A 121,960-nucleotide genomic window follows, 5' to 3' on the forward strand; every position below is an offset into this window, starting at 1 on the left:
GATATTTTCTATTCCTACCCCTCAACCCTCTGGGCAGACTAAACTTTTGTGTTTTTGAGACAACTTCGGATATGTATGGAATATTAACATGAGTGAAAAGAAGAGCAGTAGGGACAAACAAAATTTGCCGATCTACAAGGGTCGATCCAAGGAGCGTTTTAAGTGCCTCCGGGTATGCGTCGCAGCCAATCACATGACAGGGCCCCAGATTGAATGCTGTCATGTGATTGGCTGTGTCACGTACCAGGGGTACATAAGCCCTCCCTGAATCTCCCCTCCTACATACCTGCATGCAGTGCCCGCAGGTTTGTCCTTGCAGCAAAGGACACAGCTACTGAACTTGTGATGTCCTTCAACTTGGATGCTTTGAGTCTGACCCACTTAGCTAGGTGCCTTTCAAAAAAAAAAAAAGTGATCATGTAGTCCCAATAAACTTTGGGTACCTTTTTTATATATATTTACACGGAGAAACCACCCCCAGGATCAGACTGGCTTTGCCGGACGTACTTGGATCATCTTGGTGACTGGTTGGGCTTAGGGCAAGAGGTGTGGTTAGGTGATCGGGAGTATCCGCCACACAAAACACAGAAAATAGCTAATGCGTGCAGCAATTTTTCTGTGTAAAACACAAAAAGCAATCACTATATGCGTGTAGTGATTTTCTGTGTAAAATCCAAAACAAAGTGTCATCCATGCAGCGATTTAATTTCTGTGTTTCGTGTGGCCCGAGTATTTTGTAAAGCACTCATGCCCGAATTGGATCTGATCAAGATGCAATAACGATCATAATGTTAAACGTTCAAAACCGCAACAACCAAATTCTTGTGATAAATTGAAAATTTTCACCTTTCTAACATTTTTATCAGAAGATATAGGCAAAGATAAATACATTAAAGATCATATATTTATAAAAAAATTTAAAATACATAAAAAGTACGGCTTGTCTCTTTAACCAGTCAATATATTAGTAAATATTGCAATTTCTGTGCACATGATAATATCGCGATATTTTGACAATTTAAAACGGTGACTTTTTTTTTTCTTCTTTGCTATTTCTGCCCAACAGCTAAAAAGGAAGAGAACTTAGGGTAGAGGATTCAAAGTGGTGAAAAAAGATTGTCAAGGCCAGAGACACAGCAGTGGTAGGCTTGAGCCTTTCCCAGGGTCTAACCCTAGCCCCCTCCTCAAACTTTGTTTTTCAGTTTTTCCAAAACCCATGATCCAAAAAAGGGGTTTACTTTTCCACACTACCCATGACAGAGACCTCTAAAAACAGTAGCTGAGCTCCTACTACTACTACTACTACTATGCCCCCACCCCAACCACAATAAATTGACTCACGTTCTACGCCCCCCTTACCGATGTCCCTCAAGTCACCATCAAGGTCAGAAATTAGATCCCACGAGCACCATTATTACCCCCACATTCCTCATATTCTCATTTGCTTGCATGGCTGTTCCACAACTCGTGTGAGCGTTTGTGCACACGTGTGTCCCATCATGTCAATTGCTCACATCCCTTTTGTTAGGGATTAACTTAATTAGCCCTTGCTCCAATCCAAGTAGGGGGTGTCAATGGGTCCAGTTTGGTTCGAACCCAGGTGAAATCAGATCTGACTCCGATTTGTCATGGTTTAATCAGACCCGCTATAAGAGAAACCATACCCACACCCGATAAGAATTACTTGAACCAGAGCCGGGCCATACCCAGTAAAATAATATTTTTTATCATTTTTACATTAAAAATTTGTGAGTCTTAATCGAAAGTAGGGTCGGGCCATGGTCTGGTATAAAATTTCACAAATTAACTATACCCAGATCCATGTATTAATTGGACCTTTCAGTCCGGACCTGGGTTTTAATAGGGTCTTCTTATTTATCATTGGGTATAGGATTTGGTATGGGTCGGGTCTAGGTTTAAGCAGACCCACTATAGGAAAAAACATACTCAGACCCGATAAGAACTATGTGAACGACATCCGGGCCATACCCAATAAAATAATATTTTTTATCATTTTTACATTAAAAATTTATGGGTCTTAATCAAAACTAGGGTCGGGCCGGGGTCTGGTATAAAATTTCACAAACTATACCCAAATCTATGTATTAATTGGACCTTTGGGTATAGACCTGGGTCTTAATCGGGTCTTCTTATTTATCACCGTACTCGGACCCTATAGGATTTGGAACGGGTTTGGTCCGGGTAAACCCGATCCATTGACACCCCTTAGCTCCAAGAGGTTTGGTGCAGTGAAAGGGGCCTTGGCCACTAGACCACCAAGGGTTCCACGTAGCTTGGCTCGCCAGCTATATGAACAGATCAGGAACGAGTTCGCGATGAGCCGAGTCACGAAATGCTCTGTCTGTTTACCAGCCCTAATTAGGGGTGTCAATGGATCAGGTGTGATCCAGTTGGCACATGATTGGTATTAGAGAAAAATGTGCAATTAATTATTTGGGTCATCCAATTAGCATATGGAGCTTGGTATGGCTCATGAAACTTCATACAATAATTGGATCTAACCTCAGCTTCAATTAACATCCATAATTCCTTAAAGTAAAATAAAAAGTTATTTTTTACTGGGTCTGATTGATGTTATCCGTATAGAATCCAGGCATGGATTTGCATATGGTCAGTCTGCATGGTCGGGCCCAGTACTAGCATCAGAGTCGAAACTAGGTTCAGACCTACATGCATGGGTCGGGGGAATGGCTAACCTGTTGAGATTTTTTTTTTTGTTGTTGCTTTTCAGTCACAGATCTTTCTATATTGGGTTGGAATTTCTCGGCGAAGGAAAATCACGTGATTAAAAAATTATGTTCTCAATAAAATAAGTGCCTTTTTACATTTTAAAAATATTTAAGAATATATATATAATTTTAACCTAACAATAGAAACACGCATTTTTTAAAATAAAAAATATTTTGAAGATATCATTTTTTTTGGGATTATATAACAAATATTTTGAAGAAAAAAATATTTAAAAATTCTTGCCAAAAAACATGAGATTTTCAAAAAATACCCATATTTGTAACTATGCATGCATGTTTCAACTAATTTTCAAACAAAACTTTCGAATTTTTAAAGGCTAATTAAGTTTTTTCCAGTGAAGGATGGGGAAGGCACCCTTAGAATCAAAGACTTAGTTGTGCTGGTTAAGCTTGCAGTACTAATGGTTGCTGTCGACATGACAGTGTAAACCCGTGGCACACCCCTTTCTCTTAGGGAGTCGCTAAGCTTCGGCTGAGCAAAGGCTTATCCCTTGTCCTCGTTAATGCAAGCAAACGACATAACATGAACTGTTTTTACATTAGCCATCTCATGTTCGGCTCGGCTAGAAATGAACATGAGCCGAGCCCCGAGCTCATTCCACTGGTAAACAAGCCTAGCCTGGACATGCCTTGTTCTGTTCATTCGGCTCATTTACCAGCCCTACTCCTAATCATAGTGACAAACGTTTCAAAACAGCAAAATCTCTTTTTTCATTTTTCAAAAACTCTCAAGAATTTGAAATTTTTTCATAATCTTGCATTTTTTGGCAAATTCTTGGCAATAAAAAAATAAATTATAAAAAAATAAATTTATTTTTATAAGAAAATATTAATAAAAATTAATTAAAAATAAAAATACACTGTTTTTTGCAATAAATAGCTGTTTAAAACATAAATAACGTGTTTAAATCGGGTATTTATGTTTTTTTCATAAATCTCGTGATATTTTGGAAAATCCTGCAAGAAATTGCTATTTTAAAATCGCGAGATTTTTCATAAATCTCACGATATTTGTCACTATGCCCCTAATCATTCTCCTGCCACAACCATATTATTCTTTCCAACTTGGCAAGTTATTCTTTCCTATCAAGGTCCAATTTTAGGTCAAATCTAGGGTTCTTTAATAAGGCTTATAATGGCCTGCCACATCTTTTCTAATCTTAGATGGCTAAAATTTATTTATTTTTTTTCATTCTTTTTTTCTGTTTTCTTCTTTATGTTGGAGAGTTCAGTGTCGTGAACAATGTTAGAATCCTTACAGAGTTTTGACATACCTCTATGCCTAACTTCATCAGGAAATATTCAGGCATTTTCTTTTTCCCTTGGAAGTTAATATAGTAATAAGTGATAAAAGTGAACTTTCACCAAGTCACCAACTTCGCTTTTACTACTTCCATGCCTCTTTTGTCAATTGCTAGTTACGTCTAACTGACTCTTTATTATGGTAACTATTGCAGTAGTATAGAGAACTTCGAACTTGTGGTGGATTATGGATGGTACTAGTTGCTTTTCACCTACATAAAAGAAAAAGAAAAATTACCATGGTAAAATAGTAACTCACAAGTAAGGGTGTCAACGGGTCGGGTTTGGTTTGGACACGGAACCAGACCTGACCTCAATTTTGGGGTATGGTATCGGGTTGGAACCCAAGTCTAATCAGACTCACCATAAGATAAACCATACCTGGACCCGATAAAAACTACATGAGTTAGACTCGGGCTATATATACCTGATAAAATACTATTTTTTTTGTCATTTTTACATTGAAAATTTGAGGGTCTTAATCAGAACTCGGTTTGGGCCCGGGTCTGATATAAAATTTCACAAACTATATCTGGATTCATGTATTAATCAGACCTTTGGGTTTGGACTTTGTTGTTAATCGGGTCATCTTATTTATCACCATACTCGGACCCTATAGGGTTTGTTATGAGTCGGGTTCGGGTAAACCTGACCTGTTTAACTTATTACCCCTCAGCTCCTCTTCTTCTTCGATCTTGATTTTGAGTGACTTAGCCCTTGCCCTCGTCTTCCTCAAATCCTTCGACTCTCGACGATCGATCCAACATCATCCAACCGCCCAGCTTCTTCTCCGACGCCGGCCAAGCTTCTCCTCCAACACCGACCGCCCACGCTTGCCCTCGTCTTCCCCATATGCATTGTTATGAACTTGAAATTATCGCACCGGTGTTATATATTACCATTAGATAATGTTTAAGAACTTTCCGTTGAGGTTGAGAAAGACTACATCAGACAGTTTGATTTGTCCATATGAAATATATTTTTATTAATAATTGTAGCCATTTTTTATTTTATCTCAAAAAAAAAAAATGGGGGGGGGGGCACTGCCCCCGAACCCCCAACTATCACACCAAATTTTTTTTTTGCTACACTCCTGTTTGCCTCCCCCTCACATGAATCCTAGCTACGCCCCTGGGCAGTAGACGAGGGCGGGGGACAAGGTCTCCACCCCCCGCTCCGTCTCAAAATTCTGCCCTCCATCCTCACACAGGTTTTGATTTTAACTTTCATCCCCGTTTCATGTCGTTCATCTCTGTTTCAAACAGGGCGAGGCCCAATTCTCTCCCGGTCTACTGCCATCCCTAGTTCTGTCATGGCTCAATAGGTTTAGAGTCTAAATTCTTTTTAAGATGGTTTTTTTTTTTTTGTAAATGAGCTAGATCAAGCTCAACGCCTTTAGCTAAGGCTTGCCATCGATTCAAGTTAGGTTTGGCTCGACACAAGAAACAAGCTGAGTATAAATACCCTCTGTTTGGATCATTCAACTCGTTTACCGGCCTCAGATCGGCCTAACCACAGCTTGCTTTTAAAATAAAAGAACAACAAAGTTGCCCACAAAGACCCTACTTCTCTGGTCATGAAGCCAAATTAAAGGGACGTCATAGGTTTGAAACTCATGGGTGCACATCCTTAGCCGCTAGAACGGAACTGGGTGTCTTCCCTGATGGGCACGAAGTTTTTGTTTCATGCCCTTTTTCTATGAAAAAAACTCTCTTTCTTAAGAAATAGGAACCCTTTCCCAAAACCGATAAAACAAACATATTCCTAAGAAATATGTGATAGGACCCACATAATAAATGCAGCAAAACATTTTTCCCATGGGTTCATACTTTATTGGGAATTACTTTCCCTTCAAAGTGGCCTTACCTTTCAATGAAAAGAGGCTTTCCTTGGATGGGAGTGAAGCCCTGAAAGGAGAGACAAAACCCAAGACTAGGGCTGGACACCGGGCTGGGTAGCCTGCGGCCCGGCCTGAATGGTTGGGGCTTAGGCTCAGTTTTTGCAAGAAAGCCTAACCTAAACCGGGCTTAAACCGATCCGACAAAATCACAAGCTGGGTCGGGCCAGCCCACGGGGTAACAGGCTACCTGCTGGTTATATATATCTATATATCTATATTTAAATCAAGTCAAGTATGTGATTAAAAACTTGGATCCCATCTATTACTTTATACTTTTTAAATTTTCACTAAAAACCATATGAATTCAATAAAATGAATGATAAATGTTGTGACGATGACTTGCAACCCAGCCCGACCTGGTCTGAATTAGACCCATGGGCCTAATAGGCAGGCCGTGAGTTTTGTATTAGACCCATGCCCAACCCGAATTGGGCCTAGGCCCCGCTCAGTTGGTCAATGGGATCGGGCTTGACCTGGCCTGTCCCTGTCAATGGCTCGGTCAAGCCCATCCATTAAACGGCCTGAGACCGGCCCAGCCCAGTCCAGCCCTACCCAAGACCAAAAGTGATTTGGCAGATCACTTCATCTGCTCTCGTCTATAATGGGAAAAAGTCGAGCGCCTTCAAGTGATCGTGGAAAAATTGAATTTCCTGAAATGTCCAAACATTATACGAATATCCTTATGATATCAAGGATTAAGATCAGGTGCAATGGCACATTGCAGACTTTGAGTGTGCCGCTGCACCTGACTGCCCTCCATTTATGGGTTACAGCCTCTATGACAAATATCGCGAGAATTATAAAAATCTCGCCAATATATCGCGAGAAATTGCCTGAAAGTGTGGGACCAAAAGACCTGATGGAGGTGCTTAATGCACAAATATTTGTGCAATCATATTGCACCTGATCACTTTGTCAGCCAAGCTATGAGCCAGCTCATGTAGGTAAATGAGCTGATCATGAACATAACAAACTCAGTTTGGCTTGGATTGAATAGGCTCGTGATGATATATTTGTTTTATGGATGTATTAAACATATATTATTTATAATTAATATACTATGAAAAAAATTAAAAATACTTAAAAACAAACTTTTTAGAAAATGAGCCAGCTCATGGTGATCAGCTTGTAAAGTTTGGCTATTAACGAGTTTGGGCTCAGCTCGGCTCCTCTCAGCCAAGCCTTAGTAGGAGTATACCTTAATGAGCCAAGCCCAAACAGCCCAAGCTCGGCCTCCCTTCTGCTCGTTTACCAGTTCTAATTGTAGGGCTGTCAGTGGGTCAGGTTTGTGCTGGATACTGACTCTGACCTAAAGCTGAGTACTCAGGTTTAGGACAAGAAATTTTTTGACCCAAAAATTATTCAGGTCAACAGATAATGCGAGTTGGGTTTGGAACATAATTTTTTCCATAGACCCAATAGATCCAGTATTTTATTAGGATACATGACCCGATCCAGATATATAACCCTATTATTTTAGAGGTATTTTTAGTCAAAATATATGTTCTAAATACCTTTATATTATGCAGGTCAAGTTTGTGATTCATTTTGTTGACCCAACATAATCCATGTCGGGTACCCAAACCCAGTTGATCATTATTTGGGCATGTTTAGGTAAAACCCTGTTCAGAAATAAACCCAACCCGTTGACAGTCCTATATTATTAGGATTTTTTTTTGGCAAAGAAAAAACTAAATATAAATCATAAAGTTATATTTTTCTTAAGAAAAATATCGGCATGTCTAAATTTTAAAATGTATAACAATTATATACAATATAAAAACATTAAAAATATACACATATTTCAAAATTATCAATTTCACATTAAGAAAAACAAGATATTTTTAAAACAGGTGATATTTGGATCATATCATTTTTTAGTTTTTATTTCAAAATAAAGTTGAGAGATTTCTAACAAATAGCCGATATTTGTGACTATTTTTTTCAAAAGTAAAATTGTGGGAAAGGAGGAGAAGGTGGATTGTTCATCCAAGATATTTCTAACAATTTCACTATTTTTTTATTCATCCACCTTGAGCTCTATCCTCTTGTAAGCTATTTTGGAGCTATGAAGACTTTCCAACAAGAAAACAGAGGGCTATAAATGTTTTTTATTTTTTGAAAGGCAAGTTGTGGTTAGGCAGACCACTACCGGATATCTCTCAAGCCCATTGTGGGAGAAGGATTCGAAACTGGGCCTTCAGCTTGAGAAAAAGAAGTCAGGCAAGATGTGTTTTTTTTTTCTTTTTCTTTTATGTGTCAATGGCAGCGTAAAACTTTGAGGCTAGGACCCCTGCCCTTGGGGGTAGGGGTGGCAAAACCTGACACAACCCGCCAACCCGCCTCTTAGGCGGGTTCGGGTTTGGAAAAAATGAACCCGTTTAATAAACCGGTCAACCCGCCTAACCCATTTATTAAACGGGTCGGGTCCGTTTTAGGGGTATGCCAACCCGACCCGCCAACTCGTCTGCCAACCTGACCCGCCAACCTGCCTACCTGCCAACCCGATCCGTCAACCCGCCAACCTGACCCGCGAACCTGAAAACCCGTTTACCCGACCCAACCCATTTATTAAATGGGTTGGCGGGTCGTGTCGGGTTACCCGTTTATTAAACGGGTCGGGTTCGTGTTTGCCACAGCCGACCCGTTTAATAAACGGGTCGGGTTCGGGTTGAGGTATGCTGACACGCCAACCCGACCCGATTGCCACCCCTACTTGGGGGTGGTAGTCTCCAAGTTAAACCATTGATTTTTTTTTTCAAAAAATTTCATTTAGGGGCCAATTTTTACCTATAATTTTAAAATTACCTACACTTTTTAAAATTTCATACATGAGACAAACTTTTCTTGAAAACAGTTAAATAGAGACCTCAAGTCAACATCTTTCATCTTATAAAATGTGAATCCATTTTTGTTTTTTGTATTGTTCTTTGAAAATTAAAAAGTACTTATTCATCATCATTAAAAAAAAAAAAGTAAACATTTGAACACTTAATGATGAAGGTCACTATTATAATTTAACCTGAGTCAAAGGACAATAATAAATGTAAGCTGTTGTTCGACAATTTACAAAAAAAATTGGTCAAACATTTGAAATTTGAAAAACATAAAGCTCATATTTGGAAATAGCAATGAAAGTTTGTCCCTAAATAAAGTTTTCTGTTTTTTTGTCTTTTTGACATGCGTGAACGGGAGGCCCTGTCCCGTGTGTGAAGTAAATCGTGAGTGGAGTCCATGACTAGGGGTGTCAATAGGTTGGGTTTGACTCGGACCCGACCCTTACCAAACCCTATAAGGTTAGTGTTTGGTCATAAAAAAGAGGTTAGATTAGAAACTGGGTCGGACCCAAAGATCTAATTAGTATATGGATCTGGGTATGGTTTGTAAAATTTTACCCCTAACCCAGGTTGCACCCGAGCTCCAATTAAGACCCATGATTCTTCAATATAAGAAAATTTAAAACATTATTATTTATAGAGTATGGACTGAGTCTGGTTCATGTAATCCTTATAGGGTTTGGGTATGGTTTTTCTTGTAGCATACCCGATAGAAACCATATCTGGACCTCGTTACCCACACCTTAAAACAGATCCAGGTTTAGACTTACCTAAGTCCGAACCATATACATTGGACACATTGACACCCCTATCGACAACCACCTTGCCTTACATGTTCCATCCTGCATGCCACACACACACACGCCAGGACGATCGATCCGGTGTCTTCACCTCAATGCCCTCACGCACCCACCGCTGGCCATGGGGGCATAGTGACGAATGTTTTTTTCGGCAAAATCTCGTTTGTCAAAAACTTGCGAGAAATTCAAAAAAAATTCATAATTCTTGCATTTTTTGGGTAAAATCTTGGCAATAAAAAATAAATTAAAAATATAAAAAATACTTTTATAAGAAAATATTAATAAAAAATATTTAAAAATAATAATACATGGTTTTTTCATGGTAAATAGTCATTTAAAACATAAATACCGTGTTTAAATTGCGGTATTTATGTTTTTAACCATAAATCTCAGGATATTTTGAAAATCTCGCGAGAAATTGCCGTTTTTAAACTTTCAGGCAATTTCTTGCTATTCTATCGCGAGATTTTTCATAAATCTCGCGATATTTGTTACAGAGCATGAGGGTGACCCCTACGGTGGTCAAGGGGATTGGATTCAAAGGGCAATAGGCTTGATCTTTTATCAATTTGGTGTTCCGATCACAAATTTTACTGGATCTATAATCTGAATCCGAATCAAATATAACCCGAATGTGCATTTTGCATGTAAAAAACCAGTTTCCAGCATCGTTTTTGCTGGAGTCAATATTACTTTGGGACCTATATTCAATTGTACTTCAATGGACCTTGTTTGGATCTACTGCTTACAGTTCTGGTTGGTTCCAGATCAATTCATGTTTATAACCGTATCCCACCCTTTTGCACCCCTCGTATCTAGGGGTGTCAATGGGTCGGGCTTGGTTCGGACACAAGTGGGACCAAACCCATATGTCATTTGAGATGCTGGTATAGGGTCCGGACCCAGGTCCAATCAAACCCACCATATGGGAAACATACTCGGGTCCTATAAGGACTGCATGAACCAGACCTGGACCATACCTGGTAAAATAATATTTTTATATTTTTTACATTGATTTTTTTTTTTATCTTAGCTGTAATTCAAGTAGGGTGTGTGTGTCTGGCATAAAATTTCACAAACCATACCCAGCTCCATATATTAATTGGACCATTTTATTCTGACCCGGACTTCCTTGTTTATCACCAAACCCTGACCCTATAGGCTATAGTGATGATCTGAACTATGAAGTCTCGCGAGGATCTCAATTTTTTAGAGAGATTAACGATTTTGTTGATCTTGATCGGTCTGTTAGTTAAGATCAATTGTTTTTCTGGAGAGATGCATGATTTTGATTATCTGATCGGTCCCTTAGTTTTTTTTTTATTTACACAGAGAACCCATGATCAGAGTGGCTAGCCACGCTGGCTCTGCCTACGATCACTGTCCTGGCAGAGTAAAACTATGTGGACTTACCCCTTCCCCCCAGGGAGTTGCCATGAGTCCCATGAGATTTGAACTTAGACCGTCTGCCTAGCAGCCTAGGCCACATCTCACTGTGCCAAACCTCTTTAAGGTGATCGGTCCATTAGTTGAAATCAATTATTGAGCTCTTCTGATTTCCTTTTCTATTGTTTCATTTGCAAGACATATTTTTATTTTTATTTTTATTTTCCTCCTTTTTTTTGGCATTGGATGCATTCTGGCCCGCAAGTAGTAGATGATATTGATCTAATTTGAATTTATTGGATGATGTGACTGGATTCTCGGACTATTAATTCTTGTGAGGATCTCAAATTTTTGAAAAGAGGTGCAATTTTCATGATCTTATCCGGAAAGAGCTGTTGTGAGAAGCAAAAACACTAAAAATGATTGTTCATTACCACAAAAAGAACCCTGGGTTCTACCAAATGAATCATAATGACAAGTATCCGAGAGCATTCCGACCAAATATGAAATACTATGAATTAACATAATATGGTCATAGATTTTAGGTTGTAACTTCATCGCGAATGAATTTGTTGATGTTGCACCCATGAAATATAGAACAAGGACAAGGAGAACCAACACAGGGGGCTCCGCTTGTGTGGCAGGAGCAGTTAGTGCATGTCACCTTGTGTTGGGACGTTGCAAGTTCCAATCCCAATGGTATAGTTGTATAACTGGTAGGGGTCTGCCTAACACTAGCTTTTTCGGTCGAAAAAAAGGACAAGGAAAGAAAAGATTGCTTAAAAGGAGAAATCTATTGCATTTCGGCCTTAAGAAAACCATAGCAACTGAGGATAGAAGAGCACCAAAATTGAAACAAGGGCATGGTGTAAACTATGAATAAGGATTACACAACCTACTTTAGAGACACCCGAAGAGGCATTTTCTCAAATAAATGCAGTGTTTTGTATTTTATCACGATTAGAGAATCTTTTTTTATATTTACAAAGAGAAACCGCCCCGAAGATCAAAGACATATATAGCCGCCAAGTTGCAACCTCTGATCACTGTCCTGGCATTGTAAAACTCTATGGGCTTACCCCTTGGCCCCAGGAAGTCGCCATGCTTCGGCTTGTGCAAGAGATGATGCCCATGAGATTTGAACCTAGAATGTCTGCTTAGCTGCCTAGGCCCCATCCCACTGCGCCAAAACCTTTTGGCTCTAATTAGGTAGGATTTTTTTTCCTGTAGAATAACATAACAAACAATGGATCAATCTTTATTTTATGTCAATGTCAAATACTCTGACAAATATTGTGTTAACTGACCATCAAACTGGCGAGCTTTTGAAGAAGACGAGGGTTAGAAACTGACAACTGCCATCTTTTTTTAGTACTTTGCCTACCTAAGGTGACCGAGAGAACATTAATAGGTCTTTTATATCTGATCCGCCACCTCAAATCCTGAAATAGACTACTGTATGCATAACCATTGATCTATCATTTTTTAGGTTTACCTTGATACAGGAGAAAGTGAGTTGAGCAAAGGAGCTTGGCTAGACTTTCCAGTCCTTTTTACTTGCTCTCCTTCATGTTTTGTGTATCCGCTCTGAGCCATGGATCTGATATTTCCTTTTGATTATTCATCTTTCTTTCTTGACCTGACATGCAGGTTGACTCTTATGGCGAATCAGAATGCAAAGTATAGCAGTACTGCTTTCTTTCCTAAAGGATCTTAAGTCATTGATTCTGTTTCTGTCTTCATCGGAGGGCAGAATAAGCACTTTTCCAACATTGATTTTCACAGGAAAGTCTGATAAAAACATCATGTCATACATGAATATCACATTTATATTTAGAGAAAAAACATCTGAATTTTGATTTAACAGGAACAAATACCACAAAGAAGGATGATGCAAATGAAGACCAGAGTGCAATTCCTAAAGGAAACAAAAACCTAGACTACTCAAGAGCTGTTAACTGGTTGGTCTGATATGAAATAACTCGAGTATGATGTACATACTTTGTTATAGTGTAACAAAGTATCACCAATAAGATGAATCCACTGACACCAAGCTCACGACACGAGAGTGCACAAGTAGGCCACTAAGGGCACAAGAACAATAGCCACTAAGGGCACAATAGTACAGTCACAAGAGAGCACACACTGAAAAAATTAATTTTTATTAAGCTCTTGGGGCGGGGGTGGGGGGAACGGGAGCCCCCCCCCCATCTCGCCCCATTTGGACCGGGGATAGAGGACATGAAACGGGGATGGAGGTTAAAATCAAAACTTGCGTGGGGATGGACTTACGCTTTCTCCCACCTCGTTCCTGATCCCCGCTAGTGAAATGCTAAAATACTTTTTAGGAATGACATTAGACCGAGGAAAAATGGAGTCATGTCCCACTTTGGCCCATTTGAATCGGGGATGGAGGATCACTACAAGAAAAATGCATAATGGCGACGGATGCTATCCGTCGCTAATCCGTCGTTGTACATGTTTACGATGAATTTTGCACGGACTAGCGACGGATATCATCCGTCGCATAACCCTAGTCGCTAAATTGCGATGAAATTTATCTGCCGCCAATCCGTCGCTATGTTGCGATGGCTTAGCGATGGATCATGTACGTCGCAAATTCATCACTAAACGATGACTAATTTGGTTAAGCGGCGGAATTTAAGCTGTCATTATTTCTGTCGCTACCATTCATCGACGGATGAATATTCGTCGCTAATGTCCTTCGCGAATTAGCGACGGAGTAGCGATGACTTAAATTTCGCCGCAAATCGACGACTACCTCAAATTGGCGACGGAGCAGCGATGGATATTATCTGTCGCTAATTTTTTATAAAAAATTTAAATTTTTTTTTTAAATATTTTGAAAATCGAGAAAAATTTCTCGTACAATTCATATATCCTACTTATAAAAAAACAGTATAAATAAAAAATACATACAAATTAAACAAAAATGCTAAGTTAAGCAAACTTTAACTACCAAGTACAGTCCTTGCAAAGTTATAATTAGTTACAAGTTTGTCAAACAAATTAAACAAAAAAATCTAATCATCGTCAAGATTTTAGGCATCATTCTCTTCATTTTCCAACTCTGCCCCTTCCTCCATGCCTCCATCAGTTCCTCTACGCTGATCATCTTCATCATCCTACAAAAGAGAACCGAAATGTTAGTATTTATAAATAAAATATAATGAATTAAATTATATGCAATCCGTCTAATCTAATGCAACAAAGTAAATGACTGAATGACAAATAGACTAGTAATAAACTGAAGGACATTAACAAAATTATAAGAAAAAATTTATAGCAACTCAATCATGCATTACTAACGGGTACCTGAGCTCATGTTGAATGCATATGAAGTTCTACTATCCTAAAAAAAGTTGCACAACTCATTACGGATAAGGTTGAGAATGACTTTAATTAAAAAATATTGCATTTTATCCTCAAGACGCTGATAAACACCATCCCAAGACACAACAGGGTCAATAGGACGTTGGGAGTTGATGCTGGCAGGAGAACTCTATGAGCTCGAGCTGCAGGAAGCAACAACTGGTGGGGTGTTCATGTTACTCCCAAACTCGAACACACGACCCTTTTTGGGTTCACCTGTAGCAGTCACCCATACTGCAGGATCAAAAGACGGATGCTAACTGGAGTCATCGCCATATCGTTGTATCATTTATTGCTCGTATGACCCCTACAAAGTAATAATTAGAATATGAATTAATAATTAGAATTACAATATTTATGATAACATAATTCAAAGTAACTTATATATTATAATGTTTTTAATACAATAAATACATATCGTTGTCGCGCTCGCCTTCTCTGATAAAAAATCTCTTGTGCTCTTACGTTTATGTGTTTCAACAAACACATCCTTAGAAGACACAATGCTTCCTTTTTTTTCTTACAATGTGACATGATATAAAAAATTGATTAATAAGTATGCATAAATACTCATAAATTTGATTATATATATATATATATATATATATATATTCTTCTAGTGGCTCCCAAAAGTCCTAAATTCACTTGTGTGTGTGTGTGTGTGTGTATATATATATATATATATATATATATATATATATATATATATATATATATATATATATATATATATATTGATGACTTACCATTTTCTTCTAGTGGCTCCCAAAAGTCCTAAATCCACTTGTGTGTAGATGCGCATCGGGCATCACTGCTCGGTTTTATGCAGCCTTTGCTGAGCGGTTTCGAAAATCATTGCTCGCTCACTTGTCGCACATGCCCTCCCAATAATCTCTCCTGACAGTAGCCGGCCCATGACCCTTCCACTGCAATAGATCATTTATCGCACCAGCTGCTTTTTTTGTTGCAGTCTTCACATTGTGCAGCATGGCAGCAAATCGATTGGCAGCCACCTTTTGCCACACTACCATCGCGTCTTTCTCCTCGTTTGCACTCACGAAGTGATAGGAGGCCTATAAATACTTTCAGAATGTTAGCAAATATTTCAATAAAACACTACTTGTTATGATAAATGATTGCATACCATGAATGAGGAAATTAAGTTGTCCAACACCTCTCTCGGGTACTCTTTCCATTGTGCTACCGGTCCTAGAAGATGATGCGGTAATGACTTCGTAATTCCTCGTATTACTTTTTGTTGTTCAAACCTCGCACTGCACATGAAAAGATACATATTAACAATTGACCATTAATATATATTTTTTATAAGTTAAATATTGAACAAATAACAATGAAATACTTACAGTCGACCATCAATATATACTATTTGAATTACTTGTCGTGGGTCACACGGAGAAGACCTTGCATCCGGCGTATGTGGGTCATGTTTAGGCGAAACAACACCTACAGAATAATGAGTTAGAAATTCATATAATGTAAATTTTAACTAATCAAATATACAATTATTTAAATGATATACCTATCGAAGGAGACCATGAAGAGGCTCAGACTGGCTACCACTGGGTGATCGACGACTGTATCCTCCATGAACCATATTCTAACAAATTAAAATGTACTGGCAATACATTCAAACATTGCATTATATTTCAATATATTCAAATCATTCTAATCATTCAGATCTAATTGAAAAAAACTTCATGCAAGACATTCAAACATTGCAATACATTTCAATATATTCAAATGAATATAATGCATTTCAATACATTCAAATCATTTATATCAAATTGAAAAAAACTTCATGCAAGACGTTCAAACATTGCAACACATTTCAATATATTCAAATCAATACAATACATTTCAATACATTCAAATCATTCTAATCATTCAGATCATTCATATGAAATTGAAAAAAACTTCATGCAAGTCATTCAAACATTGTAACATATTTCAATATATTCAAATGAATACAATACATTTCAATACATTCAAATCATTTTAATCATTTAGATCAAATTGAAAAAACTTTCATGCAAGACATTCAAACATTGCAATACATTTTAATATATTCAAATCATTCTAATCATTTAAATCATTCATATCAAATTAAAAAAAAAAACTTCATGCAAGACATTCAATCATTGCAACACATTTCAATATATTCATAATGAATACAATACATTTCAATACATTCATATCATTCTAATCATTTAGATCAAATTGAAAAAACCTTCATGTAAGACATTCAAACATTGCAATACATTTCAATATATTCAAATCATTATAATCATTCAGATCATTCATATCAAATTGAAAAAAACTTCATGCAAGACATTCAAACATTGCAACACATTTCAATATATTCAAATCATACAATACATTCAAATCATTCTAATCATTTAGATCAAATTGAAAAAATCTTCATGCAAGACATTCAAACATTGTAATACATTTCAATATATTCAAATCATTCAAATCATTCAGATCATTCATATCAAATTGAAAAAAACTTCATGCAAGACATTCAAACATTGCAACACATTTCAATATATTCAAATGAATACAATACATTCTAATCATTCTAATCATTTATATCATTCAGATCAAATTGTATTACAAGTTGTATTTCACTAGCTCGTGAATGACTCATCATCACTTGTTTGACTTTCATAGTCTTCTTCATCCTCCTTCTCCTCTTCGTCATCATCTTTTTCTTCTTCTTCATTTAGCGTTCATCCACTTCGTATATTATTTGGATCACATTCTTCCATGCATGTGCCATCAGTCAATTAAGATATGACATGCATACCATGTGCGGCATTGTGACCATAAGAGAAGTCATACATATCATCTGATTGATAGTATGCATCATCTTCATCAATTTTGTCTTCCTGTAACTGATCATACTCGAGGTATAGTTTAGACTTCGCCTTACAAACTACCCACCATTTATTTATATATGACTTCCTTGTAGTCAGATATGATGTATAGTACACTTGTTGAGCTTGTGAGGCTAATATGAATGGTTCATATGTTCCAAACCTTGACTTACCATTCACCTCTACAATTCATGAAACTTTGTCGACTCTAGTTGTTGTGGGATCAAACCATTGACACTTGAATAAAGTTAACCTGTTATTTGTGCCTAAGTAAGTCAACTCCATTATTTTTTCTATAACACCGTAGTAGTCATGTTCATTTTCATCATATCTGCTACCCTTGACGCACACGCCACTATTCATCGTTGACTTGTTGACATCATAGTCTTTTGTATGGAAACGATAACCATTTACGATATACCCGTTGTAACACTGCACAACTTTAGACTGACCATTCTGTAAATCACATATTCATTGATCTTTAACATCACCATGGTGGACCTACAAGCACAAACAAGGACTACGATCACGACAAGTATCTTATTGTTGTATAAAGGGGAAAATGTATATAATCGTCCTTACCAACTCTTTCAACTATGCCACGAATTTATTTTCATGTTCTTTCTGTACTTCTGCATTAGTGAGTTGTGGAAGTTTTCTTCGCAACTCCAGATCAAATCGTCTACACTTAACATAAACATATTTTATCGAACCATGCACACATGTATAGAACTTAATGTTACGTATTAACTTTACTTACTCAATGTATGGGTCGATTGCTGAGCAATTGAAAAGGATATATATTTATGATGCGTCTTGCTCTCGATCTTCCAAGGGTCTTGACCAGCAACTGCCAAATGCATGTCCAAGTGGTTGAAATATAGACAATTTGTCAGTTTCAGTTAATTGTTCTTTATCATTATTACGAGGTGGGTATGTATAACGTATTGAAATGTGAGGTTCAGAGTACATAGATGAGAAATTTGAAAACTCTTTTAAGGTATACGCCTCACAAATAAAGCCTTCTAGTCTTGCTTTATTTCGAACCTTTTTTTTGACGTCAAACATGCATCTGTCAACAATATATATCTCGGATTACAATAAATTTCTCAATAGTATTGAAAAGAAAATTTTAAATAAACATATACCTTTCAAATGGGTACATCCACTGATATTGCACAGGTCTACCAACCCGAAGTTCATATGGCAAATGTATGACCACATGTTCCATGACATCAAAAAATGTTTGTGGAAATATCTTCTTCAGCTGATAAATAGTAGTTACGACAGATTCCTCTAGATTCTTTACCTCAGATACTACAACTTCAGTTGAGCACAATGTTCTAAAAAATCTACTCAACTCGGACAGTACCCCTCATATAGGTTTGTCTAACATATCATGGAATGCTATGGATATCGACCATTGCATAATGACATGACAATCATGGCTCTTCAACCCATATAATTGTCTCTCATCTATCTTCACAGCCCGAGCAATGTTAGAAACGTAGTCATCTGGAAATCTCAATTGTCTCAACCATTGACATACCAGCTTTACTTGATTTGTACCAAGCGCATACCTTGCCTTTGGTTTTAGTACTTTGCCATTGTACTCTTTGAGTTCCAATTCTGATCTTTTACATATCACTTTTAAATACATATGTGCCTTCAGATTATCCTTCATTTTTCCTTTCACGTTCATTACTGTATTGAATACATTATCGAACACATTTTTATCCACATGCATGACATCTAAATTATGTCATATCAATAAGGTTGGCCAATATGGTATTTCTTAAAATATAGATTTTTTGTCCAATTGTGATCCTTCCCAAATCCAATAAAGGGCATTGCCCTACGAGCATCTGTCAATCCACATGGAAAGTATTGCAATCTTCTTAAAATCCCTATGTCAGACAACCTTATTGGTGGACCTTGCATTTCAGTTGTGCCTGCTCGAAATACATTCTTTTGTCGTCGGAACGGATGATCACTGGGTAGAAATCGACAGTGACAATCAAACCAACACGACTTCCTTCAATGCATCAATCTAAACGATTTTGTATCCTCCATGCAGTACGAACATGCTAACCGCCCATGTGTGCTCCAACCAGATAACATACCATATGTAGGGAAGTCACTAATTGTCCATAGAAGAACAACCTTCATATTAAAGTTTTGTTTTTTGTGGGCATTGTATGTCAGAACACTGTCATCCCACAGTATTTTCAGTTTATCAATCAATGACCTCAAATATACATCAAGATTTTGGCCGGCAGACATCGGACCAGTGATTAATAAAGACAAGAAAAGATTTTGACGCTTCATACACATGCTTGGAGGAAGGTTGTATGGGGTGACAAATATTGGCCAACATGAGTATGGGGTTGATCTACCCCCAAATGGATTAAATTCATCTGTACATAAACCTAACCTAACATTTCTCACTTCCAAAGTGAAGTTTTGATGAGTACGATCAAAGTGCCTCCAAGCTTCTGTATCAACAGGATGTGCGATCTTGTCTTCATCATGTCGAGCTTTATTTGCATGTCATATCATTGTTTAGTTGTCCTCGAAGACATATAAAGACATTACAATCTAAGGGTGAGAGGAAAGTAGCAGAGTGACTTATACGACACTTCTTTTGACCTTGTGCTACAATTTTCCTTTGTCTTTGGCTTGAATCGAAGATGTCCACATGTTGGACATGATCTATTTTTTTCTTGATCTTTAAAACACAACATGCAGTGATTGGGACAAACATCTATTTTTTGATACCCCATACCTAGAGCATTGACCATAACCTTCGCACGGTAGAGATTTTGTGGCAATTTCTCATCTTTAGGCAATATACTCTTCACAATAGAGCACAGATGGTTAAAACATGATTAACTCAAATTAAACTCGCACTTCAAATTCAGTAGTTGAAGAACTGCAGACAGGATAGTGTGACTCTCGCAACCATTCCACAATGGTTCATCAACATCTCTAAGTAAGTCATAGAATGTACTAGCTGCAACGTTTGTTGCTTCTTCCTCTACCCTAGTTGGTGCATTACTATGTCCCAAAGCAGAACCCATTTTTGTTCCTGCGACATCAAATATTAGGTCCACATATGGATTATCGTGCACCATCTCCACCCTTGTGTTATAATTATTCCAAAATTCTTCATCATGAAGCGTCTAATTTGGATAACCACTAACAAAACCCTTCCTGTATAGGTGATGTCTAATGCCATGAGGTTCTACAAATCAATTGTTCTTACACATCGTGCAGGGGCTCTTGATCTGATCGGTAGGATCCACTGTACTGACACTTGTTGTTGCAAATTCAATAAAACTGTCAACACCATCCATATATTCATATGATACCTCATTATCAACTATTCTATGATACATCCATTCACGATTTGCAACCATTTTATCCTAAAATATTATAGATATTTTCATCACTAGTTAAAAGAAAATCTTAATAATGCTATAATGACACAAATATATTCATTTAAACAAAAAAATCATGATACAATTTCACATAGAAGGCATAATCAAATGGAAAATAACTCCATAAAAACATGGATACAGAAACATCAAACATTACAATACATTCAAATCATTCATATCAAAATAATATCAAACATGTACATGCAGCAAACACACTCCAATATCCTGCTAACTACTATCATGCCTAGCATGGAATCCGTACTTCAAAAATAAGAACACTTATATTCTCATACATTAAAGTCATGCTCAGTATAATCTCCAAACTCCATCAAAGCAGTCCTAGATATCCACAACTAAGTGAGTGTGTGAACAAAAAAGTGTTGCATCTAATAAATTAAATAACATGTGATGTGCTTGCATCACTTACTCACCTCGGATATTTACCCGATTTGAATTGCTTTTCACTGAAAATCCTTTAAAAGCACAGTGCTCAAAGCTCCTTATATTTACTGAAAAACAGTAAACCCTACTGAAAATCACACCAGAAACTTAGTTGAATGCTAAAAATTATAGTAGGAAATCAAAACAGATTAAAACAAAATAAAACCAAAAATCAAGGCACCCCTGCCTATCAAAAAATTACAGAGGCACCCCCCTGCCTGTTAGAAAATCACAAAGGCACCCCCATGCCTGTCAAAAATACACAGAAATAGGGGGCTTTGCCCCATGCCTGTCGAAAAACCCGAGCGACAGAGACCGAGGCCCCTACCAGACTGTAGGAGGTAGGGCCTCGCCCTCCCTACCGAAAATCTCGAATGGTAGGGCCGAAGCCCCCACCAAACGGGAAGAGGCAGGGCCTCACCCTGTCTGCTAGAAAGACCCGAGAGGTAGGGGCCTCTGCCTGACTAGAGGAGGCAAAGGCCCCCTCCTGTAGAAAAACAAAGAGGCAAGGGGCAGAGCCCCCCTTGCCTGTAAGAAGCACACAAAGGCAGGGGGTTGCGCCCCTTGCCTGTCGAAAAACCCGAGCGGCAGGCACCGAGGTCTCTGCCAGACGGTAGGAGGCAGGGCCTCGCCCTGCCTACCAGAAAGTCCTAACGGCAGGGCCAAAGCCCCCACAAAACGAGAAGAGGCAGGGCCTCACCCTGCCTGCTGGAAAGATAAGAGCAACAGGGGCCGAGGCCCTTGCCTGATGGGAGGAGGCAAAGGCCCCCGCTTGCCAGATTTCTCAAACGGCAGGGTAGAGGCTCTTGTCAAACTGGAGGAGCGAAGAGGAAGAAGACAGAGAGAGGGGGCGTCTCCACCTGAGGAGTCGTCGGACAGGGGATACCGGTGGCGGTTGGGAAATATAACGGAGAGAGAGAGAGAGAGAGAGGACAGGTGGCCGACCGGGGGCTGACGGGAGGCAGGGCGGGGGGCGATGGGAGGTCGGTCGGGGGGCGATGGGAGGTGGGTCGGGGGGCGACGGGAGGCGGGTCGGGGATGACGGATGCCGAGCTGGGAAAATGCGGCGTAGACAAAACAAAAAAGAGAAAGAAAGGGGAAAAAATAGGGATTTACAAGAAAATTAGCGATGGATTAGCGACAACCAAATTTCGTCGCTACTCTGTCGCTAATGGGCAACGACTTAGCTATGAAATAGTTTTGTCGTTGATCCATCGCTAAGTTGCAATGAATATGGCGACGAAATAAATTTCATCGCTAATTCGTCACTACTTTGTGATGGATTATCGATAGAATACTTTTCGTCGCTAAAATTGCAAATAACTGATATTTTAGCGACGAATACCTTTTTCTCGCTAATCCGTTGGTGTTTTGCAACGGTTTTTTTCTGTCGCAAATGGCCGTCACTAATTAGGGTTTTTCTTGTAGTGGATATGAAACAGGGATGGAGGTCGGGATGAAAGTTAAAATTAAAACCCGTGCAGGGATGGAGGGGTAGAATTTTGAGATGGGGCAGGTGTGGAGAACTTGTGGTCCACTGCCATCCCTAAAAGTAAGCATAATACGAAAGAGGTGATCTTAATGTGGTTTGCAAGATGGTATTTGTACTAGTCGGGTTTATCCAAACCCAACCCTATAGGGTCCGAGTATGGTGCCAAATAAGAAGACCTGATTATGACCCCGGATCTGAACCTGAAGGTCTGATTAATACATGGATCCACATATAGTTTATAAAATTTTATATCAGACCTGGGCCTGACCCAAGTTCCAATTAAGACCCACAATTTTCAATGTAAAAATGATAAAAATATTATTTTACCAGATATGATCCAGGTCTGGTTCATGTAGTTTTTATCGGGTCTGGGTATGGTTTTGCTCGAGTTCAGACCCGATACCATACCCAAAAATCTGGTCCAAGTCTACTTCCACCTGGGTTTGAACCAAACCCGACCCGTTGACACCTCTAATTTGTACCCACTTAAGGTGCAAGAAATGTTGCCAATATGGGAGGCTCCACTTGTCTGGTAGGAGCAGCTAGTGCACATCATCTTGTATTGGGATGTTGCAAGTTCAAATCACGATGATATCATTGTATAACTGGTAGGAGTCTGCCTAACCCCAACTTGCCTATCGAAAAAAAAAATGTTGCCAATATCAGTTTTGAACATGAATTAGATAATTGGCTGATTCACACTTGAAGCTAATCAAGTCAAATTAGTCTATTCTGCCCGATTCAAGGTGAATTGGGATTGAATCATCTAATTCCATATGAATCATTTGATTGGCATCGATACTAACAACATTGGGTGCAAGAAGTGATAAGGTCCGAAAGTTTAATTGTGCAAGTACTTGCATACAATCCCAGGCTCTTAACACTGAGTTTCTCTAACTAAATTAGAATGCAAAATGGATGCAATAAGTGGTGTGAAGCGAAAGCGAGAAGCGCTAAGCAAGATTTATTTTGGAAGTGTGTTAGAAGAAAAAATAATAATACAATTTAATATGAAAAACGTAAAAACAAAGAGACAACGAGTGAGAAACGATAAGAACTGCGAAGCAGGTTATATGTTCCCTCCCGAAACATGCAGATGCATGTTCTCGGATATGAATGAGTGCCACGTATGTAAGCACGTGGGGCTCATTTTTTTGTGTGTGTTTACATCACTTAGCATTGAAGGCCGGTGCGTTTGCAAAGACTTAAGTATCCTTTCTCGCCATTAGCGCCATAAAATGATGTTTTGAGTAAAGGACAAAAATGTCCTTCCGCCAGAGTTTGCAAATACTTAAATACCCTTTCCCGCCATTGGCGCCATAAAATGTTGTTTTGAGTAAAGGACAAAAATGTCCTCCCGCTAAAAAGGGTTAAAATCATCATCGTTTTTGCCCTAAAGAGTAAACTCCTCTGCTTTAACAGGAGCTCCTCGCAATATGTCACCCTAAATATTCGGGATCACCCTTTGATGATGCACCATCTATTGTAACAGGAGCTCCCTTTGACGATGCAGCCTTTGTCGTCGTCTGCTGCTGTCAGAGCACCCTTTACCATCATTTGCTGCCGTCGGAGCACCTTTTGCCATCGTTTGCTATTGTCAGAGCACTCTTTGTCGTCGTCTTCTCCCGTCGGAGCGTAGTCGGAGCACCGTTGCCACCATCGGCTGCATCTACCTTCTAGGCGTTTCTCCTCTACTATCGAATTAGCAAAACTTGCATCCTAGAAGGTGAGTTTTGTATAAGTTTTCGTTATGTAAACAAATCGATTTGTAAATCCGAATGCTAAATCTTACAAGTGATTGTACTATACATGCTAAATAACACTTATTTTTATACTAAAACAAGAGTCATGAAAGGCAACGATATGTACTTATGAAGGCTAAATTTCTACAATGATTTGTAAGTTTGAAATTAACAAAGAGTTATACATTTAATACAGTAGCGATTTGTTTGATGCAACAACGATTTATACGTTTGAAGCAGTAGTGATTTACAATTTATGATTCATGATTTATAAATTTAAAGCAGCAATGATTTATATATTTAATGCAGTAGCGATTTATGATTTACAATGATATGTACTTATGAAGGGTTCGATTTCTGCAATGATTTGTGCGTTTGAAGGAGCGCTTTGTACGTTCGATGCAACAACGATATATATGTTTGAAGTAGTAGTCATATGTATTTATGATTTATGAAGTTACCATGATTTATAATTAAGTTTGCTAAATCGTACTACGATGTTTACTTAGGAAGCCAAAACGTTACAACGATATGTACTTATGAAAGGTGCGATTTGTATAACGATTTATACGTTTGATGCAGTAGCGATGTGTAATTATGAAGTTAACTTGATTTGTACTTAATTTTGCTAAATCATACTACGATGTTTATTTATGAAACCAAATATTATGATGGCTTGTAATGTTGGCGATTGTGTATCAAATGTGATAATTTGTAATAATATATACTTGGGAAAGCGGTTGTAACATACAATGATGTGGTTAAATTTATGTGTTGTGCAAGTTAGCAATGACTACAATTCGTAAGACAAGAAAGCCTTCGCCATTTGAGGGGATGACTCTTGGAGAAATCATCCGTCAATCTGATATATATGAGGGTTATGTAAAAAACATTGAGAATGAAAAAATATGAACAAATTATTGGATATTTATTATGTGGAGCATGATCCATCAGATATTGAAGATGAAAAGCAAACGAAGAAAGATGAAGAAGAAGATGGATGACAAAGAAAAGAAAAAGCAAAGGAAGAATGAGGAGGAGAATGAAAACCACGCGCACTTATGAGGCAAAAAGATTTCTTCCTATCGACCATGCAAAATTAAATCTATATGCACATCATTCTTTATGTTATCTGTCATGATCGTCAGTTGCATCGCACTATACTATGCATCGAGTTGTTATTTACCATGCCAATAAAAGAAATGATTTATCGTATATGTGTGTTGACAATAGTGATTTAATGACATCTACGACACTATGAAGTGATTTCAATTTTAATCGCTAAATGAATAACAATTTGAATACGCACTATCGCCACCGCAATCATGCAACAATGTAAATGCCGCGCACACGTTTCAATATCATAATACAAATGTCATACAAATTGACACTAGCAAACACATTATATGTTATAAATCGATATACATATCGCAGAATATATTACAAATCGATACAGAAATTTAGCATAATAGCTTACAAATCGATATTAACAAACAAAACAATGTCTCAGAAATCGATAGTATGTTACTATAACCGCAATTTGGGTTATACTATTCCAATATTTTATATACAAAGGCAAATCGTTGTTGCTTACATAGACGTCATTACTTAAATCATAAACATCACAACCAGAATCCAGGTCTCACAAGGTATATCAATTTTGGACAACGAGCGGAATGTGAAACGACGTTTCTTTTACAAATGAATGACACATGTTTTTGTAACAAAGGAAAATCGTTGTGGCAATTTATGATTTACACATTTAAAGCAGCAACGATTTATACATTTAATGCAATAGAGATTTATGATTTATAAAGTTACCAAGATTTGTAATCAAGTTTGCTAAATCGTACAACGATGTTTAATGTTGAAGTCCAAACGTTACAACTATATGTACTTATGAAGGGTGCGATTTTTACATTGATTTGTACGTTTGAGGCACCGATTTGTACGTTTAAAGTAGGAACCGTAAAACCCTTATTGCCTAAACCCTAACCCTAACCCTAAAACCTAAACCCTAACCTTAAACCCTTAACCTAAACCCTTAATATCTTACTAAACCATAACCCTAAACCCTTAATATCTTACTATATCCTAACCTTAAACCCTTAATATTTTACTAAATTATAATGTTAAACCACAAACCCTTAATATAACCCTAAACTCTTAATATCTTACTAAACCGTAATGCTAAACCATAAACCCTTAATATATTACTAAACCCTAAACCCTAAACCCTAAACCCTAAACCCTAAACCCTAACCCTGAACCCTTAACCTAAACCCTAAACCCTTAATATCTTACTAAACCATAACCCTAGACCCTAAACCCTTAATATCTTACTAAACCCTAACCCTAGACCCTTAATATCTTACTAAACCGTAATGCTAAACCATAAACCTTTAATATATTACTAAACCCTAAACCCTAACCCTAAAACCTATAAACTAAACCGTATACCTAAACCCTCGATTATGAAGATGATTCAATATATCGATTTATAAGCTATAAATAGGAATTTTCATATTGATTTGTATGATATTTGATCATCGATTTGTGTTATACTATGACAATATTTTTGTAACAAAGGCAAATCTACTAAACATTACAACAATTTTTAAGATACCAATAGAATTTGCCATATCAATTTAAGAAAATGTTTTGATTCTTAATATCAATTTAAGATATTGTTTTCATTCTAAATATCGATTTTTAAGATATCAAAACGAATTTCCAAATAGATTTAAGATATTGTTTTGAATCTTAATATCGGTTTATATGTTGATTCTTGATATCAATTTAAGTTATTGTTTTGATTCTTAATATTGATTTATATGTTATTGTTATGATTCTAAATATTGAGTTATATGCTGATTTTGTATATCGATTTATAAGCCATCAACAGGAATTTTCATATCGATTTGTATGATGTTTGATCATCGAAATGTGTTATACTATGACAATATTTTTGTAACAAAGGCAAATGGACTAAACCGTTGTCACTGAACAAATCATTGTAATGATCGACATTCGTAAATAAAAATCAAACAATCATTTAGCGTTGTGTACAGTGAAAATGCCACTGATTTGCATTTATGAGATGTTCCTATTGCGATTTACACAGTTGAGTTAATAAATGTTTGAAATGGTGAATTATGAAACGTAAAAGCAATCTACTAGTAATGAATCGCTTTGCATAAATTTTGATAAACGACTGAAACGATTTGCACAAATGTGATTTGTACTCATGCACCACAATTTTTATCCAAATGTAGCTGACATAGATGTCATTGTGTAAATTGTTATACCATCGTGATTTACACAATGACGTTTGTCTTTTAGACAATGAGCTTTGTCTAAGTGAATGACATGTACCATCGCGATTTATAAAATGACGTATAAAGGCCACATGCTATCACGATTTGCTTTTACGGGCTATGTCTATTTCAACGATATTTCCTAATATCTTTTACGGGCAATTGGGGTTTAGGTTTTAGGATTTTGGGTTTTACTTCAACGATGTGTATATTTGAAGGTTAGATGAGACAACGATTTGTCTGTGCACTTGTATCGCGATTTGTACTCATGCAAATTGCAATTTTCATCCAGTTATAAATGACATAGATGTCATTGTATAGATCGCGATAGGACAATACATGGTATAACATCTTACAAATCGATACTAGAAAATACCTAATATCTTACACATCGATATACATATCGCATAATATATTAATCATTGATACGGCAATTCAACATAATAGCTTATAAATCGATACTACAAAACACATAATATCTTAAAAATCGATATACATATCACAAAATATATTACAAATCGATACAAAAATTCAGCATAATAGCTTACAAATCGATATTAACAAACAAAACAATATCTCACAAATCGGTAATATGTTACTACAACCGTGATTTGCGATACGTTGCATATACTGAGTGAGTGAAACTCAAATATTGCAACGATATGTACTTATGAAGGGTACAATTTCTACATCGATTTGTACATTTGAAACAACGATTTGTATGTTTAAAGCATTAACGGTTTATACGTAATCCCTAAACTGTAACCAAGATTTGTACCCAATATTTGTACGATATATTACTAAACCTTAAATCGTAAACCCTAATGCCTAAACCCTAAACCCCAAACCCTAAATTCATAGGTGTGAATGATACATTATCGCGACCACCATCTATGCTCGTGCATAAATTGTATATCTTTCTTGGTGCAATGGCGACGCTATCAGCTATTTCAGCAACTGCAGCATGCACTTCTGTTACTTTACGATGTGACCTTAACATAGGAGTCATAAATGAAGGGGCAAATTCATGGTTATGATCATTGATTAAAGTACGAACTACATATTTTTCATTCGAAAGTCTTCTTAACACCATTCTCGTTGGACAACCACATCTTGAATCTGGTTTGCTCCTTGTTGGATTTTCACTTGACTTCTTCCAACCTTTCTTAGAACAAACATATGCCTTTCTCACCATGACACCCTCTGCATTTTTTGCCCAAGAATACCTTTTAACACTGAAGTCAAGTTTTAAGGCATAATTATTGTAAAATTTGCATGCAACTTCCTCATTATTAAACCGCATTCCTTCTACAGGAACAAAGTCAAGTGTAATATCATGTAGACTTGAGGTGCCTGCACATTTGTCAAGTGCACTATCATGATCGTCTACCTCATTATCGAATTGCATTTCGTCTGATGGAATATCATTATCGAATTGCATTTCGTCTGCTGGAATTTTTAAGTCTAGAGTGAATCCAATGCATGCACCCTTCTTATCATGTGCATCAATAGTGCACATATTCACTTCTTCAGATGCGTCAATAGTACGAATGTTCGTTGCTCCATGACTTTCCAGTGATTAAGACACATCATCTTCACTGCAACTAGTTGATATGCTCAACACTATCATGAGCAAAACATCAATTTGTGTTAGCAAGCGCATATGTTTACAGCAATTCAATAAAATATATTACAAATCGATAATAACAATCAAAACAATATCTCACAAATCGACACTAGAAAACAAATAACATCTTACAAATGGATTTACGAAAATTCAACATAATATATTACAAATTGAGATTAACAAACAAAACAATATCTCACAAATTGACACTAGAAAATACATAATATCTTATAGATCGATATACGACAATTCAACATAATATATTACAAATCGATATTAACAAACAAAACAATATGCCACAAATCGACACTAGAAAATATATAACATCTTAGAAATCGATATACAACAATTCAGCATAATATATAAAAAATTGAGATTAACAAACAAAACAGTATCTCTCAAATCGATACTAGAAAACACATAATATCTTACAAATCGATATACGGCAATTCAACATAATAGCTTACAAATCGATATTAACAAACAAAGCAATATCCCATAGATCGACACTAGAAAACACATAACATCTTATAAATCGATATACGGTAATTCAGCATAATATTTACAAATCGATATTAATAAACAAAATAATATCTCACAAATTGACACTGAAAAACACATAACATCTTACAAATCGATATACAGAAATTCAACAAAATATATTACAAATCTAGATTTTCAACCGAATACGGTAATTCAGCATAATATATTACAAATCGATATTATCAAGCAAAACAATATCTCACAAATCGACATTAGAAAACACATAATATATTACAAATCAATGTACGACATTTCAGCATAATATATTACAGATCGATATTAACAAACAAAATAATATTTCAAAAATCGCTATATGTGTTACTACAATCGCGATTTGTGTTACATTGAATATACTGGATGAATGAACGATACTGGATGGGGTAGAGGCCCTTGCTCGCATCTGTAACCAAGCATTCTTGTCAACAGGTTCCAGCGTCTTACAAATGTCTTCAAGTTTCCAATTGTTGAAACAATAAAATCTACCTGTAATAACAAAATAACGCCTTAATGACACTCACGATGACATACGTTCTTCAACGATAGCATGATGATATGAAAATGTACTCACCACGTTTTAATGGCACTTGTTGAAATGTTTGTGTGTCATTGTTTTTTTCCATACTGCCTAATGAAAAAGAAGAAGAAGAGAAGATTGTAAAAAGAGATGGCTGACAAATCCCCCTATGACGCCCACCAATGATTGAATCAGTCGTTCGATTTATAGTTATCTCCATGAGGTAGGAACGAACCCGAGAAAGTTTTCTATCTAACACAAGGCAGGAACAAGAAGGCGGCCATGTGTTGTAACACAAGCTAAAAACAAAGGCGAAATGTGCAAATCTATTTACAGGGAGCGGGAGAACATTTTTGTCCAATGCATATCTATCTTACGAGAAAACATTTCTGTCAAAAGCATATCTACCTTTTTTATGTGTTATTTTATTATAAAGTCATCGTGGACAACATTGACATATGAATTATCATGAGTCCCAAAATATTCCTCCGTACACACCGGAACATGCAAATTTGTGTTCAGGGAAGAACACACAACACCCTCTTTAAGAACTGAGTGAAAATCGTGCTTCTTATAGTAAAGTAAGTACATTTCTCGCGAATGGAAAGTGAGTTGCCTCAACTCACACTTCATTTTCTAAGAAGGCTAACTATGATATGGATCTTTTATGATGCGTTTAATTACTTCGAATTTAAGATTTGAGGTTTTTTAACCAGAGTAGAGATCCGAGGATCTCTAGTCCTACACCACCACCACCACCACACAACAAAACATTGCTTAATCAAAATATTATAAAGGTAAAAATCAAAACCCATCACGAGGATGATCCAGGATAGGGAAAATTTTTGAGACGGGGCAGGGTGGAGTGCTTGTTCCACGCACCCGCCCCAGTCCACTGCCATCCCTAGCGGCTTGGTTTAATGAATACGGGTGGTGCCCACGCTCCCCACATGCAGGGAGGTGGGTCCCACAAGATTCTCGGGAGGAGAGGCGGTAAGGATAACAACGTCAGGCTGCTGACGTGTAAGAAAAGTGGGCCCTGTCACGTCTGACTGGACATCTGGTCAAATCCCCGTCTCACCTCGCAGGATAGGTCTGCTCGAGTTAACGAAAAGTGATGGCGTGTTTGGATTCAGGAAATCCAGTGGATTCGAAATCCTACTCCAGCGAATTCTTGTTTCTGGCTGAAAAATGGCCCAAGTATTTAGTAGAATCGGATTCCAATCCCACCAATGGCCCAAGTATTTAATTAGTAGAATTGGATTCCAATCCCACCAAATTCCCTCAATCCAAACACAGAAGTAGAAATAAAGAGCAGTCTCTTACACCCTTTGCTTTGCTTGACAAACTCAAATGCAATTAATGTTATTTCCCACTTCCCACACTCTAATTTACAATATACAACGGGACCTGCATTTCTATGATCGACCATGATCAACTCCGGGAGCTCCTAGTGTAAGAACGATCCCTTGAAGATCTGTTAGCCGACTCCGCGATGACCTGACCGGTGCAAGTCGACTTAGCTGCCGGGGTTCAGGTGTTCCTTGAGCTCCTGCTGGTCTTGCTGTGAGTGGCACTTGAATCTTCTGGCCCTCTGCAACATTGGTCACTTTCTGTCCGACTAGAATTGGCCTGAATTGTGAATCACGGCCATGAATTGGCAGGTTTACTACCTTGCTTCCATTGTTGTGCTCTCTTGTCTCCATTAGTCTGCCGCCGGAAACCGGTAGTACATAGCTAACCGGCTTTGCACTGGCCTCAACCTGCATTGGTCTTACAAGTGTTGTATTTCCATCGCTCAAGTTCTGGATGGAGACCGCAGCATGGGGGGTGCTTGCTAATGCTGGATGTGCTAAGACCACTGGTGCGGTCATTGGTGTTGCCTCTCTTGCGACGAAGCCGGGACTCTGGCAAATATAGCTGGTGCATGAGATCTTGCCTTGAATATGGCAAAAGATCATTAAATTTTCAAAAGGATGAAGAGCTCCTTATTCTCTGTAATTCGATAAAAAATGGCAGTAATAATATTTAACAGGATCTTACTGGGGTGAATAAGATTCCTCGGAATATCTGCCCATTCACATTTGCAGTCATGAGGTAACCTGAATCAAAAGCTCCATCAACAGTACCCTGAACTTCAGCTCCAATCTGCAATGGTACAATAAAGACATTGTCCATTATGAATCCATACTTTTGTCACTCCTTGGTTTTATGGGGGAAAGTTTTTTGCAAATTGAGAGTAATGTTTGAATTTAATTGTGATCATAACTGCGCTCTAGCGTTCACCATTGCCAGAAAGGCCAGAAGATTGAAAAGATTACACTTGCAACTATGCTAGTTTATAAGCTTTCAGGTGACAGAATGGTGATGGAAAATGAGAGCACTGTTGGTGTTTCTTTCACACACACACACAACCATACAGCATATGATTCACTTGGTCTGCATAAGATGCAAGACGCATTTGGCCTTTTGACAAATTGGAAATGAACATATATAGCTTCCGCCAACCTACCACCAGTAAATAGGTGATTCGGGGTTGTTTTCTCAAATCTGACACTGCAGATGTGTTTCGCATGGTCGATTTGCTAGGAAATGACATTGGATCATGTTTTTCCGATAAAAAAAAGACTTTTTAAGCATTGAATATTTTTTAAAATTGTAGACCGTCAAGTTTTACATCTTATAATAAAAACCCACCTGTGTTTCGGACCAGATATATATATATATATATATATATATATATATATATATATATATATATATATATATAGGGCATGATTTACTTTGTCTGTATAAAATGCATGATGCTTTTGAGCACTCACCAAGTTGGGAATAGCTGTCACTTTAGTTGCTGCCATTTTCTGTGGAAGTACCTGATCTGATAATGTTTGTTGGCCTTCTGGCCTCCCATTTTGTGAAGCATGAAGAAGTTGCTCTGGTTTTGACTGCCTATGGACTGCAGCAGGCATAAAATGACTATTATGAGTGGTTCTGTGCAAGCTGTTTTCTAGCTGCAATTTATGATGTGATAGGTAGTTGGACTGGTTATGACTCTGCTTCCTTTGCTTGAACAGACCAGCTGGTGGTGAATTAATGTCAGGATTAAGAGTGGCCTGTTCCTGATCTGACTGGGAGGGTGATGATTGTTGGGATAGTGAATGAGAATGCTCATCCTGTTCTGCTCCATTCTCTAGAACCCTCAACTGTAATGTCCTCCTCTTTGATTGAGAATTTCCTGTATATAATTTCAATAAAAAGTTCAGAGAAATGTTTTCTCTTAAGATGATAACAGTATCAACTAGCACAAAACCAACCTGAGCTTTGCAATGAAGAGTGCATTGATTCCCCATCAACATCACTTGATCTACCATTCAATTCATTGTTCCATGATTGGTCCCCAAAAACAATAGACTTCTGCATAAGCAATATAAAACAGCAGGACTTTCAATATCTCAAAGGGTGGATGTTTGTCAAGACATGAGTTTCTGAGCATACATGTGAAGATATAGCCTCCTTTTCAGAATTCTCAGCTCCGTGTGTGACACAATTCCTGTGAGATGTTGAAGATTTTTGCTTATCATAACTCCATTTGCCAAAAATCCTACATTCGGATATGTTATCGCGTTCATTAGGATGCTCTGTTCCTAATTGCAGGATGAGTAATTCATCTAAAGGGCGTTCATCCTCTCCACATCTGCAGGTATATAGCGTGTAAGATACTAATTTGAATTAAGAGAAACTAATAGAAAAGTTTAACAGTGATAATGTCAACCAGAATGGATTGCATGCGAAGAAGATGGCTAGAACAAATGGGCTCCATATTGTGCATATTCATTTTATTGGTTGGACCAGAATCCTAAAGTATGGAAAACCAAATTGATAGACCTAGCGTTTAGAAACTTCAAAGCAACCAGACTACCAAAAAGTTCAAAGAATGGTGTTCATGGCCATGTTATATATGCTAGCTGGCTATGAGAAATGGCAGACATGGGCTAACCCTCCATAGATTGCTATATCAGAACGGCCCGCTACAGCACTATGTGAAAATCGTCCTTGAGGTTGCCGACCACATATATCCAGATGGGTCCATGTACTGCTAATCAAGTCAAGAGCCCAAACATCGTTATAATATTGCCGGTCCCCAACTCCACCAATGACATAAACCTGCAAACACAAACACGTTTCAACTTTTCTGTCTACTAGTTCTTTTCTAGGAAATTAGCAAGAGAAATCCACAGTTCAGGAAAAAGAATATGACCTTAGAGTCAACGGTTACAGTTGCATGACCTGCTCTGTTCCCTGGTAAAGATCCTTGGACCATCAACTGCTAACACAATAGAAGGCCATTAGATAAAGGAGCTGATAACTGATCATGTCTTGCGTTCTGAGCAGGCATAGAAAACAGCCAGGGTCATGAAATATTTCCAAAGTTCAGACAAAAAGAGCACTTAACAATTAACTTCTTTGATGGTGTTAATTTGGGTGGAACTTCAACTATGACAAAAGCAATTATATGAAATGAACTCTGGGGTGCTATCCTAAAAACATTACTACCACGAAATTTTGAAATTTGTTAGGATAATAAAAGTTGGTGAGCCTATTAACCTCCATTGGGAACCACACAAGTTAATATATTCCAATTGGGAAATTTTGATTCAGTATTTCTATGCTTAATAAAATTTAGACTGCTTAATTAAAACAGATGAAATTAAATTTAGTTGATGCAATCAACTTATATTGCACCTACTCTCTTCTTCCAACAATTGAATGAGCAGTTTGTATCACTGGTAAGAGATTGTAGTGTATCTTCATGCCAAATGATATTGAAACCAGATATGCCTACAGATGCAAAGATCATAACCAAGAGCCAAAATTTTATATCATGCTTAACCTTTAGATCTTGAGTTAGGATCCCACTCTTTTTTTTACATAAGAGACAGAAAAAATAAAACTGTGAATTTTTCATGAAGCAGAAAGAGTGATCCCCAAAATGTGGAAGAAATAAGCAAAACAAAAGCCCAAGAAGAAAATGATTACCCTCGTCCAAGTTAGCGTGTCCATGTCAAGAACATCAACATCACCAAGATAACGATCACCACAGTCCCCACCATATACAATAAGCTTGTTCTCAACTGCCACAGCAGTGTGGCTATCTCTTGGTGCAGGAATTTCACCATTTACCACAGGGGAAGTCCATTTCATGTTCTTCAAATCAAGAATATGAACATCATTCAAGTAATTTCCTTCCCCTTCTCCACTCCCTCCAAATATCACAAGCTTATCGTCGTCTATTACTGTAGCAGAGTGACTTTCCCGTGGGGATGGTGGTTTTCCTTCAAATTTCGGTTGGCTCCATTCTTTGGTTCTAAGATCTAATATATGAAGATCATTTATTTTCTTTGACCCATTGGTTCCTCCTAGAACCATCATTCTGTGCCCAATAATGACTGCACTGTGACTGTCTCTTTTTCCAGGCTGCTTTCCTACTGTTGCAAGGGTGGTCCAAGCCATGGTTTTCAGATCTAATCCAAGAACATCGCTGAAATGCATCCCGCCGCAGCATCCCTGTTTGAAGAAGATGATATCATGATCAACTCAAATGTAAAATGGCATAACAGCAGTCTTACCTCCTTTCCCTCTCCTACAACTAATGTAATAGTATGCTCATCTCCATCATAAAAAATATAGGTTTCTGGCATTAAGTTATACAATTGAAATTGGGGAAACCTATCAACATAACTGAAGTTAATATGAGCAGTAGAAGTCCATTATCATCAGTTGGAAGAAGCTAGTAAGGGAGATGAAATCATGAAAAAAAACAATTTTTATGTCTGACGGGTAAAAAAACCAAGATAAGTGAAGAAAAAGAAAAGAACAAAGGAGAAGAAAAATTAACAACCGTATCAGACTAGCAGAAAACCAATAAGCTAAACCTGACTCGTAAATTTAGGAAAAAGAAAATATATGCCTTCAAGGAAACACAAAATTATATCAAAAAATACATAAAAATGAACTACAAGAACAAACAGCGTAAATACTAAATAGTCCGTATGGGCCGTATAAAGCAAAATAACTGACAAGATACCTCTATCATAAAAAATATTGAGATTCCAAAAACCCTTGAACCCTGCCACAATTGGAGAAAAAGAAAAAGAAAGAAGACAGATTACTGGGCAAGCACTACCTTTGCTCTAACTAAATCCAGAAAATTCTCCCACTAATATAAATTCATCAACTTTATTTCAAAAATGCAAAATCCTCTATCCAGGGAAAAAGAATCCCAGCTTCAGGTGCTTGTAGCTTGCATACAGCATCAAATAAACAAGGGAAAAAAATATCAGAACACATACCAACATAGATTGAATTAAGTACCTTTCATTTTTTTAAATGCATGACAGGTAATTAAAGCCAACAACTGAATAATAAATCAATAAAACAACTAGAACAGAAATATATGGAACTATTAACTGTTTCACCGAACCTCCCAAGTTCACCAATATGGAAATTCAGAGAGTATTTCTCATGAATTGCTCATGCTTACCCCATACACATACACAACTCCATCAGAATAACAAGCTGAATGACCCCATCTCTCAGATGGATTGAACCCCAGAACCTTTGGATACAACCACATTGCCTTCCTCAACCCCACATTCACATTTGCCATCTCTGCCGTTCTGAAACTTTGAAGTCCAGGAAATATGATGAATATGGACAAAACAAGGAAATATAGGAAAAGGATACCATTCAAAATAAAGCAGCAGTATTCAAGAAGGATACAAAAAGATATGTCAAATGTACAAGACAGACAAGATTGGTGCTTTCATTTTCATTACAAGTGCAGTGTCAACCAAGGCTACTGAGAGCCATCTGGATGTATTTAACTCTAGGTATGGTGGGAAGCATGAGCTCATGAAGTGATGGATTTGATGAAAGGGAGTAGAAAAATAATGTTGGAGGTGTGGTGGATTGTGAAGATGGTGCTTTGGTGGGGGCGCTGATAGGAACTGGGTGATGTAAAATCATGGGAATATGACTGTTAGGGACCAGAGAACATCTTCCCTTTAGTATCTAGGAAAGTGAGCAACTTTTGTTTGGATAATAACAAGTCTTATGTCTCAAACTTTTATTTTACTTTAGTTAATACTAGGAAAAAACATTGTGTTAGCAACTGTGTGGATAATAACAAGTTTTATTTATGCCTCATTTTTTAGTTTAACTTTAATTAATACTGAAAAACATTATGTTATTGTACTCAACAGTACCTTTTTCAGGTAAATTAACAGTCAAAGATCAAAAGAACAGGAAAAAAAGAGAGTGGAATTTTCCCCTGATATCCTCAATTAATATGGAGAATATGTGGAAGTTACATTTCAAAACGACCAGTATTTCATTACCATGAGGTTTGTTGTTACGTGTTGGAAACCTGAGCTGTTAGGTTAAACCCACTCAGCTCACCTTTGAACTTAGTGACCCTGGCCTATGTTAGCTAGAAATCAAACTTAAGAGACGTGCACGCTTAAACTTGATTGAGTCAACCTCAGTTGGGAGAGTTGGGGTCAAATGAGATTGCTGGATGGTTAGTTCACACTATCACAGCCGAGCAGTTCGGTACTACTCATCCCCTATGTCATCCCCCATCTTCATTCTTCCTACCCCTCTTAAATCTTATGTGCAAGTTGCTTTGATCAAATCTGACCCAGGAACAATTTAATAAGAATTGACCCTTGAATCATACTTGTCCAATGAAAAAATATATTTTTTGAAATCGCAAAATTTTGTGTTTTGTTAACCATTGATTTTTGAATTCCCACAAAATCCTGCACAAAGTTGGAATTTGCTAATTTAAATGTTGATCTTCACTAAATGAAGTGATGTAGATCACACTTGTAGAGTGTGATTTGAAAACAACTTGCATGTATGAATCAATGTTGTCAGTATCGGGTATCAGCCCTGAATTCCTTTGGCCATAAATTCAATTGTACCAATACTCAAGTGAATCGTCCTGTATCGGCTCAAAAATAATAAAATAAAATAATATTAAAATTAATAATGTTCAGTATTTTTCATTTATTAAAAAATATTTGATTCAGGGGTGAAGGGTATCGATTTTCTGCTGGTATGATGCTTATCAGCCTATACGCACCAATACTGATATCATAATCTCACTTGAGGGTGGTGTGCAAGGATCCCACTCTTAAATGTCCCAAGTGAGATGCACGGTAGAGATTAAATATAATCAATGGTTGGTATATACAATATAACTCCTCAAGTTAAGGGTTATATATATATATATATATATATATATATATATATATATATATATATATATATATATATATATATATATATATATATATATATATAACTGAATATGTAAACTGGTATGCATCCAAACTGGTATGCATCCATATTTTCATAGTTTTTTTTGTTTTTTTTTAAATTTCACTGTACTTATGTGAACTAGATGCTTGGTTTTATAGAAATTGATTCTAAGATCATCCAATTATGATGTATAAAAATGATCTTTTAAAGCTTGAAAATCAATGGGTTAAAATTTTCATAAATATTTAAGCATACAAAATCATTTTTCTTGATCAAATAGTCGATTTCAAGCAAATGAATTACACTGAATGCATCTGCAAGGTTAGATTTGCAAAAAACCCTCTGAAAATCTTTTTTTATACTAGCTTTCATACTTTGCTGGTTTATATATTTCAGTTTTCATATATATATTAGAATGAAGATTGTGCTTCTCTCTTTTTTTGTTAAGTCACCCTTAGGACCCTCCAAAAAATCATAGTTTTGGATGTTTTATGCTAAATATAAAAAACATATTTTTAATTAACCATCATTGTGCTTGTATGTGTACGTTAAACAGGTAAAAAGACAAATGTTATCATTGTACTGAAATTTGATGATAAAAATATTTACATTTTTACATCAAATCAATTCAAAACAAATCTTCCAACGATAAACGCATCTGGGGAGTACAAATCTAGTATAAAACACCTAAAACTGTCATTTTTAATGCTCTTAATAAGAAAAGGGCAAAAAAGAGAAGGGCATCTTTGTCATTAAAAATTTTTAGAAGTCGAGTTTGGCTGCCCATCCCATTGAATGCAATGCACAACTGTCAATTTATGACATATAACCCAAACATCAACAACAGGGTACAAAAAGGACTTGAAATGCTGGATCTAGGGACACCATCCTTGTCCGATAGAATACCTCCAACAAATCTAAAATTTACTTAGATTTTTAGTGTCAGGTGGGGTTTGGATGCTCTCGTGAAAAGATCACGTGCAATATGATTGCACAAATATTTGTGCATTAAGCACCTGATCACCCTCCATCTTGGTGGACAGTCATGTCAGGTGTGGGGCCCAAGACCTGATGGAGGGCGATCCGGTGCTTAATGCACAATTTTTGTGCAATCATATTGCACCCTATCTGGACACGATGCTCTCCACTTGTTGAAAAAAGCTAAGTCTTTGGTGAGTTTCCTCTCTGTCACGGGGATACTCTACTTAATAGTGGTGTTTGTGTCGTGTCTTTTCCTATTGTATATTATTGATTTATTTCTGATGAAAAAGTTACATTAAGTTAGCCTGTTTTATGTTCATTTTATCATGTCCTCGCCACAGTTTATTTTCTCTTAAATTGGTACTTCACAAGGAATTTATTTGTCATCAAACCCGACCCAATGACACCCTTAATTGTGAGTCACCTCCAAACATTTGAGTCTGGATAAGGTGCAATATGATTGCACAAAATTTGTGCATTAAGCACCCGATCGCCCTTCATCAAGTCTTGGGCCCACACCTGAAAGGCCCTCCCCAGGATGGAAGGTGATCAGGTGCTTAATGCACAAATATTTGTTCAATCATATTGCACCAGATGTTTTCACTACCTAAAAAGGCTATTTTGCAGAACTTCACATGAACACTTGGACTCAACATAAACAAGATTTTGGTTGCCAAGGCCTACCATGTTCTAAGTTAGCTGTGGATGTTAACAGGTCCGGTTTGTATCAGGTACCAACCCCAACCCAAATTCCTGGGAATGTCAACCTGAAAAATACTCAGATCGACCCAAACCCAACCCAAGTAATATGAGGGCCGGTTTGGGTCATGATTCTTTTTAATACCGGACCCGACCTTGCTTTTTTGTCAGGTACCTGACCCAACCTAAGTATTATATATATATAATAAAAAATCTCTGAAATTATGCAGGTCCAAGTTTGGGATTGACCCGAAAAAAATTGAAATCGAACTCGAACTCGAACTCGAACTCAAACATGGTGATTTGTTATTTGAGCGGGTTCAAATATACCATAATGGGTCGAGTACCCCCACCGTTGATAGTACCAAAAGGCATCTCCTACTAACGTGCATAATGATAAAGCACAAGCCAGTGGTCCACCAACTCACATGCATCCATGACATTCATATTATTGGGGAAGATGGAGATGGGTGGCTCAAGGATCAATCATTATGAATTCTTCTAATAATTAATACACAAATACCATCATTAATCCTGATAGTGGGGAGGGTTCTTTTAATTTGCTTCGAGATTGTTCACTTACACTTCCAAGTGTCTTATACATTATTGTCAGTATCGGTATCGGACATGTATCTTTTTGGCGAACGATTCAGGTGAATCAGCCGATACCGATTCTCAAGTGAATCATGATGATTCAACCAAAAAATAATTAAAAAATTACATGTGTTAAAGCCAATAAAATATAAACTTTAAGCTATTTTACATTTATTAAAAAATAATCGATTCAAGTCAGTATCGTATCGATTTTTTGAGGATTAGATGGGCAGATCCGCACCCATAATGACAACACTGATCTTATAGGCTACAAGTCTTGACCAGGTGTATTGGTCACTAATAATATTTCTAACAACATTGGTCATTTCAATGTGCCATATAAAATAGGCAAGGAGTCAATATATATTATATGGTCCTCTAGAAGTTGCAAGTAATTTAACTTGATGCTTAAGGTTAGGAGTGTTAATGGGTTGAACTCGATCCATATCAAACCTTATAGGGTCAGGGTTTGGTGATAAACAAGAATGCCTGATTAGAATCTAGGTCAGACCTTCTAAAGGGTCGATTGATTAATATATGAAGCTGAGTATGATTTGCAAAATTTCATACCAGACCTGGGCTCAACCCGAGTTCTAATTAAGATTCGTAATTCAATGTAAAAATGATAAGAAAAAAATATTATTTTACCGGGTATGGTTCTGGTCTGATTCACATAATCTTTATAGGTTCTGGATATGGTTTCTCTTATGATGAGTTCAATTGAACTCGGGTCCGGATCCAGTACCATCATCTCAAATCAGGTTTAGGTCTAGTTTTTCTTAAATCCAAGTTGACACCCTATACTTAAGCCTAGGGTTTTTGGGGCTTAAAAGGAGTTGGTTTAAAAGTGAAACTTGGAATGGATTGTGGAATCAATTTCCTAGGGGTTGTGTGGCCTGTGATTTTGTCGTGTGTTGTCTGGTAGGGGATTGACAATTGACATTTTTGCCCTTCATTCAGTGACATATGACTCTCATATCTACAGTCGCTTTGAAAATCTTGTAGGAGTCCGGTTTCAAAGAGCAGCTATATTCCTTGCACATAGCATTCGCCACTTGTCCAAACTTTAAGGATGAGAAAATGGGTAGGGATGGCAGTGCACGTGGGCGGGTCTCCACCCTGCCGCGTTTTAAAATTTCACCCTTCATCCTCTGCTCCATCTTCTCATGGATTTTGATTTTAACCACAATCTTTATTTTATGTCATCCATCGCCTGTAGAAACGGTAGTGCTTGCCATCCTCTGCTCCATCTTCTCGTTGCACTCTTTCGTTGGTCCCCAAACATCCACGACTAGAAGGGGGAAATGATGTTACCTTAGCTCGATAGAGTTTCCAGAATTCGTGCAGGCTCAAAATCTGAAGATAGAAGAACCAAATGAATCAAGATTCAAGATGTGGGAAAATGTATGGTGTGAGTGATACATCTCATTGCATATAGGAAAAATGCAAACCCTAGAAACGAAGGAAGAAACAAAAGCAAAGAACAGATGCAGAGTTCTAACTAGAACCAATTCGATGGCCTGAAAAAAAACTTCAGAAGTAGTTTTAAAGAAGAATAATCAATGTTTGATGCATCCATCTATATGCCTAAGACGAAACTGTTAGGTGTAAGAAGGGAGGGGAGAGAGAATTCAAATATGAAACGTGGGTTGTTTTCCTTCCTTTTGGAAAAAGTTGGTTTTGATGACCTGGAATAGTCTAATATTGATGGTGTTTGAGTTTGTTGTGAGATTTATAACCCACATGTAAACTCTTACACTTGTTGCTAAGAACAACGGGTTGGGATGACTATCACACACACGCGCGTGCCCGCCTGCCGTGTTGTGTTGAGCCGGGCCGGTTCGGGTTTGGGTAATTGGCCCTTTAGGGCCATATCCAATCAAGACTAAAATATCTTTTTGCTCAAAGTTTCTGTGGATATTTGGATTCTTTAACGAGTTATGAGAAATGATAACGGGTCACGGCTCCTCGTAGTCCATGCCCGTTATGGCTCTTCGGATTCCGTTAACGGATCTCGACTCTTCAATTTTCGTTAATGGGTCACGTTTCCTCGGATTCTGTAACGGGTTCCTTCCACGCTTTGTAACCGTTCGTGAGTTATAAAAGCATAGTTAGGGCTGGGGTTACTTAGATCCTAGACGCACTGATTTCTGAAAAAGAGCTCTGCGGTTTTCCCTTTCCCTGTTGCTCTCTCTCTTTCCTGAGTTATCCTGAAAGGGGTTTGTCTGCAACATCGGTTCGTAGAGGTTTTTTTTGAAGGATGATCCGTCGGAGTGCACCGTTCTGATCGGCGAGGCTATTGTATCATGGGGGAAGGACGTCGGATCCTGTTTGCACTGTATGTGGGGGCGAATCTTCTCTAAGGGAAGTACTTTCGTACACCTTAGTCTTTTACACAGTATTAACATGCTTTCGTTGTTCTTATTGTGTTCTACGCATCTGGTTGTTCATGCGCTGTTGTCTGAATTTTGGTGTAATGCGAAAACCGACATGCCTGCTCCATGTTTCTGTTTCGATCTTATGTTAATCATGATTTGTATTCTGCTGCATATTATGATTTATATCATGTTTTATATCATGGTGATGATTGTGAAACTGCGTGATCTGAAAGTTGATCCAACAGAAACCGTGTTCGATGAAGAAAGAAACCCAATGTGTAGCGAAGAATGCGTAAATCCGACATGTTTTCCTTCAATAATCCTGATCGACTCTGACAACGACGAGAATACGATGGTGATCGTGATGAAGATTGTGAAGATGGAGAGGAGGATTATTCAATGACACATCTGCAACAATGACGATGAGCACTCACATGTATGATGAAAAAATGATGATGATGCAATGATCATGATGATAGATGGCGATGATGAGGAGGAGAGAGAGAGAGAGAGAGGACCTGTTTGAGTTGCTCGGAGGTAAGGTTGAGGCTGTCGTCGAGCTTGACTTGGAATGAAGCGTACTCCTCCAAGGAGAGTTCTCTCTCTCTCTCTCTCTCTCTCTCTCTCTCTCTCTCTCTCTCTCTCTCTCTCTCTCTCTCTCTCTCTCAGCTTGGGTTTCTCCGGCCTCTCTCCATCTCTAAAAAGTACTATTACTTCTTAGATAAGTTCTGACTCGTATCGGTATAATCGTCTCAGATTGATTCGCTTTTTGGCAAAAGCTTGTTGTAGCGGGCAAGGCCTAATGAGTGTCTACGGGTCGGGTATAGTTCAAACCTAAGTAGAACCAAACCCAAACCCGATTTGAGACGATGGTATCGGGTTCGGACCTGATTCTAATCGAATCCACTATAAAAAATAACCATACCCAGATCTTATCAGGGTTACATGAACCAGACCTGATAAAATGATATTTTTTATTATTTTACAATGAAAATTTGCGGATCTTGATTGGAGTTTATGTTCTGAATGTGATGGAACCTGATCCACCCTCGGGAGAGCTACAGCTCAGATTAAGCAAAAAACCCAGAAAGGCAACCAAGTCATGAGGATCACCCAGATCCTAAAGGATTACATGAACAAGACATGATGAAATAATATTTTCTATCATTTTTACATTGAAAATTTGTGAATCTTAATTAGAGTTTATGTTTGGTATGTGATTGCACCAGATCCACCCTCAGGAGCGATCAAGAAAACAGAAAGGCAACCAAGTCATGAGGAGGCCATGCATCTTGAGCAAGATGCAAACTCAGAAAGAATTTCAGTAATTGATCACGGTGATTTGATTTGGCCAATTCATGAACTACAATGGAGTTTATGTTCGGTAAAAACAGCGCAGCAGGAAAGCATACAAGGGGTGCAGAGAAACCACAATGACTAAAGAGCTCAGAAAAACAAGAAAGTATCTGGTATACTCAAATTAGTTGATCAACTTTCGTCGATCAGTAACCAGTACCTCTGCACAAACATCAATAAACAAAGAAAGAAAAAAATCTGGCAGCATGGTAGAAGCAATCGCCGAAGCCACCACTTTCTTGCCGCACGGTAAATCGCTTCCTGAAAGTTCGGAGGCAATGATTCCGGTTGATCATCTCTACAAAGGGATCAGGTTAAAGGATTTTTCTGGCTACTAGTTCATGTTCACAGCTAGCAAAACGGTTAAAAGGAATGGAGTTTCGAGTTCCTCCCGGTTCTGAAAACTACGACAGGCAAACTTTGTCAAGTAGCTTCTCCATTTCCGGATTCAACTCGACCTTGTCTGCCTCCATTCTTTGGCGCATATTGGGCTCTGTCTTTCCAGCAGCAATGTAAGTACGTATCAGCGACTCGTAGACCCCCGTCTGCAGACTGTCGGTCTTCTTAAATTTCTCATACAACCCCTCGGCTCCATCAACATTGCCATCTTCCTCTAAGTATTTCTGCAGTGGCTGCAACTGCTGTACCCTTATCTTCCAATTGTTACCCATAGATTTTGAAACTGCCTCATCCAAGTACTTCAGCACCAAATCGAACTGTGACTTCTTCATGTGGTAATCCATGAATATCTCCATGGTTTTGACACTTGGTTTGCCTCCTTTCTTTGTTGCTCCCTCAAAAAGGGATTCCGCTTCATCGATCATATCACGGCTTACATAAACAGAGATCAACACATTTGCCAACCTAAAATCATAGTTTAAGCATTTGGATTCCCATTCATCAAAGAATGCCCTGGCACCAGAGATATCACCTAACCTCACCAGGGATTGAAGCATTATTAGATAGCTCAGGTTTGTGGTCTTTGGAAATGCAGATTTTAAAGCATCCCATACTCTATTAACCTCAGATGAGTTACCCGTGCCTGTATACAGGCTCATCAGAAAATGGAAAACCTCCCGATCCTTGTTGTCGCTCATTTTCTCCACCTCTTTAAGGGTGGATTCTGCCTTTTCAAACAAGCCAGCTTTGACATAAATTGCAGCCAAATTGCTGTAAGTGGACCAATCAGCAGAGACCTTGCTCTCTCCTTTCACTTCTTCTATAACCCTCTCGGCTCCTTCAACATTGTTCATGGCTGCATAGCTGTTCATCAAAAGATTATAAGTAACTGTGTCAAGCTTCAGACCCTTTTCTTTCATCTCTTGCGCCAGTGGAGGCACTCGCTGTGGTTGCTCTGTCTTCAAGTACAGGGTCATTAAGTTGTTGTACACTAAGGTGTTAGAAGCAAAATTTTCTTCCTTCATCTTCTCACAGAGGGATTCTGCCTTGTCTACCATTTTCTTGCTGCAGTAACTGTTCAGTAGGGCACCATAGGTAGCCCAATTCCTTTGGAGTTTGGGAAGACTATGAAAGTACTTCTCTGCTGAATCCATCCCTTGAGTCTTTGATAGAAGATCTATACGGACTGCATGGTCCCCACGAGACAAATTCATATCTTTTGTATCCATCCATTCAGACAGCTGCACATGTAAAACAAAAACCAAGAGCCACTGAGAAAAAATGTCTCGGAAAACATCATACAGAAATTATCAGATGATCAACCCATAATTCATGCTAGTGATTTGTCTGACACCATAATGATCAAATTTACAGCAATACCACGCCACTTGAAGTTATTGATGCAGGATTACCTAAAAGGCTAAAACCCAGTAAGCATTATTCTTAACTAGGATTTAGGAAAAAGTAAGAAAGTTATTTGGTATGCCCCTACATATCTTGAAGTTTACGGTTTCTCTTGAAGTATATTAATGGAATTACCAAGACATAATGTTTTGGTAATGTCGGAGAACTTCATTAAAAGAATTGTTAAAATCAGGCCAAAACAAGGTTTTCAAGATAAACAAGATAGGGTAAGATCTAACACAAATGAGCATAATCAGTCTGTAGCATTGCATAAACTTTTTGAACTCTATTCTTACAAAATAACAAAACAAGCATTTCTCCCCCTAAATCCTGTAGCTTCCACGTTCAGCAAGTACCCCAAACTTAAAACTGCTACTCATTTTGCCAAGAACCCACAAGATCCTTACCTCATGCTCCCTCAGGTAAAACCACTTAAATTCCTGCTTCCCACTAGTGCTCTCACTAACAATAACACACTCCTTTCACTATGCGAAGCAGCAATTGCCTCCAAGCTCCTCTAAGCAAAGGAAGGAGGAAATGCTCAGTATATGTGGTCCGGTGATGGAATATCACCCAGGTCCACGACAGATATGTTCACACACTCTTGAATCACCGTGTGTGAGTTTTCACTAAATAAAGGCTTTATATAGAAAGAGGAAAGACTTCCAACTACAAGTTAGGTAGGAAATATGATATGGCTCAACCATTTACAACTGTGATTATTGACATTTGACTCATCTACCTCTTTTGAATATCCAGCCTCTTTAGGTAATTTAGATATGATAAGGCAGCCGTGATTGTTGCTTAGTTGTCAAAGGCGCTAAGTGGAGCCTAGGCGGTGAGCCCCTAAAAAGACTAGGCGGGGCCCTAGGTGGACTAGGCGGTAAACCAAATAAAAAAAATTAAAAAAACATAAAATATGTAAACAAACTGCTAAAATTAATAACAATCATGTATACAACATAAAATCAATCAACAATAAGCAATAGACAAAACATAGCATGTCGTCAAACACTGTAAAGCAATCATATTACATAATCTGCTTAAATTTATAATATATGTTTATGATATGTTAAAATATATAATTATATATATTTACACAGACAACATATGTGTGCAACTGGGCATCAGCATATGTGTGTGAACTCAGCATATGTGTGTGAACTGTGGGTGAATGTGAAGTGTGATTTCTGAAAAAGAACTGTAAAACAGATCATATATGAAGTACACAGTCACAGAAATATAACTCACAAAGACACAAACATAACTCAGAAACATCAACCATAAACAGATTATATTAAATTACAATACATACACATATATTTATATATATATGAGGTATATAATAAATAATAAGCTGAAATACAGTATTAAGAAAAGTGTCTTTCAGCATATAATATTGTATTATATATGCTGAAATACAGTATAATTAACAGGAAGAAAAAGAAAAAAAAATTGTGAACCGAGAAAGAAAGAGAGAGAGAACTAAGAACGAGAGAGAGAGAGAGCAGAGTGAGAATGAGAGTGAGAAACTGAGAGAGAGAGAGAGAGAAAACGAGACAGTGAGAGAGAGAGGAGGCGCACCCGATACGTCTTCTTCCTGTTCTTCTTCTTCTTCGTCTTCTTGCCAAAACGAGAAAGAGGAGTGAAAAAGGAGAAAAGGGGCGAATTAGGGCTCTCTTTTCCCCTTTTATATGGGTATTAAGGTCAATGTAAAAAAAAACAAAAAAAAAAAGACCAACCTAGGCGCTAAAATAGGGCCCCACCGCCCAAACCTAGTCCCCTAGGCGGAACCTTTGACAACTAAGGATTGTTGACTAATATTTTTTGTCGTGATTGTTGACTAACATTCCCCCTCAAACTGGACATAGGGAATTTCCACAGTGCAAGTTTGCATTTCAAGTCTTCAAACTTTAATCTTGGAAGAGCCTTAGTTAGAATGTTTGCAACTTGATGAGCGGAAGTCACATACTTTGTAGTAAGAGATTCACGAGCAACTTTCTCCCGAACGAAGTGATAATCTGTGATAATCTATCTCTACGTGTTTCATGCACAAATAAAAGGCTGGTTTGATGGCAACCTGAAGTGTTGAAACATTATCACAAAGAAGAACAGGTACGTTGGCTAAATACACTCCAATATCACGAAAAATAAATGAAATCCATGTGAATTCAGCAATGGCCAATGCCACCAAGCGATATTCTGCCTCTGAACTTCAGCGGTCCATTGTGGGTTGCTTCTTAGCACTCCAGGAGATACAATTGGCTAAGAGGAAGGTACAAAATCCAAAAGTTGATCTCTTGTCAGTGGGCATGCAGCCCAGTCAACATCAGAGAAAGCATAGAGATCTAGAGTTGTCTTGGACAACAACCGAATTTCATGATCTATAGATATGTGAATGTATCTAAGTATTTGTTTCACTATCCATAAATGAAAAACTGTATAACTCATAAATTGGCAATCATAATTTATACTAAACAATAAATTGGGTCTTGAAATGGTTAAATATTGAAGTCCTCCAACAAGGTTTCTGTATAAGGTGGGATTACGAAATGGTTGCTCTCCTTCTTTTGGCATTTGAAGATTGGACACCATGGGAGTCGACATCGGTTTACAATCTAACAACTAGGCTTTACTTAGGAGATCATAAGCATACAGTCTCTGGTTTAGAAACAACCCCCTAAAGAACTTATGAACTTCAATACCCAATAAATAGTGAAAATATCCAAGGTCTTTCATGGCAAACTCTCACTGACCCTTTCTACAAATTCTGACAAGAATATAGGATTGGTCCTGGAAAAGATGATGTCATCAACATAAATCAATACAATTGTAGTCCCATGATTATTTTCGCAGATAAACAATGAGGGATCTGCCACACTGAAGTAGAATCGCATTAGCTAACAGGAATAAACCGAATTTGTCATAACAGGCTCTAAGGGCTGTTTCAAAACAATACAGGGCCCTTTTAAGCAACAACATGCTTTGGAAAAGCCTTTTCTCAAAATCCCGATGGTTCAATGAAAACAGTTTCTTTTAAATAGCCATGTAAAAAGGTGTTTTGAACGTCCAATTGGCAGGTGTCCCAATTGTGAACAATAGCAACCGTGAGAATGATTCTAATGTAGCAGGTTTGATAACAGGAGAAAACGTTTTCATGAAATCTATCCTTGGAATCTATTCAAAGCCTTTGGCCACTAATCGAGACTTCAGACATTCAATAGTTTCATCACCTTTCAACTTCGTTTTGAAAACCAACTTACTGCCTATGATATTCATGTCTGGAGTTCAAGGTGCCAATTCTCATGTTTTGTTTTGATGTAAGGCTTGCATTTCGTCAACCATGACTGCATACCAGCCGGGATGAATAAGAGCATCTTTAATTGTTTTTGGCTCAAGGGAAATAACAGTTTCCAAGAAATATTTAGGATTTGGTTTCACAATCTCATCCTTCATTGTAGTCACCATTGTAAGATTGTTTTGGGTTTGCTGGATTGGACGAATCTCAATTTCCTCTAAGCCTTCACTTTCTTGTGTGACAACAGGATCATGGGAAGACTCAATTTTTACCTTGAATTTCTTTTTCTTGGATCATTCAAAACAACGTGAGTTGAACAATTGTTGCCTTCTATATTCGACCTATAATGCTGATTTCCATACGTTGACCAACATAGGCCTCGTTGTGGTTGGTATGCTCATTATTCATGTGAAGAGCATGCATGGTTTTGTGGCCTTAATGAAGAGCCACGACTTCATTATACAGGTGGCTTCAAAATAGCAGCTATAAAGGCTTCATAGCCTCCAACCAGGCCATTCAAGAGCCAAAAGGCCACATTATGGTCTTCTATAGGTTTTCTAATGGCTGTGAGTTCATCGCATATCCATTTGAACCCACTAATATATTCGGTAATAGGCATATTTTTCCTCCAATATGATTGCAGTTTTTGAACCAACAGAAAATCCCTCTCTTGGGACTCATGAGCAAAAGAGACAACAAGAGTGTTCCATATTTAGTTGTCAAAAGCTTCGCCTAGGCTAGCTAGGCGTAAGACCACAGCCTAGGCTTATGGGTCTAGATAGTAGGGCCCTGTTTTTTTACCTAGGCTGCCTAGGCAGTGCCTAGGTTGTCCATGCCTAAGTCGCAGGGACATAGTTGTCATGTTTTTTAAAAAAAAAATCTTTGTTCTTTTTTTTCTTTTCTTCTTCCTCTCACCCCAAAATTTGTTTTTTTATTCTCTCATTTTCTTCTATTGTTTTTTTTTACCTTGTTTTTTTTTCCTCCTCCTTTCACCCCTCTGCTTAGTTGTCAAAGGCAGAGCCTTGGCGGCCTAGCCGATGCAGTCTCTCGGTCTGATGCGTAGTTGCACACGCATATATGTTTTCTGTGTAAATGTATATAATTATATATATTAACATATCATAAACATATATTATAAATTTACAATATTCTGTGTTTATATTATATATATACATATAAGTGTACTTAATTCATATATAATCTATAAGTGTATGAGTTGTCTATTTGATTGTTTTTATGCAATATAATTACTTTACAGTGTTCGACAACATATTATTATTTGTCTATTGCTTATTGTTGATTGATTTTATGTTGCATACATGTTTGTTATTAATTTTAGTAGTTTGTTTACATATTTTGCATGTTTTTTTAATTTTTTTATTTTGGGCATCGCCTAGGCCTCGCCTAGTCTTTTTAGGGGCTCGTCGCCTAGGCTCCGCCTAGCACCTTTGACAACTAAGGTTTCATACCTCAGATGTCGTTTGCAAACCAACCACAAGCCCAAGAACTGCTGCTGAAAAAGTTCCCCTGATCCATCCTCAAAGTAGTTGACCTGATCTCCTCCAAGCAACGAAGTCAAGATTGGGAGCAGTTGCTTTAACTCCATTATTGTCCTGTATTTCAATAGTTGATGGCGACATAGGGTATTCCCCATCAATGAACCCAGCCATATCTTGGCTCTCAATGAGGCCAAGGAGTTCAATCTTCCAAAAGAGGAAGTTCGTATGAGAGTTTTATAGTGACAAAGTTTGCCGCATTGAGATTGAATGGATATGGGTGTTTGGAGGAGGTATATGGTTGAGCAGCTATTGCAGCAGGGAAAAAAAGGACAATAAAAAATCAGAGATCTCCCAATGGGAGCCTTGATATCATCTAAACAAAGGAATAAGGAGAAAATGATCAGTATACGTGGTTCGGTGATGAAATATCACCTACGTCCACGGCAAATATGCTCAGACACTCTTGAATCACTATGTTTGAGTTTCCATTAAATATAGGTTTTATATAGAGAGAAGAGAGCCTTCAAAGTTCAAACTACAAGTTAGGGCAATACGATATGGTTCAGTCGTTTACAACCGTGATTATTGACATTTGACTCATCTACTTTTTTTTAATATCTTGTCTATTTAAGTAACTTAAATATGATAAGGCAGTCGTGATTGTTGACCAACATTTTTTGTTGTGATTGTTGACCAAATCCCAACCTCTGATCTATGCAGAAAGGTTTCTTCAACCTCACTTTCCAAGGATAACACGTAATGTCATTTTCATTATTCTTGCTGATCTCCTAAATCATGGTTATCTCCTCATCCTTTTTGCACTCTCTTCCTCTCCTTATTGTGCAGGAAGCCAAACAAGCCCAGTATTGGGCTGCTCAAGTTTGATCCAGTTGAATTGAACTTGTACTCACGATCCTTCCAAAGTCTATGATGTTTGCACTTGGATGGCCTGGTTTTTTTTAATACTTCTAAGATAATATGGCAACATGAAAATGCACCTCAGCATTTGACAGCAAGTGATTATCAAGATTAGCGGCAGACAACAACGCCCATGTTTTCCATTTTGATTACCACAGGCAGCCAAACCTGGAATTGCTTAGATCATAGCTCTGGTTCCAGTTTCATTCCTTAAGCTTCGTCTAGATATTGAACAAACTGAGTGCAAGCTTTTCACAAGCATGAAGCACCCCTATTTGCCTTCCATCCCTGTAAATGATGTGATCCTCTCTTGATGTTTTAACTTCACGTGTGAAAAAATAGTTGTTAATAATATTGATCTGGGAGTTGGAAAATTATTTTCTTCCTCTATTTGCATGGATAAACTATTGATGTTTCTTTCAATCCTCAAAACAAGAAGTGCTTTGGCTGATTCACATTAAGATTAATTATGATCTTTTGCCACAAGTCCTTTCTTAAGGATAGGTTTACCAATGACAGATAAAACAGCATATATCAAATTGCAAGTATAGATCAGTTCCCTATTTTGCATAACTGCTGGGTTATCAAGGTAGATAAAACAGCAACAAGTCGGATTGAATGTTTCGGTTTTAACTTTGCATAGCAACAAGAACTGCTATTACTTGTAAATTTTTCTTCTTCTTTTGGTGGGGAGGGGTGTTGCTTAGCTGTAAGCCTGTAACCCTGATGCATAAAATGCAAACCAACTTTTGGTGATACAAGAAAAATATTGTCGGAAACAACATACTCAAATATGAATACTTGAGCATATCTATTCAATTCTCTGGGGGTGAAAGTGAGCCATATTCGCCAAAATCGAACTTCACAACTAAAGCAATGATGATTCTAACCAGGGCTAATGAAAGCACCATAAGACCCGAGGAAGTGCGCTTCCCCGAAGGGCGTTTCAGAAGAGTAAATGTGGTGCTTCTGAAACGTGTTGGGAAGTGCCAAACTTAATTGGGAAACGTGCTTAACCTCCCATTTAATGGGAAGCTCACTTTTCCTTCTTTTATCTTATTTTTTTCCTTCTTTTTTCATTTTTTTTGCTTCCCCCTCACTTCCACCTTACTTCTTAGGTCGCTTCCGGTTCACTTCTCTTCTCGCTTTCGAGATGATTCCTGATTCGCTTCTAAATCGTCCCGCGTTTTTCGCTTCCTAAAATTTTGGAAGTGCCTCGCTTCCCCGAATAGCTTCCCGCTCCCACTTGTCCAACTAGCAACTCTGGTTCTAAGCATTATATCAAGCTCAACAGCACAATATCAACAGACATCAAGATTTCAATGCAGATGCAACTAAAATAGCTATGTTGAATCAGGGAACTGAACTTAAAAAGGCTTGTCACGAAATACACAACTAAATGGTGATGATTTGGGCGGCTACATCTCAATTAGGAGTGCATAATAACAAATAAAATCATCCTGAATTCAACAAAAAATGAACAAACAAAACTACTGAAGTTCATCAGCTTGTCGATACACGATGCACCCTTGCCACTGTCTCATTGGCAAAAGACTACAAACTTGACTAGCCTCATGAGCAATCTAAGAAAATTGTGTTTGATGGACCACCCGCAATCAAAGATCACCATATGCAACCGACCGACGTCCTTCCATTCTATATAATTTTGTATGCGTCTAAATGAGATTTGAGAGCATTTAAGCAATGCCCAACAAAACGAAACCTAAATTCAACTAAAAACAAACAAAACTACTGAAGTTGATCATCTTATCAATACATGATGCACCGTTATCACAGTCTCGTTAACAAGAAACTGCAAACTTTACTAGCCTCATGAGCAGTCTAACAAAATTTTGAACGACGGACGACCACCCACGATCAAAGATCACCATATACAGACCATCGCCGATCGCTGACCGATGACATTCTGTTCTATATAATTTTTATGCGTCTAAATGAGATTTGAGTGCATTTAAACAATGCCCAACAAAACGAAACCTACTCGGATCACCAACAACACAGAAGGTACCTATAAATTCCAGGCATTTCAACCATTAACAAGGGTTTTTTCGATCACTCCCACCGGACAACAACGAAATAGGTGTGCAAAACACACAAATCACGAACATGTGTCCAACAGGAAACTCAAACTCAATAGAAAAATAGCTCCTTTAAATGAACACAAAATGCTCGATTTGTCCACCAAACGAGAGTATATAAAAGCCACCCAACCAAATGGATGGTGTTAGCGAAAAAGAAAAACACGAGAAGGATCCAAAATAACTTCTTTCTCTACGAATGGAAGAAAACGATGTAAAAAAAACACATGGGTTTTACTTGAAGAGCGTGTTTGAAGCGTTTGTAGCCGCGAAGCCTCTTGATGAAGCGCTCGATCTCCCACTTCTTGACCGACTTCCCTTCTTCTAGCCACCTGTTGAGCTCGTCGGCGGCGCTTCCGTCGGTGCCGCCGAGGGCGAAGAGCCGCCGGAAGAGGGAGCCCTCCGACGATTCCCGGGAGATCGCTGCCGTGCCCGTCGACAGGCTCCGTCCACCCCTGCTCAACGCCCTCGCCAGGCTCGCCATCATCTCTCTCTCTCAATCACAGAGTGAGTGAAGGTTTTGATAGGGGAAACCGGGGTTCAGGGTTTATGGACGATCTGGATTTACGTTGATGTCCTTGCTCTTTTGGGCCATGGCACGGAGACACGCTAATATAATGACGTATCGTTTGTGACACGTATGGCGAATATTTTAATATTTTTTAATTTTTAAGTATTATTTCAATAAAAATGCATTTTTATATTAAATTTTAGTTTTTGTGTGATTGAAAAACTAAAAAAAAATATTGTATCCTCGTTTTATGCTTAAACAAAAATTGAACTTGCAAATCAAACACGCGTCGTGCGTTGTCATGTCCACGTATCTTTGTGACATACGAGCTTTAAAGCTGACATAGACATTGGCTTCTGACCTTAAATCAAGCATAATAAAGCTAACAGCCAACGAGCAAGGATCAAGTGCCATCACATGGTACACTTTGAGTGTGCCTCTCACTTGGCAGCCCTTCATCCTGAAAATATCAGGTGCAATATGATTGCACAAATATTTGTGCATTAAACACCGATCACCACTCATCTTGAGGACAGGGTATTATGACATGTGTGGGACCAAAGACTGGATGGAGGCAATCGGGTGCTTAATGCACAAATTTTTGTGCAATCATATTGCACTCCATCTGGACTTCCCTTCATCTGCTTTTCGGCCCCACAACTGACAGACTGTCAGCCAAAGATGAAGGGCATCGGATTCAGCCAATGCCTGATCACCCCGTTGGCCACACGTGCGACCTAAGAAATTATTCATTTAAAATATACCAAAGTATTGACTGCAAAGATAAACCAATAATGTAAGTTGTTTATGCTTTATCTAAACAGGTGACTAGCATGGTTAATTTTAATGCATAAAAAAATATCATAAATAAAATGTTTAAATGCAACATATGGCTTTATGATCTGAATAAAATATATTCAATAAATAAGATTTTTTTTATTTATAATTTAAAGAAACCCTACTCGGCACAAGAGCTGATCACGCTGTCTCAGCCACCCATACCTACAATCGTCGGACCAGTAGCATAAGACTCGGAGGCTAGGACCTCTGCTCCAGGGCCTATGCTACATGTTGGCTTGCACATAGCCAAGGCCCCACCCCAAACAAATAAGGTAAAAGTTAATGTGGTTACGTTAAATTATGATATTTAATTATTTCATCTAATACATTGCATATTTATTAACATTAGGAATATGTGATAAAGTATTTCAAATTAAGTAATTAAAAGTTAGAAATAATACACATGTATGTAGGAAATATAAGATGCTGAAACACAAATTTGATGGGCTGAAGCGTGTGCTATTATGCTCAAAATCACCAAAAAGGTCCTCACTATTCGAACACTCTTTTCATGCATAAATTCTTTTTTTCTGTTGAGAATTGCACACTTGATTCACCTCTATTCTTTCATACAAGACATTGCACTTATAAGAGGTTCAAGCTTGGGGCACATCTCTTTGAGAAATCCTTTCAGCCTCAAAAGACACACATCTTGGTGTTTTGTACTTGTAATTATATTTTAAGGATAATTTATTATCTAATTAATTATATGGAATATGTTTATTATTTAACTGTTATATGTATGAACGATTGTGACTATTGGGACAGCCTTCTAAGAGTCATCTTATAGCTACATAACCTTACATCTCTCACTTGGCCATAAGTGACATATTATGTTTCTATGCTTGTGATAACTAAAACCTTGTATACACACTTTCTAAGTGATATTTATTTACTCACCACTTAGGCATATTTGAGTCTTATTTGACTCACATGTCTAATGAAAACATTCCCAGTGACTGCCTTGGTTAGCGGATCTGCTACCATGTCACTTAAAAGAGTATAACCCAATATTATTTTATTTTTTATAAGTATATCATGAATATGTTGATATTTAACTTCAATATGCTTACTTTTAAAACTCTAAACACATGTTTGTATCAGTCTTATAGCAACTTTATTATCACAATAAAATTCAAAGGAATCATTTTGAATACCAAATTTTAACTCATTTAATAAGCGATTTATCCACACACCAGAAGTGATTGCTATGTTACAGGCAATACATTCAGTTTCTTGGGTATGTTGTGCCCCACGCCTTTTTTCTTGCATAACCATGCAATTGCCTCACCTCCTAACATAAATACATAATCAGAGATGAATTTTGCTTCATCTCTATATCCAGCAAAGTCAGCATCTAAATAACCCACAAGCTTTAAACTATTTAGCTAACAACATATCTTGAGTTATTTAACTCCTTTTAGATATCGAAAATTAATTTTCACTACTTTTCAATAAGAGAGCCTAGGATTATTTTGATATCTACTTACTAGACTTACAACAAAACTTAAATCAAATCTCGTGCAAAGCATTATATACATCGTGCTTTAAATTACTTGAACATAGAAAATATTAAATTTATTTTGTTTATCTTTTGGACTATCATTCTTACTTAGTTTTAGACCTTTTACTACAAGAATATCATTTGCCTTTGTATTGTCAATTTCAAATTTATTTAGAATATGGTCAAAAAAAAAATCTTAACTTAGACATATCAATCTTGATTTTCTATTTCTTTGTATTTTAATTTAAAAAATATATGAAGCTTAGCCATATCCTTCATTTCAAATCAAGAACCTAACCATGATTTAGTCATATTTATGTTATTTCATACGATTAATATGTCATCAACATAGAGAGATAACACAGTAAACTTACTTCCATTATTCATAGCATATATACAGTGGTTCAGACTATTTGTCTCATAACCCAACTCGGTTATAGTATTATGAAAAGTCAAATACCACATGTATTAACAATTGTAATTGTTGGGATGGCCTCCCAACAATCATTTTATGGTCACATGACCTTACATTGTTTACAGTCTAAACAAATTTTATTAAACAAAAAAAAACTTATATAGTCAAAAAAAAAAATCTCAATTAAAAAATGGCCTTAAAGGGGTTTGGCATAGTGGGATGGGACCTAAGCCGCTAAGCAAGTGGTCTAGGTTCAAATCCCATGGGTATCACCCCATGTGCAAGCCAAAGTGTGTCGACTCCCTGGGAGCAAGTGGTAAAAGCCCATGAAATTTTATGCTGCATGGAGAGGGCGACCATAAGTACGACGAGCAAAGCCAACACAGTTAGGTCTTGATCTTGAAGGTGGTTTCTCCATGCAAATATCAAAAGAAATTAAAGGAAATGAATTTTCTGTATAAATAGGTTTCTAGGTTTAGGAAAAATGGACCTCTCTTGATTTTTTTTTTTGTTTTAAGAAAAACCCTTTCATTTATTTATGTTTCACAAGTTTTGAAAACATAGTTTTCTAAGTTTGGAAATTGTTTCACATGAAATGACTTTCCCACGTCTGAGTAGAGTTTTTTTAACCCTGAGCTCGACGCAAAGTTTAAGGACTTGCCACTAATAGGGATCAGGTAAAAAGAATATAATTTTTTTATCTTTTTTACATTGGAAAATTGCGGACCTTAGTCAGAACTCGGGTCTGGCCTGGGTCTGGGTATGAAAATTCACAAACCATGCCTACTGAAATGACATTTTATCTCTATCCGGAACCCAACCCGTTTACTAATCGGTTCGGGTAGGCCCGAGATCCATCAACCCGATATCCACCCCTATTTATGGTTGGCTAACGTTGCATTCTCATCCTTTCTTCCGCTTCTTTCCAGAGATGGGAGTTCTTTCCCTCGCTCTCTCTTTCCCGCTCTCCACTTCCTCTTCCCGCCCACTCCGATCGAGACTGCTAAAGAGAAACCCTAACCCTAATTTTCACCCCCGTTGCTCTCGATTCCACGCTAAACTGGTGAGTTTCTCTTACCTCATCACTCATCCGTGCTTCAATTCCATCAGGGAGAATTGAAATCATCGTCTCCTCGAAGGATCTATTTCGAAAACGTCGGGATTTTCCGTTTTCTATGATCTTTGTATTGTTATGCAGGCCAATGCGAACGGCGGAGAAAAGAAGACCGAATACAAGCCGGGAATTATGGACGATTTTTTCCTAACCGTTTTCAGGAGCAAAATGGTTCAGGTGAGGCAAATTTCACGGTTTAGCTGTAGAGCTGCAGACTAACGTATGTCTTCATAGACTTATAAATTCCCTAGGCGCAGAAAATTTAGGCGAGGTAAGAGAGATACCGTTTTTCATTTCTTTCTTTGCATGCGAGCGAGCGATCTAGAGATAACTTTCTTGATGAAGCTCTCGATCTCTAGATAACTTTCTTATCGAGAGAGTTGATATATAGGATTGATTTTTGTGGTGAATAGTTCCTTCTTGCATTTGTGATTGTTGTTTTTGATATAGAAAACTTGGTTCAAGATATATGACATAATGTGCTTTATTGCTTTATCGTGCATTGTCTTTGTTCAGAACTTCAAGATGAAATCGGGTCTTCAGTTGTTGCGACACTTTTCTGCGGCTCAATTATCTTTATTCTTGTGATGTGGATTTTAAATTGTTTTACGGAAAATTGTAAATGTAGATCGGAATACGACTATATTTTGATTTCCGAATCCTTTTTTAAATTCCATATCGAGAGGAGAAGAAAGGAATGGCGAACAGAGACCTCATTTAAGATTTAGGAAAATTACATCAATCACACTAGGATTGTGAATACAATGGATGACTTAGTTTGCTATCCGTTTACACTAATGACTTCTGAATCGGATCTGATTCAAGACCTAGAGAATCACGTCAGTCAGAATAAGACCGTGCTTTCATTGGATGATTTAGCTCTCGTTGTCCATTTGCACTAATGATTCCAGAGCCAGATTGGGTGGCAAATTTTTTTATGTTTTTTATGTGACATCGATTGCTTAGAAAGGTCATGAGAAACAATAGCACTCCATAATTCTTGAGGATATGGAAATAACCAAAACTAGAACCTGGATTGCTTAGATATTTAAGTGAGCTATTTACTAAACAATGGAGCTTGGACTGGCGTAAGATGCCATATAACTACACTTTAATGGCGTTCTCTTGAAGGGTTTTCGGTAACATTTTTGTTTAAATATTTGCATCATATGCAGGTTGTTAGTTCAATTTCTTTTTGTGATAAACTAGGATTCCTGTTTTCACCATTTAACACTCTTCGTTTTAGTTAACAAGAAACATATAACGCTGCCTCTATTTGTGAAACATCATATTATAACATGTTCTTACAACATATTTCTTAATGTTCAAGAGATGTAGGAGGTTGGATGGGATTCAGAAAAGCGTGGTTATGATGGCTTGATGGAAGTTGTAAATCATCTCATGACAAAGGGTGGATCCAACTTAGCAATCCAGCAGTCATCGGTAATTTTCCTTTTATTTTTTTACATATAGCTTTATTGCATGGAGCAGAACTTTCCTCATGTCTAGCAATAAACCATCCATTGAACATTCAATAGTATGTTACTTCTTGTTGAAGTGTAGTGAGCCAAACCCTTTCCTCTTCCTCACACACACACACACAAGCGTTTTTGCTTTTGACTTTAAAGATTCTGTGCACTTTATAAAATTCTACAAGCCAGCTCTTGCTATTTTCCTCTGACAAAGAATTTGTAGAAGCCATGTTATTGGTCCTTCATTAGATGCAATGTCTGAAAAAAAAAGATTGAACTATGACATGATTGTACAAATTCTCTTGCTAAAACTTTGGATTCTTATAGCTTGTAGAGGAGCTCAACTTACCTGATAGACTCAACCCACAGATTCCTTTTTTTTTTTTCCTTTTTTCCTTTTGATCTCTTTGTGTGTTTTGTTTTCTCAACGAAGTTTTCATTGTTTAGTTGTTAAGCACATATATGGTTTAGAAACCTGGGCTTCTTGTGGTTCTTCCTTTCTTTGTGTACAAAAGAAGAAGCCATCCCTGAAATCTAAGAAAACTGAGGTGCACGAAATGATTGTTGTGTTGTATTATGTCTTGTGGTTAAGACCTTTTCAAGGACCTATATGACATTGCCCCATTTTGATTGGTTTGTGTTGTATCATAGCACAAATTAGATGAGTCATGTGAATAAACAAATATTTTGAGTAGCATCAAACATTTGCAAGATTGATTGGCAGAGTGCGAGCCAGCCAGCATGCCATGTATTGGACTGTTATAATCACTATTGTGTTTAACAGTGTGGAGGCTAGGGTGAATTTTTAACATTTTTGTTGAAGAAATTATTTTTACTAGCAAATCCTTTCGAGCATCAGAGCATGACTACTGTTTAACTAACTTGCAAGTTTTCTTGACATATTTCTTATTTTGGCAGGTCCAGATACTCAGGTCATTGTTTCCCCCCATCATTCTAGATCTATTCAAAATTCTCATTGCACCAATAGGCGGAGGGAAGCTAGCTGCATTGATGACAGGTAGTACTTTTAAGTTGGGCACATTGTTTATATTTTGTGATTGGCTCAAGGTTTGTACATTTCCCAAGTCATCATTTGCAAATTGGCTCTAGTTTTTCAAGTCCCCAAATCCTTATTGCTTTGAATTGGGTTGGGAAGGTCTTATCCGACTCCGTAGTTGATTCTCAGTCTCCAAAAGTGCAAACGGCCATTGGATTTTTTTGTTTTTTTTTCAATTATCTACCACAAATATTTTTTTGTTAAAAAGACGCGGGGGGGGGGGGTGTAATGAAATATGCGGAAAAGGAAAGTATGTCCTACAATGGACATTCACACATAGAAATCAAAGAACAAGTCCAAAAGAGGACATACACAAAAGCCAATAATGGCTAGAAAGCATCAAATCTTATAAAGGCACAAAGAGGCTTGAAGAAGCCACACATTACAAAGGGGGAGACCCCACTTATTTATAGGCAAGAGAGAAGTGAGGGAGAGTTAGAGAAAATAGAGAGAGAGGGACCATTGGGAGTCCCAACAAGGAGTCGTTGGGCTCCCAACGGTCACAATTGTGACCGTTGGGGGCCCAACGACTCTTTGTTGAGCCCCCCAATGGCTGTGCATTTGATGCACAAAAAGAACAAAAAAAGGAACAAAAAATAAACAAGAAAAAAGGAAAAAAGAAAAAGGAAAAAGAAGAAAAGTAAAAAAGACTACAATGCCCCTATTGGGTGAGTTTACAGAACTACCCCTTATCGGGTAGTGTGTGATAAACATATATATATATATAAATATATTGATTACATATATTTTAACACCCTCCCTCAAGCTTTATGGGGATACTACCGAAAGCTTGTTGAGAAGAAACATGAAACGAGGAGCAGCAAGGGCTTTGGTGAAGAAGTCCGCCAACTGGTACTCGGATGTGACGTAGGGCAGTGCTATGGTGCATTTTAGGTATTCATCTCGAACATAGTGGCAATTCATCTCTATGTGTTTAGTACACTCATGGAAGGTGTGATTGCTTGCAATATAGATAGCACTCTTGTTATCGCAACACATCTTCGAAGGAACTGAGATGATGATGCCCATATCACTGATGAGACTTCTAAGCCACACAAGCTCCGTGGTTGTAGTGACCATTGCACGATACTCCGCTTCTGTTGAGGACAATGACACTTTGTGCTGCTTCTTGCATCTCCAAGAAATCATAGAGTCACCTAGGAAAACACAAAAACCAGTGGTTGAGACTCTATCATTGGGGTTTCCTCCCCAATCAACATCTGTATAAGCAATTAAATCAAGAGATGATGAAGAGGAAATAAAAACTCCTTTAGTTATGATGTCTTTAATATATCTGATAATCCTTAAGACTGCACTCATGTGCACAGTTGTGGGTGCATGTTGAAACTGACTGACGGAGTGAACTACATGAGCTATGTCTGGCCGAGTGATGGATAAGTATGTCAGAGGCCCAACGAGTTGACGGTACGAAGTAGGATTCTCGAGAAGTGTCCCATCTTCCAGCCTTAGCTTTGCATTGATAACCTCAGGGGTTTTTGTCTTCTTATCATCCGAAATTTCAGACTTGGAACAAATGTCAGCGGCAAGTTTCATCTGAGAGAGAATATACCCTCGGGGAGAATATGCAACTTCAATACCTAGAAAATATCTTAAGAAACCAAGGTCAGACATGTCAAAATTTTCTTTTAAATTTTTCTTAATTTCATAGATTCCTTTCTCATCACTTTCAGTGATGATCATATCATCAACATATAGTAGTAGAATAACTACAGAGGACCCTGCACTTTTCACAAACAACGCAGTGTCAGTATAACATGAACGAAAATTTAAGCTAGTCATTACATTGCTAAATCTGTCATGCCAAGCCTTTGGAGCTTGTTTTAACCCATATAATGTCGTTTTAAGTTTAAGAATTTTATTTTCACCAATAGATACTCCTGGTGGAGGATCCATATAGACCTCTTCACTTAGTTCGCCATTAAGAAATGCGTTCTTAACATCCAATTGATAGATAGGCCATTTTTTAACGGATGCAACCGCAATAAGAGTCCTAACACTAGTCATTCTAGCTACGGGAGCGAAGGTTTCTTCATAGTCTATTCCGTACTCTTGGGCATATCCTTTGGCTACCAACCTAGCTTTATAACGTTCTAATGACCCATCACTTTTAGTTTTAATTTTGAAGACCCATTTACATCCAATAGACTTCTTTCCAGTGGGTAATGAAGTTATTTCCCAAGTTTTAGCCCTTTCAAGGGCACTAAGTTCTAGTTTCATGGCTTCAACCCATTGAGGAATGTTTTTGGCTTCTTATAGTGTGATGATTCATGATAAGAGTGTAATGCAATTAGGCATGCCCTATATTTAGGTGTTAGGGACTCATAGGAAACAAACCTATTAGGAGGATTGGAGATTCGGCTAGATCTCCTTAAAAGAGGTTTCTTCTATGTTGGAATTTTGAGAATATTTTTCTAAAGCACTTATGGGAGCTTCTTGACCACGCCTAGCATAGGTTTGAATAAACCTATTCTCAAAATTATTACTTATATTTTCAACATTACTGAGAGGAGTATCCTCTAAATCATTAGGAACTTCCTCTTCGTGAGGAGTCACATCTTCTTGAGAGAGAAGATCAAATAAGAAAGCATATTCGCTTTCATCAATATCTTTATTTTTCTCAAAGCCGTTCTCATTTTATAAAAAGGTAACATCTTTGGATACATATAGTTTGTTACTTTTGGGGTCGAAGCACCTAAAACCTTTTTGATTTTCTCTGTATCCTAAGAACACATTTGATAGCTTTGGGAGATAACTTATCTCTTTTATGTGTAAGGACAAAACACTTACACCCAAAAATTCTCAATCTATTAAAATCAGGTGTTCTTTCAAAGAGTTTTTCATATGGAGATATATTTTGTAGAGATGAGGATATCATTCTATTTATCAAATAAGTGAAAGTTAACGCGGCTTCGGCCCAATAGCATTTTGGAATTTCTTAGGAAATGAGAAGAGTTCTAGTGGTTTCCAAGATGTGTCTATGCTTTCTTTCGGCTAGACCGTTTTGTTGAGGAGTTCTAGGACATGACCTTTGATGACAAATGCCATTGATTTCTAAGTATTCTTGAAATTCATTTGATAGATATTCTCCACCGGAATCAGATCGAAGAATGAAGATATTACTTGAAAATTGGTTTTTGACAATCATATGAATTTTTTTAAAGAAATTAAAAACTTCGGATTTTAGATTGAGAAAATAGATCCACATATATCGAGTGTAGTCATCAATGAAAGTAACATAATATGAGTATCCTCCTTTTGATATGACCGGAGAAGGACCCCAAACATCCGAATTGACTAATTCAAAGGGTCTTTTGGACACAAATGTCCTATTTGGAAAAGGGGTGGATTTCATTTTTCCAAAAATACAACTCTTGCAAACAAAATGTTTCTCATTACAAAATTTCTTTCCAAAAGGAAAGGAGTACATTTTTGAGAAGCTTGGATGTCCAAGTCTTTGATGCCAAGTTTCAATATTTTTATCTTGGACATGATTACAAAATGAGTTAGTGGGAAGTTTCAAATAGTTCATGTGGTAGTGATCTCCCCTCCTATGGCCTTGCCCAATCCGCTTCCCAGACTGGAGATCCTGTATAGAGCAATCCTTGGTTGAGAAGGAGATTTCACATCCATGATCACATATTTGAGAAACAGATAAAAGATTTAAATTAAGTTGAGGTACTACCCTTACTTTTGGCAAAAAAAAAATCTTTTGAAAAGTTTAAAATTCCAAAACTTTTAACTTGTAAAGAGGTACCATCGGCGGTGGAAACAAACGAATTTTTGGAGTTGCTACATACATTGGATAGTCCATTTTCAATAGGGGTCATATGAAAGGATGCTCCAGAATCAAGAATCCAAGAAGGCATACCTGGAGGAGAGGAAGAGGCAATGGCGGCTCCCGAAGTTGACGGCGATTTGAGTAGAATTTGAAGTGCTTCGGATAATTAAGCAAGAGAAAATGACTCTTTCCCTTTCATTGGCTCCTCCTTCTTTTGTGAAATTTCTTCAATAATAGCGACTTTACCTTTTGAAGGTTCATTTATCTTCGGACAATTAGGTCTTATATGACCCGGTTCTTGACAATGATGGCAAATGGCTTTCCTATAATTGCCATTATAGTTATTTTGCCTCCCAAAGTGTAGAGGCTTATAAGCTTTCATATGATTGCCGGGTTTAGACACGACAAGAACTTCATCTCCTCGACGTGTTTCTTCTTGGCATATTTCGGCTATGGCATCTTCCAATGGAAGAGGTTTAGATCTATGAAGAAGGGAGGATCTAACTTGTTCATATTCGGGCCTAAGCCCATGTAAAAATTGAAAAAAATGTTCTTTTTTCATTTGTTCTCTTCTTATTTTCACATCTTCACTAGATACCCATTTGGGTTCAAGAAGGGATAGCTCATCCCATAAGGGTCCAAGAGTACTATAGTAATCTCTTACACTCATTTCATCTTGCTTAATGGTACGGATTTTTTCTTGGATAAAGAATTGACGAACAAGGCCATTTTGGGTATACATACATTTCATAAAGAACCATGCTTCATTTGCTAGGCGAAATTTAGCAATGTTGGCGCAAATCTTTAGCTCCACGTTGTTCATGAACCATGCAAGAATTTTTGCATGCTTATTTTTCCAATCTTCTACCTTCGATTGATGATCTTCAATAGCCTTCATGCGAGCATTTCCTTCTAGAGCTTTTTCTTGATCACCATCCATTTTCGTAAGTTGAAGTTGAGGTTCCCTAATGGTGCCCATAACATATCCCCAAAGCTTTTTACCTTTGAAGTTGTTCTCCATGGTGGTGGCCCACATCATGTAGTTAGTACCATTAAGCTTGAAGGAGAGATCAATCTTTTGTTCTCCTTTCATCATATAATCAAGAATGGAGGACAAACCAAGAGAGAGGAATAACTAGAAAACTAGCTATATGAATCAAGAGCACAACCAAGGCTTTGATACCATGTAATGAAATATGCGGAAAAGGAAAGTATGTCCTACAATGGACACTCACACATAGAAATCAAAGAACAAGTCCAAAAGAGGACATACACAAAAGCCAATAATGGCTAGAAGGCATAAAATCTTATAAAGGCACAAAGAGGTTTGAAGAAGCCACACATTACAAAGGGGGAGACCCCACTTATTTATAGGCAAGAGAGAAGTGAGGGAGAGTTAGAGAAAATAGAGAGAGAGGGACCATTGGGAGTCCCAACAAGGAGTCATTGGGCTCCCAACGGTCACAATTGTGACCGTTGGGGGCCCAACGACTCTTTGTTGGGGCCCCCAATGGCTGTGCATTTAATGCACAAAAAGAACAAAAAAAGAAACAAAAAATAAATAAGAAAAAAAGAAAAAAGAAAAAGGAAAAAGAAGAAAAGTAAAAAAGACTACAATGCCTCTATTGGGCGAGTTTACAGAACTACCCCTTATCGGGTAGTGTGTGATAAACATATATATATATATATATATATATATATATATATAAATATATTGATTACATATATTTTAACAGGGGGTACCCCGATTTTCTATTAGTAAAGCACTAAGAAATTACAAATGATCTCCCGCAACGGGTAGCCAATTCGGTGGCTTGTCCTTCCAATAAATATCATTAGAATGCATGTTATTCGTTAGGTGTCATATTTCTTAACCATTTTTTTGTTCCTCATGCGATTAGGACTTTTGAAATTGTAATCTTGTCGGCATTTATATTTGTAGTACATATAGTGTGGAGCTTCTGGCCATTATTTGGTTTCTGGTGAAAGTTTTTCTTTCTATTTTGAAGCAAGGGTGACAGCAGTTACATGTCAATGGCTGATGGGACGTTGCACAATAAATTCCATTGAACTCTCAGATGGTTCCTCTTGTAGAAGTGGGGTAAAGATTTGAATTCCTTTATGATTTCACTGTCACACTGCTTTATGCTTAAGATGTTGAATTTGCCAGTGACTTACACATTTTTTAATATATCTGCCAACTCATGAAATATTCATTGCCCTATTCCATTCAAACTGAAGGCTTATTCACAGGAGTCTTGATCCAAAATTTGTTCGTTGTTTCACTATCTTTTTATATTATTTATGAATATGGAATTGGTCTATTCATCTTGCATGCAGACTAAATATATACTGTGGCATCCTTCTTTATGTATTAATGTTAGAATGAGATAAAAGTCTTTTATTTGTCGAAACATTAAAGATGGATTGGACACGTGTAATGTCCCTAAAAAATTCAACCTTTTAAAACTTTTCTTAAAACATGAAATTTTAACAAAATTTAAATTTTTTTATTTGTTATAAAGTTTTACATTACTCCCAAGGAGTAATGTGTCAACGAGTTCATTTACGGTCACGTTCCAACCGTTTCAAATACTGAATGGCCTGTCTGAGCGCAAGCGTGCGCGTATATTAACCTCCCAGTATTAGATACAATACGAAATCAACCTTAGAGACAACTCGATTGAGGTTATTACTTTAAAAATATATATATATATATATAAAAATATGGAAGACAAAATTTATTTAAGTGTTAAGACCGTTGAGGAGTTACGTAAAAGTTGAGATTTACAATCATATTTTAATTATTGCATAAAAGAAAGGACAACATCCACAAGTCTCTCTCATTCCAAAATATTTACAAGCCCTTGAAATAGAAATGATTAAGAATAAAAGTTAATGTTTACAAGTTTGAAAAGAAATCAAGTCTTGATCCCTCAGGGATCCTAATGAGTAAGAGAGTTCTTCTGATTGCGTAACAACCCATCCTTCCCTCTAATCTTACAGGATGATATATGTAATATGGTAGGACATTAACAATTTGCTCGTAAGAAACCCAAAACCAAACTTGAAGAATACAAATCAAGTTTGTAATGGTATAACAAAAGTGTAATTTTCATCATTTATAAACTGAGGTTTAAAGGAATTCACATCAACATTCATTCACATTGAATTCATTCATTCATTCGTTCACATCCATGGCATTCATTCGTTCATTCATTCATTTACATCCATGACATTAATTTGCATAAATGAATAAGCAATCAAGCAACTCTACATATAATTGCGTAAAGTAAATAGGTCAAACCCCATTGATCGTATCCATCGTGAAACACACACACATGTCTTTCAATCATGTCAGGACATAAGTGTCTCTCTTAATCATAATGTATGCATTTATAAAGTTGCATATGACAAACATGTCAAAATTCCATTTGACCAATCTAACATACTTTATATGTGCATGCTTTACAAGTAAATAAGACATACAAGTATATGAAAAATGCAGGCGTTCACATTTTTTTTCTCAAACAAGCATAAACATGTCGATCTCATGACTATGATATGCATTCTTACATTTATGTAATCATTAAGTCTGTTCTGAGGACCATTTATGAACTTTTGCATTTTTATCATATGAAAAATAGGTCATTTCTCTCGACCTTTCTTGTGTGTCTCAAACACATATGCACCTCATGTGCATTCTATCAAGTTCGTGGCTTGAATCATCAGGCTAATCACATGACCATATACATGTCTTTTTCATTCACATATATGCTCATATGCAATGATATAGGTAAACATTAAAATTTTTACATGTCTACGTCTATATGTTTATGCACATGATAATTGTGATTCTACGAATCAAATGCATTATTTTCTGGATTATTTTAAACACATCTAGTACAATAGAGGGTATAACCTCCCAGAAACAACCATAGGAGTATTTATTATGTTATGTATTTTATTTTTCTCTCCTATAGCTTAATTGGGTCTATTTCAAGTGATCAATCCTGCAATGCAACGATTGAGAGATGGACACAGTCCTTGTACTGGCCTATACCCCGTACGTCGACCGAGCAAAAAAATAAAAAGAATATTTGTTCTCACTTTGCAGAGTTTTTGGCCCTATCCTGTGAATCCCAGGGTAAGCTTGTCTCCATAACCTTCATGGGACGGAGATGAGACACACGTAATCCTTCAACACCATAATACCCCACGATGTTTGCATAATGCATGAATCATTCAATTATTCTTTGATGCATGATACATGTCATGATTTATTCATGCCCCTACGCATGAATCATTCAATTCAAATTCATAAGCATGATATATTTATCGCATACATGGCATGCTTCACATGCAAACATTTGCACAAACATTCAATTCAACCATGTATTCATATTAATCACGCAACATTCATTTTAATCATGCATATGCACACATCCCTGTAAAAACACTTCATATTCTGCTATCTAAAATCATGTCAAGCATGATCTACTGAACCACACAAAGAATACTTTTATTCTCATACATTCAAATCGTGCTCTGCAGGTTTGTGTGATGTTTTGCATCTTGCATACTCACCGCGGGTAGTTTACTCGATTTTTTAATTTTTTTGCATTCATTTTCTTTTTTAATGTGCATTGGCTCAATGACCGTTTTGCGATACTTAACATTAATTATCACATTTTTGCGGTACCTAAGAATTCATATACGTGTGTATGGTTCAAGCATTTAAGCATTCTATATATTATCAACGATTGAATTCACATGTGCATCTATGCGTTAGCAATTGCGAACATAAACGATACATGAGCACTTGCGCCAAACTAAAATTTACGATGTGCGTGTTAACATAGTTAACTACGCATATTTGCGCTTTCTCGCATGCATATTTATGACGCAATTGACATAATCAAAATCATGACGTGAAAGTGTCTAAAAATCACTTCAAAACTAATTTGTAAATACACATGATAGACTTTTAAAAACTGATTTTGAATCTTATTTAAAACCGCATCTAAATTTGAAAATTTCTCTCTTAGGCATTTTACAGAACATTTAGTGTGCGGCACAATTCCCAAGATAAAACTGAAATTACCGAATTACTAACATGCAAAATATATTTAATTATGTTAAATAATTTATTCTAATTACATGCCCATATTTTAAATTAATTAAGAATCAACATAATTTAAATGTTAGGGGTGTCAAAAACAAACTATGCTAACATGATACTACGCTACATGCTTAAACTAACATAACGCTAAAAACATGCTCGATTGCGACAAAACAAATAAGACAACATTCTACAAGTGTAGTTAAGGGGTCTTACCCTCGTAGGTCTGAAATATCACATTGTGAAACCCAAAAGGATAAGGGGTTTCGCGAAAACCGCAATGAATTGCCGCTTTAGCAACTCACCGAATATTTGGTGTGTGCGTGCAACACCAATGAGAAACTGCAAAACTGGTTCAGCTGGAGCGCTCTCCTGTTGACGGAGAGTGATACAGGGCTGCACAAATAATGAGGAGGTGTCAGGAGGTCTCTCCACACAAAAACTAGCATAAATCGAAAATCGGGTAAGCCGATTTCTCAAGAATCAATCCAAATAATACCAAAAACAGCCATGGCTGGGCTGATTGACTATGTTGGGCATTCTCCTCTGTTTGCACGCAGTCCTATGCATCCCCAACAATGGCTGCACGCAGTCCTAGGCATCCCCAACAGTGGCTGCACGCTTTGCAATTCACGATTCTCAATATAGAATCAATTTCCTTGGGAAAAATCGATCGAAAGTGGTGGAAATCGAGGACGAAGGTGGAGAGAACAAACTCCACGCTGATGCTGCTGGTGGAGATGGCGTCAAACTGCAGGGCATGGTTCCCAATGCTGGGAATTGGGCACAAAATTCAAGAAATTCCATTTTAGAGGGATCGGCTAGGAGGGAAAATGCTCAAAAAGAGGGAATCAATGGAAAAGATGGCGGAGGAGAAGGAACACATACCTATTCATCTCAATGAGGTTGTGGGAGGCATCAATCCCCAAAGATCGGGCATGATTCCCAGGGCACAAATCCCAATAACAAAACACAAGGGGTTGTCTATGAGAAAACCCCCAAAAACAATGATGAAGGAGGCTAAGGCAACGAAGGAGGGGAAAATGAACTCACCAATGGGGGCGTCAATGGTGGTTGAAGAATAGGCGCAAATCCCATGATGGCCGGCGTGAATCCCAAGGTAAGAGGTTGGCTAGGGTAGAGGAAGAAAAAATAGGTTTTCTTTAAAAAACCCAAAAGAGAGAAAGAAGGAAAAGAGGGTGTCGACCTTGGCTTTGAGAAGAAAATGGGCATTAAGAGGGGTCGTGTGCCCCACCCAATCCATGTTTCAACTTCATGAGTACCTATTTCAAACTGGGTCCATTTCAGATCCGTTTTGCGTCAAAACCCTATATCAGGTTATATGATTAATTAAATACTAAAAAATAAATAAAACTTAAAATCTTAATATATGTATTTTATTTCCATTTTACAAAATATAATAACTATGAATTCCTTATTTACAAATCCATAAAACCCCTAATTTGGGTCGACCTATTGGGTCCAAACCCAAATGAATTACGGGTCTATTTGTGAATCCGTTACTTTTACTAAATAAAATCCTATATTTTGCTAAAACAAAATGTACTATCTAATCTTTAAACAAATCATGGTTTTAGCAACTCATTATTCACTAATGATATTAGATTAAAATATTCACTTAAAATTTTTATGACCAAAATACCCTTTTGATTAAAAAAATCCTTTCGCAATCTACCAATATACATTTAGTTAAGCTCAAGCATTGTGAAAACCTTGATAAGTCATAACTCACTAAAATATATAGTTTTAACTATTAATTTAATATTTTAAATAGTTAATTGTCTGAAAAAATTCTAAAAATACCAATTATGCCCTTATTGGCCAAAAATGAGTAAATGAACATGTAAAATACTAATAAATGAAATTTAAAGCCAGAAACACATTTCTAACTTGAGGATAAAGATGATTTCTTTATTTATTTATAATCCTAAAAAATTACAGGTTTTACAACATATGATCCCACTAATGTTAGAAAATGCTTCAACAAAAATCCAGAGGGAAGCTAAAACTCCCATATGGAATTGATCTATTGTTAATATTGCTGTGTAGGTATTGGTGGAGAAATGTAGATATTTAGAAGAAAGCAAATGCGTGGGTACCTGTATTCACACATGTAAACTGCCAACACAGGTCTGCAGGTTCTCACTATAATGTGTTATTTTTCAGTTTGTGATTTGTGTTATGCTGTTTTCTTAATCATTGCTTTGCATTATTATTTTGCATGTGTGTGTGGTTGTTTAATTATAGCAAATCTGGACAAGTTAAAAAATGTTATCCTACCCACATTTATCAATATTTTGTGGAGTATTATCATTATGACTACCCATCTATTTCACATTTTTTCAAATTCTTATTTTCTACCTTCTGTACATCAGTATATGTGTTTTCTTTTTTTATCATGTTTTTATTATTTATATTTTAAATATTCTGAAATGGTCTACATCCTCGAGTATTAACTGATGAAAATTTTAATTTAATCTTATGCAGATTTTCTTTGCACTCTTTATTTCTAACAGTGCTAAAACACTAAGAAATGTCTTTAGGTTTGGCTGATAGTAAATGTAACAGATGTCTGTTTTTCATCTTCCGCTTTAAGTGTTTAGTCTTCTAGTTAAACGTGAATAGGTATTTAACTTATTTAAGTCTCAAAAACGATTGTCCACATCCAAAGTAACTTGCCCTTAAGAATCTTCCATTTTGGTGATGGCCTAGATGACCACTTGGATGGATGGATGGAGCTCTTTTGACAGCATTTCTAACCAAAATTTTGGTGATTATATACTAGTTCAAGAATAGAAGTGTCAGGAAGTTAATCTTGCAACTTTACGGGCTGGTTTCTTTTTATTCCATCACAGAAAATATTCATGCACCTAGAACAGAATCTAGGAGTCTATCGTTAAATGTAGGATCATTCAGGTATTTGCACGTCGCTGGACTTTGATCTTTAATGGATTATAAGTATGTGTTGTTTTTTTCCTTTTCCTCAGACTTTCATAAGTGACTACATGGGGGTTCCACTAGCAATGGAGCCAAACTTGACTGACTTCAGTTGTCAGGTAATATGCTACATTTACTTTAACAAAAACTAAAAGGACACTCACCTTCTGTATGCAAGTCGTATACTTTGTTGATTGTTTAATATGTATTATCTTGAATTGTCTTCTCTTTGTGCCTTAGGTACTATGTTCTGTTTTTTGACTTCTTGATCTTTACAGTGTTAGAATTAGCTTCCTGTAAGATTTTATACTGTTAAGATCTGCAGCATAAGATTGATCTTCAGATCAGCAGATTCATGTTGGGTTTCTTCAAATAGGTATACAGAAAATCCCCAGTAAAAAAGGGTGATAAAACATTGAATCCCAGAGAACACTAATCGAATTGTGCAGTGTTCCCCACCTGGAATTCTTCCTCGATTTTTTTATTGTACTTTTTTATTTATCCTAAAAATATGTTGATATTTAGATAATCACCACGCCTGTGGCACAACAAATTGGTTCAACTTATAGAAAGAGAGTTTGAAGTTTGAAGGAGAAGAAAAAAAAGTGATTAATAAATGTTTAAGGGTCATATTTGAGATCTCTCTATAAATTTAATGCCAAAATTGTCCTCGATTAACCACAACAAAGTTTAGGTGCATTTTTTGTATTATGCTGAAAACATACAACTTGGAAATGTACCTTGTTTTTCTTTATTTTAAAAAGCCATTAATTTGGAAGTGATGCAGGACAAGATGGACCCAGACCCATACAGCAGGACCCAGGATTTGGACCAGATTTGCACCAGGGGAATGATGATCGGATCCAGGTGGTGGATCCGATCCAGATCACAGTACCGAGGCGTGGGGAAGTGACCCCCCCCCCCCCTCCCGCGCGCACCTACTCCAAACGAGCACAAGGGATGCAAGCCCGAACGACCCAGATTCAGCAACAAACGGAGATTGTCTCGGGTTTGGAACCGGACCCGAAATCCGGATGAGGCATTTAAAAGCCCCTCTAGGGTTGTGTGCGGGGATATAGAGAATATTGAAATCGCAGCAACAACTTTTCCCTTTCAGCAGTTTTTTTATTCCCCTCTTTGTTTTCTTCTATCAGTAGTTTAATTATATTAGATTCATTGCACTGCCGTCAGTTGTTTAATCCTCATTTCAATTTAGTCATTTGTTCAATCAAGGTTTCATTGAAATAAAGTTTACACCATTGAGTCAGTGGCATTCATTTGGTTGTTCCCGGGCGTTGCACGACGTGAGAATAGTTATTGTCCATCCCTCACTCGAGTGCTGTAACAGCCAATCCCTGTCCACTTCATCAGAGTGCAGCCAAAGGCAGTCCGTTAACGGAGCGTCAAATATTCCTTCATCGCCCCAGCAACCACAAGCAGTGCTCATCGAAATACAAACGCTGTGGTTCCCTGACTGCATCAAAGTGGTATCAGAGCGGGCGCCCTCCTTCGACAGCGGGATGGCTCACGATGCGAGGCACGATTCTACCAGTGGGAAAGAGCGGGAGGGAACCGTCGTTGACGATCCGATGTTGCGAGTGCTTGACGCAGTAACCCAAATTCAGGAAAATCTACAACGCATCAACAAAGAGGTTGCAGGTTTGTCGAGACGCGTGGACGGGATCGACGAACGGCTTGGGGCCTTCGAGTCATCCAGAGGTACACGCACAACTTCGATGTTGAAAGCAGGGGCAGGCGTGGGTGACAGCGCAGACAGTCATGTACCCGTTGCATCAACCGATCCTCCCTGGTCGCGCCACCAATCCTCATTAGGTACCTGTTTCGGCTACCAGCCTGATCGCTGGTGTCTGTCAGTCCAAACAAGGGGGCCTGGTCGTGTGCCCCAACAACATTATCGATGCACAAGCCTGGCCACACACCACAGTACCTGTGCCGCAGCTTGGGCCCAGGTCGCAATCCCCCAGCGTGATGCTGGGCCCGGTTGTTGGCACCATAGTGTCAGCCGGACCCGAGACCCCTTTCCTTGAACCTGCATGTGGGAGCGTTATTGCAGCCCACCTGCGCGCTGGGGGGTCCCAGATCTGTGTGGGTGGGTCCGGACTGGACCCGATTACTACCGGACCCAGGCTCGGGTCTCGGGGACCATCCTTTGGGTCCTCGGGAGCGGGTCCGAACTCTGAAAACCCCTACCCAGCCTACTCAGTTGGGGTCGGTTTGCGGTTTGCTCCGAATCCGACCTGACCTGTTTCTTTTGAACCACAAATTGGATCCCATACCAACTCAAGCCCATATCAGACCCGGACGAAACTCCAGTTTGAATTTGAGCCGGGTCACAACCAGACCCATAATCATATGGATCGTGGATAGAGTTCAAACCAAGCCTTCTATCCCCACAACTCTATCCCTGATCCAACCTACTCAAATCTGGGTTCGACGAGTAGTTTAGTAATAGACCCGATCCACATCCAATCGGGCGAATCAACCCCATATTATACCAACCGGACCTATACCCGAACCCGAACCAACCCATTAACCCAACTCCGATCCAGAACCCAATACCGTATCTGACCCAACACCACTATCCTAGCCTGACCCATAACCCAAACCCATATTATCCCATTCCTACACACCTAGAGCCCAAGACCCGACCAGTCTTTCCACCTATAGCAGGACCTCCTGTCATATCGGTGCCACAACGCCGACCACAGATGGCTCCCGCCCATAGACAAACCAGACCGAGGCAGATTCAGCAAGGACCGGCGCAACCAGAGCGCCGACCATAGGTCATCGAAGTTCGTCAGCATCAATTACGAGGAGAGCAGTATCGTGGTGAAGGAGATGAGATCGTGATGGATGATGATGCCTTCGGGAACGAGTACCCCGCAGGCATGGTAGAGGCTCGTCAGCAGAGAGCACCAGAGCACCCCTCCACGTATGGGGTAAAGCTGGAGCTTCCAGAGTTTGCAGGTCGGTTCGATGCGGAGCAGTTCTTCGACTGGTCTTATGCCGTCTAGTTCTTTTTCGACTACCACGATGTCGCTGAGCACCGTCGTGTCTCCCTAGCCTCTACTCGGTTGAGAGGCCTGGCACAAACATGGTGGGTTGAGCTGCAGAGGTCGAGGGAGCGACAACGGCTAGAGCGCGTACAAACTTGGGAGGAGATGCAGAGGTTGATGCAATCTAAGTTCGTGCTGTTAGATCACGCTGAGAGGGCTTACAAGGAGTACCTGACCCTGCGTCAAGGCATCAGTACTGTAGCAGAGTACACCGCTGAGTTCCATCGTCTTTCTCTTCGAGTGCAGATCGAGGAGACCGCCCACCAGCAGGTCATGAGGTATATTTCTGGTATCCGTCCTGCTATTTCTGACGACTTCAGTTGTATCACAATCGAGTCATTAGATCAGGCAAGCAATTATGCCATGAATGTAGAGGAGAAATTGAAAAGGAGGCAGGAACATAGGACACCCCGTAGTGATCAGTCCGGTCAACCCAAGTCGAGTTTCCCAACCAGGAGAGCGAGCCCCCCCCCTAGGAAAGAAGACTTAAGGTCTACCCCTGGATTCGACCCTATCAAACCCGATCAGTTTGGACCCGCGTATCACACCCGATCCAAAAGTAATCCCAGTGAGTCCACCGTTTGTTGTTTTAGGTGTCAAGAGTTAGGTCATATTGCGTCCAAGTGTCCCACCATGAGTAAGAACACCCATCTAGCAGAGGGCATTGTTGAGTCTGCGTCCGATAGTGAGAGTGATGGTGAGTCGTCTGTTAATGGAGATGACAGGATGAAAGTCGTAGAGTTTGATGGCAGCATCGAAAATTTGTTAACCATTCGTCATGTTTTGACCACATCCCGAAAGTCGGCACCAACAAAATGGTTGCAAAATAATATTTTTAGAACCCGGTGCAACTGTGAGGGGCGCGCGTGTGATGTTATCATTGATACCGGAGCGTGCGAGAATATGGTGTTCGAGAGTGTCGTATCTACCTTGAACCTAAAAACGGAAAAATTATCCCAACCTTATAAAATGGTATGGTTCAAGAAAGGGAACGAGGTACTCATCACCTTACGTTGTCTAGTTCGGTTCTCCATGGGAGAGCATTACCACGAATAAGTGTGGTGTGATGTGGCCCCTATGAGCGCGTGTCACATCCTTTTGGGACGTCCCTGACAGTTTGACTGTAAGACCATCTATAATGGCTATAGGAACACATACACATTTGTCTTTAAGGGTCATAAGATAGTTCTCCTTCCCACCAAGGAGACCGGGTTTCCCCGGCTAGCGGGCCTATTTGACCGGTCTTACCTCCTTGGGCTGCCCGAAAATTGGCACCTTTCTCCTACATTTAATGTGTCTGATCTAAATGCTTACTGTGGGGACAACAAGTTGTCAGAGCCAACTTCTTTCCAACCAGGAGAGAATGATGCAGGGCAGGATGAACCCAGAACCATACAGCAGGACCCAGGCTTTGGATCGGATTTACACCAGGGGAATGATGATCGGATCCAGGTGGTGGATCCGATCCAGATCACGGTACCGAGGCGTGGGGAAGTGACCCCCCCCCCCCCCTCCGCACCTACTCTAGACGAGCACGAGGAACGCAGGCCCGAACGACCCAGATTCAACAACAAACTAAGATTGTCTCGGGACCAGACTCGACACCCGGGATCCAGATGAGGCCTTTGAAAGCCCTTCTAGGCTTGCGTGCAGGGATATAGAGAATATTGAAATCGCAGCAGCAACTTTTCCCTTTCAGCAAATTTTTTTATTCCCCTCTTTGTTTTCTTCTTTCAGTAGTTTAATTATATTAGATTCATTGCACTGTCGTCAGTTGTTTAATCGTCATTTCAATTCAGTCATTTGTTCAATCAAGGTTTCATTGAAATAAAGTTTACACCATTGAGTCGGTCGCATTCATTTGGTCGTTCTTGTGCGTTGCACGACGTGAGAATAGTTATTGTCCATCCCTCACTCGAGTGCTGTAACAGCCAATCCCTGTTCACTTCATCAGAGTGCAGCTAAGGGCAGTCCGTTAACGGAGCGTCAAATATTCCTTCATCGCCCCAGTGACCACAAGCAGTGTTCATCGAAATACAAACGCTGCGGTTCCCTGACTGCATCAGGAAGTCACCCCACCACTTACCAGTAATGCTGCTAATGCATGTTTTGCACATGCATTAACTCCTATACCGTAGAAGGCAAACTTAGTTTCTTCTTATATAAGCATTGCATCAACAACAATTCTCACTGATTGTACTGCTGAATTCACACAACAGAAAGGAATAATGCAGGACCATGATGCTTTAGAGTTGATATTTTTCAACATGAACAGTTTATGGAACTCATTTCAAAGTGAGATTTAAGAATGTGTTTTGATCGTTTCAACTCCCTGTTTATCGCTTCCGGTGATGATCATATCATCCACATAGAGAAGAAGTACAAAGATTCCTGCATCAAAATTCTTAATAAACAAAGCAACATCAGTTAAACAAAATTGAAACCCAATATCAATCATAACACGACTAAACCTATCATACCAACCTTTTGGTGCTTGTTTAAGTCCATAAAGGGGTTCCATGTATACTTCTTCAACTAGCTTTCCATTTAGAAATGCATTTTTGACATCCATTTGGAAGATTAACCATTTCTTGATGGAGGCTAAGGCAATTATGGTTCTGACTGTTGTCATACGAGCCAATGCAATAAATTGGAGAAAACCTTCTTTAATAAACTAGAGAAAACCTTCTTCTGAAGGCTATTTCTTTTAGGCTTCCATGGGAGAATTCATTCTTTTGTCAAGGCAAGATCAGATCCTAAGCCTAAAAAGCATACACCTATCACTTACAAAAATAGATGAACTGTATCCGTGAGCATGACAGAATATATTTGTCCCTTTAGTCTATAAAATCATCATGAAGTCCAGATTGACTGGAACCCATTGGTATTGTCATGGATAATATACTTGTGTAATATCTAAATATGGGAGTCCTTGAAATGTCAAGAATAAGAGCTTCAAGAAGTTCATATATTAAAGAAGTTGATGTCATCTATTGGTTATTTATTTATGATCAGTAGGTATGTAAACATGGAGCTTTCTTTCCCATTCTATGCTGGCATAGGTGCCATCTTCCTTTGCACCATTCATGAGGATCCCTACTTCTTGAAATTGTATGGGAAAAAGTTTCCTTTCTTTTCTGAATTGTGTATGAGTGTTTGCTTTAATCTAGAATTCATTGTTTTTGTCAGTGTACATCAATTTAACCTATTCTTTTCTTTGGGTTCTGCCCGGTCATTGTTGTTTAATTACTAAATCTAAGATCGTTTGTTTGGCAGTTCAAATTTGGAGTTCCTGCTCTTCAATCAGAAGATGATAAAACGCTGCAGGAACCTTGTCTAGAAGTTTGTCCAAGGGCAGCTGTACGTAGGAACCGCAACAGCCAAACCGTAGACATGACAGCATGCCCAAAAATATGAAGTTGATACGGCAACGAGTAGTGCTGGCACACACAAGCTGCTGTAAGTAATTAAACAGGGTATGTATAGTCTATTCTTGTGCAAGACCCCTTGGTGTGATGCAGCTTGTCATGTCTATATGGCCTCCGTATTCTTTGTAATTGGTCTGGATTACTGCAAGGTTATGGATGCGAATGACCCCCATGTTCTTGCATCTGAAAGACTAAAGCATTCATTATTTCACAGTGGGTTTGGCTTGTAGGTTTTTATCTCCCATGAGGGCATTGCTCTTACAGATCATTTTTTAACTGCAATATGAGAGCAGGTAAGAAGGCTGGGAAACATGCCGAGCTGCTCATGTTGGGCTCGTAAAGGGCTTGTTCAAAACTCATAAAATAGGCTTGGCAAGCTGAACATGAACAATAGGTACTCGGCTCAGCTCAACTCGTATGAGCTTGTTAAGTACTAAAAGATATATTTTAGCCATATTTTACATCATATTATAGTATATGTAGAACATATGATTGAACTATTTGGTTTGCAAAAGAACAGATTTGGTAGTAAATCTTACTTCTACCTTTGAAACAATACATTTTTTTGTAATCCTATTTCTTCCAGCTCTAAAGCAATGTATTTTTTTTCTGTAAACAAGCCAGCTCGAACTCTGCTCATTTAATTCAGGCTTGTTTTGAGTTTAAACTCGGTTTGGCTCTTCACAAGAATGAGAGAAGCTGGAACACTTCAAGCTAGTTAGTTCGGCCCTCTTACCAGCCCTAGGTAAGAGGACATATGCCACTTAAGTTGAACATGAAATGTGATTACCCCAATGTGGGGGTGCAACAAATCATGTTGACAAAAGGAACGATGGACTGATATATGATGGCCAAACCGCTCCTAGGATTTAAAGGAAGATTGAAACATAAACTGGCTAATGACATGCCAAAAGAAGCATTTTCTTACGTTCCCTGGTTAGTTTGATTACTTCAAAAGCTCTATGAAGTCAAAGAAATTATACTTTTTAAATTATTTTTTTATATTTACACGGAGACTGCCCAAGATGACCTGGCCGTGCTGGCTCTGCCTGACAGCGTAAAACTTTGTGGGCTTACCCCTTGCCCCCCCTTTAAATTATAGTTATAATTTTTTTTTTAAATTTGCTTTTCCCTTCGAACAAAAACATGCTCAACTCTTAAAAGTTACTATATAATTTTAAAACTGTCATCATTTTTTTTGTAGTGCTTTGAATGTTTTGTTTATTTGTTGATATATATATATATATATATATATATATATATAAAAAATCTTACACTAGCTTTCTTTCGTAAGTACATTCAGTTTTTTTTTTTTCATGGACCGGAAAATCACCTTTGGGATCGAAGACCTAATCGTGTAGGCTAAGTCTTCCGTATTTACAGTCACTGTCGTGACAGTGTATACCCATGATGCACCCTATATATATATATATATAAAATCTTACACTAGCTTTCTTTCGTAAGTACATTCAGTTTTTTTTTTTCATGGACCGGAAAATCACCTTTGGGATCGAAGATCTAATCGTGTAGGCTAAGTATTCCGTATTTACAGTCACTGTCGTGACAGTGTATACCCATGATGCACCCTTTGCCCCTTGAGAGTCGCCAAGCTTTGGCTTGAGAAAGGACTTATCCCTTGCCCAAGTTAATTCAAGGGGCTGACTAATCCTGACCACCCGCCTAGTGCCCAAAGCCACTGCACCAAACCCTTCGCGGCGTAGGTGCATTCGGTTATTTGCATTTTTCATGTGGTATTAAGAGATCATTTTGTTATTTCTCAATCGCCGATTTGCTTCCCAATTTTCTTCACAGGATTTACTTGGGTTATGAAAATCCGTCCTATTCTTCTCAATCTCCTTCCATGAACCTCACGTTCAAAGGCAGCCCAAGGTTCTTGAACCGTCAATCGGATGTGCAAAGTTTGGAACGCTCATAAGCAATGTCCCTGAGAGGATGTGCAACATTAAACGCGTGTATCACTTTCTTATGAGAGCCAGACTTTGGTTTTAGGTTAAAAACAGAAAATTATTAACAGGTAAAATGCGGGACGTTGGCTGCCATCGGATGATTGCTTTTACACTTACAAAATAAATATCCAAAATTTTCTCCCTTGGCTTATAACAATTCAGAGTAATCAAGAATTTTGACTCTCTTTAGGAGTTGGCGTTAGAAAGGAGATGAGAATGAAGAAATTGGGTGATGAGATTGGAGCTGTCAAATACATTCTTGTTAGCTGAAAATGGCCTATATCCACTTTTATTGTCATTCTCAACTCTCAAATCTGGGTTTTCAAATATCTAAAAAAATGATAGTACTGTACTACAAAAATAACTCATTTTAATAAAATGCTTTACAATTTATCAAATTTGTTGAATGGACAATATTGTAGGTTCTTAATTTTTTCTTAATGCTTTTACCCCTCGCAAGTATGAATTTTTTATTTTTGCATGTTATGACTTTAAAATAATACACTCACAAAACTCGTCAACAAAATCACATCTAAGGTTATGATTTTTCAAAACATATTGCAAAATTTCAAACAAATTGCAAAACTCGTGAAGAGTTTTGTACGATCTCCTGTGAAAATTATAAAATTTACGGAAGATCGATAATGGATAAATTTTAGATGAATATAGCATGCAAAATTTTAAAATATTTGTGAAAGTCTTATATTGCAAAATTTCTTATTTGCATCATATTTATATTGTGAAATTCTTTTTTCTTGCAATTTTTTTGTCTCATATAAATATGTGTTTAGGGTTTTTTTTTTCTCATTTGTATATGCAAAGAGCGGTAACCCCAATCCTTCTTCTATAACCTCAACCCTTTCGGCGATTCTCGTGAAAGTTGTTCGTTCCACCTCGTGCAAGATTGCGATATCCTTCTCCTTCACTTCTCTGATTTGCTATTAAGGCTGCAGTGTCTTTTTTTTCGTTTACCATTTAGAGTTTACGTTCTTTAAGAATTTTCAATATAAATTACCTTTTACTGCTTTTGTATTTGATAAATTTTTTTATCAATATTATGTTTCTTTTATTAAGTACTTATTCGGTTTAATGCTGTGTTGTAGTTTTTTTTTTTTTTAGTATGGATTGGTTATGCAGAATGGTATACCACTATTGTGGAAGTGGATGAAAGTTGATGAAGTCGACCATTGCGCTTGCAACAATGAAAGTTGACGAAAAGTCTTATCATGTATATGCATTGTTTATGAATGAATTGTTCATATAACAAGGAATGAAGTTGTTTGATTTTTGTTTTTTAGAAGAATGAAGTTGTTTGATTCTTGTTTTTTAGAAGAATGAATTTGTATATAACAGATAATGAAGTTGTTTGATTATTGTTTTATAATAGATGATTGATTTGCTTATGAGAATAAATTATGTATATAATAAAGAATGAAGTTGTTTGATCTTATTTTTTATTTGATATGTGTTATTTATGTAAAGGTAAATATGAATTTCACAAGGAATATGCAAATTTTTATTAATTATATGCCAAATCAGAAAGGAATTTTGCAAGGTACGTGCAAACAATTGCAAAAAATTTTATTACCATTGCATCAGTATTACGAAATTTCTTATTAGCATCACATCAATATTAGCCTTCACTATTCGTAGGAGGGACCAAAAATCAGGGTTTACGAAAACAGGGCATCCAAATGCAAAAAAAATGGTTGAGAAAAAAAGCAACATTTTTTCTCAAAATGAAATCGCTCATACATTGCAATCATTTCATTCTTTTATAAATTAAAGATTCTCATACATTGCATTTATTTTATTCTTTCACAAAGCGAAGTCGCTCATACATTGTATTCGTTCTATTCTTTCACAAAATGAAGTTGCTCATACATTATATTCATTTCATTATTTCACAAGAATGCTTTTCTTTGATGGGGAGAAAACAAAAATATGTCAAATTTGTGTTGATGGAGAGAACACACATCTATCCAGCTATCACAGTTTGTTAGAGCAGATGCCCCCCATCGATTCTATATACCATAAGATGGTTTTACCGAAAAACTCAGAGTTTGTTAAAGTGAAGGCCTCAAGAATGTTGCATATCTCACCCATACCACGTGATAGAACACTAACTATGAGATACGTCGACTATGTGTTGATGGAGAAATACATCATCATTGTTCCCGTTCTTTATGACAAGAATGGGTTGCAAATTTTATTTCTTATGTCACCCATACCATAAGATATCATTGCCGGATAACTTGCTGTCAATGATTTTTCGGGAATGAAGGGTTATCGATGCTTGGCTTTGAAAAAATATCCATAATTTTTCACTGGTTGGAGATCACAAAAAACCTAGTTTCTGTGCAAAGAGCGGTAACCCCAATCCTTCTCCCTCTATAACCCCAACCCTTATGGTGATTTTCGTGAAAGTTGTTTGTTTCACCTCATGCAAGATTGTGATATCCTTCTCCTCCATTTTTTTGATTTGCTATTAAGGTTGTAGTATCTTTTTTTTTTCTTGTTTACCATTTAGAGTTTATGTTCTTTAAGAGTTTTCAATATGAATTACCTTTTACCGTTTTTATATCTGATAATGTTTTATCAATATTATGCTTCTTTTGTTCAAGCACTTATTCAATTTAATGTTGTGTTGCAGGTTCATTTTTTTTTTAGTATGGGTTGGTTACGCAGAATGGTCGGTCACTGTGGTGGAAGTGTATGAAAGTTGATGAAGTCGACCATTGCGTTTGCGGCAATGAAAGTTGATGAAGAGTATTATCATGTATATGCATTTGTTTATGAATAAATTGTTCATATAACAAGGAATGAAGTTGTTTGATTCTTGTTTTTTTAAAAGAATGAATTTGTATATAATAGATAATGAAGTTATTTGATTATTGTTTTATAATAGGTGATTGATTTGTTTATGAGAATGAATTGTGTATATAATAGAAAATGAAATTGTTTGATCTTGTTTTTTATTTGATATTTGTTATTTATATAAAGGTAAATGTGAATTTCACAACTTATGACCTTCTCCTTCCTTGAAGGAATTTTGCAAATTACGTGTGAATTTTCGTTAATTATATGCTAAATCAGAACAGAGTTTTGCAAGGTACGTGAGAACACTTAATTTTTTTTTATTAGCATTGCATCGATATTGCGAATTTTCTTATTATCATTGCACCGATATTAGCCTTCACTATTGCGAAAATAGGGCATCAAAATGCAAAAAAAATAGTTGAGAAATAAAGCATCATTTTTGCACAAAATGAAGTCCCTCATACATTGCAATCATTTCATTCTTTCATAAATTAAAGATTCTCATACATTGCATTTATTTTATTCTTTTACAAAGCAATGTCGCTCATACATTTTATTTGTTCCATTCTTTTACAAAATGAAGTCGCTCATACATTGCATTCATTTCATTATTTTATAAGAATGCTTCTCACTGCCTCTTTGATAGAGAGAAAACAAAGATATGTCGACTTTGTGTTGATGGAAAGAAAACACATCTATCCAACTATCACAATTTGTTAGAGTGGATGCCCCCCATCGATTCTATATACCATAAGATGCTTTTACCAAAAAGCTCATAGTTCATTAAAGCAAAGGCCTCAAGAATGTTGCATATCTCACCCTGATTGAATACTGATCATGAGATTGCATATATATATATATATATATATAATATAATAATAATAAATAAATAAATGATTTAAATCCATATACAAGTGTGTCAAAATTATCAAATATACACTCATTTACACATGATAAAATAAATACACAGGTTATGGTAAACCTCTCTTACTGTGCTTGCTGGTTACGGTAAAAGAGGATAACCTGTGCTGGTTACGGTAAAAGAGGGTAACATGTGATGGTTAGGGTAACCACCCTTGGAGGTTATAGTAAAAGAGGGTAACCTGTGCTGGTTACGGTAACCACCCTTATAGGTTACAGTAAAAGAGGGTAACATGTGCTGGTTACAGTAAATGAAGGGTAACTTGTTCTAGTTGCAGTAAATGAATCATGTATCACCCTAACTCCCAAGCATCTAACATGTTGTGGCTGGTACCCGTAAAGTAAGAAGGCAAGGAGCATGGGGGTGGTTACAAGTACAGATGACATCCATCCAACAAAAAATAATATCCATGATGAAATAACTTCCATCATGGGATGCTAAACTTAAGAGAACAACTTTATAAAAGAGAGAAGTTACGTAAGTTCAAGGGCAATAGAAAAAGAGGGGATAGAGAAAATGAAAAAGCAAATTCAAGAAAGTCCAAGAAGACACGAGGATCTGATCGACATCACAAGCCCTCATCTTCTTCTCCCTTCATCTCTCTCATTTAACATATGTGCCAGCATAGAGGGCATCACTGGTTGGAAAGATGATATCACCAAACAACCATAACTTACCCGTACAAAAAAGGGTAAGGGTAATATCATGGGCTGAAAAGGTGACATCACCGACAAGCCAAAACGTTTTTTCAACAAAGTTGACATCACCTACCAGCCAAAGCTTAGAGGTAGCATCACCAACCAGCCAAAGTTCTTCAGAAGAAAAAGTGACATCACCCAAAGCAAATGTGACATCACCAACCAGCCAAAGTTCTCCAAAAGGAAAAGTGACATCACCCAAAGCAAAGGTAACATCACCAGCTAGCTAAAGTTTTTTCAGGAAAAAAAGTGACATCACATAAAGCAAATGTGACATCACCAACCAGCTAAGTTTGTAAAACCCCCATTTAAAAATAAAATAAAATAAAATGTTTTGGACCCGGGTCGGGTCCGGACCCGACCCGGGCCCCTTCTTCATTAGGGTTTTAAGTAACCTGAGCATTCCCGAGCGCCGCACCTCCTCCCCTTTGATATCGGGCGAATTAGGGAAACCCATCGAGGGTTTCCCCATTCGTTGCCCCCTGTGCCTTTAAGAGAGACGTTGGAGGGCGAGGGGAGTCACGCCTCCCTCTCGCAGCCCTCGCCCCCCATCGCGCCGGTCTCCTCCCTCGCTGCACACGCCGTCGACGCCGGCCACCGCCTCACAGGTACGCCGTCTTCCCTCTTCTCTTCCTCACCCCCCCCCCCTCTCTCTGTCACCTCGTCGGGAGGTCGGCAGGCGGCACACAGCCCTGCCGCGCCCTCCCACCTCTCTTGTGCCCTTCAGAGGGTCGGCAGGGAGCCCTCAGGCCCCTGTCGCCTTTTTTTTTTCCCTTTTCTAGTGGGGTTGTCGAAGGGCCGGCAGGGGTCCAGTCACCCCTGCTGCACCTTTTTGCCCTTCGTTGTTTTGGGGTCGCCGTGACTCGGTCTGGCAGGGGCTGAGGCCCCTGCCATTCGTTAGCTCTTCAGGCAGGGGCCGAGGCCCTGCCACCTTATCACCATCGGCAGGGGCTGGACCCCTGTCGTCTCGTGTCTGTCGGCAGGGGCTCAGCCCCTGCCGATTCAATGTTGCCGGCAAGGGCTCATCCCCTGCCGATTCAATGTTGCCGGCAAGGGCTCAGCCCCTGCCACTTGACGTTGCTGGCAGGGGCTCAACCCCTGCCACTTTTATATTGCCGGCAGGGGCTCAATCCCTGCCACATTGATGTTGCTGGCAGGGGCTCAGCCCCTGCCACTTAATTGTTGCTGGCAGGGGCTCAGCCCCTGCCACTTAATCGTTGTTGGCAGGGGCTAAGCCCCTGCCACTTAATCGTTGCTGGCAGGGGCTCAACCCCTACCACTTAATCGTTGCTGCCAGGGGCTCAACCCCTGCCACTTTTATATTGCCGGTAGGGGCTCAGCCCCTGCCACTTTAACGTTGCTGGCAGGGGCTCAACCCCTGCCACTTAATTGTTGCTGGCAGGGGCTCCACTTTGTTGCTGTCGGCAGGGGCTCAGCCCCTGCCACTTTGTTGTTGTCGACAGGGGCTCAGCCTCTGCCGCTTCGTTGTGATCAGCAGGGGATGACCCCCCCTGCCGCCTCAGTGTTTTCGACAGAGGGCTCAACCCCTGTCACCCTGCAGTTGTCTGCAGGCAAGGGCTCGCCCCTTGTCGCTTTTCTGATTTCGGCTAGCAGGGGCACACCCCTGCTGCCTCTCTCTTTTTCGATCAGCAGGCCTATTTTTTTTTCTATTTCTCTGCATGATAAATAGAGTAGCGCTGAATACTTACACTTTTGCAGACTTTGTATCGAGCCCCGCTCTGGCTCCGCGGTCTGAGCCTCGTATCATCTACACTCGTAGACGCACGCAGCTGCACGACATCCCGAGGTAGGGGAAAGTCTCACGAAGGGTTTGTAAGAATGAAATAAAATTATAAGGATTCTGTGATAGAATAGTTTATTTGGCATGCATTCTCACTCGTAGAATTTCCTAACTAGTGATTGTCTATGTTGTGTTTCTGCATCCGTATTCTTTTGAAATTACATGCTTTTTGTGAGCTCTACGAGTAGACTCATTGCTAGAAAGACCTTATTACTGTATTTTCGCCTTGCTCACTGTTATAAGTTACTATAGATGCCTTATTGGTTATTGCCTGATGAATCTTGTATGCGACTTCTTGATTCTTAGTATTCGAGCATGCCAAGTATAATACAAACATTTATAAAACCTTGTGATGGGTTATCTATCGAGAACCCACAAATTTACTTTCGTAATTAGACCTGAAGACAAGTATGATACAAATAGTACGGAAGGTCATTGAGTACCTCAAAGTGATTAAGGAACTCCTTATTGATATCCATGAGATAATACTGGCCTCCACAGGCCCATTTGCTCAGAGAGCAATACATGTCATGTATGAACCAAAAGAATCATCAAACATTATGTTGCCCTCTCATCGTAGTGGTACCTCTAGAAAGGTACGATCGTACTTTTGGACAAGTACGTCCCATGTGGGTTACGATGGTGGGAGGATGAGGTTGTAGCAATCTCGATGAGTGCAATTAGCACAATGCTGAGATCACATAAATGGTGACCATTCGCCTTCACAGGCAAGATGCTCGAGTGAGTCTAATAGACCAGAGCATGTAGGATGGGGAGGCGGTTAAGAAACCCCCATCGTACCCATCCGATCTTCACAGTTCATCAAGGGAGAGGATGGATGATACAAAGACTCCGATGGACAGGTTGTTAACAACCACCCCACGGGCAAAAGACTCGGTTTCCTCAGTCATCGGAGTTAGGGGAATTGGGATTACCATAAATTATCCTAGGTGGTAACTCCCAGGTACTTCTGTAGAAGTTGGATGCATCCATGGGCCATGAATGCCTTTGGGGATTTACTCTCTTGGTCACTGACCGTCCCCTTAGGAGCGAACTCAGTTAGCCATCCGGGTTAATGAAAACACCAGACATAATAAACCCCTGGATCGGTCTCGGCTGTTTCTACGTTTCGCGTCTGTGCGTACCCACATGCCAGTTAATATCAGAACTTAAAGAATATCTTTTAAATAGTTGTAGATGATTGAGAGTCACACTCTGTGTATTACTTCAAACAATATCTCTTTGCATGTGTTACACTTGTTAGAATACATTACAATTGTATTTGTTGTTTAATATAATAAATTGTTTCTCTCATGAATGTCCTGTTTTATTTTTATTCTACTTATCTGTTCGTGCACCTACTGGTTTGTTATAAAACTGACCCATTTCATGGGCAGGTGAGGAGTAGGACTTCACTGGCGGCTGATGGCGTGGTGCAACATGGATCAAGATTTATCTTCTTTCTGGTGGCAGCTTGGCTCTGGGTCTTTTTGGAGTTTTATTTAGATTTATTGAACTTTAGAACAAATTGCTCATTTTGTAATAAACTGCAGATTTTTAATCTATTGCCTTATTTCTTAAATTCCTTTAAGTTGTTGTACATGTGAATGATAGTTTTTCAGCTAACGTACCCAGGATTGTTGACTTGTGTTCCTTTCTAAATGTCTTCCGCTGTCGTTTTTAAAAGTTAAAACTTTAAATCTTTGAAAGGTTTTTCGATAAGGTTTTCGAAATCACAAGTCGAAATTTTGGGGCGTTACAAAGTCTCTGCAACACTTGTGCTGGAAAAAGTGACATCACCAAGCCAAGTCTCTGCAGCACTTATGCTAGAAAAAGTGACATCACCCAAAGCAAAGGTGACATCACCAACCAGGCAAATTTCACCAGCACCTATGTCAGCACAAATCAACTAAAAATATGATGTCATCTACCAACCAAAGCCAAGTAACTCCTGGCTAGAGAATGGTGACATCATCAATCAGCCAAAGTGTTACAACACTTACGTATAAAGTGATGACATCACCTACTTGCCAAAGTCTCTCAACGCCTGTACAACTAGAGGTACCATGCAAGGTTGAATTAACTGGCAAAAGTTACCATCCCATGCCTTATTTTTCTCCCAGCCAACCATATAAAAAAGGATTTTGGAAAAATACTCCTAGATTTGAATATTCAAACCCACTATTTGAAGAAGATCCAATCTCATTTCCAAACAATCCAGTGGTAGTGTCTGTTATGATGGCTAGAGCAGAACAAATATTGACCTCTACGTGAACATTCTGTTCAGATATTTCTATGACTCATTCGGGCTAGGAGAAATAAAATCGATCTCTATGACACTTCAATTAGCAGATCATTTCGTTAAGGTGCTGAGAGGTATCTTAGAGGATGTGCTAGTGAAAGCGGAGGACTTCTACTTTTCGGTCGATTTTATTATCCTTGATATGGAGGGAGTGGATAGCCAACACCAGACTCCGATCATTTTGGGCAGACCATTCTTGGCGACTTCCAATGCATACATTAATTGCAGAACTGGAGCCATGAATTTATCATTTGACAATCGAAAGGTCAGGTTAAACATTTTCAATGCTGCGATGGGTCCAGCTGGAGATGAGGAGTGCTTCCAGATAGATATTGTACAAGAGTTAGTGGAGGCACACCCTGAGATGTACATGTCGAAGGAGTCCTTAGATTTGTATTATAATGTAGGAAATAGTCATAGTGATAGTGTAGATGTGTCATCTGTAGCATCAGGTACCCATCCTTGGAGAGGGAGTTTCGAACCTCTCCCACCACTTGTAGAGGCCCCAGTCAGGCCGTCAATAGTCTCTCCCAGAACTTGAGTTGAAGCCCCTTCTGGACTCACTCAAGTATGCATATTTGGGAGATGATGAGACTTTGCTTGTGATCATCTCTTTGCATCTCACTAAGGAGCATGATCATAGATTGATCGATGTTTTGAGAGAGCACAAGGCAACTATTGGCTGGGGAGTAGCGGATCTCAGAGGGATAGATTCTTCATTCTGCATGCACTGGATTCATTGTAATGAGCATTCCAAACCGGTGCGAGACATGCAGAGACGATTGAATCCCAACATAAAAGAAGTGGTGAAAAAGGAGGTGGTCAAGTGGTTAGATGCTGGGATAATCTACCAATTTCTGATAGCCACTGGATCAGTCCAGTTCAGGTAGTGCCCAAGAAGTCTGGACTCATTGTTGTGGAGAACAAGAAGGGAGAGAGTATTTAGATAAGGACCACCACAGGGTGGCGAGTCTATATAGATTATAGGAAGTTGAATGTCGTAACACGAAAAAACCACTTTCTGTTGCCATTCATAGATCAGATTTTAGAAAGACTCGCTAAATAGAGCTACTATTGTTTCTTAGATAAATATTCTGGATATAATCAAATAGTTGTCCATCCTGATGATCAGGAGAAGACCACATTCACCTATCTGTATGACACCTTTGCATTCAGGTGTATGTTGTTTGGGCTATGCAATGCCCCGACGACATTTCAACAGTGTGTGATGGCTATTTTCTCTGATATGGTGGATGATGTCATGGAAGTGTTTATGGATGATTTTTCTATGTATAGCTCTTCATTTGAAAATTGCCTCAATAAACTTACTTGAGTACTTAGTAGGTGTATGAAGACCAATCTTGTGCTCAGTTGGGTGAAGAGCCACTTTATAATTCAAGAGAGAATAGTTCCCGAACATATTGTGTCCAAGAGAGGGATAGAGATGGATTGAGCCAAGGTTGAGTCGATTTCACGATTGACTCCACCTACCATGGTGAGACAGGTCTGGTCATTTTTAGGGCATGCACGATTTTATAGGCGATTCATTAAAGATTTCAGCAAAATCTCTCAATCGTTTTGCACTTTATTGTCCAAAGATTAGCATGAAGGCATTTGAGATACTCAAAGATGCCTTGACTACTGCTCTAATTTTGAGATCTTCTGATTGGATGCTACCATTTGAGATTATGTGTGATGCGTTCGATTATGCCATGAGAGCCATTTTAGGACAGAGGATTGATAGAAAGCCTTATGTGATATACTACGCAAGCAGAACTTTGTCAGATGCTCAAATGAATTACACAATGACAGAGAAGGAGTTTCTAGTTGTAGTATTCGCATTGGACAAATTTAGGTCCTATCTTCTTAGCTTTAAGGTGGTTGTCTATTCTGATCATGTTGCACTGAAGTATCTTCTTAGCAAGAAAGACACCAAACCTAGACTCATTCGGTGGGTTTTGCTACTGCAAGAGTTTGTTCTCGAGATTCAAGATAAGAAATGTAGCGAGAATGTAGTAGCAAACCATCTTTCCAGACTGATCATGGATTCTACTCAGGATCAAAGATCGATCAGTGATACATTCCTAGATGAGCAAATCATGGCAGTAGGCACATCACAGTTACCTTGGTTTGTCGATATCGTGAACTATCTGGTGATGAGGCATGTCCCTGTGCATTAGACTGAGAATGAGAGAGATCGATTTCTATCACAGGTGAGACATTATTATTGGGATGGACCAGAGTTGTTCAGATATTGTGTTGACCAGATCATTAGGAGGTGCGTACCAGAGGAGGAATACGTGTTCATCATTCATTTTTGTCATTCCCTAGCTTGTAGAGGTCATTTTAGTAGCAGACAGACGGCTGCAAAGGTTTTGCAGTCTGGATTTTATTGGCTGACACTCCACAAAGATGCACATGAGTTTTGTAGGAAGTATTTTAGATGTTAGCAAATAGGAAACATGTCCAAGAGGGACATGATGCCCTTGCTCTCGATTTTGATAGTAAAAATATTTGATGTTTGGGGCATAGATTTCATGGGCTTGTTTCAGCCTTCATTTGACAATGTATACATCATAGTGGCGGTTGATTATATATCCAAGTGGGTCGAGGTTGTGGCCACCAAGACCAATGATCATAGAGTGGTGCTTAAGTTTATTAAGCACAATATCTTTAGTCGATTTAGTGTGCTATGAGCAATGATTAGTGACGGTGGCAAGCATTTTAAGAATGTACAGGTAGCTTCTCTTTTGAGAAAATACTCTGTCAATCATAGATTCATCATCCCCTATCATCCTCAGACCAGTGGACAGGTGGAGGTTTTGAATAGGGAAATCAAGCAGATTTTAGAGAAGATAGTCGGCCCGGACCGCAGAGATTGGTTCCATCGCTTGGATGATGCTTTATGGGCGTATAAGACTGTATTCAAGACCCCTATTGGCATGCCACCATATCGATTAGTCTTTGAAAAATCATGCCACCTCCCTATAGAATTGTAACATAGGGCTTACTGGGCAATTAGAAAGTTCAATTTTGATATGACCCAGGCTGGCAGAGAGTGTTCTTTATAACTCAATGAGCTAGAAGAGCTTAGGAATGGTACATATGAGAATGCCAAGATATATAAGGCTCACACTAAGGCATTTCATGATAAACACATTGTTATAAAAGTGTTTGATTCCGGTTGAAGGTTTGGCTATTCAATTCTCATTTACATTTATTCCTAGGGAAATTAAAGTCATGATGGGATGGACCATACATGGTAATATAAGTATTTTTGCATGGAGCAGTGACTTTATTAGATCCACGTACCGGAGGCATATTTAAGGTCAATGGGCAGAGACTTAAGCCCTATATTTCTGATGTCTCACAGGATAGAGAATGAGAGGTCTGAGATCTCGCCAAGGAGTAGAATTCGAGCAGATATGGTGTATCATATGTATATAGTAGGAGTAGAATTTTATATTCTTTCTATTATTTAGTTGTGTTGATTTTATTTTTGACTTGGTTAGTTTTTTCATGCAGGTGTGATTTTTCATCTGATGTTCAGTAGATGGGTTGCAGGATTATTAGACACAGGGCATTGCTTCAGGAGCATACCATTGGCCAGATTAGCAAAAAACTATGCATTGGTATATGCATAGTGGTGGTGCAAAATCAAGGCAATTCTCAGCTCAAGAGGCCCTGCACATAAACATGTTGTATCTATCTTTTCTCCCATTATTTACTTATTGAATGTTCGCCAGTGTGCATCTGCAATTGCATGTTTACATTTCTGTATGCCACTAGGGACAATGCCATTCAAGCATGGGGGGAGGGTATAAGATGCACCCAAATTTTTTTCTGATAAACTCATAAAATTAGGCTTTTTAAGAAACATGTTTTAAGCATAGATGAATGTTTTTACAAAATCTAACATTTTAGAAATTTTTAAGCCCCATGTAAAAATTAATTTTTCTAAAACTAATATAAAAAGAGTGGTTATTTATGTGAATTCCAAAGAAAAGATCGTATTTGAATGTGAAAGTTTATTTTGACTCACAAGTATAAGTATGCACAACATGTTTTGAAATACTAAGCAAATGAAAAATAGAAAGAAATATGAACTTAAAAGAAAAAGAGCCTATGTTTAGGTGTTGATGTCTTTGTATTCCCAAGTAGCTGAGTTTAGACACAAGTTGAAGTGTCTGAATCTCATGACGAAAATGATAACAAAGGAAATCACTTCTATGTCTAGTCGATATCTGTGGCCTATTTTGTTCGAGCAAGTAGAGTCTGAAGGGTGTTTACACCTGGTGCCCTAAAGCCACCTGGTTTGGGAGCCATCGACTCGAAAGCTTGTTACATGGACTTTATAGAAAGCCTAATAGATAAAGACATTGTACATGACAAGAAGAAGACTATACATAAACTATGAAAATGAAAGGTCTAATGACTCGAGCAATTAAGTCTGAGGGATACTCTATATCTAGTGCCCTAAGATCGTCTGGCCTGGGAGTCACTGACCCAAAGCTCGTTATATGAGTCATAAAAACTGAAAATTTGAAATAGTGCTCATTTGAAAAATGAAAAATGAAAAATGAAAAATGAAAAGTGAAAGATGTGAAAATTGAAAATCTGAAGAAAAAGAATAAGAGCGTAATGAAAAATACATTGCTTAGAAATAATTATAAAAAACTATGCAGAATATATACAAGTGATGACAAATAAGCAACAACATGATAATACTTGATTTTCTGAGAAAAAATCATAGATAATTATAAATTTTAGAAAAGTGAAAGGAAAAGTTTTTACTGTGGAGGCATGAAAATTCTAAATGTATTATCAGAATGTAATTACATGAAATTTTTTATTAAACTCATTTCTTAAATTGCCTAGTACTTTTTGAAAAAAAAAAAAAAATTAGTCATGCATGACATAGATGTTTGTGGGTAGCATCACTGCAAACCCTCACGAGACCTTACTCGTCCACTGGGGTAACCCAGGGGTCTAAAAGGCTTGTTGCATGAGCTAAATGCAGCCGTGATTCCTACAAAAGTGAGTTGGAGATTGTATTTCATTTTACTTTATTTCATTGCATTGTTAGTTCTAACTCTTAGCATATTCATTTTCCGTAGTAGTTTGTTAAGGGACTAACAAACATTCAAGCATTGGGGTATTTGATGATGCATGAAATGCACATCATTTTCATTCTTTATTCATGCATTTAAAGGCAAATTCAAGGTTAAAAACTCATGTATAGATGCATTTGAATACAAAGGAGCTACAGTTCAAATTTCGCTCGAATCAGAGTTAAATTAAGAAAGATAATGCATTTTTATGGTTTTGGAGCGAATTTTGAGGCCATTCAGACCTAGATCTGACCCAGTAGCTCAAGTATGGATCATGGGATGGACCCAAACCCTAAAGATCCGTAATCCCACATGATCCATAGTGTAATCCTTGAAGACTTTTCCAAAAAAACCCTGATTATCAAGCATTTAGGTAGTCTCTTGTAAATAATAAATAGTTGTGATTTTTAGTAAAAATAATTTTAGCTTTAGGTGGCTTTTAGAATTAGGGGTAACTTGAGAGATATAAATAGTTTAGAAAAAAAAGACTGGACATTTTTTGCTTTGGAAAAATGCCCAACCACTTTCTCTTCTCTTCCTTCCTCTCTCTCTCCCTCTCCTTTACGATTTTGCTTGTTCTCCTCTAGTTTCTTTCTTCTTCCCTCCTCTACTTTCTTTCATTCCTCCATTGTTTTTCTCCGTGTTTGTTGTGTGTTTTACTGTGTTTTTGCAGGTATTGCAGACCGAATGGGATTCCTCTTTGATTGATGTGCTGTCTATATCACCGAAGATCAACCGAATATCTATCTCAACTGACCTTCACCACTCTTCGGCACTTTTCATCCTCTTCAACAAACCCGGGTTCTTAGCTGGGTGCAGTCATGTGCATACATAGCAGACCAGGGCAAACACGAGGAGGGGTCTTCTGAAGCATCAAACCACTCTTCCTTTCTCTCCATTCGTCGGACAACCCACCGAGATTGACAAGCAAGCTACAAATTAAAGGTTAATTTTGTCAAGCACGAGAAAGCTTGAATTGGTGAAATAATAGAAATGCCCTTGTGATCTGAAGAAGGCTTGAACAACTTAGTTTAAGATATGCTTTGATTAATTTGTATTCTGTAACTTAATTGTAGTTGTTTTAATTTAGTGTAGACATTGCTATATTAATAAATTAAAATTTTTAGAAATACTTACGAATATCATCTTGTTCCTTGAGGATTCGACCCGTACTCGCCACGAAAGTGAAAAGTCGGTTTTTATATTTTTGGTTGACGATTTTCTAAAGCTTTTTATTGAAAAATATGTTTTAAAAATACCATTACAAAAAGATCAACCAAAGGGTTTAATCAAGATAGTAAAAAATCCCTTGGGACTATTGAACTTAAATTAACCATTGGAGAGCTCTCGTCAATGGTTAAATTTCATGTCATTGATGCTACCACATCATATAATGCACTTTAGGAAGACCATGGATACACGATAATGGAGTGGTGACATCTTCACTACATCAGTGTTTCAAATTCCTTAAAAACAGAGTCGTAAAAATAGAGAAGGTTGATCCCAACCCACTTTTGGAATTGAAGCAGACTTCGTTGATACAAAGTTCTGTGAAATTGTCTCTTTATTGATAAAAGAAACATCTTTATCTAAAAATGCAAAGAGTGTAATTTGTCTATTGACTGATATGGATCAAGAGATGGCTCAGTCTCCAGCTATAATGATCCTTCCAAGAAGAAAGAAATATAAGGTAATTTGCTTTCTAAAAGAAAAAAATACTGCAATAAGGGATATATAATGCCCCCAAAAGGAAAAAGAGTCTCAGCAAGTCAAAATGCTAGAAAGATAATGCAGAAGATGGGATATGACCTTGATAACCCTCAAGGCTTAAAGGTTGGAGGAATAATTGAGCTTGTACAGCCCTATCTTAGATCTAGAGAAAAAGAGATCCTAGCCAAAGATGGTGTCTTAAATCGAAAAGGTAAAGTGAGAATAGGGTACCAATAGAACATCTTGTTGAAAAAGAAATATGGAGTATATCACATCTCTACAGATGATACAAAGGAGGATTGAGAGTTTATTGAAGAACTAGCACCTCCTAGCATCAAAGATGGAATAGAGGCAATAATTGATTAATTATAAGAAGTAAACCTTAGCACAAAAGAAGATCCAAAGATTACCTTTATAAGTGCATCTCTAACATAAACAAAAGTGTAGCAATATATTGCATTACTAAAGAAATTTCAAGATGCGTTTGCGTGGTCTTATTAAGATATGCCAGGATTAGATGCAAATATTGCAATGTATCGATTATCGGTTTTACCAGGTAAAAAGCTTATCAAACAAACCAAACGAAGAATATGGCCAGAACTCGCTGAGCAAGTCAAAATTGAAATTAGAAAGTTGATTGCAATATGTTTTATCCGTAAAGTCAAATATCCTATTTGGTTGGCAAATATTGTGCCTGTAAGAAAGAAAAATGGCCAAATAAGGATTTGTGTTAACTTCAAGGATCTAAATGTTGTATGCCCAAAGGATGACTTTCTGCTTCTAATTATTGAATTACTTGTGGATGATTTAACAAAATACCAAATCTTATCCTTTATGGATGGGTTTTTAGGGTATAACCAAATCAAGATGCATCCAGGCGATAAAGAGTTGACAACATTCTGAACACCAATAGGTATATTCTGTTATACAGTTATGCCTTTTGGATTAAAAAATGTAAGTGCAACTTATCAATGTGCAATGCAAGTAATATTTGATGACATGCTTCGTCAAATTGTTGAGTGTTGTGTTGATGACTTGGTCATCAAATCTGTAGATAAAGATGAACATATTGCTCATCTGCGTAAAGTTTTCTTCAAACTTCATGGGATGAAGCTCCGAATGAACCCATCAAAATATGCTTTCAGAGTTAATTCAAAATTTTTTTTTGGCTTTATTGTCCGGCATAAAGGTATTGAAATTGATCCAATTAAAATAAAAACTATTGTGGACATGCCTCCACCAAGAATCATAAAAGAATTAAGAAGTCTGCAAGGACAATTAGCCTATATCAGAAGATTTATATCAAATCTTGCTAGTAGGTGTCAACCCTTCTCATATTTGAAAAAAAAGGGGTCTCATTTGTATGGGACCAGTCATGCCAAAATGCATTTGATGCAATAAAAAATACTTGATATCACCTCCAACATTGTCAACTCCTATTAAAGGGCGACCTCACATCCTATATATTGTAGCATTGGATAAATCGTTGGGTGCACTTCTTGCCCAACAAAATGACAAGGGGTAGGATAATGCTCTATACTACCTTATTCGAGTTCTGCTAGACACAAAAACTCGGTATTCAACAATTGAAAAGTATTGCTTAGCACTAGTGTTTGCCACTCAAAAGCTTAGGCACTACTTACTTGCATATGAGATCCAACTAATCTCTAAAATAGACCCCCTTAAGCATCTGCTCTAAAAAATAGTCCTATCTGGTAGATTTGCGAAATAGGCAATGATGTTATCAGAATTTAGCATTTCCTTTGTCCACCAAAAAAACAATCAAGGGGCAAGCATTAGAAAATTTTCTTGCTGACCATCCAGTCTCACCTTTGTGTGATCTACCAAACAAAGATGTGTTAATTGTAGAAGAAAAGCCTTCATGAAAATTATATTTTGATGGGGCAGCATAAAACAACAAAGTTGGAGTTGGCGTAGTATTTATTATGCCCGAAAACACTATGATACCCCATGCATATACAATTTCTACCGCTTGTTCTAATAATGAGTCCAAGTATATTGCTCTAACTTTAGGATTATCAATTGCAGGTACCATGAAAATAAAGAAACTTGAAGTTTATGGCGATTCACAGTTATTAATCAATCAATTGAAAGGCATATATGAGGTTTGAAAACCCACTCTTGTGCCTCATTACTTAAAAGTAAAAGGTTTTTTGAATAATTTTGATGAAGCCAACATTACTTATATACCGAGAAGTTTTAATTTCCAGGTAGATGCACTTGCAAAGTTAGCAGCATCATTTGACTTCAGTAAGGAAATACAAGAAAAAGTTTCAGTGGCATTGTATCACATACTAAAAAAAGTTCAAGAAATACAAATTTCAGAACCAAGTCAGCAACATCTTCCTAATGCATCTGTGAACATCATCACTTATGTGGATGACACAGGCCTGAGTGATGTTGCTAGAAAATAGCTTATTTGAAAATTGCATTACAAAGCGATATACGTGCAAGGAAGATATGTTGGCATCATCCTATGTGGGGCAAAAGAGTATTTACATGCCTTCACTCTCAAGAGTGCAATAGATTTGCCTACAGCAAGCTATGAGGCATTAATAGTAGGATTAAAATGGTTGCAAAAAAATGAATTTGGTGTCTCATTATCCATGGAGATTATCACGTCAAAAAGGCACACATTGATGTTTTAAATTGCCTCAATTTACCATATATCATAAGATACTCAAACAACTAGCAGATTCATTTGATATCCTAACTTTTGGTATAAATGATCCAGTTTCACTTGATCATGCTCTATAATTAACTCGATATGTCAAAAAGGTATCAATTTCAGAAGAAGGTGAATTCCAAATAAACATAGAAACTCAATCCGTCCTATCCAGGATGTATAATCATATGCCAATACCATTTAGGCCTCATTTCATGCCAGAACATATTCAGCATGAAGGCAATATAATGGGGCAAGCGAGACCTTTTCAAAGAGCTGACATAATTAGCCGAGTAGAATATAGAGCGGCTTATCAATCATGGCCAAGTGAAATAGCCTCTCAAAGCATACGAGATAATGTATAATATATATATTTTTTGAAGTTCAAAGTTCTCAAAGTAGTTGTTCCTCAATCCCTGACGAGGATCAGGTAGCCACATTTATTATGGTAATAGTACAATTCATTGAAGAAGATTGGCAACAACCTATTTATGACTACCTACAAAAGAGGCAATTACCTCAAGAGCGATAAAAACATATATGATTCAGAAGGATGATCCCCCAGTTTGTGGTGTTAAATGACACTCTCTATCGAAGAACTTATGATAGAATTCTTTTGAGATGTCTCACAAGAAGAAAAGCTATTATAGCGTTGTATGAAGTACATCAAGGATCTTATGGTGCTCACCAACCCGGTCCAAAATTTGGTAATCAATTACGAAGAATCGGTTACTATTGGCCCACCATGATGTCAGATGCAATTAAGTTTGCATGGAGTTGTAAGGTTTGCCAAATTCATAGTGACCTTATACACCAACCACATAACTACTTACATGCCACAACCTCATCTTGGCCCTTTGCATTTTGGGGGCTAGATGTTATTGGTCCTATTACTCTCAAATCATCAACAAATCATCAATATATTTTGGCAGATACTGATTATTTTTCTAAATGGGATGAAGTTATACCTGTCAAAACAATAACTGGTGCAATAGTAGCAAATTTTCTGTAGACCAACATCATTTATCGATTTGGAATCCCATAGGCAATAATTTCTGATAATGGGACTTCATTTAAAAATCAAGTGGTAGACAAACTTTGCATAAAGTTCAAAATCAAGCAAAATTTCTTATCGCCTTATCATCCCCCAACAAATGGATTGGTTGAGGCATTTAACAAAACTTTGTGCAAGTTTTTGAAAAAGATAGTCGGTGATAACAAAAGAAATTGGCATGAAAAGTTGGGTGAAGCTCTTTGGGAGTATCGAACGACATACCGAACAACCACCAATTGTACCCCATATTCCCTTGTCTATGGTTCTGAAGCAATATTACCCTTGAAAGTCTAGTTCAAATCTTTAAGGGTAGCACTTAGCAACTCGTTGACTCAAGAAGAAAGAGCTCGAATTTGTTATGCTGAACTCGATTCTTTAGATGAAAGAAGGTTGCAAACTCATCAATTTTTACAAGTTTATCAAGCAAGAATGACTAATACCTATGATCAGAATATAAAGTATAGGTCATTCAAAAAGAGAGATTTAATATTGATGATGTGATGCCCTATTATTCCATATCAATGTTCTCGTAGTAAATTCGAGCCCAAATGGGAGTGACCGTATGTGGTCCAGAAGGTGTTTACAAATAGGGCTTATAAGGTGACATCTTTAGATGGAGAATGTGTTGTTACTTTCATAAATGGCCACTTTCTAAAAAATACTTTACATGAAAGAACCCGCTCCTAGCCGTAAGAGTCTAAACGGCATGGAGAACACTCCTAGCCGCAAAAGCCTAAACTGCACGGAGAACGCTCCTAGCCGCAAGAGCCTAAACTGCATGAAAACCACTCTTACTACATGAGTATAAATTGTACAGATAAATACTCCGAAAAAAGCCTCACACGAGTATAAACTGCCTAGGGGCATCAAATAGTTTTGATATATCTTTCAAATGTAGTGACTCCATGCACGTGTATAAACTACTAATAAAAATATGCCTAATAAATTGCCTTACAGTTTAAGTTAAACATTTTTTTCTCCTTGCCGCATGAGGTTTAACTACATGGTAATTATTAAGTCATTCTCATATATGGCCTAATAATAAATATGGTTTGTTGATGAGCATGAAAAATGACAAGGAGTTGTTAAAGAAGCGTCAAAGGTTTAAAATGGAGAATGCCATTGAAGACAACAATACAAAATTAAAAAACTCCAAAATTTTTGCAAATATCAATTCTCATAAAAATGTTAATTTGCTTTTTGGAAAGCTTCTCTCCTTGGTGGATAATACAAATTTAGTAGATGCTAATATTAAAGTTAAAGTTTTGACTTGTTGAAATTGGATTCACCTGTTTGATATTGTTCATGGACCCGACTAACGTATGCAACACTTATAAGCTATGAGCCCATATACATACCCACACATGTTCAGGTTCGAATCCAGCTTGAGCCCTTTTAAGGATCAAGTCCAAATTCATGATTTGTTAATACTAAATTCAAAGAAAAGAAATGGATATAAACCTCATATCCTTTCAAGAAGTGAGTAAAGATTCAGTCTAGGCCCTTTCGGGTCCAAAAAAAGTAAAGAGATCTAAACCTCATGCCTTTTTGAGAAGTGAGTAAAGATCCAGTGTAGGCCCTTTCAGGTCTTAAAAAAGTAAAGGGATCTAAACCTCACGCCCTTTCGAGAAGTGAGTGAAGATCTAATTTATGCCCTTTCGGGTCCTAGAAAAGTGAAGAGATCTAAACCTCACATCATTTTGAGAAGTGAGTAAAGATCCAGTCTAAGCCCTTTCGGGTCCTAAAAAAGTAAAGGGATCTAAACTTCATGCCCTTTTGAAAAGTGAGTGAAGATCCAGTCTATGCCCTTTCGGGTCCTAAAAAACTAAAATGATCTAAACCTCATGCTCTTTCGAGAAGTGAATAAAGATCCAGTCTAGGCCCATTCGGGTCCTAAAATAGAAAATGGTCTAAACCTGACGCTCTTTCGATAAGTGAGTGAAGATTCAGTTTATGCCCTTTAGGGTCCTTAAAAAGAAAAGGATTTAAACCTCACATCCTTTCAAGAAGTGAGTAATGATTCAGTTTAGGCCCTTTTGGGTCTTAAATAAGTAAAGAAATCTAAACCTCATGCCCTTTCGAAAAGTGAGTGAAGATCCAGTTTATGCCCCTTTGGGTCTTATAAAAGTAAAGAGATCTAAACCTCACGGCCTTTCGAGAAGTGAGTAAAGATTCAATCTAGGCCCTTTAGGGTCCTGAAAAAGTAAAGGAATTTAAAACTCATGCTCTTTTTGAGAAGTGAGTAAAGATCCAGTCTAGGCCCTTTCAGGTCCAAGAAAAGAAATGAATCAAAACCTCACGCTCTATCAAGAAGTGAGTGAAGATCCAACTCAGGCCCTTTTGGGTTCAATACAACAACAACTACGCCTTCATCCCAAAACAATTGGGGTCAGCGATATGAACCAAAAAAGAAATTCATTTTGGGTCTTCCACATGAATCCTTTTCCTCCAATCATTTCTATCCAACGCCATGTCCTCGGTGAGGTTCAAAGCATTCATATCCTTTCCTATCATCTCCATCCAAGTCTTCCTAGGCCTACCCCGACCTCTTTTAACTAATATATTTTCCCATTTCTCCAACCTTCTAACTGGAGCATCATTAGGCCTTCGCCGAATATGTCCAAACCACCGTAAACGATTCTCTCGCATCTTATTTTCAATGGGTGCAACACCTACCTTCTTACGTATCTCTTCGTTCCGAATCTTATCTTTTATTGTATTTCCACACATCCATCTAAGCATCCGCATCTCAGCTACACTCATTTTTTGAATATGATGTCTCTTGGCAGCCCAACATTCCGTACCATAAAGTAAAGCGGGTCTAATAGTCGTCCTATAAAACTTTCCCTTCAACCGCAATGACATTCTACGATCGCACAACACTCCAGTAGCACTTTTCCATTTCATCCACCCAACCTTTATCCTATGATTTACATCTCCATCAATTTCTCCATACTTTTGAATGATGGATCCCAAATATTTGAAATAATCATTCACCGGTATATCTTGCTCACCAAGCTTCACTACACTCCCATCACTACTTCGTTGCTTACTAAACCGACATTCCATATATTCAGTCTTACTCTTACTCAACTTAAAACCTCTAGCTTCCAATGTCTGTCTCCATAATTCTAACTTAGCATTAACCCCAGCTCTAGACTCATCAATCAAAACAATATCATCAGCAAACAACATACACCACGGTACATTTTCTTGAATTGATCTCGTAAGCTCATCCATCACTATCGCAAATAGGAAAGGGCTTAAAGCAGATCCTTGATGTAACCCAACCGTTATCGGAAAATTGGTTGTCACCCCTCCACAAGTGCGGACATTGGTTACTACTCCTTCATACATATCTTTAATTATACTAATGTACTTGAGAGAAACACCTTTCTTCATCATTGTCCACCAGAGAACGTCCCTAGGTACTCTATCGTATGCCTTCTCTAAATCAATAAAAACCATATGCAAATCTTTGTTCCTTTCTCTATATCTTTCAATAAGTTGTCTAAGAAGATGTATAGCTTCCATAGTTGATCTTCCAGGCATAAAACCAAATTGATTCTCCGATATCATGACAACCTTCCTCAACCTAGACTCAATCACCCTCTCCCAAAGTTTCATAGTATGACTCATGAGTTTTATACCACGATAGTTTGTGCAATCTTGTATATCACCCTTATTCTTATATAAAGGCACCAAAGTACTCTTCCTCCACTCATTAGGCATCTTATTTGTTCGCCAAATCAAGTTAAAAAGATTTGTCAACCATTCTAAACCTTTCTCTCCCAAGCATTTCCAAGCCTCGATAGGTATACCATCTGGGCCAACTGCCCTTCTTGATTTCATTTTCTTCAAAGCCTCTGCAATTTCTATCTTTTGAATCTTGCGCATGAAGTCACGATTTATCTCATGAAAAGGAATGGAGAAGTCTCCAAGATCTTGAGCATGACTATCATTAAATAGCTTATCAAAATAATCTTTCCATCTCTCCTTAATCTCCTCATCTTTGACTAAAACCCTTTTGGGTTCAATAAGTAAAATAAATCCAAAACTCATGCCCTTTCAAGAAATGAGTAAATATCCAACTCAGGCCCTTTCGGGTCCAATAAGAAAAGAAATTGATCTAAACCTCATGCCTTTTTGAGAAGTGAGTTAAGATCTAAATCAAGCTCTTTTGGGTCCAATAAGAAAAGAAATGGATCTAAACCTTACGCCTTTTCAAGAAGAGAGTAAAGATCCAGTTCAGGCCCTTTCAGGTCCTAGAAAAAAAAAAGATAAAAAAACTCACGCTCTTTCGAGAAGTGAGTTAAGATCTGACTCAAGCCCTTTTGAGTCCAATAAAAGAATTTGATCTAAACCTTATGCCCTTTCAAGAAATGAGTTAAGATTTAACTCAAGCTCTTTCGGATACAATAAGAAAAGAAATGGATCTAAACCTCACGCCCTTTCGAGAAGTGAGTTAAATCTAACTCAAGCCTTTTTGGACCCAATAAAAAAGAAACGGATCTAAATCGACCTCAAGCCCTTTTGAAAAGTGAGTTAAGATCCAACTCAAACCCTTTTGGGTCCAAAAAGAAAATGAATCCAAAACTCACGCCCTTTCGAGAAGTGAGTAAAGATCCAGTCTAGGCCCTTTCGGGTCTTAAAAAAGTAAAGGGATCTAAAACTCATACTCTTTAGAGAAGTGAGTAAAGATCCAGTCTAAGCCTTTTCGGGTCCAAAAAAAGAAATGGATCAAAACCTTGCGCCATGTTGAGAAGTGAGTTAAGATCCAACTCAAGGCCTTTTGGGTCCAATAAAAAAAGAAACAGATATAAACCTCATGTCCTTTCAGAAAGTTAGTGAAGATCCAATTCAGGCTCTTTCGGGTCCAATAAGTAAAACAGATTCAAAACTCACGCCCTTTCGAGAAGTGAGTAAAGATCCAACTCAGACCCTTTCGGGTCCAATAAGAAAAGAAATTGATCTAAACCTCATGCCCTTTTGAGAATTGAGTTAAGATCAAACTCACGTCCTTTCGAGAAGTGAGTAAAGATCCAGTCTAGGCCCTTTAAAAAAGAAAAAGATCAAAACCTCATGCTCTTTCGAGAAGTAAGTAAAGATTCAAACTAGAAAGGTCCATAACCAAGTGATTCAAACCATAAAAATAAATATATGATTGTAAATCTTTAATATCGGGCACCATTTCTAGATTTAATAGCCTGATATTAGCTTATGAAATATTGAAATAAAATTTACCTAATGAATGTGGTGTGATTGTGGTCTAATGGAAGTTGTTGAAAAATAATGATACTCATATGTGATGAAGCTGAAACAACAAAAAGATTACACATCAATTGTGTTTCACAAAATATGAAAGTCTCAAGATACAGAGCTATTAGCATCCCTTTTTAGGATAACATTGAAAACAAGTAGGATATAAAAAATAATTCTATCCTACTTTGAGAAAAAAAAGAGTTAAATCCCACAAGATTTAAACATTGGGACAAAAAGATTACACGTCAATTGTGTTTCACAAAATATGAAATAGTCTCAAGATACAGAGCTATTAGCATCCCTTAGGATAACATTGAAAAAAAGTAGGATATAAAAAATGATTCTATCCTATTTTGAGCAAAAAAAAAAAAGAGTTAAATCCCACCAGATTTAAACATTGGGTTTGTCTGCAGGTTCCCATGTTAGGCAAAATTCAGGGGTGCAGGTGGATTCTCAGCAGCAACTTCAACATTATGCTATATTTCTATATGCAACTGACACACATTATGTTATATTTCTATATTCAACTGACACACACATTATGTTATATTTTATATTCAACTGACACACAGGAGTTGTGAAACGTTGAATCAGACCGCTTTCGACGATCTGATCCCAGGGTTTGGTTCTAGCGATCCACCCCCAAAGAAAAATAGGGAAGCTAAGAGGACTAGCTATTTCCAGCAATCAACTTTTGATAAGCCACCACCTAATGCATCGGTGATCCTTTTGTTATTCGGGAATCTGATTCAACCACAGCATCTCGATCCTCAGGGATGTTCACTGATCCTCTTAAACATCTCAATGCCTTCACAACAAGCACAAAGGACTCTCCTTCTATCGATGGTAAACTATTTCATGAGAATGATGCTTTCGATGGATTTCCTAGTGTGCCTTTATTTTCATCTAAAAATGATACACCATTTAGAATGTAACAACAAGGTGGTGCTGCATAAAGTACATCTGGCAAAGTTAATGATGACAAATTTTTGAAAAAAAAAAAACTTTGAGAACCATATATACATGAGGACCATTGCAATTACAGAGATTCTCATCAAACACTGCCTGACATCCCTCCTAGTTCATCTGATTCTCATCAAATGTCGAGTAAAAGTGGAGAGCATTCTTCAGGTGCAAATGTGAGTTCATTTGCCCCAAATGAACAAGTGGGTTTATCTCCCAGAGCTGATGATACAATCAAAACTAATGGTGACATATGCCTTACAGTTGACAAAAATCCTCTATTCACACAACCTAATAGTGCTCAACCACCTTCGAGGCCTCCACCACCACTAACTACCAAAAGAAGAACAACATTAAGATGGAATGTTTCTAGAAAAAAGAATTGGAAACCAATTCAGTTGCAACATCAGCAACAACCATTAAGAAAGTTGTGGAGAGAGCTGAAGCAAAGATAAAACAAGCCAAAAAAAAAAACAGAGAGAGAGATGCCAGGCTGCTAAAAGTAGAGACTTTGGTAATGAGAAAGAGATGAGAAAGTGGCTCAAGAGATAAAAGACGTACCTGTTATCATGCAAGCTTTCACAAAAGAAGTGAAATAAATCCTACTAAATTTGGATGACAGCCCTGGTTCGTGAAGTGAAATTAAACCCTACCATTTCTTGTCAAGGGTTGCCTTCTATAGGTAGTTTTGTAAATGGCAAAGATAAGAGTTATCAAAGTGAAGGTGATAATGTTAATCAATAAGAAATCCTAAATAATAGGGATTCCAACAAGTAAAAAAAAAAGTAGGCCTTCCAAATGAGGTTATCACCATCCAACGTTTTTTTTTACACCGTCGTTGGTTACCAAAAAGACATGGGATAAAAAAAAGGTTTTAAATCCTAACTTCTAACTTGTTAACCTAAGTTACCAAAGTCATTGATAAAAAGTACTAATAAAAAAAATACAAAACGTTGGGCATTAGAAGAGGCACTAAAAAATAGGAAAACACAACTAAAAGAAAAAAACTGTGTGAATCCTATAAAACATTGGAGGCTCCTTAGAAAAAAAAGGAGTCTTAAAAAAAATTCCATACAGTTAAAAAAAAATGTATGGATCTAGATTCAACTCATTGTGTGAATCTTTAAAATATTTATAAATCATATCCAAGCTATTAAACCCAAACAAAATCTGGGTTCAAATCTAAATGGATCTTGTGTCAACTCCATGATCCAAATGCTAAATTGCTTTCAAATATAAAGAAATCGAGGGGCAAACTGTTTGCACAAAAAATATATAAATAAAATATAAAATATAATAATAATAAATAAACAAACAAATAATTTAAATTCATGTGCAAATGTGTCAAAATTATCAAATATATACTCATTTACACATGATAAGATAAATATGCAGGTTATGATAAACCTCTCTTACTGGTTACGATAAAAGAGGATAGCCTGTGCTGGTTACGGTAATCACTTTTATCGATTACTGTGAAAGAAGGTAACCTGTGCTGGTTACGGTAACCACCTTTGCAGGTTACAGTAAAAGAAGGTAACATGTGCTGGTTACGGTAAATAGAAGATAACTTGTGTTAGGCCCATAAAGTAGGAAGGCAAGGAGCATACATTAACTCTCAAGCATTTAACATGTCACAGCTGGTGCCTGTAAAGTAGGAAGACAAGGAGCATGAGGGTAGTTACAAGTACATAAGGCATCCATCCAACAAAAAACAATATCCATGATGGAATTGGAATGCTAAACTTAAGAAAAAAAAACTATAAAAAAGAAAAGTTAAGTTTAAGGGCAGAAAAAAAAAGGAGACAGAGAAAAAGAAAAAGCAAATTCAAAGAAGCCGAAGAAGACACGTGGATCTAATCGACATCACAAGCCCTCATCTTCTTCTCCCTTTATCTCTCTTTTTTCTTTTTCTTCTCAATGGTAATTTAAACTTTGAGAATTATAAGCTATTGTAAAGGTAAAGAGATGCCGAAATAAAGTTTCAAGTTTTCATATTTCAACTTGAGTGTTAAAAAAAAATAGCACTCCAGATATACGTCGACTCTGTATTGATGAAGAGATATATCATCATCATTCTCATTCTTTATGATGAGAATGGGTTGCAAATTTCATTTCTTATATTACCCATATCATAAGATATCATTGCCGAAAAAACTTGTCGTCGATGATTTTTCATGGATCTTCGCCCTGAAAAAATGTCCATAGTTTTTCACTAGTTGGAGATCACAAAAAAACTTAGTTTTTGTGAAACCCTAGTTTTTACTTTTATACTATCCTCATGAGTTTCAAAGTTTTGCATATACTTGCTTGCAATTTCACAATTATTGGACTTATGCTAATTTTATGATTTTCTCAAGTGATCGCATAAAACTTATCACAAATTTCGCAATATTTTTAAAAAAATCGCAACCTCAAATGTGATTTTGTTGACAAGTTTCATGGGTGTATTATTTTAGCATCTTGAAGTGCAAAAATAAAAAAATGCACCTGTTAGAGGTAAAAGCATCAAGAAAAAATTGAAGATCTATGATATTGTACATTCAATGGGTTTGGTAAATTGTAAAGTATTTTTTAACACACACTATTTTATCATTGGTCATTTTTCGCAATATCTGCAAGGATAAGTGGTATTAAATATATACTGTGAATAACCATAAAATTTGTAAGCATAGGTGGACATTGGGTTGAGTAACTGACATTAGATGGACCAGGATTGGGTGGGCACTAGGGATGCAAATGGGTCATATCCAAGTTTGTGATTTTTGGCTATTCCAACCTAATCCTGACCAATTAGTAAACAGCCAGGTTTTGGACAGAGACAAAGTAGCATGTTGATGGTGTCCAACCCAATAACCATCTTGTTCCAAAGGGGCCAATGGACCGGACTGATAAACTCCAAGCCGACCCCAAACCCAATAAGGGTAGCCTCAAGTTTTCAGTGGGTCAAGGACTGGGTTTGACCTGGAGTCGGGCCAGTCAAGGTAGGCCCAATGTCCACCCCTACCTGACCCCAGGCCTACCACCAACGGAAGCTCCATGCTGTTGGTAGGAGCTGTCAGTGCACGTCTCCTTGTGGTGGGACATTGCAGGTTCAAAACCCCGAGTGGTTATATGAATAATAACTGGTGGAAGGCCTGCCTAACCCCAGCTTGCCTTTCGGAAGTAAATATGTATAGATTATCATGCAAATCCACAGCTATCAATGGCAGCAAAAAGGTCCTTGTAGGGATCCCACCAACTCGGATCCGGAAAATCTAAACACATGAGGATTCAGATAAAAAACAGCCAAAAATTGCAAAACCTCCATCCTAGATCCAACCCATTTGCGTCCCTACCCCCATGTACATTGTCGGAAAGCCACAAAGCTATTGAACACAAATCATGGAAGAATCGCTTACTGATTTGAGAGAGGATCGATAAACAGAAGTGTTACATTAGCGAGTCTTGGAGATGAGATGAGAGGGGTGATGGGAGTGGAGATGAAAATGAGAGATGAGGCTGAAGTTGTCAAAATCCTTGTGAAGATGTACTTGAAAATGGCTCATCTCCTCTCTCAACAGCAGCCTCATCTCCCAAAACGGGGTTCCCAAACACAGTGAGGGTAGGGTGGTATTAATTACACCATTGTTGAATACTATCTCCACTCCCATCGCGGCTCCCAAACAGAGTCTAATTTCAACTTGGAAAACACGAACAATACAAAGTGGAACTTACAAGACTTGTCGACACATTTCTTTCAAAAAAAAGACTTGTCGACACAAGATCCCTTGATCGATGTCAACCAGAGTTAAAACCATTTCATACACGAAAAAAAACTTTCAGTGATCCCACCCCGATGGACGCCGTCTTTCCCGAGGTCTCTCCCTCAAACTGCAATCAATGAAACAGCAAAATTGGTACAGAATACTTGCAGAAAAACTCGAATATTGATTCAAATTTTCATCGTATATATGAGAGGTAAATATGCAGTATATGATACAATAAAACATCATGATAAACAGATGTTACAGAAGACTGACCCTTCAGATGCCTTATGACTCCCATTTTCCTTGGATCTGTCATCCGTGCTCTTGCTTGTGTTGGAAGTAGAATTCCAAGAGCTGCTTGCCTGTGGAATATGTGCTTCTCCACCGATTGAACCACCAGAAACAAAGCCAGGCAGTGCTGGTCTCTTGCTTGCAAAAGCATTTGAAGAACCGGTACTGCCGCCTTGGGAATTTGTTGATGCGGCAACAAAGTTGCTCCTGAACTGTGCCATCATTCCCGTCCTCAATGAATTGACAGCAGAGGATCGGCTGGGTGCCGGCTGAGATGGCATGTTTGATGAAACAGGGTTGTAGCCAATACCAAGCCCATAGTCCACGCCTCGTACACCTCGCCCACCACCACCCTTCCCTCTTCCTCCCCTTTTCCCACCTGCATGCAGTAGGGCTTTTTTATCAGAGATTAATACAAGCCATGAGAAAACAACCATAAGAAAATCAGTACTCTTTATAACTTGGAAATTCCTATAGATAAATGCACGTACCAGATCCCCTTGCATCACGTTTGGCCTTGAACCTCCCATCCTAGGGGTTTCCAACAGATTGTAATTAAGAATTTTGACAATATTTATGATGTAAAAATAGACATTGGAGCTACACTTCTCCAAGATAAAATCTGAAACTGCTTACGCAACATGCTTCTTTTACCATACTAAAAAATGCTGAAGGGAGTACAAAAATTAGGAAACAGAAAACAGCAAATACAAACACAAAAACTAGAAGACAGAAATCTTATTAAGGCTAAAAGTATTTGAGAAACTATATAGAATGATAAATGAAAATTTAAGCCTTAAAAGAGTTAATCAGTAAGGACAGCTCGGAGGTGCAAACTCTAGGTACCACCAGAGGATTTTCAGCAACGGCGCTCAATGCTAAGGACAATAATGTCCTTAGCTAGAAATAAAAGGACAAAAAATAATAAAAAGAAAAAGGACTAAAGTGTCCCTAATGGGCACAGCCAATTACATAATGTGAAATGATAAAAATACCCCTAATGGTATTACCCACTGTTGTGAATAGCATTGAGGTGAGGCAAGGCGTAAGGCGTAAGATTCATAAAAAATATGAAACAATTGACCAAATAAAAAACAAAAATAAAGATGCATCATTTATGTACTATTAATGAATAACTGGATATTAAATAGAGAATCTACACTAAATTATAAAATGAATGAGAACGAGGAGGAGGAGAAGAACAAAAGAAGAAGAAGATCGACAGAGGAAGGGGGAGGAGGAGAAGAACAAAAGAAGAAGATAAGCAGAGGAAGGAGGAAAGGAACGGAAGATCGGCAAAAGGAGGAGGAGAAGAAGAGACCAAAAAGGAAAAGATCAGCAGAGGAAGGAGGAGGAGGAGGAAGAGAAAAACAATAAGAGACAAAGAAGGTGAGAGAGAGGTACGTACCTGACGATCTCCTTCTTCCTCTGTCGATCTTCTTATTCCTCTGCCGAGCGAAGAGGGGGGGGGGGGGGGGGGGGAGTGCCCTATGGGGCCTCCTTTTTCTTTTAAAAAGAGGAAAAGAATGAGGCGTGTGCCTCAAGGCTCATGATGTGCACGCCTAAAGGTGCCTTGTACACTAGTAGCACGCCTAGCCTTAGACACGTCTTTTGCACCTAGAGGCATGTTTTTAACAACAATGGTATTACATATTGCAACTCTATAAAATATATATGCATACAAATTATATAGGTATATACCTATATATATACACTTTAACACTTTCCCCTCAAGAAAAACACCTCGCAATCTCCATGGAGTGATTTTCTTTTACAAAACTCATCCTCTTTGAGTTTCTTCAAAGACAAGTTCAGAAAGGTCTTGTTATGCAACAGGGTCTGAAAGTCTTCGTTCTCGTGTACCTAATTCAACAAAACCAGCAAATGCCATGGATTGGATTTGACATAGACCAACACTAACAGATGTAACAATACTGTCTAATAAAGGTTAGGTTTTTCTTTTTTTACTAACGCCAAACCATAATAGAAAAACTTGCAGTTGTTTTTAAGTGCATGGACGTTTTCATGCTTCTTTTTTGGCCCATGGCATATCATTTTCGTTAGGGTTTAAGAATCCATTTGCTTGAATTTCAAAGTGAGGCCAATCCTCTAAATCAAGAAGAAGAATTCAAAGAAAAATGCCAAAGAAGGGTGGACCTGTTGGGAATAAAAAAAAATGTGGATTGAAGAAGACCAACCTCTGCCTATGACCAGTATACATGAGAGAGAGAGAGAGAAAAACTTCATTGATACATGTTGTGGGTCTGGAGCTATGTCACATGGGTGCGGGAACGGAGGGTACGACATAGCAAGTTCAAAAAATGTGGGTACAGGGACACGGCTATATATATATGTGTGTGTGTGTGGGGGGGGGGGGGGGTATTTGTTTCATTTAAAAATGTTGCAAAGGTGATGTTTGTGTCTTTTCTTTTTTACAAGGAGTAAAATGGGTTTTTTTTAAACAAGAGGGTGATTGAAATTTTGTATTTTTATTTTTAAGGGAAGGGGGTACTTTGTAACCTCTCTCTCAATCTCGATGTGAAGAAGAAGAACGAGGAGTCGTTGCTCTCTCTCTCTCTCTCACTCGATCTTGATGTGAAGAAGAAGAATGAGAAGCCGCTGATGTTGCTCTCTCTCTCTCTCTCACTCGATCTCGATGTGAAGAAGAAGAACGAGAAACCGCTGATGTTGCTCTCTTGCTCTCTCTGCGATAAAGAAGAACAAGGCGGAGGAGGACCCCATACCCACTCTCTCTCTCTCTCTCTCTATATATATATATATATATATATATATGTATACAGAGGAGAACGAGCAAGAGAAGAAGAAGACGAAGAAGCAAAGAGGAGGTAGCTCTCTCTCTCCCCTCCTGGCTGGTTAGGGTGGAGTCTTTCTTCTTCCCTCATTCTTCTTCTTCTCCTGCTGGTTAGGGTGGAGACGGGAAAAAAAAGAAAAAGAGAGAGAGAGAGAGAGAGTTGGGGTTCGAGTTGGGTCTCAATTGGACTTGACCCAACCTAGGCCCAACACGAACCCGTGCCTGCACCCAGTACCGGCACCCATGTCAGGCAGTGTCGACACGGGTACGTGGGCCTTTTGTCATGTCTCTGCGGCATAGGTCTGGAGATAAGCTTTGTTGGTTGCAATAGAAATGGAGGGAGGCAGCACAACTATTTGGTAAAAGGCTTACGTAGGTGGGAAAGAAAAAGAGGAAGGAGAGTTTTAAGGGAAAAATAGTAAATTTACCATCTTAACTCAACTTAGGTTCATGATAACCAAGGTTAAATAGACGAAAAATTGTTTTTGATTAACAGTGAACAAATTTAGGTGAGATTTTAAAAAATATCAAAACCTTAGTTGTGTTTTTTAAAATTTCCCTATATATATATAGAGAGAGAGAGAGTATGAACCCTTTAAATTCTTTTCTTTTATTTTCTCAATGTGGTGGTGCACACAGTGGCCCATTCCTTTTAAACAGAATTTCTTTTTTTACCATACAAAAAAATTTAAAAGGCCCTAAACGAAAATTACATCACATTTTTAATCTGCAAAATGTTTCAATTTTCTTATACAATATCGTCATTTAAATCATATCAGCTAACTAGATTTCAGTAGATTGGTTGGAACATCAGCCAAGAACAACAGCCAGACCTTGGAGCAGAACAAAAGGGGGTTAGAAAGGCCTAAGGGCGTTTACCTTCATGGTATATAGCATGCCTGCTTGAGAAAAGGCTTCCTATATTTATCTCATAAACATGCAAGACCTAATTCTGCCTCTTTTCTTAGTGTCCACATGTTCCAAAACAGTTCTGAGGTGCAACTTATCATGTGAACGCCTAAAACTCAAATGTATTACGAACTGGATTTTTCTCACCTTGTTTGAACAGATAATGTGGTTAAAAATATGTGCTTCTTTGGTCTACAGAAGACTTTATCAACATTTAATATTCATAGATTAAGTAAATAGCAATCTTTTTCCCAGACCACATTCTACATACAGAGAACATGTTTAGTGAATAGTAGAAGTTAATTTTAGTTGTATCTGCAAAACCATATTCATCTCATGCACAGATGCATATACATTTTCAGCAGCAAATAAGTGCATAGGAAATGAAATGAAATAAAAAAATTCAAATCCACTATATCTTCCTCAAATCACATTTTAATAACATAATGAAATATTTACCTTCATAGCAAGATCCATCAGTTCCGCAGGTACTTGCTGACCAGCAGCAACCAGACTGTTAACCAACTCGCCAGCAAAGCGTGCTTCTTTCTGTGTAATAAGGGTATAGGCAGTTCCTTCTTTATCGCCAGCACGACCTGTTCTACCAATTCGATGAACATGCATATCCATATCTCTTGCAATATCAAAGTTCACAATAGACTTTATCGACTTGATGTCTAGACCACGAGCAGCAACATCAGTAGCAACAAGAACATGGTAAGTCCCTGATTTGAATTTCTGTAAAACCTCCATTCGAGAGGCTTGGTCTTTATCACCATGGAGAGCAGCAACCTTAAATCCCTTCTGGAGTAGTTGTGCTTCAACCTCATCCACTTTGGTCTTCGTGGAAGCAAATACTAAAACATCACCATCATCAACAAGCTCAGGTAGCTTCTCAAGAAGCCAAGGCATTTTATCAGCATCAGAAGGCATTACATGAGCAACCTGTGTAATGTCTTCATTGGCCATTCCGACTTCTCCCACTGTGACTCTTATTGGATCAGTAAGTATTTCCCTAGCTAGACGCTCAACCTTTCGTGGCATGGTTGCTGAAAAAAGTAGAGTTTGACGATCTGGCCTAATCTGACCAACTATGGACCGTATTTGCGGCTCAAAACCAAGATCAAACATTCGGTCAGCTTCATCAAGGACAAGATAAGTCGCTCTAAACATTGATAGTGCCTTCATCTTTAACATGTCAATCAGCCTTCCTGGTGTAGCAACAACTATCTCACACCCAGCTTTGAGTTCTTTGAATTGATCAAGCTTAGACATTCCACCATAGACTCCACAGACACGTAGACCATAGCACTTGGAAAATTTCTTTGCCTCTACATAGATTTGCTGTGCCAATTCTCTTGTAGGTGCACATATCACACCAATTGGACCTTCCTCTTTGTTGAGTTCAGGCTGGTCCATTATATGAACAATCATTGGTAAAACAAATGCTGCAGTTTTCCCAGAACCTGTTTTCGCAATACCAATTATATCCCTTCCAGACAGTACAACTGGTAGAGCCTGGCACTGTATAGGTGTTGGCTTCTCGTAGCCTTGTTTTGTGATGGCATTCAGCAATGGAGGAGAAAATCCACAGTCCTCAAATAGTTTTATCGACCTGGATACATCAAAACCAGATACTCGAACAGCTAAACTTTGTCTATATGCAGCCACTTCCTGCTCGTTCATTCCTGAGAAGTAACATTAACAGAGAGTATGTCAAAATATGACACAGAAGCTCAACACTTCCATATAAAAAATATAAAATGGCACTTAAGCACTTAATGTTATAAACATAAAACCAAAGAAATTTGGTGAAAAAAAAAATTTCACAAGCATTGGATGCCTAGAAATTCATTTTTTCCTTTTTCTGTATCTATGCATCATCCACTTAGACATGACGTGGGCCTTACTGGAGCATAAAATTCTGTCTTTCAGATCTGCAGCTACTTACAAAGAGCAAGTAACCTGAAGGAAGAGTTGAACAAAGCAAACAGGAGGCATGATTGAAGCACCGTGAATGAGCAATGTATGGGAATGTGATAGCGATGGACACTTCCATACCCAGGAATATTCCAGCAAGTCAATAACAAAGCCACAAATCACTAGGAGGAAACCCAAGTATTCTGAGCAAAATATAGAAACTAATGCACAATGTCAACCATGAAAAGGATAAATGTAAATAAGCAAATTCCTCTCCCATGTGTATCACCACATCCCAATGTGCCAGGTGATTCTTGTCTAGCCACTCTCCAAACACTACAATCCATTACATTTACATCGACATAAGAGGAATCGAACCCATGAACACCAAAAATTTGCAACAGCAAAAGATCAAAAGCACTCCGTATATAAGAAAATTTTGCACGTCTGAGCAAATTACATAAAAAATCAAAAGATGATATAAGCCTGCAAGACACTATAGAACTGATCATGTAATTTATGCTAAAGGAGCAATCTGTTGAATAGTTCAGAATTCATAAGATCTTGACCTTCGATGGCTAACAATGAAGGAAAAGGAACATCAAGAAAATGAAACATAATTCACTAACAGTCCATAAAATATATGGCTACAAATCCCCAAAATCCTAAGAAGGTATGTGACAAGAACCCATAGTTTCATCTAAACTAAGGCATTACATGTGCGTCCATAGAATTCTTGTTCATAAGGGAATCTCTTGATGTGCATGCTTATCCAGAGAAGTTGAATATTTGGAATATTCAGTTCTTTCCCAAGCAAGCCTCCATTCATCCAGATAAGTAAGAGAACCCAGGGAGACCATGAATTAGCCAAAAATGAAGTTGATTATTATCACAAAAAATATATATTTGATAGCTGGGTTGTGCTAATTCCATACCAATCAGCATGGAGAAGCATGTGCCCCTCACTCCAGCAATGGCGCCGAACATTAAACATGGAGTCCCTATATCATTGTGGTTAGTGGAGAACAGCCACCGAACCGGTATGTAGTTTCCTTCCTTATGAGAGAGGGGCCCTGTGCTGGGGAGCTGGGCTTCTTGAAAAGAGGATAATAAGCGTGGTTCCAAAGGGCGAAGGACTGTAAAGCCCTCAAAAGAAGGGAAGGAAAAAGGGAGTATATATTTACTCTAAAGTGTCTTGTTCTCCATAAATAGCAACAAATTATGCTTCTCTCCCAGCTCGAATAGCATGAATCGAAACCATAACGAAAAAAACCATAATTGTCTGAAGGCTTTAATGAACGAAAAGCCCCAACTCGAATTTATCACCAGCAAGACAAAAACTATTACAAGCAAAACCACTCGAATTTTCAACACAAACTCACCAGAGATGGATTCCTTCTCTTCGTAGAAATCCTTATTGAATGGCTCATACTCGATGGAGCTGTGATCCAACGCAAGAATGGGTTCGATCTTCTTCTTATCAACGAAGACAACGTTATCATCCGAATCGTACTCCACCTGTCCGGCGTCCACCGCCTTCGCGGCGGCGTAAACCTCTTCGTCCGAATCATACCCAGCGTGCAGAGCCTCCGCAGCAAGAGTCAGCCCCACGTCCTTCTTGGCCCTGAGGAAGCTCTCCATGGGATCGTCTTCCTCGTCGTCCACGAACTTTTGCGCCTTTGGCTTCTGCGACGACTGGGATGGGACGGCCTTCATCTCCTCCTGGATCCCTTCCATGAATGCATCGAGGGGGTCGATCTCGCCATCATCACCACCACCAGCATTCTCATCATCCCTCTCGGAGTAGTCGATGTTGTCGAGGTCGTGGTCCTCATAGTTGTCGTGCCTGCCGGGGCGCGACGACGGTGGGACGTAGAGGCACTGAGGGGCTTGGGCGCGCTCGAAGTTGTAGGTCGCCTGCCTGTTGATCCCGAACCCCTCGAACCCGAACTTCCGTTTTGACATCTTCCTCCTCTGACCGCAACCAATCCGCCGCCTTATCGATGCCCTATGCCTTAAAAACCTTGGTTTTTACAAACCCAACTTCTTCCTAAAACCCCTGAATTCAAGGAACGCCCTGATTCCTAAACCCTAGAACGAATATTGGGTGTCAGAATTGGAAGCTATACGAGGGGAAGAGCGAAAGAGATCATATTGCAGGATGACGATAAGAGCATCGAAATCGGGTGATTCTGAAGTGAAACCCTGCAGCGATTTCTGGGTTCGATTGGAAGCGGGAGAGTTTGAAGATGAGGTACAGAGGGAAGGAGGTGGAATGGCAGAAGAGTTTTTGGTGGGCGAAGGAGTTCTCATGAGTTATGACTTATGAGAGCCACGGGGATCACATGGGTTGGGTTTGATCCGATCCGGGTCCGAACCGAATCCGTTGGATTCCGGTTCCAATAGATGAAACGGGTCCAAATAGGTATTCTGTAACGCCCAGATTTTCAGACTCTTTATAAATGGTAATTATTTAATAAGTTAGGAGCTGATGATTTGGCGCTTCTGATGGATTTGAGGGGTTGTTTGGATATTGGTTGAGCTATAATCGTGTGGATTGTTCCTTGTTTTTTTTGGCTCCTACATTTTGCTTAAGCATGTAAGTAGGAATTGTCTAACTTGTGTAGAATCTTGAATTATAAAGTCTTGTTGAGTAAATTATGTTTTATTGTTTAATTCTAGCATGACCACGAGAAATCTAAGTATTTTTATGTATTTTGAGGTTTAAGCTCGTTAAATTATATTTTTGAATGTCGTGATTTTTGGGGTAAACTAAATGGAATTAGATATTTCCTATTTAAGTTAACATGATATTGCATTTTATGAAATTAAATGTGATTTTGGACTTATAGAAATCATGATTTTTTAGGGAAATCCATGTTGATATAGTGATTCATGATTTAAGAGTGATGGAATTTGATTTAAAGTTTTTATATGTTGTTAATAACTGTGGTATAGGTTGTGTAGGATATACTTTTGGTATGTAATTATGTATTTTTTGTTTCTTTTGTTAGTATACTATATAATTTACTTCTTTTCTACTTTACTTGTTTGATTGTTTTTATAATTGTGGTGTTGGTTTTTATGATGTAGAATAGAATTGTAGATTGTTAATTTGATTTATTGCAAGCACGATGATGAATTGATTTGATGATAATGTGATAATTATTTTTTATTTCATTAGTGGCAATGTTGTTAATTGTTAAAACTTAAAAATTATATATATATATATATATATATATATATATATATATTTGCCGCACCCCCACACCCAAGTTTTCTGAAAGTGCCGCACCCGCACCCGCACCCGCACCCATGTGACATAGGTTACAAAGTCAAATTGTTATGAAATTTTATTAAGCCATGTTCGATAAAAAGAATCAGAGAGTGCCGGTAAAAAGTTGTCAGTGAACAAAACAGTTAGGGATGACTCTTGCAACTTCTACCACAAAGGTTTTACAATGTCATGCCAATTTTTTTCTAGTAGGGTACAAATAACAGTAAGATATTACTGGGGCTTGCCATGAGTTCTTTATGCGGTTATCCTCTTTGATGGTTTTAAATGGATTATTGTTCAATGGTAGCTATATGATTTGTGCTTCATACGGTTAATTTTAATGGGCCTTAAACCTTTATCTATATGTTTTGGTATTCTATACTGACAACCTTGGTCTCAGCATTGGCAGATTCGGTGGTAATTAATGTCTTTATTCTTTTCTAATTATTTAGTGTTATTTGAATTTTCTTTATGTAATGTGATTTTTTTTCCTTTATTTCAACTCTTTTGTGATTAAGGTTGTATGCTTACCTACTGTGCAGTTATTTGTGGCTGATATCCTGGACAAGATGAGTCATGTTTGCCTTTATGGTGGTGTTAAAAATATTTATAGAGTAATTGATAGTCCCAACATCATATTTTCAATCACAATTGGAGATATTACAGGGACAGTTGTTGCAAAGCTACATTTTCTTAGATCTTGGTAATGACAAATGATTACCTTATTGCCAAAGTTTCCAGTATTCAATATGTTCACAGTTAATGCATACATTTTTTTAATCATTGGTATTTATTTACAATGCGTATAATAATGCAGTGTCCAATACCGGATAAAGTGTTTAGTCATACTTCAAAGTTACAGGCATGAGGCAAAATATTCACATTCAGTGCTATGTCCATCATAAAGTTTTGACACTTGAAACCATTTTATGGAGTGTCCACACTTGACACTGTCCAACATGGAATGTCCATGCTCAATAGTGAATACCATGTCTGACATGAAGTGTCCACACTTCATGCTGTGTCTGACACTTTGCTGCAGAAAAATGCATGTCATGGGCTAGCTGTCTCAGTGTCGGTATTGATATCTGAAGCAATGCCAGAGACATGTATTCTGAAGAACGATCTATAAATGTTTAATCTTCAAGGATCCTGTATGTTCCTTTCTTGACACCAGGATGAATTGTACTCCTGAAAACTGATGTTTCTTTGTAGCAACATATGGGAAAACAATTATGAGCTCTTGCGATTTATGACTTGATATCTGAACTTATTTCTTTACGGCCAATGTGATAAAGGAATCCAATTTAGCCATTTTAACATTGTATCTTGAAAATTTTTTGTAGCCTAAACTTCGAGTGGAGATATTGTTGTGGTTCACAGTAATCTATTGAAGGTTTCTTCATGTATTCATGAGTCATGATTCGTGAATTCTCTTTTCTTGGCTTTCACATCCTGGTGGAGTTTGGTTCTGCTTTTCCTAAGATGCATCATGTGTTTCAGGTCATTAGTGAGGTTGAGCCATGGTCACACGATATTCATTTCTGGCTTGACATGTTCAATGACATCAAAGAGATCGTGAGCATCATACTTATCCCATATATCTCGTATTTAAGTATTTTCATTGTTTAACACAACAAAATGAGACTGTTGTGCATGAGCCTTTATTCAAACATTAAATTTCAGCTAGAAAATGGGTTACTCTAATCAGAAAAGGTTACTTTTACATGTAACTGGATTTATTTCTCCATATGACAGTGCTTTTGTTGCTTGAAAGGCTTGAGGTGTTGTGGTTTGAGAAAGATACAGGAGCTTCTTTGATTAATCTCAGTTACTTGCCAGCTTTGTTGAACTCGACTTGTCTCCATAAGTTATCATACCTTTCAGAACTGTCATGCCAGAGCAATGTAACCCATGTATGTATCTTCTGGCACATATAATTTTGTTTTCTCCAGTTTATGACTTCCTAAGACTGTTCAGAGATGCTATTAAAAAAGGGGGAAAAAAAGTCCGGATATAAGCGTATGATTCCTTGGACAATATTGAACAGCTTTTCA

At 37.9% G+C, this 121,960-nt stretch overlaps 3 protein-coding genes and 1 pseudogene across 6 annotated transcripts; 1 reads left to right on the forward strand and 3 right to left on the reverse strand.

Annotated features, from left to right (window-relative positions):
* Window positions 1-31,732: 31,732 nt before the first annotated feature.
* On the reverse strand, window positions 31,733-37,076 carry LOC149820645 (uncharacterized). The gene is made up of 9 exons (XM_089983149.1): window positions 36,944-37,076; window positions 35,440-35,967; window positions 34,661-34,726; window positions 34,400-34,566; window positions 33,898-34,096; window positions 33,717-33,816; window positions 33,225-33,637; window positions 32,446-32,550; window positions 31,733-32,309 (listed from the first exon to the last, which is right to left on the reverse strand). Exons 1-9 carry the CDS (start codon window positions 37,067-37,069, stop codon window positions 31,821-31,823), a joined length of 2,193 nt encoding a protein of 730 aa, XP_089839275.1. The 5' UTR covers window positions 37,070-37,076; the 3' UTR covers window positions 31,733-31,820.
* An 8,063-nt stretch (window positions 37,077-45,139) lies between these two features.
* Window positions 45,140-54,836, reverse strand: LOC149820646 (large ribosomal subunit protein mL101 (rPPR4) pseudogene; annotated as a pseudogene).
* A 3,697-nt stretch (window positions 54,837-58,533) lies between these two features.
* On the forward strand, window positions 58,534-79,926 carry LOC149820647 (beta-carotene isomerase D27). 2 transcript variants are annotated; one of them, XM_089981998.1, is made up of 8 exons: window positions 58,534-58,685; window positions 58,821-58,913; window positions 60,075-60,179; window positions 61,127-61,226; window positions 67,074-67,165; window positions 72,257-72,337; window positions 73,195-73,263; window positions 79,498-79,926. In XM_089981998.1, the coding sequence occupies exons 1-8, from the start codon at window positions 58,554-58,556 to the stop codon at window positions 79,636-79,638; spliced, it is 813 nt and encodes a 270-aa protein (XP_089838124.1). In that variant the 5' UTR covers window positions 58,534-58,553; the 3' UTR covers window positions 79,639-79,926. The 2 variants fall into 2 exon arrangements, with proteins under 2 accessions (XP_089838124.1, XP_089838125.1); XM_089981999.1 differs by lacking the exon at window positions 73,195-73,263.
* Window positions 79,927-110,645: 30,719 nt separating this feature from the next.
* On the reverse strand, window positions 110,646-118,937 carry LOC149820648 (DEAD-box ATP-dependent RNA helicase 24-like). 3 transcript variants are annotated; one of them, XM_089982214.1, is made up of 5 exons: window positions 118,009-118,829; window positions 115,166-116,394; window positions 111,477-111,516; window positions 110,968-111,364; window positions 110,646-110,818 (listed from the first exon to the last, which is right to left on the reverse strand). In XM_089982214.1, the coding sequence occupies exons 1-5, from the start codon at window positions 118,589-118,591 to the stop codon at window positions 110,767-110,769; spliced, it is 2,301 nt and encodes a 766-aa protein (XP_089838340.1). In that variant the 5' UTR covers window positions 118,592-118,829; the 3' UTR covers window positions 110,646-110,766. The 3 variants fall into 3 exon arrangements, 2 of the variants coding, with proteins under 2 accessions (XP_089838340.1, XP_089838342.1); XR_016426422.1 differs by lacking the exon at window positions 111,477-111,516 and having other exon boundaries at window positions 110,656-110,818; window positions 118,009-118,937; XM_089982216.1 differs by lacking the exons at window positions 110,646-110,818; window positions 111,477-111,516 and having other exon boundaries at window positions 110,856-111,364; window positions 118,009-118,832.
* Window positions 118,938-121,960: the final 3,023 nt, after the last annotated feature.

Source organism: Nuphar pumila, chromosome 12 (genome assembly GCF_984573655.1).
Source record: "Nuphar pumila chromosome 12, dmNupPumi1.hap1.1, whole genome shotgun sequence".
NCBI classification, from domain to species: domain Eukaryota; kingdom Viridiplantae; phylum Streptophyta; class Magnoliopsida; order Nymphaeales; family Nymphaeaceae; genus Nuphar; species Nuphar pumila.

What these genes read in the sequence shown, in the direction of transcription:
- LOC149820645 (XM_089983149.1), bottom strand. Translation starts at nt 37,069, where the DNA reads ATGGCAAATGTGAATGTGGGGTTGAGGAAGGCAATGTGGTTGTATCCA. An exon ending in CTGTAACCGTTGACTCTAAG is followed by an intron (nt 34,567 to 34,660) that starts GTCATATTCTTT and finishes TTGTGTTTGCAG; the next exon opens with GTTTATGTCATTGGTGGAGT. An exon ending in AGGAGGCTATATCTTCACAT is followed by an intron (nt 33,817 to 33,897) that starts GTATGCTCAGAA and finishes TTGCTTATGCAG; the next exon opens with AAGTCTATTGTTTTTGGGGA.
- LOC149820647 (XM_089981998.1), top strand. Translation starts at nt 58,554, where the DNA reads ATGGGAGTTCTTTCCCTCGCTCTCTCTTTCCCGCTCTCCACTTCCTCT. An exon ending in CATGTAAACTGCCAACACAG is followed by an intron (nt 72,338 to 73,194) that starts GTCTGCAGGTTC and finishes CCTTTTCCTCAG; the next exon opens with ACTTTCATAAGTGACTACAT. An exon ending in TGACTGACTTCAGTTGTCAG is followed by an intron (nt 73,264 to 79,497) that starts GTAATATGCTAC and finishes TTTGTTTGGCAG; the next exon opens with TTCAAATTTGGAGTTCCTGC.
- LOC149820648 (XM_089982214.1), bottom strand. Translation starts at nt 118,591, where the DNA reads ATGTCAAAACGGAAGTTCGGGTTCGAGGGGTTCGGGATCAACAGGCAG. An exon ending in AGAGAAGGAATCCATCTCTG is followed by an intron (nt 116,395 to 118,008) that starts GTGAGTTTGTGT and finishes GTTACTTCTCAG; the next exon opens with GAATGAACGAGCAGGAAGTG. An exon ending in ACGTGATGCAAGGGGATCTG is followed by an intron (nt 111,365 to 111,476) that starts GTACGTGCATTT and finishes TACTGCATGCAG; the next exon opens with GTGGGAAAAGGGGAGGAAGA.